This window comes from Alosa sapidissima, chromosome 7, assembly GCF_018492685.1.
Source record: "Alosa sapidissima isolate fAloSap1 chromosome 7, fAloSap1.pri, whole genome shotgun sequence".
NCBI lineage: Eukaryota > Metazoa > Chordata > Actinopteri > Clupeiformes > Clupeidae > Alosa > Alosa sapidissima.
In genome coordinates, this window is record NC_055963.1 from 38445987 (window position 1) to 38560506 (window position 114520).

Sequence of the window (114520 nt, forward strand, 5' to 3'; positions counted from 1 at the left end):
AAAAAAAAATGGTTTCTTCTATAGAAACAAAGTCAACCTCCCTATGAAATGTAGGAAACAAGTTGTTGCAGTTTTTATGTCAGTTCAAGACTATGGTGATGTGATTTATAGAAATGCTACTGCTTGCTCACTTTGTCTGGAACGCTAATTGTGTCTGGAACGCAGCATAAGTTCCGACTTTTATTTTGAAATATTGTCGAATGACGGACATTTTCGTCACTGTCTTTACTTCCTATGGTTACTAACCACCGCCTTCACGCAGCCTTCTGGACATATCTCGGAACTTTGTGCAAGACGTCAGAAGTAGGCTACTTCGTTTATCCGTGGTTAATTCTGAAAGACAAAGATTCAGATTCATTGCAAGCTTTCTGAAAAGCATATTTGCAATCACCAGCCTTAGCTGTAACTATCAGGCTACCCTTAGCAAGTTGACTACCCCAGCTAAAGTCAACACCTGTGGGCAAAGTTAATGTTGCTTTCTGGGCAAACGTCAGCTGGTTAACGTTAAAAATCGGAGCATTTTTGGTTTAAAACATAGAGATAAATGTTTGAGGCATCAACGTTAATTGTGCCGTCTTGCCGTTACCCATATGAACATTAACGGTTCATAGATTATATTGGGGAAAATAGCTGACTGATCTATATCTCTTTAATAAGAAACTGTTAGGCTATTCATATTGCCGTTGTATCGCAGTGTTTTGTCCGCTTCCGCCATGATTAAGTACTTGCCTGATGAAGTGAAGGCAAAGCTTCGTTCAGGCATTGCTATTTGTTCTCTTCAGCAGTGTGTTGAGGAACTTGTTCTCAATAGTATTGATGCCAGCGCAACCTGTGTGGCAGTGAAGGTGGATGTAGAGGCTTGCAAGTTGCAGGTAGTCGACAATGGCCTAGGGATAGACAGAGAAGATTTTGATAGAGTAGGGAACAGATATAACACTAGCAAATGCAGCTGTTTGGAGGACTTGGAGAATCTGAGATTTTATGGGTTTAGAGGAGAGGCTATGGCAAGCATCATCTCTCTTTCTGGTTTGGTAGAAATATCATCCAGGACTAAGCTTTCCACAAAGACATTTGTTAAGGTCTTCAACAGTGGACAGAGTGTGGGTGTATGTGAGGCAGAGACAGCCAGACCATCTGCAGGTACAACAGTTACAATTTGCAACTTCTTTTGCAATATGCCTGTAAGGAAGAAATGTCTTGACCCTGTGCTGGAGATGGAAAGAATCAGACAAAGGATTGAAGCCATCTCTCTCATGCACCCGTCTGTCTCCTTCACAATGAAGAAGGAATGTACAGGAGCCATGCTAGTGCAGTTGTCTAAAGTAAAAAGTATATATTATCGGTTTGCTCAGATTCATGGCCTAGGGAGGGCACAAAAACTTCGTGAAGTTACACATTTGTATGGACAGTTTGAAATTACAGGACACATTGGCTGTGAGGGTCACCATAACAATAATCTACAATTTCTGTTTCTAAATAGAAGGCTTATACTAAAAACATGTATACACAAATTACTGAAGTGTATCCTCTCCAAATGTGCAACCTTCAATAAGCAATGTAGCAGTCCCATTGTCTCTCAGGTTGCTTCCAGCCCTAAAGAGCGTGTTGGAGGAGAGCTTCATGGAGTGTATGTGATCAACATCAACTGCAGTTATTCAGAGTATGATGTGTGTTTGGAGCCAGCTAAAACACTCATTGAGTTTAAAGACTGGGACAGTCTCCTGTATTGCATGGAGGAGGGTGTCAAAACATTTCTGAAAAGAGAGAGTCTACTTGAGACTATGCCTGAACCTGAAGCCTCTCAGGGCTGTTTGATCCCTCCTTTGTTTTGTCAACAGTCAGCTTTTTCTGACATTGGAAACAGCAATCAGCTTGTCTGCAGTGACTTCGTCAGGGGGAAGACACTGGCTTCAAAGTCTGTCCTCCGAAGAATTGCTGTGGATTTTACAAAAATGAGCGGAAGTTCTCAGCCGTGTGACAAGGATTCCACAGAATGTGAAATGGATGCTAAAGTGGCAATAGCAACCAAACTTGAACTGGCTTTTGAGACATCATCTCAAGAAGGAAACACTGTATTACTGAATCATTCAAATCTGCAAGATAAGCAATGTAACGTATCAAATTCAGTGTCTGTTAATTGTGAAGATGCTATCAACGATAGCGTTACACATTTTGACCATGAATACAAAGCACTTAATGTAAATTTTCAAAAGTGTAAGGCTAACAAAGTAAATGGAACAGAAATGACCAACAGCTCAAGCCAAATTTGCAGGCAGCCTTTCACTGCCGACATTGCACCTTTGATTCTAGAAGTCACACCTAGTCACAAATTGGCTGTGTCATATGTAGCTAGCCCTCTAAGCAAATTTAGAAGATTGTCTGGTGAGCTAGATGAAACAGAACATCAGCCTCGAGATGTATGTAGCAATCACATGACCTTTGTCAGTGAGACAGCCTTGGCAGTCAAACAGGACGCACATGTTGCAAACCTTTTATTTCCTGAGAGAAAGCAACACAAGACGGACAACTCCCTAACTTTTGTAGGTAGTGTGTCAAAACTACACACATTTTCAGGTTGTAGATTAAACAACAGAAGAAAAGTATCTGTCGCCACCAAGCTTTCTAATTTGAAACAGGCAAAGATAGAAAGCTGTGATTCTACTACGGAGAATGTTCTTAATGTCATCAGAAATAAAGATATCTGTAACTGGAAACAATTGGCACATTCTTCAATACAAAACGTGGACCATGGAGAGCAAGCTTTGGATAATACCCCTCTGCGTCCCATTCTTCCTTATTGTGTGGAAGATTCCCCTTCCACTCCTAGATATGATTATAAAACCTCAGAAAACCCTGACCTGTCTTATTCATTATTAAGGCCCTATCATACTGGTTCCTCCACTAATACCCATAACTTTCCAACAACAGCACCAACCCCAACCATTGTGGAACTGAACCCCATAGATTTGTGCATTCCCTCAACAATTTCCCCTACTTATAAGCTCAAGAATTATGAGATCCTCCTTCCAAGAGCTGCCAACTCAAAAGGATATCACACAGATGAATCACAGCAGAGAAATGTACAGATCCCAACATCAGACAACTGGCGGGCACACTATGATTACTTTGCTGGGAAAATGGTTTACATCAACAAAGTAACAGGACTAAGCAAATATGATACTCTGTCAGAGGAAGAGACAAAAGTGTCCTGCATGCCTGATGTCACCAACGCTGCTGTCCGTGTGCTTCAGAGAAGAGGTGAAATGTATTTTTGTATTTTTTCTGAAATGCCAGTTTGTATGAATTCTGAAATTCTATTACATTGTTCCATCTCCATTGATTTGCGTGTTTTGCAGTGGCCTTGCTAACCAAAGTTTAAAAGCAGACTTCTAACTTGCATATGACCACTGCTTAAATGGTGATGTAAGCACACATGATGAAGTTAAGGTTATTAATGTAATGTATTTAAGAGGTAGTACAATTCAAATGTATCAATGGGTCCTTCTATGTCAAATCAGACAAAATCCAGGAAAATGGTTGCTGCACAGTTTCAGATTTTGCTCAAAGTTTGGCCTTGGTTTTTTACACTCAATAAATGCCTTATCTTGGGAACCCTGTTAAGACATTCATATCTTAAAAGTATTATTCCTAGCATGTCCAAAATGTGTAGGATGAAAGACAAACATTTTCAGTATGACTTGACCATTGAAAGTTTGTGCTGAATGGCATGTCCATTTATTTTAATAGAAGGCCCTAGATTGAAATAAGTGATATTGAGGGTATTATAAACAATTTTTTGTACCCACATGGCATCAGTTTTTTTTGTCTGTAAATTATACAATACTTTATTATTTTATTGGGGCAGCCGTGGTACTCTGGACTTGTAACCGGAGGGTTGCCGGTTCGAGCCCCGACCAGTGGGCCGCGGCTGAAGTGCCCTTGAGCAAGGCACCTAACCCCTCACTGCTCCCCGAGCGCCGCCGTTGTAGCAGGCAGCTCACTGCGCCGGGATTAGTGTGTGCTTCACCTCACTGTGTGTTCACTGTGTGCTCTTTGTGTTTCACTAATTCACCGATTGGGTTAAATGCAGAGACCAAATTTCCCTCACAGGATCAAAAAAGTATATATACTTATACTTATTAATGTTGTGCCAATATTTGAGGTATCTACGGCATATAAAGATGAACATATTAGGATAAAACAAGGTGTGGTTGCATTTTGCTTATTCATGTTTGTTTATGAGAAAATGTCTCTAATTATCTATGGTACAACATTGATACTTTGTGCACTAAATGAATACATTGAACAACACATAGATTTTCAAATTCCTTCTTGCCTATAGAATGCCTACCCACATACTATTTTAGTCATTTGAATATGACGAAAATACACAATCTTTCCTTGTTATTTAAGTTAAGCCCATTAGATGTGGAGAGCTCAAATATAGGCATAACATTAATAATATATTGTGTTTATAGAAAAAAGTAATAGCTGATATCTACAAAAACAAGTTTATTCTACCCTTAATGTCACTCTTTTTGCCCTTTTATCCAAATCTAGGAACTTGTAGAAATTCAAACAACAAACAAACAATATCTGAGACGGTGCAGCAACAACCTTACCTGATTTGACACGGGATGACCCATAGATATTGGTTGCATCCTCCCTATATGAAATCTAGAGCCCCACAAGCAAGTTCTGTGTTTTTGTACCAGTTATGTTGACTATAGCCAAGTTTCCCAGTCCTGGGGCCTCATGTACAAAGCTTGTTCTACAAAAATGTTGCGTACGCACAAAAATACTGCTTACACTATCTTTCACGCTCAAGGTCGGACACAGCCTACATCTACAATGACAACTGTAGCTTTATTAGAGGATAATAATTAAAAGGGAATGTGAAACCTATTTAGAGACAGCGCCAATATTTAGTTCCACGATTGTTGATGACAATCGTGATTTTGATTTGACCTGTGATTTGCCGGGTGTTTTTCCTTTCATATCTCCAATAGCTTTCAATAGTTAAAAAAAAAAAATACATATGGGACAGGATCATAGGCTACTTTGACTTTCCTCGAGTAAGCATTCGCATTATTGTTGTCACACTTGTGTGCAAATTATAGGAATAAGATCCAGAAATCGTAATGTTGTGGAAAGGTGGTCTGGATCAACTTTGTTTAGGCTATTCTACTATGGGTGCGCGATGCGTTGGTCTCTTACTTGGATAGGATTGATTTAATGACTGCAGTTATTTTTTAATTCGTACCCAGAACCTAACATATGCCATGGCGAGGTATTATAAGCAGGCCAATCATGGGAGGATTATGAACTTTTGGGCCCCTGGGCCCAGATGTATTAAGGGCCCCCCACTAATTGTCGTATATGTGGGAGGGGGGGTTTGGGGGTCCTCCCCCAGAAAATGTTTAATTTGTTTGATGTGATTTCCTGTATTCTGGCAATACTAAATTCAATACGTCTTCAATTCATATGTCTTCTGAAAGCTTAAACAGAGCCCAGCCAAAAACTCCAATAAAATTTGTATCAACTTTGAGGGACAGCTATGACCATGCAGGATTATCCAGACCAAACGTGACGATTTTGCTACATACTATTCCTATTTATGTACCAGCATTCAAAATTTGAGCCTCCTACATGGTTTAGTTCTTGCGCTGTGGGCTTGTGAACTTTGACAAAAAAAAGAGGCCGAACAAAATCGACACCCCCTCCCCATGTGAAACTGGCTGTATCTTGGAAAGTACTGATCTTACATAAGAGTAATTTTACAGTGTGTCTCCTGGGTAATTTTTTCAGAATTTTTTGAGACCTAAGTGCGTGGGCCCTGGTTGAACTGACGTGGAATGACCCTTATGCTTCTTATTTATCAACATGGTTTTTAATCACTTTTGACCTGTGGGCGTTTGCCCTTTAATGTAATGAGTGTAGATGAGTGTTAGATATGGTAGATATGGGTGTATCTTCAGGTAGCCAACGCCCCCTTTACGCACAATCACACCTGTTGATGATCCTTATCAAGGGCTTCACTGCCCATTCTTTCCAAGGACTCTGATGACGATGTAATCCTACATCGAAACGTTAGTCACTGTTATGCACTTTAAAAATAAAAAATAGTATAAATTAATCTGTAATCTGACTTTAATATTTGTGAGGTGGGCAAACTTTTTGGCTCAAGGGCCACATTGGATTCTGAAAATTGTCCCCCCACAACACACAAAAAAACATACATTTTTTATAGCCTATCATTTAGTATCAAAAGTAATTTTGTTTTAAAATATTAATTGCTCAAAAAATACTGCTAATTTCATGCTGTTTAACAAATGTATAAATTGTGCACTGTCGCTTTAAGAACAATTCACATTTAGTTCTCAATGATCTTCTGCCAGCTGGGCTCCGCTATGGCTAGTGCTGTACTATGACTCTGCCCTCTCACAGTTTATAAATGGTCAGTAGTGGGAACTACTGTTATTGCCTTCATGATTTCCTTTTTAAAGTTTCTTATAAGAAGGGGATATCAATTATCAACAATAAAAAGCCAGCTGGAACCTCTCTTGAGCGCTCAGACGCGTTACAATGTCAATGTCATGAAACATCATGTAACATAGAGATGACGGGCCTACTCTTTGTTATCTCCTTTGCAGCAGATCTAACTTGAACGTTATGCTACTCCATATAATTGTGAACGCGCTAAGAAGAGTGAAAAGAAGTTTGCAGTAAAGCTAACCATCATCGTCTCTATTGCAAGAAAAAAAATAGCGAGCAGCCTGATAACCAAATGAAATGCTCGGTGGGCCGGATTAAAGTGCTTGGCGGGCCGGATCCAGCCTGCGGGCCACAGTTTGCCCACCCCTGCTTTAGATGTAGGAGCGTGTGATGGCCTACTGTAGACTTTCAAAAATCTTTTCAAAGTCTTCTGATATATAGGTATCATACTTGCCCTTTTTCTTGTTGTACTTTCACCCCAAGGGGAAATTTATATCAAATCAAAACAGGGAAAATTAAAACAAAACAAAATAAAATCTAAACTTATTTTGGACAATTTGTTTTGTATTTAGTATGTCATTTGTAGTTTGTTTTTAAATAGGGGAAAAAATGATTAAAATCGTAAATCGAGTTTGGTGTGAAAAAATCTGAGATTTTTTTTAAAGACATATCGCCCAGCCCTAGGTGGATTACGGTCTACGATTTTATCTATTTATTTTTAAATCATACACACTTATTCTGAAATGAATACCATTGAAATGTTTACTACAACTATCATAGTAAGAGATATCCCTCCTCAAAGTCATGTTGACACTACTTTTTGTAATGCAAGTTAATGGGTGGATTACGGTCTATGGATAGATGGTGCTGTTGCTGATATAGTTAGTCTACTCATCCCTGGACAGGAAATGATTTCCATACAAAACTCCCAGGGTCATTTCAGTTTACTTCCTTGTTTGGTTTGATGGTCAAAAAAGTGAGTTTTCCCCCCGCTATTATATTTTCACATCGTCTTTGACACATTCCGGTCGCAGTAAAAATGTACATGTTTTTAAATTTACAATAACGTTGGTTCTACTTCATGGATCTGATAACCACTTTAGCTTAGCGTGATCCCTGAATCTGACAACCACTTAGTTTAGCGTGATCCCTGTAAGTCTCTTAAAGTTAGTAATTTCCCAAAGGTGCGCTGGAAGTCTAAAGGTTAACAGACTCAAATATGTCATTACAAGTGCTGTGCAACATGAATAGGGTCCTTACGAGACACCACTATGCCTGTTTAACTTAGTAAGTGTGAAGAAACATTATAAATCCAGTGTTTGTCTCATACCTCTGTTTCCATCAGTTGCTTCCTGTAGCCAAAAGTTCATACCAAAGTAAACTCATGCCTTTTCTCATTTCCATGGAGACCAAAATGTTAAGAATTTATTTCCAAAAAAATGTATGAATGTATTTCCCAAAAAAAGATGATGAACATTGCAATGGTTATATATTGATATTAATGACTATGTAACAACAAGGAAACATTCCAAATGACAGATGAGCTAACACAGCACTATTGACAGGACCAAAAATGACTTTAGGAAAAATAAAGGAAAGAAAAAATTAATTATGAAATGCATAAATAAATAAATGGATTCATACAGAATATTGAAAACTGGTATATTTATCTAAAAAAAATAATTTGAAGCTGTTAACAAAAGTAGTTTCCTATTTATCTGAATAAGTATTTATCACTATAACTTTAATGCTCTCCAAACCATAATGCCCCCTTAACCCCTAGAACCCGATTGACGCAAAAAACACACCCTTTCTTCTCTGTTACATTGCTCCGGAACTGTTCATCGCAGCGAGATGAAACCTTTATTGCATGACCGAGCAGAAGTGGGGCTTTCCAAAGAGACTGTCTGTACGATCAAGTATGAAAATAAAAAAGAATCATGAAATTAAATCAAATTGCATCATATTTACAGTCTATACATCTCTGTGTTCACCTGCGCACCTATTACTCTCGTTTGAATTACCCGCGAACCTGTGATCGTATCGATATAGCAAGCATATCACATGAAAGACGGGACACAGGGCTATCCATTGGTACCATTGGTTTATCGATCCTTCTGGCTTATAAAAACAGACGAAGTGACTGCAAAATAATAACGTCATGTACACAAACCAACGCTGCAGTGCACACCCATTACTCTTGTTTGAATTACTCGCGGACCCGTGATCGGATAGATATGCCACACATGTCAGATGAAAGAGGACACTCAGAGCTATCATTTGATACCAAGTACATCCTTCTGGGTTATAAAACAGGCGAAGTGACCGCAAAATAATAACTTCATATAGCTGGACTTACCCCACGTTTTTTGTCTGTTCTTGTGGCAAAGCATGTTTATAATCCAACGCTATCGTGTGTTTCTCTATGGCACAGCATGTTCATTATCCGGTTTTGAGATCCTAGCAAATTCCTGCATGGCATCCAATTCAAGGCTCACATTGAATCCCAATTTGTTCAACAAAGAAACACCTTTTTTGCCTTTACTTTGTTCATGGCAATCCAGTAAAAAGTTGAGAATCATTATGAGTGCATACACCATAGACACGCAGGCTAACACGCAACCTCGGGTCAAGTCAGGTCAGATCAGTTCGTGTCACAGATATGGAGCACAGAAAAGTCATTTTTCATCACTAAATAAAAAATGGCATTTATTTCCTTAAATCACACACCACATATTTCTGTAAATTGCTCAGCCCCAGAGTATCCCTCCAACATGGCTATTATATTGCCCGATTCAGGACAGTCTGCCCTACACAAACATGAAATGCATGTAGAGCTATGAGCTTGCTGTGGTGAGATACATGTCGAAATATAAAAAAATTTATAATACACTTTATATTTTAACTCTTTAAAAATAAAATCAATGCTAGTACTAATACATGAAATGATGGCAGATCTGGATAGCCTAGACTCTGCTGAAAAAAACAATATATAATATGTGTGTGTGGCACAATGACCAGAATAAATCCTTATGAATAAAGGTAGTAAAAATGCCCTAAAAACAGCTTAGGGTTCTAAGGGTTAAATGACCTTTAGGTTTGACTGGACTTTACTTCTGCATTAGAGTTTGAGTCAAGGAGTCACCTCTGTCAGACAAAGGTAGTATTGCCTTATGTGTTAAAGTGCAGAACTGAACGGATGTTGGGCACAGGAATAGATGACAAAGGTATAACCAGATTATTGGTATTTTTTACTGGTTATGTATTGTTAAGATCATTAACATGGAATGAAAATTGTCACTCATCAAGATTGTGTTTGTGACATTTTAATGTCTGTGTTTTTTAAGTTGACACTGAAGCAACCGATGGCCTTTCACGACTGTTCGCCGCATGGAAGAATCCAGTCTTCATACAGCCACTAGATGTAAGATGTTTTACATATCTTTGTGGCCAGTGTAACAGTACTGTGTAATTACTTACACTTAATTATTCTGTTTTGTCCAAAGATGTTAATTGTGAAGATGTAATCTGCCATTATTTTGATGTAAACTGCCATTATTTTACATTATTACTTTCTCATACAAATTTTAGGTGGCTTTGGATGTAACCAGTGGAGTGGCAGACCATCTACCTGTGCCAGTACACAACATAATGTTACCATATCGTTTTACCAAGGATATGATCACTTCCATGAAGGCATGGATCTTACAAGCTTACATAAGTTCCCAAGATAGATAAATAATAGGGCTGTCAATCGATTAAAAAAATGAATCTAATTAATTACATACTCTGTGATTAATTCATCTAAATTAATCGCATATATAATTTTTGCTGTGAAAGTATTTTAAATATTTAAATTCAAATGAATCATTGAATAATCAGCATTAGTGACATTAAAGTTCAAAAACTCTTTTATTATTATTTTCACTGTTCAAATAATGGCCATAATAATCTATGATATGACCTAATATGCTGAGGAAATAAATTCAAAAGTGCTTCGGGAAGAAGTTTTTTTTTCACATACAAGGCATTTCAGGCCACAGATATAACCTAGGGGACACAATGAAAATAAATTAACACTCCCCTCAATGTCAACACTTATTTCTTTGCATTGATGTGCGACTATAGAGTTGATGAACTCCGGCGATATGCAAATTCCTTGCTGCAGACATTGCAGAGGACTTTATTTTCAACACTTGATTTTTATCAACATCATCAGGCCGTTTTTGTAAAAGTAAATGTTCCAATCAATGATCCAGGCAACACGTTTTCTTCTCTCTCCTTCATTTTACAGTCTAATTTTTACTGACTAGAACGGCTCGGGGTCAAAGATCATACGGAATCGATTAATCTGCACAAATTTTTTTAATCAGTTTTTTTTTCTCAAATTAATTAATCGAAATTAATCAGTTATTTTGACAACCCTAATAAATAATGTTAAAGGAATTATCCGGAGTAAAATGCACTTTAGATCAATTTACGGATGATTGGGAGTACATACGTTGAGTTGACATCCAAATCATGTCATTCGGATGTGTTTTGAGAAAGTTCGATGTTATAGTTTTTAGTCAAAACTCGTTAGACTGGAAGTGACAGGCATGTCATTTCGCCACTACAAAACGCTATTTTTATACCTCTTCTACAGTTCCAAACAACATTACACTTACGTGGTGGTGAGTAGAGGGTCCCTAAAGCCAAACCGAAGTATCCCGAGGTCTTTATGTGGTCGGATAGAGAGTCCAGAATGAATTTCATCAAGCCAGTACCTTTCCGGAAATGTTGCTATCTTTGCTGCCCTCTTCAGGGGAAAGTCCGTAGGAGTCGATTGCTCTCAAAACACATCCGAATGACATGATTTGGATGTCAACTCAACGTATGTACTCCCAATCATCCGTAAATTGATCTAAAGTGCATTTTACTCCGGATAATTCCTTTAAGCCTTGACAAAATGTACACTGGAGGAAAACCTCTTTTTCTCCTTTTTATTTTTAACTTTCAAGGTCATTCATCAAGTGGACAAAAAATTCCTAGCTTGTCTTGTCAACACAGGAAACCAGAAAATGTGTTTCAACAATAAACCAAAAGGCAAGTACAAAAGTGTATATTTTATTTTGCAGTCTCAGTTGTTTCTTTGAACAGTTGTTACTTTGAATCTGCCAAAAGGACATTTTAGCTCAACAGCCAATAAGATTACACCCATGCCTTTTGTGGCCCTGAAGAAACATGTTGATTGGCTTTAATAGTCTGGATGTGTTTGGGATGTCATATTATACTTTATAGTCTATAGTGAATCAGTAGGGGTGTGACGAGATCTTGTGCCACGAGATCTGGCGATACAAAAATATCACGATTCTCGTCAAGGTAAAAATCTGTCTCATGGAGAATAGGGGTGTGATGAGATCTCGTGCCACGAGATGGCGATATACGGGTCTGGTCTAGAGGTCTGCGCGGGACTGATTTTTCAGTCCTGCTCCCGCCCGCTCCCGCAATATTCTGTCCCGCTCCCGCATTAATTGTGTCATTTTTAGTCCCGCTCCCGCCCGCATCTGTAACATGATGTCCCGCTCCCGCCCGCTAAAGACCGCATGCAGGAGGGACAGCCTACTCAGTTTTTATTTCTGTCTCATGAAAGCACACACACCTGAGAAAGACTCCAGATATCAGTTTCTTGGTTCTGAATGTAGGCTAACAACTGAAGTAGGCCTAGTCTGGTGCCCTCTTCCTCTGTCATGCTTTCGATTTTTGAGTTTTGACAATGAGCAGCAGGAACAAATTGAACCCACGTAAACGACAATATAGGCTATAGGCCTGCTATCCGTCAGTTATGCTTAAACCACATTTTTTAATGCTGCCTAACAGAACATCCAGCTGAACTATAGTTATGAACAGTACTTTAATCATTTCCATATTTAATTTTACGCACATATTTAATTTGCGGGAGTGCAGTGAATCATCGGTTTGTCCCGCACCCGCGAATGCACCTCTCTCATCCCGCCTGCTCCCGCAAAGAGCTTTCAAAAGTTGTCCCGCGCCGCATTCTTTTGCGTCGGGACCCGCGTGCATACCTCTAGTCTGGTCCACAATATTTCTCATCAAGGTAGATCTGTATTGCGCGGTCTCGTTGAGAAGTATCCAGCTGTAGTCAGCATGACTTACGAGTCTGACTAAATTAGCATAGAAGATGCCCCAGCCACGTTTACTTTTTTTTAAGCAGCATTTTGAACAATAACAATACCACTCAATTACACTGTTTTCCCTAAAGAAAAAGTGGCGTGGCTTTTTTAAGAGTGTGACATCACTCCCTCAACGGGGTTTTGTTTACTTTCCCTTCACTTCCAGTGAAGTGCCTAGCTACAGTAGCACGCTAGCCACCAAGTGTGTGCCACTGCCACTTGCACTGGTTTAGTTTCAATGGAGAACATTACTGATATTAGTTGAAGTGGATAGTTTATACTCAAGTATAAACTCATTATTATTATTATTAATGATAATAATAATAATAATACTGAAAACTCAATTATTATCTGCTCTTATTGCATTTCCTACACTGGACTATTTGAACTTTCTGACACTAAATAGGATTAATGCATTATCATACCGGATATGTAACCATCCAACCTCTTGTAACATACACCTCAGGTGGCCTTAAACACCATGTTCTTTTCTCTACATCTGACTAACTTATGCATTTATCATGTATACAGACCTTACTGTTTTGTAACTGACCCTATGAACACAACGGAAGTGAGATCAGTGGGCGTCTCTGAAAGTAGCTGTTTTCCGGTTGTAAAGGTTTTGACCCAGAAGTTCGTTCAGCATGATGCAAGCTTCTTTGTACCCAGATTAGGGATGATGAGGGCTCTACAGTGCGCCCATTTCACACGCACATGCGAGTAAAAATAATGGTGTGCGAGTGCAAAAAAAATATTTAGGCGCACTGGTGCGAAAGACTTCTAACCATGTTAATGTTTGCCTACAAAATACACTGCAACATCGAAAAACATTACTGGTGCGAACTATAGAATCATGTTGCTAATGCAGCATAAAAACGACACAAAAATACATTTTTGGCCTTTTCTCGGTTAAGAAGGCACTGACTTCAATGATGACTCCACATTTCTACTACATAAATCTACATTTCTACTTCAAAATCCCATATCGGTCAGGCTCTATCGGAGATGGAGACAAATTGACATACACACACGCATGCACACACAGACGTATCCACACACACAGACACACACGCATGCACACACGCATGCACACACACTCACATCCACACACACACACGCACATAGGCACACACGCGCGCATAGTACTAGTTCATACATAGTACTAGTTCATCCCACAACAGAGCTTGTCATTATAGTATAGCACAATTCATTGCAGGATGACTGAACTGAAGAAGCAGCAACATATTCCATTGTATTCCACGTTAGTCACTGGTTGGATATCCTTAAATAACATTAAAAAGAAAAAGCTGCAAGCGGTGATTCCGGGCCCGAGCACCTAGCGAGACTAGTGTGCATAAAGCATGAAGCGGGTTCAAATTTGACAAATACAACCGAACGGTCCAGGTGCACTTTTTTCTTTGATGTTTTAAATCTGAATGGTGTTGTGTGGATTCTCAGTGTTTCGTTTTAAACTAAATTAAAAATGCAAGCAACAAGGCGATTCCCACAAACTTTTACCTCTGCTTGCCTAATCTGAATGCACCTGGGGTAAACAAAGCCTACATTTGCTTAATACTTAAAGATAATTTGCATGGCGTTGTTTGATTTGGAATTGGATTGTTTGGATACTAGGCCTACACACAAGTAGACATGTGTTGCACTGTACAGCCCTGCTGAGTAGAGACTTTGATGGGTGCTGTGTGTGACAAATTTAATATCAAATCAGGACACCTGTGAGTTCAATTAAATCAAACTTGTAGTGAATCTGATGAAACATCTAGGAATTGTTAGCTAAGGCCAATGAAATAGCATTTCTTCCTATTGGCAGATGGTGATGCTATGCCAGACATGCATTTGTGGCATGTGAATAGCATCATTCGAATCATAATCATTAACCTGTGAATTTAATTTTCAGCCAAATCAATTGATGTTTTGTGACAACATATTTCCAACTTTATTTGGCAAGATTTTTAATTCATTTGATCACCATTTTGACGCATTTCAGCATATCTACAAATCCTTCACAATTTAAAATCAGCAACATCTTAACATTATGTGCACTAAATTTGACATAAATCGGATGAACCATCAAGGAAAAGTATGTCTAATTGATCATACAGTGGGTCCCCGTTAAGTTTGGACGGGTTCCTTCAGGAATCACGCACCCCATTTTCTCAGCAGAAATGGCACAAACTGCAGTTGACACAAACAACCACAAGGTGTCACTTTGGAGTTCTGCCACTACTATTTTTGATACGACTTGACTTACTGCTTCCATGATGCATTTTCCAAGTCAGTAGAACAATCAGAGAAAGCTGAGCCATTACCAAACATATATGATAATACAATAGCGTGAGTTTATATATCTTATACCCTATTTGTCACGGTTACTTAGATTTGATAGTGTAACGATAAGCTGTGGAAAGTGCTGTTGAGACTGGATAGAGTCATATTCAAAAGAATGCAAAAAATAAATCCGCAGATAAAACCAATTATCCTCATTCATTGCAACCGCAGCATGCCTGCTTGCCGACGTTCAAACGAAAAATATATCAAAGCACCTTTTGCGTTTGAATGTAGCACGAATTTAAACAGCTTGACAAATGATTTAGCTAATTGATTATAGCCTGTACAGCAATTGTTGAACATTTACCTGTACAAGTACATTGTTAGCCTACAGACCAATTTCCATAGTGCACATCTTATCAACAGTTTGAATGTTGTGTGTTTCTGCATTGACAAATACCGTTCAGCACAATGATTCATGCCCAATTAATTTCCCCTGTTAAAGTGTTCGCCTTTGTTACACTATTTGGTTTCATGATGTAGCCTATGATAAACACCATATGGCCAAATACTCAGCTAATGTTATAGGCTATACAATTTCCCCTCTTAAAGACAAGCTGGTGTAGCTTATTAGACTAGGCTACTATTAAAATGCACCGACGGTATCCTTGGCTATGTGTAAAGTAAGCTATTGCATGATTTCATGCACGTAAGTTCATGCATCTGTCAAGTTCGTACAGGGCCTCGCACCCCCTTGCGACAGCCCTGCAGCTCCTCCTAAGACAGCGAGGAAAAAGTTAAAATACGCGATAAACCCGGGAAAAGTTGACAGGTTTGTTTCGGTCCCAGTGATTATTTGTGAAATTGTGCAAACGACAGCCTTTTCAAGGCATTTCAAGGAAGGAGTCGTAGCATGCAAGCTCCCAAATTGACCCAGTAGACAGAAGGCATCAATAGCCTAAATTGTTGGGACTGGGAAGGGTCATGCGTTTTTTCTCAATCACTTTGGAGTGTCATAGAAAAATTTTGAGGGAGGGGAGGGAGGGTCACGTCTTTTTTGACTAACGCTCCCAAAACTCCTCCGGTAGCCCCTTAAATAAATAACGAACAGTCCCTAATTGATTATAGCCTGTAGGCCTACACCAGCAATTGTTGAACATATACCTGTACAGGACATTGACAGTAGCCCAGCCAAACAAGCAGATGTTGCAAAAAAGACGCAATTAATCAGAAATAAATAATGTAATCTGCATCGCTTTATTTAACAAACTGCAAGCAACAACAGGGTTGAGTTCGCTGTGAGGCCAAACCCAAGAGCAGAGCCTATCTGCTAAGGCACTCGATAGGCTATAACAGGGGTCTCAAACTCAAATGAGCTGGGGGCCAATTCTGCCAACGTCATCTGATTGGAGGGCCGGCTATTTCTGAAAATGCAATGTTCTTTTTTTCAAATACCACACAAAACTGCAAACAGAAAGTGCAAGTGTTTTTATCTAGTTTTAGACACCTGTGCTAGCAACCTTAGCTTATAAATAAAATAATGATAAAATAAATATTAATACAAATTATAAAATAAATGAAAAACATAAAAAACAGGTATGTGTGTGTGTTTCACACCAAATAAAACTATTTCCTCTCATAACTTTTTTAAATCTGGCAAACTAGGCATCAGGGTTAAGAAAGCAACACCATTGGATTTTTATATCAAAATTTAAAAGGCCATGGCTTGAAAGTGGTCAGAGATAAAGTTATACTGTAAATGTAAAAATCTTTGAGTAAAACAAAAGTTTATGAAGGGGGTAAATGTACCCATCTAATTTGTCACTGGATGGCAAGCACCTCAAATTATGCACCTTTCAGTAAATACTGGATGAACATATTTAAGCAGGTTTACTTTCCTTTTTTCATATTACCCACATAACAAATTAACAGAAAAACACCTAAGATGTATACCAACACCTAAGATGTTGTGGTTTAGTAATAGATTACTACAATATAGGCCTACAATAAAGTATTCTGGTCAAACAGTTCCTATCGCGGGTAATCTGCAGTACCCAGAAGTTCGCATCATATTGCGGGTGACTTTGTAGTTCTTTAGAGCCCTATTTCTACTAGCCCTGCTGTCTGTACCACATCCATTACGGACACTATCATCACGATTACCACTGCAACCTCCAAGCTATGGTATCATACAAGAAACAAGCATGGTATGCTTAGTGGACACCGTTGTATACACGCACCTCCATTCACAGACGCACCGTGACTATCACTGTCATAGACGATCGATCATAATCTCCAAAAGGATATTCTCCTTCAGAATTAGAATAGGTGAATAACATAGCTTACCTAAGACTTCATCACACGTGAACGTTTTTCAACATTTGGTGTAGGCCTGGCTATTTCTGCTTAATTTCTGCTTCAATTTCTGCAACACTATGGCCTGCATCGCTTCCGCGTCATTACAAATGCACGTCTTTGTGTTTCTCGCGTGTAATACAAGTATTTCCTGAAAACTTTGCGCAGCGATTTTGGGTTTGAATCAAGCTCTGGATGTCTTGCACATAGTGGAGCAGAGTAGGCCTACAAATGAGATTCGTCACCGTACCTGGATCTATCGTCTATTTTAATCAGTATCGTTGTTTGTCGCAATTAATAGCCTCAAGGGCCGGATTACATTATTATTTTGTCATTCGTCACGGGCCGGAATTGGGCAGGACACGGGCCGGGTGTTTGAGACCCCTGGGCTATAACGAGCTGTGTGCGCCTGGAAAGACAATAAGATGCTTTCTGAATAGCACAGCGAAGACGGCTCTGGTCATCCCATACCCTCCCCCCACTTCCTGCCTACCATTAAGCGCTTTCAGATATAACCTCCGGAGTATATGCGGAGGTTTGTCAAACGGAGGTCCTACCCTTCGGATGATTCAGATATGATGCTAACCTGCGGACCTTATACTGACCTTATACGGACGTATGTGTGAACGACATACACGCACATTACAGAATCTCCGTGTGGTTGTCGAGTGAGGGGTGGGGGCTTGTAGAATATATGCGGCCGCTGCCTGTCACAGCTGCTTTTTGTTTACAAAGTGTAGCCTATGCATTATTTAGGCTAAAGAAGAGAAATCTATTGTGCGTAGGCTAATACTTGAAGTAGGCTAGTCACGTAAGTGCGCACATACAGTATTTGTATGTGTGCTTCAAATAAACACATTTATCGGTTTTCAACGTAATGTACCAGAATCTGGTTTGCGTTGGAGAGAGAGAGCATGCACAAACTTTATGGCAGGCTACCAGCCAATTCAGTAGGCTAACTCAAGACTTCAAGGCCATCACAACGTTTTTAAGCAACAAACAAAATACTAACATAAAAGTGAAGTTGTAGACAGCTACGCCATTTCAGCGCGGTGTATGAGTAGGCCTAAGAGCAAGAAGTTTTATAATGCCCTGGACAGCCACATTCCACTGCAACTATGCGCAGCACTTGCCACTCCGACTCATCAATAAAAACTGCGCGCACACACCAGACCCAAAAGCACACTTGACTTTACATCATTAAACTATTTCAGTATATTGCTTTTCTGATTGTCAAAACCACACCAGAGATGTTTGGCTTGAAAATATATGCTAATTAGGCTGCAATGACCTACAATGGCAAACAATTTCTGAGTAGCCTAACTTATGGTGTCTCCACTCCACAGCAAAAGTGTCCTAACCACAGCTGTTTCTATCTAAGCGACTCCAATAGTGAAAGGATTTCAGTGTCATATTTCGGTGGCACTAGCTAAGCTGTCGTGGAACTCGAGATGACATGTCTACTGATAGGCAAGAGGTCTCACCCACACGAAATTCTAATTGCAAAAGATGCATCCTACCTCATCTGTTGTACTGGAGTTATTCGAAATTGGGCTTTTCACAATCCAACGATATATCCAAAGTGCGAACTAGTTGGTGATGGTCTATGAAAACTGCCAGTATGCATGCTACACGGAGTTCTGACAGGCCTGCATGGCCTAATAAGCAGGCAAGATATAACCCATGATCGCCATGGTTTCGTTGTCAATTCGTGTTTGTGGTAATAATGACAGCAACAATAAAACCATCTGTATCTTACGATCTTCATCATTCTTGACAGATCACCAGCCTCCTCTGGATGGTCATATGCATAGTTAGCCTATACCTTTAGTTTGCATTTACATTTTAAACACGAATCTACTGTCTTTACTGCCGGGAGAGAAAACAATCCTGTATTCTTTTCTGTAGCCTAATTCTGCCTAAGGCTATCAATGAACAGAGAACCGTGTTGGCTAACAATTTATTAAATACTCCTGTTATTGTCGTCAACAACGTCGCTGTAGGCTAGCCTACTGCCTTTTCGCCTTCTGCTTATGATGATTCAGTCTTTTGAATTCGTTTGGCCTTGCCATGCAGTTGTAGGCTACAATGTGCCATTTCCTTCATGTGTTCTATCAAAATGTTGTATGCCCTCATGGACAGTAGCTCCGTGATGTCTGCATCTTTCCAGGTCGGAGATTTTCTGGACAGTAGGCCTACTATGCCACTCCATCATAACACTGGCATTTAAGTCAGATTTAACCACATGGACGCACAAAAGAAACGTCACCAACACGCCCTCTCACTAGGTGTGAATTTTAACCGCATGTTCTACTCCTCGTTCAGACACGCACTTATAAGCGCTTTCAAACATACGTGTAAGACCGGAGGTTCTGCCGATGTTAAACGGTGGGGCCGTATATCTGAACGACATAACCGGTCATATGGAAGTCCGAATTCACCCGGTGTTTATACTACTCCCCCCCTAGTATTTCCTCCGGACATTATGTAAATGTGCTGTGTCTGAACGACACAGCACTGTGTCTGAACATGCTTAAAAACGTTGTATGATCTTGAAGTCTTGAGTTAGCCTACTGAATTGGCTGGTAGCCTACCATAAAGTGTGTGCATGCTCTCTCTCTCCAGCGCAAACCAGATTTGGGGTTCTATATAGCTAATTCTGGTACATAACGTTGAAAACAGATAAATGTGTTTATTTGAAGCACACATACAAATACTGTAGGCTAGGTCAATTTCAAGTGCGCACTTACGTGACTAGCCTACTTCAAGTATTAGCCTATGCACAATAGATTTCTCTTCTTTAGCCTACATAATGCATAGGCTACATTTTGTAAACAAAAAGCAGCTGTGACAGGCAGCGGCCGCATATATTCTGCGTCATATCTCGCATCTTGTGAACTCTACAAGCCCCCACCCCTCACTCGACAACCACACGGAGATTCTGTAATGTGCGTGTATGTCGTTCACACATACGTCCGTATAAGGTCAGTATTAGGTCCGCAGGTTAGCATCATATCTGAATCATCCGAAGAGTAGGACCTCCGTTTGACAAACCTCCTCATATACTCCGGAGGTTATATCTGAAAGCGCTTTATGACTTTGCCGTTTTGGGACATTAAGCTTTTTCACGTTAAGCCCCCCTCCCCCACCCCCTTCTTTCACAAGCAGTGGGGGAGTGCGTGGCGTGGCACAAAGTAACACTTTTTGGTAGACAAAGGAGGGGACGGTGCAACCAGGCCAGGACAGATATTTTAGAGCAGGGGTGTCAAACTCATTTTCATAGAGCGCCACATCATTGAATTTATAGGTTACTGAGGGCCACATAATCGGCGAACATGTGCATGGTGCAACCATGAAATCGGTATTGCAGTATGGCTTATTCAAAATTGGTGTGTAATGGTCCTAACCACTTTAAAACAGTGTGGCTGAAATAAAAAACAAACAGCCTACAACAGTAACATTTTCAAATGCAACTTCTAGGCCTACAGTATTAGCTAACAACTGATCAATATGCATTCATGGACTGACATTGATGAGAATAAACTGCAGTCAATAATGTGCATAACAATGTCCATAACACATATCACCACTAAAATTAACTGTGGCTAAGAAAGGTACTGTGTGTGTGTGTGTGTGTGTGTGTGTGTGTGTGTGTGTGTGTGTGTGTGTGTGTGTGTGAGAGAGAGAGCTATGGTACGTACACCCACCCACCCCCACCCCCGCAAAAACAAATTCACGCGTATACAATATTTGTCCGTTTCCCGGTTTTAGGTCCGTGCATTGCAAAAAAAGTAGCCTACAAAGCATAACAATATCCACATGCAATAATACAACAACAACGTCTACGATGACCTATTAATTTGGACAAATTGATACAGCCCTATAGCTAAAGTTACCTTTAGTTTTGTTCTAGCGTACCGACGTCTGGCTTTAAACAGCTGTAATCTAACGTTCTGACAAGCACACCAATTGCCTACCTTGTTCTTGCCCATCTGGAATAACTCCTCTAGCTTTGCTGTCTCCATCTTTTCTGTTTTCGTTGTTTAGACTTGTGATATCCATAACTAGTGAATTAGCCCAACATTGTGTGCTGATAACCATATATAGATAGCCGAGTAAAAGAAAACAACAAGTAGCCTAGTTGTGCCTGCGTGCGTATTCTGTCTAAGTTTAATATTGTTCTGCACCTTTTACTAAAGAATAAAGAAAATTAAGAAGACATCTGAGCTGCACCGGCGTCTCTCCTTCTCTCTAACACTTTTTGGCTTTGGCTAAATATTTCTAAAATCATTTGAGTTTCACTAGTCACATGTTTTAACAAGCAACACTTGTTATTGAACTAACTAACACGCGCATATTTTTGTATTGCAATCATAGCCTACAGGTGTAACAGCGCGTAACAGTCGTTTTACTCACCGTATGCGCTCATTATAAAGAACGTTTAACGTGTCCCAAAAACAGCTATCAATTAATCACCAAACGTCTTATAAACAAGTATTGCCAGGAGCAACACCTTGCAAAAAATGATAACAATAGGCCTAGGCCTTTATATGGCTCTGCTCCTGCCTAGATTCGAACTCAGAACTGCCTGAAAGTTGCAGACCTGTTCTGGATATACGTGCATTAACCCACTCGACCGTCAGACAACGCTATCTGCTTCGAGTAGCCTATGGACCCTTTCAAGAGAGTTCCATTATCAGCATCATAGTTGGCCCCACAAGGCTTCCGTTTTAACATTCCATATGTTATCTTAATGCAGAGGAAGTAGATTGGGGCCCAAATAGAACGTTCAAGCATTGTTTTTGTTTACCTTGTTGAAAGGGTCTATTGGGTAGGAATGTAGCCTACACTGGTTGCTGTGGCACAGTCTTGAGTGACCGAATTCGTTTTCCTTTGTCATATGAATGCTGTCATTTTGTTAACATTACTGTTAAGGAGATGCTGTAGGCAAAGGCTATATTTCAACCTCGTTAGTGTAGTAAAAAAAAATCAGAACTATTCACAAGGTTTCTGGGCAGCATATTTATGTTCTGTTAGCAAGCGAACTTCTCATGACTACCGACAAAGTAGCCTACTGCCAGCTGACAAAGCTCTCATTTTAAAACATTACTGAGAGACAGGCACTGTACAATCAAGAAATCTTGCCACTGAATCCAAAACTATGTTAAACATTATGTACAAAGCTTAGGCTACAGTGGACTAGCATGTTGCAGGGGCTGCTAAAAACACAGAGAAACGCTGAAAACTCGGCCAATCACAGCCCTTGCTGTCGAATGCGCCGTCCGGTTCGACCGTGGAACGCCACAGCAGACTATGCTGCCCCCAAGCGGCTGCAGTTGTACTTATATTTCACCCAGCTGCGTGAATCACCTTGATCGTGAATGAAGTGTCAATTTTTAACTGGGACCCACTGTATGTCATCAGTGTAATAGCCATTCTTTCACCTCCGGTGCTCAGGCCCTAATGAGACATATCAGGGTACATTTTGTATAGAGTCAGTTGCAGATAGTTCTGTTTGCTGATCATATCGGTACCGTCCAAGTGACATTACGGGAACAGCACATAGCATTGCAAGCCTAACCACAGACAGTATCAGTGGGCATTAGCTAAGGTTACATGGGCAGTGGACAGTGGGCAGTAGCTAAGGTTACATTCCGATCACAAGGGTCCTTATGTTGTATTCCCTACTCCGTACCCACTGCACAGGGTGTACAATTCAAAGCAGTTTTATTTTGAATGCACTGCTAGTCCTAGGTTATCATAAAGATGTTTGGATTCACGAGACGTGTCCATTCAAACAGTGGAGTGTAGTTAGTTTGCCAGCTTGTTAACTTGCCAACGTCAAATAGCTTACACAACATTTGAGACGTGTTTTGGGATTACAATAAAGTCTTTTAAGGTTTCCATTACAGCACAGCGCACATTCCATGAATGAATGAAAGTGGATGCCTTGTCTAGCAATAAGTAATAAGTGGAAATCCCGACACTCTTTCAACTATAGACAATAACAATAGTGAACCATCAAATACCCCCAGATTGCAGTGGCAATCAGTCCCAACATTTAGCAATATAATCAAACAGTCTAAACGTAAATTAAATACCAAACCAAACCGAACATCTTCTGCTTTTGATAGCGTGGTATGCCGCTCCAAACAAAACGCATGTCTCACAATAAAATGCACCACGTAAGAAATAAAGGCCTGCCTTGAATACAAGCCTGCCCCAAATAAAGGTGCTGTGCTTTGCGCAGCCTAAATAAATAAAAGACCACAGTCATAATTTGAGGATTTGCGATAGTCTGTCTCCTAAACATTCCTCACCCGTTATCCAGACATGCATGAAAACATTTGAAAACAAAACTCACAGCCATAGGTTATTTTGAGAATGATGATGACTTTCTCGTCTGCATTGTCCTAACCGATAAAATGAGGCATATGACGAAGCATTGCAACTGTTTACAGAGAGACACTGTATAAGGTTGGCTGCAAAGATTAATATGCAGACTGTTACGATTGACTGACACACGCACGCACACACATTATCGAAATCATACGCCGGACGCTTTAGGCTATAGTCTTTCTACATGGGTTTAGTTAATGATCGGGATATAATAAGACCACACTTTAATAGTGATTGGTGTAAACCGGGACATTTTAGCGTCCCGACAGGCTTTTGTCGGGACTCGGGACACGCAACTCAAAATCGGGACTGTCCCGGTTAAACCAGGACGTCTGGTCACATTCTGTGTGAGTTGAATAACTTGCCTTTTCAAATTAAATGTTCATACTAGTTAAGAAAGACATGTGAACAGTCTCTAAAATAAGGGTAGTCCTTAGTAGCCTATAGCGTCATTGAAAGTTTGCACATTCTTTTAAACGTGCATCTTTTTTTCTCTCTCGCTCTCTCGGGGGTAGTCTGCCAAGCATTTGCTCTGCTGCCGGCTTGTGCGTCAACATTGCCCAAAATGCTTGATTGCATTGCATTCTCCACATTTTTAGCTAAATTTTCATGTACTACATCTTCATTTTTGTTCTGTGAATCTTTTTTAAATTGGCTGCATTCTTATCGCCCAGCTCACCTCATTTCACTCCTTCATCCATCTTCAACATTCCAGGTGGAATTCTCAATCTTTTTGGCCTCTATGTGTCCAGTTACATAGTCTCTGTCTGTTCTTGGTCTTGTTTTTTGTAAAATAAATTTGTAAATAAATGCGACTTGTATATGTTTTTTTCCTCTTCCTGATGCATTTTTTGACTGATGCAACTTATACTCCGGAGCGACTTATAGTCCGGAAAATACGGTACTTTAACAAAATCCAAGCATTAAAAAGCCAAACAAATTATGTTTATCTGCAAATACAGTAAGAACAAAATTATTCGTACCCCTGGCAAATATTGATGTAATGTTGTTCTGACTGAAAATGACACTGCCACATGGCAAAAGGTTGTAAGACAATGTGGTAGAAACATGGAATCAAAAAAAGAATTGTTTTTATCTTTTTTAACATTTTATGAAAAATGGCAAGTCCAAAATTATTCATACCCTTTTAAATAATCAATGGAAACATCTTTATTTGCATTAACAACTCTCAACATGGTTCTTATAATATTTACCAAGCCTCTCCATTTCTCAACAATGATTCTAGACCACATCTTTTTAACAGCAATCCGGGTTTTCAGTCAGGAACGATTATTTGCCGTCACTCTGGCCTTGTGCTCACTTTTTTGATGGATTTAGGTCTGGACTATGGCTCTGCCACTCTAAAATGTTGATATTGTTCTCAGTTAACCATTTCTTGCCTTGTTTGGCTGTATGTTTTGGATCATTGTGTTGTTTAATGGTCCAATGATGCCCATTGGGGTAGGTCTCTCGGCAGACTGCCTGATCTTTTCCACCAAAAATCTCAATGTAGCCCCTTGTTTTAGTGTTACATACAGTTTTTATATACAGTTAAGAACAAAATTATATATATAATATATATACCACCACTCTAGTTCATCCAAAACAAACCAGAAAAGGGACTCAAAGTGCTAAATACCGGAATTATCCTTTAACTGCTGTGATGTATGACAAAGTACAAAATCTCAAAATGCATCTGTCATATTTGTGTGTGTTTTTTTCAGTTCATCTAGCAAATCTTCTGGTGTTGGTGGACCAGCATGCAGCTCATGAGAGAGTTCGGTTAGAGGGTCTTGTGGCAGGTAATCCCACTGTACATGTGTGTTTTTGTGGTAGTTTTGTTATCTATACTTACCTTAGCAAGTAAGTTAAGTTAAAGGGCAAATGTCTGGTGTGGACAAATGAATGAAATTATTACTCTAAATGCACTACAACTACATTTACAGACTTTTCTTAAGACCAAAAAGTATATCTGTGATTTGTGAGTTGTCTACGTAAGGTAACTACTATGGTGATATATTGTCAAGCAACAACTATTAATATGTTGATACTGATTATTTACATTATGTCAATGTTTTTTTTGTATTGGAAGTTTTATGAAATATTATGTATAAATATGTAAATGAGCCATTATCTAATGAAATAGGCAATAATTTGCAAACATTTCAAGTACAGAAATCTTAACATTGGTTAAAGTCAGGTTCAAAATGTTTGGGGGCCAAGCAGAAAAGCTGCATAGGCAGCCATTGTGTTTTTATGTTTTCTCATTATTATTATTATGCAACTTTCCTCTGCCATTGAAGTCTATGACAGCCCATAGAACTGTCCGGTAAAAAGCTGTGAAATTTGGGGACTGTCCCATGATTAATTTAACCAAATTTCATGTCAGCACCTTGAGCGATCCTGCCCCACCAGTAGGACGTGCGTTCACGCAAGTAACCTTTGACCCGTTTGCCCGATTTATTGTAAGTGAAAAAACATTTTCACAGGTCACAAATGTTATCCAATCTCTACCAAACTTAATACACATGATCTTCAGACCAACCCTCACAAAAGTCGTGCTTTTTGTAGCCATATCGAATATATTGTAGCCATATATTGTTAATAATTTATAGTATTTTATGATCTGCATAAATACTAGTAGCTAAAGATATTAAGTAATTTGAATGCTTCATATTGATTTTTAAGCTATTATAATTGTCTTTAATGTCATTACAGTGGTGGTGTGTAGATCTAATTGAGTGCCTGTCACTATTTAAGAAGAACGGGAAAGTAATTAGCTTTTAAATTCCATAGCCTAGATAGGTTAGCAACAGAAACTTGAGAGGTGCAAGTCAGCAAATCAACTTAACATTAGCCTACTATCATTTGTTACTGTGCGGCACACAGCTGTGGGTTAAAAGCTGCATGTGTGTGTGAGGAGAAAAGACACATAGGCTATGGGAAGCACCGACTGTCATTCTTATATCGATACTAATGCAATTAGCAAAAATGTATTTTGGCCTGTAACTGTTGATGTGTTTGGAATTAAAACGTACAAGTGGCGTTTGTTAATACCAGAGAGCCTGTCTACGGAGAGCCCGAATTTGGTTGCAGTTCCACTTGTAAGTGCAAAATGAATGGGGATCTATGGAGCTAGACGGCTAAATTGGTCTTTTTCACCTGATTGTCATTGAAAAATCAAAGTTTTATTGTAGTTTCTGCAAGTTCAATCTGGATTATAGGTCGAAAGTTAAATGAACGAGTACTTATGTACTTTCGATTTCTTACAGTTTGGGTTGTTGTTGCCCATAACACGCTAGCATTTTGCTAAAGAATGACATCATTGACACGTTTGAAAGGCTTTTTAGAACAAATAAGTTACTTTAAAAAGTATAATACTCAGCAGTGTGTATTTTCTTTACCTCCCCTTTTGAATACAACATTCAAATTTCTAGACAAAAAATTATATCCCGAGAAAAGTGGATTTTGAATCATTGTGGAACCAGAGAAGGAACTGCAAACAGTTCAGAAACCGGAAGTTTCCTGAGAGTGGAAGTTCTCCCCTTATTAGACATTCTCTATACTGTGGGAGGTCCTAAAGCAGACACATGCCAACTTGTAACGTTAATGTAATTGATCCTGTTGCCATATTGAATTCCATTAAAAACACAAAAAATTGTGTCTGATCAATTGTGTCGGATCAAACACATTTTGTCCGATTTTCGCAAAACTTGATGATCGTCAGACCAAGCTAGGGATCGACCGATATGTTTTTTTCAGGGCCGATACCGATATCAATTATTACCAAAACAGGAGGCCGATAACCGATATGTAAAACCGATATGTTAGTTGTCAAAAAGGGGGGTAGATAGTACATTTTATTTATTTATTCATTTAATTGTCTATCAACTTGCATCACAAGTGTAAATCCTGTGTATCATGTTAATCCAAAAACTGAGTGATAGCAATTATTTTCATAGACTAGGCCTACACAATGGGCTATGTGCTTGTTAAGGGACCTGTAACAAAGAGGATGCTTTGCCATCGTGTGTGTGAGTGCACGAGAGAGGGCGAGGAAGAGGTGCACGCGTGATGGCAAGTGTTATGGTTTAATAGTTTAACAAAACAGTTTTAAAATAGTTCTTAGGCTATTTAAGCATGCAATTTGTGTCCATATGTAGGCTATAAGCTACACTTTTGAGAGCCTAAAAGGCATGTTACAGCACACTGCTTGCTACAGTAAGCCTCCTCTACATACTTGCTGCACACTGCCCCCCCCCCACATACACAGCACATTGTCTTCAGGATCTTCTCCAACACACATCCTCTACATACTTACAGCACACTGCCCCCACCTACCCACCTACACACTACACACACACACACACACAGTCACTGCTCCACTCCCCTCCCGCCCACACACACATCTTCACTGTCATCACTCACATACATTACATACAGTACTCTGCTTGCAATAGTAAGTCCCTGCACATATCAGTAACATGCATCAATCGGGAATTCGCTAAATGAAGGAAGTGGGTGCTTTACTTATTGATCCGGATCAAAGAGACAATAGCTTACAAAGTGGTGTTTTTGTAACTTTAGTGTAGATTATTGTGATTCATTACCCTGGAAATCCAGAGTTCTCGCGAGAGCACAATGGAATTCTCTTTGCGAGACACTCTGGCAAAGAGCAATGACGCACGTTACTTTTACCCCAACATTCCGGGAAACCAGCTAAACGGATGAAGACAGCGCTGCAACGTTGGAGGACAGTACACATTGGTCGTAGTGTTATCCGATTGCGTGCAGTGTGATTTTTAAATGCATGCTTTTTGCCGCCCCTTGAGTTGGGCCATTACATTGTTCTTTGCCAGACCCTTAATCTTTCTAGATTATCAGGGTCTGGATTTTCCAGGCTAGTGATTCATTGCAACTTCAGCAATGTAAGGTACCTTCCTTACCTTTGAAAAATAGCTCCGTACAGCTGAAGCCCAGTCTACAGTCTGCCTCCTGAGTGAGAATCCTAAACTTTCTCTGTGTTCAGTCTTCGATCTTGATTGGCTGCATTCGTGCTTACTAACAAATCAGACGGTGTAGTGTGCGGGACAATGCTCTCGACCAGAGAGTAGCAAATGCAGGGAGTGAGAGACGCTTTACAGACAAAGTAGCGCGTTTCATTCTTTATCCTTTTCAATATAGGCTTATCGGTGAAAAAAATGACCGATACCGATTATTATAAAAATGCTAAATATTGGCCCTAATAATCGGCCCGGCCGATAATTGGTCGACCCCTAGACCAAACCTCACAAAAGTCATACTTTTGTAGCCATTTCTAAAACAGTTTTCCCGTAACAGCCAATCGAAATCGGCGGCGAAGCGGCTAAACAGGACGTAAACTCATGTCTCAGCAAGGCTTTCACGTATCTAAACCAAACTACCCAATTAGGAGGAGGCTCAAGAAATTTGGAGACCTTGACTTTAGAGGTCACTATAATCACAGGAAGTAGGCTTATATTATCAGTAACGCTTTCACGTACAGAAACCAAACTTGGTATTGGACCCATGACCCCATCTTAAGGACGCAGAATAACCAGTCAACCAGAATAACCTGTCAAAGCCAATTGAAACCGGCAGCGAAACCACCAAATAGGAAGTGACCTTACATCTCTGCCATACTTTGGTTGCTAGACATGAAACTTGCTTTGACTGCTTACAGCCTTATCTCTGATGTAGCAGCATTGAGTTGCCATGGTAGCTCTTGCTTGACTGCTTGGCCCCCTTATTGCTGCTTGCAGCTATATTTCTTTTTGGTTTTCATTTTGGTGACATATTAGAGTGAAATAAAATTCCTGAAATTCAAAAATGTTTTTTAAACCCATGTTATATATGTTCTAGAACTTCTATTTACTTTCCATACTATAGGTTACTATAGGTTACAGGTTACAATTCTCCGGCATATAGGAGTATAACTGGAAACTTGAGTGTTTGTAAATACAACTGAAGTGGATATTAGAGTTGTGAAATTGGCGATAATAGATTTTTAAATGGTTGTTGGCGGTATTTACCCACATTCAAACACCCACTGTACATTTCACTTTAATATGTTCAAAATTAAAAAAACAAGAAAGAATTTTGAACCTGACCTTATCCAGTGTTTATCTTAACATGGGGTGAATGGCATGAGGGAGGAAGCTCCTCCGTACTCTACCCAGAGTCTCTAAATAGCGCCTTCATCAATGAATCAGTGGAGCTGACTGTGCTGCTAATATCAAATCAGAAATTCAGGGGAACTATATACCATGTCGAAAGTTGTTATACTGCAGGAAAGACAAGCATATGGGGATCAAAAATTAGCTATTCATTTCAGTTGCTTTGTTGTTAATAAAGCAAACATTTTATTGAGCATCCAGCTTTGTATCAATTGGACTTACAAGCAGGGTCAGAAAGACATGTACGAAACTTCAGTGGTATCACTAGGGTAAGTGTGTCAGTTAGCATTTAAGAAAAACAAAGGAGAGAGCAAATTACACTAGTCCACATTGCCTTGTACCCAATAAATGAATGAACGGCTGAATGAGGATATTTCTGTTGCCATTTATGTCTAATTTAGTTGAAAACAAATTTAAGCTTATTTTAACATGACTGCTACTGCTAAGATTAACTAGCAAACTTTGAATGGTAAACTACATAAACTTAGCTTATGATACAGTATGTAGCCATTTTATAGGCATCAACCTTAGATGTCAAGACGCTCTCAACCTTAGATGTCATGAAAATGTGAGCATTGAATAGCTGGATAGGAGCAAGTGAATGAAGGAGAGCTGGGTTGGAGCAAGCGCTGAAGTGGAAGACGCGTGGAGAGGGGAAATGAGCATATTTAGAGGCTGTTGTAGAGGTTTCAGAGGATTTTTGAGACTACATACAGTATCGTGTCTGTGTTATGTTTTGGGTTAAATCACTTTGTACAAATGGTTAGGGGCCATCAAAGTAGAACCTGACACAGAGAGTTTATTTGAATCTTTTAACTTGAATACTTTAGAGGTTTATTTGTCACTTCTCAGCATACAACATTTTCTACCGTACTGCTCACAACTCACGTTACAAATTGTCTGAAACCAGACTTTCTACAAAATATTAATTATTTACAGTTTACTTAATTTGGCATTAAACAGATATCCATTACCATAATGTGAGCTTAACACCCTCACTCTCTGTATTTGATTGACTTTGAATAACTTTGAAATGGAGCGACAAATGAAAAATTGGAAAAAGACATCTGTTATGCTTGGTTTTTAGATGCAGTGTACCAAATGTTGTGGGAATCAGATCAGTGGTCTTGGAGGAGATAGATTTGTTTCACTTTTGTTTTTTTTGAAATGGCTGGAAAATTTGAGTGTTGAGTGAAGTGTTCATCAGATATTCCACCGAGGAATGGATGTGGAGATGGACACAGAACTGTATGCAGAATGTTAATATGATTAAATTTCATGTAAATTCAAAGTCAATTTTCTTGTGAACTAGTGGCTAGCACAGTTTAAAAGTTGAGACTGCACTCTTTCACGTGATATACATGTGGGTCATTCCACGTCAGTTCAACCAGGGCCCACGCACTTAGGTCTCAAAAAATTCTGAAAAAATTACCAGGTGTACCTATGTTACCCAGGAGACACATTGTAAAATTACTCTTATGTAAGATCAATACTTTTCAAGATACAGACAGTTTTACAGGGGGTGGGGGAGGGGCGGAGCCTATGTTGAGTACAAATATGTCTTCTGAAGGCTTAAACAGAGCCCAGCCAAAAACTCCAATAAAATTTGTATCAACTTTGAGGGACAGCTATGACCATGCAGGATTATCCAGACCAAACGTGACGATTTTGCTACATACTATTCCTATTTATGTACCAGCATGCAAAATTTGAGCCTCCTACATGGTTTAGTTCTTGCGCTGTGGGCTTGTGAACTTTGACAAAAAAAAAGGCCTAAGTGTGTGGGCCCTGGTTGAACTGATGTGGAATGACCCATGTACTATCTGTGTGGTGAGTACTTTGTGAACAGAGAAGAATGGTGTGAATTTGGATGCACTCTGCGTCCGTCGGCCTCATAGGGTTAAGAGGAGATGTATATTGAATTGAAATCTTCTGAATAGTGAAAAAAGAGTTTGAATGCATTTAGTTACAGTTTATTGTATGTAAAATACTGATCTCAATTTTGTCTCTGTGTAATAGCCTCCTTGATGTTGATGTCTCTACTCCACTCTAGAGTCATATGAGGATGATCCTCTGCAGCTAGGCCAAAAGAAGCTATGTTCCTCTGTTGTGTCACCACCCCTGGAAGTGGACATCAGGCAGGAAGACCTCAGACTTCTTAAGTAATTGCTGCTCCAATATGTGGTATAAGCTAAATCTTCTCCCCTGCATTGAGCTGCCCTGAACCTGTATTCAGAAAGCATTTGAAAACCAAAAGTAACTCTACTATGGTGTGCAGTATGTGAGCAGACAAAAATCCTTGCAAGGGAGCTTGATGAGCACACAGAACAGTATTTGTAAGCATCCTAACGAAAACACATTTTTGCTGGATCTGTGACAAGTGTTGTATTGACCCTCCCTACGTGCCCTCAATACTTTTTGCACACAAAGTTGAATTTTGAGACACTGGAGGATCGAAAATGCCTCGAATTTCAAAACCACAACAACAACAACCGTAAAACAACAACAAACTCTTTGAGAGGCTCTTACTTAAAGGGATATTCCACTATTTGGGGAATTACACTCATTTTCCACCTCCCCACGAGTTAAACAATTGATTTTTACCTTTCTCCAGTTCATCCAGCCGTTCTCTTGAGTCTGGCGATACCACTTTTAGCTCCAGCCTAGCATAGATCATTGAATCAGATTAGACCATTAGCATCTTACCTGCTAGCATCATGCTTAAAAGTGACCAAGATTTTCTAGGCTGATTTGACACGGAACTATACTCTCATTCCAGCGTAATAATCTGCTGCAGCTCAAACTTGTTGCTGGAAGGCATACGGGGACTATTTTCAGATGCTGCGAGATATCATTGTGCTGCTGTGCCCATGGTATGTTCGCAACGTTCCTTGATTTTTACGCCAGAATGAGAGTATAGTTCCATGTCAAATCAGCCTAGAAAATCGCCACATTTCATTGTCCGTTATTCTTTCACTTAGTCTTACACTTTCTAACTTGAGAAGAGACAAGTTTTAAATGGGAAAATTACCGGAAATCTTAGTCACTTTTAAGCGTGATGCTACCAGGCGAGATGCTAAGGGTCTAATCTGACTCAATGATCTATGCTAGGCTGGAGCTAAAAGTGGTATACCAGACTCAGTGAACGGCTGGATGAACTGGAGAAAGGTAAAAATCAATTGTTTAACTCGTGGAGAGGCGGAAAATGAGTGTAATTCCCCAAATGGTGGAATATCCCTTTAAAGTAATATAGATACAGCACTAAACCGTTATATCTAGGGCTGTCAGCGTTAATGCGTTAATCGCGATGCGATTAAGGACCAAGCATAATGCGTTAATTCTTTTTAATCACATTAATCGCGTGCCGCCAAATATTTTTTTATCTTACACCGTCACTCGTTCAGTTAACAATCCCCTTTGGTTGCTACTATTTTGACCCTTTGATGCACCTTTCTTGTCCTCAAACTGCCACAGACACTTTTTAGTAGGCTTCTGCCTAGCCCTCCCAAAGCCCTCCTCCTCCTGTAGTCATGGAGATAAACACCAACACTTACACTATTTCTGTTAGCACTTCATTGAAATGTCCTGTAGACCTACTATGCTACATTTCCTTAAGTTCCTTATTTTCAACTGAACTCTAAAGATAATGAATATAGGCTATATGGAGTATTTTTTGTTTGTTATGCCCTTTATGTGTATGCACTTCTGCTGTAGCATTTATTTCAGTTTATATCATCTATATTTCTGAAGAATACAATGTGTTGCATCAGGCCCGCTGCACATCTTTTGAAATTTTATTTGAAATAACTAAATATGTCTTAAAGTTAAGTTCCTAAAGTAACTTTCTTTGCCTTCACTTGATTCCCAATCAAGATAGTAATACACTGGTAAAAAAGGCTTTACATTGTTAATATGGACTTCTGGAATGTTTATAAATAGTAGAATTCTAATCAAAAAATGTGATTAATCGCGATTAATTATAGAAATTCCGCAAATAGTCGTGAATAAAAATTGTTCGACACATGTTTGTGTTATAACTGTACTGTAGCATTGAGCATATTATTATAGAATGCACACAATAATGAAACAATCAGAGGTGACAATATAGCCAGGCTTGGGTCAGATTACTTTGAAATGTAATCCATTACTGCTGCTTGTCAAATGAAAACATTAGCTAGACCAGGGGTCGGCAACCTTTTTTGCCTGGAGAGCCACTTTTACCAATTTTTTTTTTTTTTTTTTTTTAATCTCAGAAGAGCCACATAAAGTAATAATAATAATAATAATAAGCTTTATTTGTATAGCACCTTTCATACACAGAATGCAGCTCAAAGTGCTTTACATTTGAAGCATGTAACACAATAATAGTCAGTCAGTCATTATCAATCACTTTTCTTCATTGCTGGGGCCGTTTATGATTCTCTCAGCAACATATCAAAAATACAGAAAATAACATGTCATAAGACTGGCAGCCCTAACCCTCTTACCCCCCACAAGCACGCCATGTGGCAAGGAAAAACTCCCATATTCCAGGAAGAAACCTTGAGCAGAACCTGACTTAATAGGGGGAGCCCATCTGCTTCTGGCTGGCTGCGCCCTCCAATAGCAGCAGATGTAGAATAATCTGAAAAAGTAGTCTACAGGATAAGATGAGTTAACTAAAAGCTTTCCTGTACAGGTATGTTTTCAGATCTTTTTAAAAAATAAAGACGGTTACAAGAAAAGTTTGGATATTTAACATACAGTTACTTTCATTCAACAGAGGATTTTTAAATACACTTTCTACTAGTTTTAAAAGTGGGCCTAATGTGCAAGTAACTTGAAATGTAAAGTGGAATGACAGAAGTATAGGCCTTAGGCCTTACCTATGGCCTTGGAGTCTGGCTGGCTCATATTCAGTGAGGTGAAGTTTCATGCAAGAATTGAGGCTGTCGCCATTTGCACGAAATTGCCCTTAAACGTGAGCGCAGGTTTGTCTTTATATTTTTCATATTAGTCTGAGCGAATTAGGGTTGAAGGTGGAAGTAAATACAGCAAAAGGATATTTGGTATCAATCGAACCGTAATTTCATGTAGATTAAGAATTTCAGAAAAAAGATATACAGCTTTAAATGGACCATGATATAATGATTATTGGGCCAAAATCGTATATTATCACATATAAATATTAACTGATATCTCCCATACTGGTAAAAGTATCTTTACCAAACTTGGTGTACTTACTCACCATAAGTTCTTGATTAAAATTAGTAGGTGTTTAATGTCTTGGGGTCAAAGGTCAAGGTCACGTGAGGTCATACTTGACATGCAATGTTTGTTTTATACCTCTCAAGCAGATTGAAGGATCCTCATTAAACCCAACACAGTTAATTAAGCCTTAATAAGGAATTAAAGATCATGGGGTCACAGGTAGAGGTTAAAGGTCAGGAGGCTGTAGCTGGCTGAGGCTTAGAATCAACTATCTGAATTGACAAAAGATTAAGACATTTATTAAAGCAAAACAAACTTTATTTTCTGTGTAAAAACAGTTGTTTCAACCTCCACATCTTATTTTAGTATTGTAGTAATAGCCTCTCTGAAATCAGGGGAAATCAAAAATAATTTCCCCTGATTTAAAACATCTGTGTGAATACATGTTTTAAAATAACTGTTTCAGTTCATAAATGATATTGGAATTAAAAAACAAAGTACTATTACATAACATTCAGTACATCAATAACAACATTGTAGTTCATTTAGACAAGCTGAATAGCAGAAGTTTTAGATTAAATCCAAACCATTTCTGTCAAACACCTGATAAACATTGCCATCTTGAGCTTTTTCCTTCAACTTAAATTATAACGCCAGACAATCGATGTAAATGTCTATGTTGATAGAATAGTGTTAGAAATAAAAACTACCCTTGCATCGCATTGCAATAGTTATACTTCCCTGAAGTTGGTAGTAGGCATATAAGCAACGGCAGCAGTGGACTGATATTACCTAGGATTCTACTAGGTATTATGGTGGGTTTTCAGGATGTGAAGGGATGTAATCATGGGTTTCATAAGGGTTTATACTATTGCATGGGTTTTCATCTTTTAGAAGAATGTAGTCATGAGTGTCATAAGTCTTAATGCCACTTTGCTGTGAGCAGTGTAAGGTCATTGTATCTTGTGTAGGCCAGACCGACTGTCAGAGGAGTGGGGTGAGTGGAAAAGTACTGGGGGAACCAGGATGAGAGGATCTCCTCCTTATATGGTTAAGGGAGAGGGGGTGTTATCAAGCTGGTGAGGACTGGACAGGACAGGGATGACGAGGCCACTGTGCCTTATAGCTAGGAAGAGAATAAGATAAGAAGGCCTTATTTCACCAAACTGGAAGGAACCAGAAAAACTTATCTATGCATTACAAAGGATGCATGATGGGAAGATGGCGTGAGAGGGTGGCACTTCTCAAGGGCTGAGGAGTATAAAATATAGTGTATAGCAATCCGTAGGGGAGATCTTGTCGGGGGCCCCAGCTGATGACATCTCCTCCCTATTGCTATCCCTATTGTTACCCCGCAGAAGTTTCAAAGTAGCCTACACCCAGCCTAAGCCTACTTCAGAACACCTCATTGACTGTCTATAGTAGGCTACAACTTCGATTCAATAAAAAGATTTCTAAAGAAAAACATCGCATCATTACTCCTGCCTGGATTCGAACTCGGGACTGCCTGAAAGAACAGACCTGTTCTGGATACACGTGCATTAACCCACTCGACCGTCAGAGAACGCTAGCTGCATCGAGTATTGGGTAAGACTGTACACTGGTTGCTGTGGCACAGCCTTGAGTGACCGAATTCGTTTTTCTTTGTCATATGAACACTGTCATTTTGTTAACATTTTGTTAAGGAGATGCTGTAGGCAAAGGCTATATTTCAACCTTGTTAGTGTAGGTTTCTGGGCAGCATATTTATGTTCTGTTAGCAAGCAAACTTCTCATGACTGCCGACAAAGTAGCCTACTGCCAGCTGACGAAGCTCTCATTTTAAAACATTACTGAGAGACAGGCACTGTACAATCAAGAAATCCTGCCACTGAATACAAAACTATGTTTGACATTATGTACAAAGCTTATAGGCTACAGTGGACTAGCATGTTGCAGGGGCTGCTAAAAACGCAGACAAACGACACACTAAAAAAGCGGCCAATCACAGCCCTTGCTGTCGAGCGCTCCGTCCGGTACGACCATGGAACACCACAGCGGACTTATGCTGCCCCCAAGCGGCTGCAGTTGTACTTACATTTCACGCAGCTGCGTGAATCACGTTTTTCGTGAATGAAGTGTCCATTTTTAACTAGTACCCACTGTACAAGCACACAGAGGGACTCATTAATGTAACATGTTGGCACGAATAAGGATTCTAAAATTAAAACGATCATTGTTTTATGTGGCACTCAATCTTTTTGCCATATATCCAAGGTCCTGTTCTTCATATGTAAGTTTTCAAAAATCGCTATTTTGCAAACGTTAACAGCACATCATTATTGCCTGTTTGCACGAAGGTCGTGTATTTTACATATTTTCATGTCAGATGCCCCGCGAATTGACAGCATAGGCTACCATATCCGACATTTAACTAATGTCCAGCAGCAGCAGAATTTACTACTAATTACAGTGCATGAAAATGCACTGTTCTGTTATCCGAAGTCATCTTCTTCTTCTTCTTCTTCTAATTCTCCTAACCAAAATTTCTGCATCTAACTCAGCTTCGACCGTTTCATGTAGAAACTTCATTCAAACTTTGTAACGTAGGTCTTGAAAAGGACACTTGAGCAATGTATTTTTCACTTTTGTAAACTTTATACTTTTTGAGATATTAGCAAAAAACAAGCTTATTTTCCCCATAGACTTTGCATTGGCACTATGACATCACAATAGGCTAATTAAATTGATTTGCACCTGTATCGACGGCCAGCTGCTCAACTAGGCCCCATCAAAGAGCCAGTTAAACTGATTGCACCTGTATCAACTGCTTTCTGCTCAACTAGGCCAACTCTCTCTGTGTCTCTCCATTCTACAAGGATATAAGGCACATTCCACACTTTCTATCCATTCATCCCCTTCAAACCATTCACTCATCCACTCATTAAACTATCTATCAACATTCATTAAACAATCTGCCTATCAACATCCATTCAACTTTGTCTATCAACATCCATTACACTATCTACATTCAACTTTTAAACTATATACTCTGTCTCAGGCTTTAAGCATACAATCTGGCTCTCTTAAGACTACAGATCCTGTTCAACTATTTCCTCTGTCCACAACTAGGAAACTATTTAAACTACTCAACTATTTAACTGTTCAACCATTTCAACTGTCAGTTGTCATCAAGTCCCATCAACTGTTTCCTCTGCCCACAACTGTTTCCAAATAAAAGTTTGTTTTGCATTTTCATGCACTGGTAATTTCCTTGTGTTAGTTGTGCGATATTCCCCACTCCCCCGCTCCGGGGAGAAGGATCCCCCGGCGGCATGCCTCCTTCCCCTTCTCATCTTCTATGTATGAGACCTTCTCCGCAGCAAGCACAGGCGCCTGCAAAGTATATAGGGTGCCCACTTCCTACACAGTGACATATGATTGACTTGACGTGCAAATGAGCGATAGAAAACTGATAAACGCAAATGAAAGCTAAAAAATTCTCCGACTTTTTTTTTGCGAGCACTCTTGGAAAGATGCCACCCTGGGCGGCTGCCCATAGCCTACTGCCCATATGAAAAGCCGCCCCTAATTTAGGATATGTTGAAAAATATCAAAGTTTACATAGGTTAAACTATGTATGTTTCGCTTAAACTGTATGTTTATTTTGTCCCATATGCCCGATGTTTCATTCATCCGGACCATGAGGGAGGAATTAAACACTATGTCGTCAACCTTTTTTTCCCAATTGAAATCACAATTTATCTAATAGAGAAACACTAAGGATAAGAAAATAAACCACATCCAACATGAACTTTTAATTAAAAAGAAATAGCCTATATGAACAATGTTAAACTTATTATAGCTCATCCTGAGCATCAACAGCTTCTTGATAGCCGCAGTAACGTTAGGCTTTCCCCAGTCTCTCACCTTCGGGATCCTCATGAGATATGTCTCCGGGACCCCCCTGTCCATATGTGGTGCAAAGCTATGGTACTCTGGTTACACACTGTTGTTTCCTTAGTCGATTTCGCAATTTCTTCAAGAAGAAACTGGCATCACTGAAATTCATGGCCTGGTGGACAGCAAGAGCACTGACACCACCAGTCCTCTCCAGCTTGAGTCAGCCCAGGCTCTTCCTACTAAATGACAGGCAGGTCTTGCTCTTTTGCTGCAGCAGCTGCTGCGGCTGCCTCCTCCAGATCTTCAATATCCCATTCTGCCATCATCGTTACTTCTCAGCTTTCTCCAAAGAGCAAGGGCCTAACCTGGTAGCATAGCTTCAAAGAAAGATGGAGGACACTATTTGTACATTCTGGGAGTGGGGTCCCACCCCCTATGGGTGGGTTGAAAACATGCAGAACTAGCTAATTATTTTTTTTGCATCATCGGACGATTTTTTTCCAGGCAGGAAATACAGATATCTCTTGTCTCAGGGGAAAATGAGGGAGAGAAATGTGATCATACGAAAATACTACCAGGTTTCTAATGATTTCTAATGAAAGCTTAATGCCAATCGGCGAAGTATCCCTTAATGTAAACACACACGCAAAAAGTCGGCATGTTCCTTTAAAAACAACACCACATTTGGTGGTTGCAATTGGAAGTTGTAAAGCCTATATTTTTATTTGCTCTTGGGAAGTTAGCTCCAATACCGTGATGCACAGGTCCCCCAAAGCTCAGAATTGTGCTATTGTAAAGTATATTGTGCCTATGAGCACAGACGTGTACTTCTGAAGTCTTCTTTATCTCTGAGGTCTGTGTGGAACTCTTGCAACTATTCACATTGAAATAGACTTTGTTTTTATCATAATTCTGTAGTTGAGGGAATACGATGTACTAAATATCTAAGAACTACTTTAGACAGGTATTTTTTAGTGACCGTGTTTTTTTTTTAATGTGATGCTTTTGATACTCTTGCAGATCCTGCCAGCCTCTTCTCAGCTCTCTGGGACTGGATATGGAATTTCCTCACAGTGACAAGTCGTGTGTGTTATTGCGGAAAGTTCCTGCATGTTTTCTGGAGAGAGAAAACACCAAGTTGCGCCGTGGTAGACTCTCTGTGGTCAAGTCTCTAGTAGAGGTATAAGTTTGCCTGTCATTCAACATTCTAATGCATGATGTATGTGTGTTTTTTTGTTGTTGTTCTAAAAGCCATAGGAAAATTGTAGTTCTCAAAGCTGGATCTTTGTTAGCTCGGGAATCCTTGATGAGCCCGGAATCCTTCATGATTGTGTCACTCTAATCACTAGGGCTGTAACGATATACGATTCGAAAACCGAAATCGCGACATTCATATCCACGATACTGTGTCGCGGTGTGAAAAGGCAGAATCACAACTCAAAAAAAGCAACCCACAACTCCTGCTTTACTTATCGGTAGCCTACGTTGTCCAAAAACAAATAAATAAATAAATAATAATTTCATACCTCTCCTTGCTTTCATTGTAGACTATGTGTGCAACTTTACCAAACAGTATAGAAGTAAACCCCCTCTCCTTGCCCCGCTCTCTCTCGCGCTCCCTCCCTCTCACTCTCCCTCCCTCTCACTCTCCCTCCCTCTCCTGCTCAATGAACACGCGCGACTTAAATAAAACATTCACAATCGTGAAAGCAAGGACGCATAGACGACTAGCTAAATTACTATTAAATCTGCTTAGCATCATTAGCATGCTGCACATATTTGTTTAATACTCTTGCATTGAAGTTGACTGATCATCTCAATACCAACGTTTCCCAAAAGGGCCTGTCCCAAGGAGAACAAGTATTACCTTGAAACTTAAACACACATGGGGAAACTGAACAGTCTAATCAGTAGACTATGATAGTAGCATAATTTGCTAGCTTAGCCTTTGTTTACAATTTTTCCAGGCTTCAACCAGACAGCTAAATTAAAGAGGTAATAAGAGTTGTAATAAAAAATAGTAGGCCTAGGCTATAGACTATAGGCTAATCTGCATAAAGTGTGCTGTCATAAATATCAGTCATTCAGAAAAATATTTTTATATCAGGATATAAAATAATAGATATATTATATTGTAATCCTCTGGTGTTCTAATCTAAAGGAGGCTATTAAAATGTTATTTAATAAAATGTCTAGCCCCCCCCCACCCCCCCCAAAAAAAAATAAAAATAAAAAATCGAAATTCGTATCGAACCGTGGGTCAAACATCGTGATACAAACCGAATCGTAAGGTTGGTGTATCGTTACAGCCCTACTAATCACATACTTCCTAAAATTCATTACGAGCATCAGTTACAGACAGGCAGACAGACAGACATACACCTCATTACAACAGTTGCGGGAGCCTCCAGCTGAGCTATGTGACTCTGCTATGTGACCAGTGACATGGCAACTGCTCCGTGACAGGTTTTTTACAATAACTTCTGTGGGAAAAATTCTGGCAATAAGGCAACACAGCTAGCAGTAAAAAAGGTACCATCTTTAATTACAATCGAGGATAGAAATCACGACTGGGGACATGTTACCAGCAACAAAGTTCCTGCAGCAAATCCAAGTGATCTTATACCGGTTGATTGCACACAATTGACCTGTCGCTAAGCGCCACCCTTAGAACGCTGATGAGCCAATGACAGTCCAGCCTCAACGGGACTCGGACATCAGCTCGGACAACTCCATAGGAAACAACAGGGGGCAGGCATTAAATGACAAATTAATGGTTATTTATGGAGTTTATTAACTCAAAAAACCCCGATGGATAACCATGGTCAAACGTTTTGCATTGGGGACGTGTAATACTGATAGCCGGTACCCCGAGAGGCTAAAAAATGGGGTATATTTTCATCAAAAGTAGCCTACAGGACGTCTCTCGCGTTTGCAACAGCTCACGTAATGTAGGCAACTAAGCCAACAGCGTGGGCACAGGTTCCCTGTTAAATCCCAAGATGAAAATGCTCATTAACCAACTACTATATTCTTACTATGGGCGGTGGTAGTGTAGTGGTTAAGGAGCTGGGCTAGCGTGCAGTAGCCTGAAAGTTGTCGGTTCAATTCCCGGCTTCCACCGTTGTGCCCTTGAGCAAGGCACTTAACCCCAAGTTGCTCCGGGGACAATGTGATCCCTTGTAATATAGCTGACATATGTAAGTCACTTCGGTCAAGAAGTGTCTGCTAAATGTAATGTAATGTAATGTAATGTACTACATCAAATATTAACGTAACCTAACATATCTTAGTATCAATCTTCCACTAGCTAGCTAGCTAGCATTAACGTCAGTGGGATTTGCACGGCTACTCTCCACAACTGCTTGTCACCTTGTATGTATTCTAAAGTTTTGAATACACCCATCCATAGCATAATTAAGTCCCTTTTGATAGCTTCTGGAGGAAAGTAAATCCTTTTATCGACCAAAACGTCCTCAAAGCCTGCTTTCATATACTGTCAGCTGCCATTGTCCACAATGTATTTTTAATCAAGTCTGGTTTGTTTGTCCGAGTTTTCACACGGTAACAATGGGGGGCGGGGCTTAGCGACAGGTGAATTACATTGTGTCTAGACAAAACCATTGCATACAGGCATATAACAATACATGGACATTTCATGGATAAAAACTCACAAAAATGCACAATACCCCATATGCATTTTGTCTCTCCTGCTATTGGAGGCTTGTAGAATTCTGGGGTCTTTGCAGTTTTACTGTTCGAGACTTAGCCTGTGTTCTGTTATTCATTGTTTTACCATCTACAATTAATCATCATTTAATGTACAGCTCTGGAAAAAATTGAGAGACCACTGTACATTTGTCTGATGTCATCCTATGGTTGCGGAGTGACATTCAAATGAGTTGACGGTCATATTCAAATTTGCAGTGGTCTCCTAATTCTTTCCAGAGCTGTGTATCACATAGTCACTTGTCTGACTCAGGGACAGCCCTCACTATCCTAACAATGGATGTTGCATGATCTTCATTAGAGAACCGTTTATGGAAAGAGGAAATGGGATGTATAGAAATGTATGTTGCATTGGAGAGACACTCAAATACTGAGGAACATCAGTTCTTTAGAGCATATTGTACAAAAACTATACATTTTTATTAGGGTTGGGTACGGAACACTGTACTATGGAGTAATTGCTTCACGTCAAATCAAACTGTGCCAAATTTCAGTAATTTTTTTATGTGCATCAGGTCCAAGCTGCCTATCGTTCCTATCGTTACATCCTCGTTTCCTTCAAAAAATTAAAGAGCTGCTTGAACACAAACACTCTGATAACTGATGAAGACGCTATCGCATTGAAATGTTTATCATCAGCACCAGTAAAGCTCGGAATAACTAATTGTGTGCTCCGGTCCTTTTTCTGGGTTCAGTCTTCTGAAGGGCCCGAGAGTTGTGATTAAATTGGCACTTGAGCTCTGTTGTCTTTGCAGGTGTAGTCTGAGCAGTGGTGAGAGATAAAGTTTGTTGATTTTTTGGAAAGTCATAGTGATTAATCATTGTGGTTGCACTAATTCCAACTTGTCAGGACATCACATCCACCATTTCCCTAACAAGAAAAGCAAGGGTTTTCGTACTTGGGTATGTTTTGTGCAGGTAGCCTAAATAGAGGGGACTTCACCGCCTCATCTGTCACAAAACGTTTACACGGACATTAATATTCCAAGTATTGACCATATTAAGAATAACCATATTGTGGATTTAGAGAGTGCATAGTGACCTGGTACAACAAAAGATAAAAAAAGACCCTGAAATTGGGAAACGGTTCAGCCACACTCATCAGTTATGTTTATTGTTGTCAGTTGGATAATAGGTTGTAAAAAGGTTTTTGGAAACAAGTGAGAGAGCGGTATTACTCTTCAAACTATACCAGGGGGGTGGGGGCATGTGATATTCAAAAGCTTTCAACATGCATTCAAAATGCTGTTTTATTCTCTCCTGCTTACTGACTGCAAAATTAGGAGTATCTCCGAGAGCAGATTAAGGTGAGCCACCTCCCTTATTTATTTGAACACTATCAATACATAACACTTCTTTAAACAGGAACTTACAAATCTACATAAAGATTTAATGGTGTGTTGATTATATTGCTAAAATATAGTGTTTTCCATTAGTCGCTGCGTTTGACAAGAAGACTACAGACCACCCTACCACTAACAGTACATAATGTACTAGCATCTCAGGCCTGTCATGGTGAGTCCAGATTACTAATGGTTTTGATGTCTCCTCATATGATGGTGCACATTATTATGTAACGTGTTGTCTGTCATGTCCATGTTGATGTATGTCTATTACTAAGTTATGCTTTGATGAGTCCAAGACAAATTTCCCCATGGGGACATTAAAGTATATTCTATTCTATTTAGGGCTGTCAATCACTTAAAAAATTAATCTAATTTATTACATACTCTGTGATTAATTAATCTAAATTAATCACATGCATCCATTTTTGCTATGAACATCTTAAAAACAAGTTTGGCAGATGAGTGAATCAATGAAGAGCCAAACCAACATTATAGAGTTTAAAGTTCAATGTCTCTCTCTTTTATGATAATTTTCCATTTGGCTCAGGCATCAGCGTAGTGCCTGGTGTCAGATTTTTAGCATGATAAATGTGAATGACTGAAGTTACCACTTACTGTCAGTGACATGTCCAGAGTAGGCTACCATAACATCAAGGTAATGTGTGGAATACTCCCTGTGATTTATCCTTTTTTAATCATTCAAACATGTTGATTTTTATTTACATAATTACTAGGTTGTTGCCTTTTCCAGTAGGTGGCAGTCCAGGATAAGAAATAGAGCAGTTCAAGAAATTAAACTAAACAGTTACACAGTGTGAACGGAAATGTAGTGTGTGAAGTTATTGGAATAGAAATAAATGTAACCACCTTCAACATACTTTTGAAGACATTTTTTCAAGTGTGCAATAAATGTAGTAAATTTAGTAAGGGACTTTGTCTGTTAGTTAGGGTAGGCTCAGCAAAACGTTAGCACAGCCCTAATTCTATTCTATTCTACATCTTTAAACCTGTGTGATTAATAGCATACTTACACTAAACATACATCGGCCCTCCACATTCCTTGGCACCCCTGGTAAAGTTGGTATGAATATGTCATGTTTTGCTCAAAGTCTTACCTCTGCATTAACAAAATAACAGCCTGGTTGGATGTGATAAGGCATTGAAAACAGGTCTGAAAAGCTACAATCATATTTTTGTGAATTCAATTGCTTGGAACAGCAGAAGAAATGCTACATATTATTCCTTCAAAAAGACGCACAATGAGACTTCCGGTGGCGAGCTAGCTGGCATGGCTGCGTAATTTCACAGCTCCGGTATCAGCATTAAAATTCCCCATTTAATTCAGTATTCTATTCACTCAAATCGATTAATATATATACAATAATGAGCGGGGACAAATCCAAGAGAGGAGGAAGGACACAAAATAACGTGGGAAGAGATATAGAGAAAGAGGCTGTAGCCAGCGACATCCTACAGGGTGGAGACTATGAAGGCAACGAAAGTTTGGTGTCAATTCGTGAAGCCGGAGCGAGGTTGTGGCTACAGGAATGGCAACGCTACGAGCTGAACTGAAAAGTGATCTGTTCGTATTTCACAAGTGCTTTGGAGAGGATATAAAAAACAAATTGCCGAATTCATGACAGAAAAATGCAAGATTTGACCGGCCACATAGAAGGACTGGAGAAGAGTGTTACAGAACTGGCGAAGAACATGGCCGATGCAGAGTGGTGGGACATTGGAGTCAAGGGTGCTCTCACTCAACTGCTTTCTAGTCAGAGAGCATTGCAAGAAAAGGTGACCGAGTTGGAAGGACATTTCAGACGCAAAAATATTCGAATTTATGGCATTCCAGAGGATGCAGAGGGCAGCTCCACGGCTGTGTTCGTCGCTAATATGATAGACGAAACTGGGAGATGATCGTACTGGGGCAGTGCACACAGGGCCTTAGCACCGAAACCAGGGGCGTCGCTAGCTATTTAAAACATTCGGGGCTAGAGCCCAGAAGTTAGAGTTCTTTTTTGTCCGGGGGTTTCTCCCCCGAGAGATTTTGAAAAATCGTGCTGATGAACATGCAATTTTAACCTACTTTGAGAATGAAAAGGAAGGCCAATCGTAATGACTCACGTCACGGCATTCTGAATATTTTGATGTTTAAAGACCGTGTAAGGAGAACCAGGCGCGCCTGCAGGTGTACGTCCGTACACACTGTGCGTACCATCAGGCTACTCAACAGCGAGAGCAAATTGTGTGTGTGTGTATTCACACCAAATTGGCCTACCATACCTTCCCAACTATGTACAGTATCCCATTAGCTGCATGCCATCAGGCTATTTACCATTTTCTATTAGCCTACGTAAAGTTAGTGAACACATTATGTTTGAGCAGGAGAGAGAATACGCATGCAGCCACGCAATAGGCTACTTGTTGTTTTCTTTTACTCGGCTATCTATATGGTTATCAGCACACAATGTTGAGCTAATTCACGAACTCAATACTCATCATGGATATCACAAGTTTTAAACAACGAAAACAGAAAGGATGGAGGCAGCAACGCTAGGAGTTATTCCAGATGGACAAGAACAAGGTAGGCAATTGGTGTGCTCATAGACTGTATATATAGAACTGGACAGTGTGCCGTCTGTTAAGAGTGATGCGAGCGTTAGTCCAGAGCCCCCTGGTGGCTGGCTGCAGTACAATGTGTAACTCCGCCCATCCCCATGTATTTCAATGGCCAAGTAGCCAACTTTCCGTGTCACTTTTCTCATCTAAAACTATTTTTGTATCAACAACTTTTTATTCGAAAAAATAGTTTTCAAGATGCTTCAATACACACAATTTTTCTTTTCTCGCTGAAATTATTTTTTTTAATGTTATATTAACAAATCTAAAAGGGCGTGTTTACACCTATGATTGACAGCTGGCTGCAGACACTACCGCGTCATCGCTCACTTATTTTAACACCTGATTTCGACCCTATGATTTCGACACATAATCTAACCTAAATAAGTGTTGCTGTTATTATCATTAGGCTATATCTTATCACAGTCTGACTAAATACATATTGATAGTCATACATTGTGTAGTTGCTGGTAAGAGACATCGTTGTTAGTTGTGACAGATTCTTTGTGAAAAAAGATATGTTCTGTTCTTTCGTAGATGCTAAGTATATTAGCTCATAGCATGCTACATCATGCTAGCATTAGCCAGTTGATAGGTAAAGTAAAAGGGCTCTGCTATATTGATCCGAAGTGACGTTAGCCATAGTCACCATCATTTACAGTCCTACTTGTTTGAAATGGTTTAACGTAACCAGTGATTGCCGCCATCATCGTTGCAACTTCATTTGGATATACTTTGTCACTGGAGAAGGCGATGTAAAGTTTCATTAACGTTAACTCTTACTTAGTTTTGCGAATGGCAAAAAACGCCACCTAGCCTGCTAGGTCGACAACCTCGGTATGCCCATTTATGAATCAGCCCGACAAATAACGTTACTTGTGTTTTAGTGAACACATTATTGGACCATAGCTTAACGTGAGGAGGGATTCAAAGTTAGAAATGGCCAATTTGCTTAGTATGCTCAGAACAGCGGTATCTGAAAATGCGTTAAGGTATCGTTGTTACCTGCGATTGCACTGCTGGAGAAGCATTTTGCATGAGAAATCCTCCCGTAGCATTTTGCGGGGTAAATCCTCCCGTAGACGTACATCATTTCAAAATAATACGTCTAAATTGAAAACTGTGACAACTCATTGATAGGCCCTCTCAATATGTCTGTAATCGTATGCCTCTACCACAGGCTTGCTAGTCTTTCACCAGAGAGGGTGCTCCATTATAAATCAAAAATGTAATACTGCAGCCTTCATGTCAGCTGTAAAAATATGAGAACATGGACCTACTACATCAGGACAGGATACTCTAAACATTTTACACATAATCAGGAAGCTACTTTGCTGTTCAGTGTGTGATTTAAATAAAGTGGTACTACGTTTAAAGAAACATTTTTATTCTTTGTTTCAAGTGCATAAGAAAATACCACATTATGATGGTTATGGTTACCCTTAACAAATACAAAACAATATAATACTTAAAACAGGGATCAATCAATAGCCTAATGAAATAAACAATGAGGGGGGAAAGCAATAATAAATAATAATGCCCATTCAATCAATAATATAATAACAATAACATGGTAAGACTACATTAAGGAGAATATCAATAATAAACAATGTCAAATTAATCAACAGCCTATAATGAAAATAAAACAGTACTACTGCATACAAACCATAATGTATAAGAAGTGCTTAAAAGACCAAAAACTATCACAAGAACGAAGAGCACTGGGCAACTCATTCCACCAACATGGTACCACTGAGGAAAAGAGTCTTGAATTTGACCTAGCGTTTAAGACTGGTCGACACAACAGAAGTTCATCAGAAGACCACAGTGGGCGGTTGGGGATGTATATCTTGATCATTGAATTAAAATAACAAGGAGCAGATCCAGTCAATGTCCTATAGGCCAAAGTGAGAGATTTAAATTTAATTCTGTCTACTGTAGGGAGCCAATGGAGAGTAACTAGGAGAGGAGTTACGATGTGTCCTCTTTGGCTGATTGTGGCATGTTGCAGCATTCTGAATGATAGATCACACAAAATAAATAAAAAACATTCAATATTGATTTAGTATCAACCAATAATTAATCTGATATTAACATTCTTGTAACATCTACATCTTTGTGTAGGCTACAGTTAAATACTAAGCAATGGCCTCTGACTTAAATACCAAGGCAGTTAAATGACCGTGGTATAGTCTACGTGATACACAGGACTACACAGTAAACCCATTTAAAATAGGCAAGGATATGTATTTAATAACATTTGGGGTTGCTCACAGTATACCCACCACTACAACTAACTAACTCTACTACACCACTAGTTAAATGGCGCATTGCAATTTACATTTTGTGTGAGTTCAGGGGCATACAGAAAGTTGAAGTTTGGGTGACATCAATAAAGAAAATAGAAACAAAGGGATGTGTACAGCCTCAAGTATAAATGATGTCACATTAACAGAAGGTTCAGAGCAGAAGCAGACCTTTCTTGGTGCCATGCAAGTTATTGAAAGTCATGTGTTTTCAGAACGTAGTGGTGCTGTGCCATGTCCCATGTATAAGGGGCTTCAGGTTGATCCAGTGACGGTGGGTGATGATGTCAGGGAGATGGATGTCAGGGTACTTGGAGAAAGGGGGAGGACATGCCACCTCAGACCACCCCAGCCAAACATCTTCACGTAGGCATTCCCTTGCTTGCAGACTAATGTAGACCATGGAGACCACCTTGCCGCCACCTCCAGTACATTCAGTCATCACCCATATCTTACCTGCAAAAAGGAAAGTTACAATAAAGTTAGTCAGACAATTTTACAACATTACAAAGCATCTAATCAGGCACTCAACACCACTAGTAATACCAATTAATTAAATATATGTGTGCAATAAACTTCACAGCCTACCTACAATGTTAACTACACATTTAAATATGCGGTGTGAATGTTATTAACTTGCGTCAGCTTGAAAAATAACGTTATCAGTATGACTGATCATGGACGTTAGATGACAAACTAAGGTCTTTCTCAAATGTTCACCGATATCCCTGGGAAGTGACTGGTTCTTGGCGTAGCAGCTAGTGTTTAATGCAGGCGTTTCATTTATCGATCATTCACTTATGCGGTCTACAACTACTGACCTACCGATCTATTTTTTACAGTCTATGCTACCGACCTACCATCACAGAAGTAGCTCTAACAGAGGTGTCGTTAACGTTAGAAAAAATGGCTAGTAGTTACATTAACACGAGGTTGATGAGGTCCATGCTTCACATTACGTTAACGTTAACTTGCGTTGCTTTATCACATCATACCGTTGCTTTATCACATCATATACTGTACTGACTGTCTAGTGTTATTAATCCCCATGTACAGTCAATGGTAACTCCATGTTGGATGGCATACATGATATTTGAAAACAGCAACAACTAATAAAACCAATTATATCATGCATCGACTGTTAAGGGAGCTGTGTGCTAATCTTCACTTCAATGACTAACTTAGCCTCCCGGTAACGTTAATGTAGCTGCTAACGTTAGCATGTAATTCGCTGTCCGCATTTCTGTTGTTAGCTCATTAGTATTCACCATACTAAATTGTCACAGTCTATAATCAACATAATAAGCTCTCTTAGACGTATTTAAGAACACCAATAGACAAAAAAACGTTTCAGTTGATACGCAACACTTACCAGACAAGAACAAACCGATTGTTGTTTGTACTGTTTAGCTAACTCAGTCACAGCCGTAAAATTCATCCAGCCAGCTAGCCTTCAGCGCCGAGTCGACCTGCGTTGTGGAAAGGAGAAGGGGGCGGGTTTCACTTGACAAGGGGCGTGTTTAACTCGCTGAGTGGCAACTGAGTGGGCGTGCCTGACCGCGACTCCTCTTCACTGCGCATGCTTCAACTTTTGCTGCGCAGCCGCACTTCAAATTGGCTCCAAATTTTCCAAGATGGCGTCGCCTCGGCGGCTTCAATTCCATAGAACACTGTAGAATGCAGCCACACTGTCCAGTTCTATATATACAGTCTATGGGTGTGCTTGTCAGAACGTTAGACTGCACTAAAGCCAGACGTCACATACGCTAGAACAAAACTAAAGGTAACTTTAGCCTGTATAGGGCTGTATCAAGTTGTCCAAATGAATAGGTCATTGTAGACGTTGTCGTTGTATTATTGCATGTGGATGTTGTTATGCTATGTAGGCTACTTTTTTGCTGACTGACCAATGCACGGACCTAAAACGGACAAATATTGTTCACGAGTGAATTATTTTTTTTTGCGGGGGGGGGGGGGGGAGGGATGGGTGTGCGTACCATAGCATTAATTCCTGCAGGCGCCCCTGAGGAGAACGTCTCTTCTGCCAAAGTGCACCACATACAACACCCCAAATATCACATTAAAATAGCCTGTAGAATAAACATCGTCATGCACCTCTGTCGTGCACTTGACAGGTGTGAGCGTTCGTCTCGGGATAAACATTTCGGACGTCATCCCCTTCAATTAATGGGCTATGGGTGCCTTGAAAGCAATGCATTTGGGTTGTAGATCACGAACTTTTGCCCAAAGAAAAAGTTCCATTCTGTCAAAATCAAGCCCAACATGCATTGCTTGGAAGCCCCCTACAAACGAGGTCAGGTTTATTTACTGCGCATGTGATTCAATAGTAAATCACGATATATTGAAACTGAGCTGATCGAAATGTCCTCCTGGGTTGCGGGAGATGATGACACACTGAAGAGTTTCCACTTCTTGTCCCTGCTCTGCCCTTTTTTTTTCTCTAAATAAACTTCTAATATCCATTTGTCCTTTTACACTTATTTCGCTAAGGCTAGTTAGTAGAAGCACGAAACAGCAATGCGTAATAGCGTAGAGGAGAATTGAAATTGCAACATTTTGCAACAAATGATTCTAAACCTGCCCAGATCACGTCAGATTGTCTTGCGCTGCTGTTAATGAACACAATGGACACAAAACACAAAAGTCTCTTCTACGGGGCTATTTATTTCATTCACGATTAGAGTTTTTGTTGTTGTTGACGGCCCATAGATCCGGGGCTATCCCCAGAGGATCCGGGGCTATAGCCCCGAATGCCCAGGTCTAACGACGCCACTGACCGAAACCAACTGCAAACGCTCCACCGCACTCTATGGTGGTCTGCTTCCTCCAGTTCTCAGTTAAAGAGAAGATCATATATACCGCCTGGTAGAAAGAAAGAATGTATTTTGACCATGATTGTGCAGAAGAGGAGGAAGGAATTTGCACCGTTAAGAAGGCCTTGAAGGAGAATGGAATATGTTTCCAGACTCCCCTAGCTAGAATGCGAGTTCATTTTAAGACGGGCCCGGTCATGTATAACAACGCGATACAAGCAGTGGAGGATTTGCGAAAGCGTGGGCTTAGCATGGACAAAGTAATTTGTGGGACCAAGACCGAGGGCATTACGGAGGAAATGCTGGCCAGACTGATGCCATGGGAGATGACTGAGACCCGACCCAGTGGAGAGAGGGAGCAGTTCCAGCAACAGGTTCGTGAGAGATTGAAGAAGGTATCGCAGGACGGAGACAGGCCCCGTGGCGGAGGAGGAATGATTTAACTGGTAATAATTCCTCATTGTTGGATTACGTTAACTGCTGATACCTTTACAGTATATCATAGACTGAAAGCCACAAGACTTTTTTTTCCTTGTTGAGGGACCCCACTCTGTGGCCAACACCCCTCATTTGCTAAAGGCAATATTTCACCTTTTTTGTTGGAAGCTCTGTTCAACGCTTTGTATTATAGTTCTTGGAGTTTTCTTATTTTTTTTCTTTATCTTTTCGTTGATTGTTTGAGGGCATGGGGGTACAACATTACAAAGGTAAACTCAATGCTTTATCAGTACTATAACGTACTCTCTCTGAATGTGAATGGGCTAAATAATCCAATTAAATGCAGTAAAATGATAGCTAAAATTAAAACGGAGAAGATCAACATAGCATTTTGGCAGGAGACTCACTTATCAGAAGTGGAACACGAAAAGTTAAAAAAGCTAGGCTTACAGAAAGGTGTTTGATTTATTCGCATCAGAAACTTTTGGAACACTAATCTGTGCAGGAGATTTTAATATGCTGCTTAATCCTCTGTTTAAGCAGTATATTAAAGACAGAATTGAAATGCATATCTATAGGGGGAGAGGAATATAGAGTGAGTCTATATTCAGACGATGTACTAGTTACGTTAAGGGACCCAGGTTCTGGCCTGCCCGTACTGATGAAAATGCTGGAAACATATGGAACATACTCAGGATATGTTCCTAACGTACAGAAAACCCAGGCTATTGCATTCAGTTACACCCCCCCACAAGAATTTATTGAGAAATACAATTTTTAAATTTAAGTACTTGGGAGTGTATTTACCTAAAGACCAATCACAGTTATTTGATGTTAATTATAATCACATAAACAAAAAGATACACAATGATTTTAATAGGTGGGGACTTCTTCCTCTTGACTTTGGTGATAGAATCAGATCAGTTAAAATTAATATTCTCCCCAGATTATTATATCTTTTTCTATCACTTCCAAACGAAATTCCGCTAAAACAGTTTAGAGAATGGAATAAGTATATATCGCGATTCATTTGGAACAATAGGGGTAAAATGATCTACCCTTCAGTTACCAAGGGAGAGGGGAGGGCATGGCCCTGTCAACGTATCAACTTAGTTGAGGCCTCTTGTATGCTGGTGTAACCCATTGTATGAAGCCAGATGGAAGACTATAGAGGTTTCTCTAACAAATACACCAATCCAGGCATTGATAGGCTGTGTTGATAGGGAGAGAGAAATATTGCAAATAGAAAGTCAGTGGGTGAATCTTTTACTAAAAATATGGGTAGAAGTTGTTCGACACTTCTAACTACAGAGAGAGGTCAAACTGCTTAGATGGCCGGCATATGACCCTGACTACATGTCGGCATTGATTGACCGTAGATACAGACAATGTTTGTATTCTGGTATCACCTGTTTATGCAAGATAACTAAGAACTGGGAGCTTGTAAGTTTTGACTACCTTTGCCAGACATATGGGTTGAGTAAGCAGGACTTTTTCAGGTATCTACAACTTTGTGACTATTTTTGGAAAATGATTAAAGGATCTAATCCAAGAGAGTTACTGTTATTCAATTATTTGCTCATGCCTATAATTCTGGAGCTACTAAAGGACTAATAAGCAAGCTGTGTTATGACATCACATCACTGAAAAAGGACTCCACAGACTATGTGAAGGAACGCTGGGAAAAAGCTGGACATTGAAATTACTGAGGACATATGGCTGAATGTTTGGAGAATACAATTCAATTTCAATTTAATTCAATTCAATTCAATTTATTGTGCTTATATAGCGCCAAAACATTACACATGTATCATGGCGCTTTACAGAATGTAGGCAATCAGAGAAAAAGAAAAGAGGGAGAAAAGAAAAGGAAGAAAGAAGGAAGGCCCATGGGTAACAGGGGCGAGGAAAAACTCCCTAGAATTGGAGATACATATAGGAAGAAACCTCGAGCAGATCCACGACTCAAGGGCCTGACCCATCTGCCTAGGGTCAATACGGACCGTAAGGTCTGTAAACAATGACAAATGCTTATGACAGTCAGGTGTGGAGAATAGGACATGGTGTTTAAAGCACCTGAGGTCAAAGTTACAAGAGGTGGGATGATCAGGGGCGGAGCTTGAGGGGGTGCGGCACGCCCCCGGCCCCGCAGGGGCCCGGTGCGAGGGCACCCCTCCCCCACCTCCGGGTAAGGTGGGACGGGCCTCTCCCACGGCACAAGGCCGGAGGAGCTAAGATCATGCAAACGGTTTCTTTTCAATCATTTTCAGCAGAGTGGGACGTATTAGGCTTATAGGTTGCCCCAGTCAGGACGAGTTATGACTCACGGTTGCTGAAAAGTTTTGAAATTTACTTTGATGATTTAGTAGGTGTAAAATATTTAATAAAATGTTCTGCTGTATGACTGGCTTTATTTTAACTCTCATATTGAACTTTACGACGTGCAAATTTACAAAATTGGATTGTCTCCTACAGGCGTCAATGAGAGAACACTTAAACTTACATGATTTTGGTTTCGATTTTCTAATTGGAATAAGTCTTTGTGACAACACGTCATGATACATTTGATAATGTTTGATCGTTGTTTTGGTATGAAGCATCTTTTACGTAGCCTAATGAATGCGCTCTAGAAAGTGAAAGTAGCCTAACCTAGGCCTATATGCGCTCTGTGTCTGAGCTGTATGTGCACGTCCGCAATTGATTATGTTCCTCAAATGGAGAACACATCAATCCCATGGTATTTTTTGCCCTAAAATGCATGAAACATGCAAGTTCAAAATCCCGCCGGTAGCCACGTTACATCTCCGTTTCATATTTGCCTAGGCTACTAGCCTACAATAAATTAATTGAACGAACTCAACTGACAACAGGTATATCTACTGATTCGGTCATTGCGACTACAGACTACATACTAATACATACAATTTGAAGTTTATTTTTGTATTCCGGGGTACAGTAGCCTAATTGCCTAATGTCTTGACAATAGTTTTTCTTACCGGCTTGCTGTTTAAACCAGTGTTTCTCAAACTTTTTTTCTGGGGACCCACTTTTTAAAAATGACAGACTATCGCGACCCAACTCGTGACTGTGGTAGTTAACAAACTAAACTGACTGCGCCGCTCTGAACTTTCCTGCCAGGTTTATGACGCAAACCGCTACATCTCGGCTCTGGCATTGCCTAAACTCATCGTGTGGGAAATCAGGTTATCTGTCAATATTGGGCTTTGAAAGTAAGGGATATTTGCTCAGTAGGCTAATAGTAGGCTACATTTTGTAACATTTATAGAGAAACCGAGGGGAAGTTAAATTAGAAATTAGAATCGTTGGAAATTGAAAACACATACAAAAAAATATTCGGGGCTTTTAAAAAGAGATTCGAGGCTTGAGCCCCCGAAGCCACCCCCTCGCTCCGCCAATGCAACCACCCAGCAGTAACTTCTGCATTCGGTGAGATTTGCACCGCCCTAATTTTATTTTTGACTCTTCCCGTCACCGTTGCAACCTCTGAGCGCTCATTCTCCAAGTTAAAGATCATTAAAAACCACTTGAGGAGCAGTGGGACAGGAGAGACTGAGTGGACTTGCCATGTTGTCCATAGAGAATGAGAGAGCAAAGAAAATGGACATACACAGAGCATCGTGGACGAGTTCGCGGAGCGCAAGGCTCGTCTATGCCTTTCAAATAGGCTAGTGCTGCGTATTATTGTTGTTTTATTATTAGGGGTCATGTAGCCTAATGTTTTTGTTGTTGTTCTCTTGGTTACACTTTGTGTACGTTCGATGGACTTCAAAATTACATAGTTGCTCTCCGTGGCGCTGACGCTTGTAAGACCCGCTGTTGCGGGCATATGTAGCCTATGTTGTAAAATTATGTTATGATTAGTTTAATAGCCTAAAGGGCCCGGTCATGTGCCCCGCCCCCGGCCCGGCTCTGACTTGTTCCGCCACTGGGGATGATTATGTATCCGGTATGATAATACAATCATCCACAACCAACTCCTTGGCCTGGAGAGACTTTTGTTGGAAAAAATCTTATTAGCTTTTTTATTACTCTGAAGCAAAAGGCTAAACAAACAGGTAGCCAGTTATGCTGCTGGAGAGAATGTGGAGAAACCATGGTTGATCATGCTCATGTCTTTTGGTGTTGTTCTGCTATCCAGACCTTTTGGACAGATGTGACAACAAATATTACAAATGTTTTGGGTTATGGTGTTAATATATCTTTCAGCTCTCTATACCTTGGACACATCCCTGACAGAATAGGTAAAGATGATGAATATTTTTGTCATTTTTTCATGGTGAGATTGCAAAAAAAAAGGGCGGGGGGGGGGGGGTGTCTCTTTTTTACAACTTCATTAGGTGTGCCAGTAAATGTGGCGGGTGCTGTAATTATAGCTTTATGATGAATACTCAACTTATTCTGTGTACTTTTAAGAATTACCATGAACCAGAACTTTATCAGTTCTATAAAAGCTAATGCTGTGTGTGTGTGTGCATGCGTGTGTATCTCTGTCTCTCTCTCTCTCTCTCTCTCTCTCTCTCTCTTTGAACTGATGCATACTTCCCAGGAGCAATCAAATTTAACCATAGTCTAAGTCAGGAAGAATGTCGTAGTCTGGTGAGATCCCTTGCAGCCTGCCAGCTACCATTCCAATGTGCTCATGGACGGCCTTCCATTACCCCAGTCGTGGACCTCCAGTACCTGGACAATGAGCAAATGGTAAATAATGTAGTGTTGCTTCTCTTCAGTGTTTGTCAGTGTATTTGATTGACAGGAGAATGAGAAGGTTTAAGTACTTATTGGATTTTTCAATCAGAGAGCTCAGAGCAGAGGAGTTAGCTACTTTCAATGCTTCAGTCACAGACAGAAGAGCAGTTTCAGTAGAATGACCACTCTTGAAACCAGACTGCATAGGGTCTAGTAGGTTATTCTGATAAAGAAAGTCACATACTTGCTCAAATTTGAATGTATCTTTCTGACCCTAACACACAAACATGGTAATGGCTTTGACATCAACTGTAAAGGAAGACTCCAGGAATTTTCAGTATGGGCCCTTGATAATTGTTTTTTTTTTTAAATATACACAGGAGAGATGTTACATTTGTAGTGCTATAGATAGGGGATTTTGCATAGCTGCCAATCAACAACCAAGCCTACTTACCGTCAAAAACAAATGACTAACAAAGCAACCTTTGTGGGCAAAAAACATCACCAACAGAACAACCTTCGAAAGCATTTCTCAAGGATTTTTAAGCAGGCACCTTCCTTTATTGGTGTTGTATTGAATTAGACCCATGACACCTCCAGAAGGCTCAATGGTGTGGAGGGAGGTGGGTCTGGTAAATCAGATACCACTTGGGGTTCTCTACCAACAAATACCGACACATTATTTGCTTATTCTTCTTCGTTGCTGTGGCCGTTTATGATCTGATCAGCAACTTATCAACATACCAATCAATATAATTAATTCTTTAGTCATTCCTCTTTTTTGCTGTGGCCGTTTATGATCCGATCAGCAACATTCCCAGCTGACATGCAAGCTCTTGATGCAGTCCAGGAACACAGCGGAAAGATTTCACACATCACAGAGTCAATTCCGATTATAAGATTACCCCAAGTAGTCTGTGAGCACCTTAGCCATAGCCACTGTTTTACAGTGACAGTCCTCAAAAACCAAAATCTAACAGAAGTGTTGTGGCAGACTTTGCTACAAAGCCTTTAGCAGATCTCCATTCTTATGTGTGCTTGCCAGCCAAGTTCTCTAACCTCTGCTACTAGTTTTTCATACTTAAACTGCTTCCACCATCACCTCTTCAAAGGGAATATAGTTAGCTCGAACCATTTCCTAACTACATTGTTAACAATTCTCTCAAATTTATCCACCTCTGAAATGGCAGTCATGCACAGACAAAGGCCTCCAGATGTATGGCAAGGGCCCAAACTGTAAGCATCCCAACTTAAGCTTGCCAGCCAAAAAGTTTCTATCGATGGAATGGATAGCCTCAACAATTAATTGTCTATGCACCAAGACCTGTCATTAGTCATTCAGTCTGGAACTGTACCACCTGCCTGAACACTCTTCACAGGTTTTTCCACAATAGATGGAAACATGTCACCATCACTATAAAGCTTTTCTTATAGTTTCTCTCTCTTAATAGATACATTTATACATTTGCTAGGTTTCACATACATTCTTGCCCAATTCTGACGACCATTCAACTTGGTTAACAACTGACGGGTACATGTAGCCGTTGTTGTGTGTTAGTGTCTTATGTAGACTCGGATAGGAGGAAGCCAAGTGCCATCCTGCAGCCTTTCACCTTCTAACAACCCATTTTGATGCCCTTATAATTACCTCCATTGTCATGGTGAAAACTAATGGTGAAATGGTACATGCAGCTATGATGTCAACCTCCAAAGGATGTGGTATACTTACCTGAAAGTCCTCAAAATGCACTAACTAAAGCAGAAATCTTCTCAGGGACCTGAAAGTAGCTGAATGCCTTCAATGACAGACTCTGAGGCACAGATGAAAAAGCATTTGCAAGGTCCAAAAAGACCACCTAGGCAGACCTGCCAACCTGTACGCGTTTTGTGTATCTACCACGCATTTTCACATCAAAGTACACCGGTACTATATTTTTCTTAAAACTATGCAAAAACGAGCAGACATCCAACTTCTCCGGAAAGCTCACTGGAGCATGTGAATTAGAATCTCCCGCAAATCTATTTCATGCCAGGGTGAAATATAGAAAGAAAGTGACAAGTGAGAATGACAGGCAAAGCATAGTGGACTCTCGTTATCGCTTGTCATTTTGTTGTATCATACAATAAACAGACAAACCATAATGTAGAGTAGCGTATGTAATTTAGTGTAGTCTAATCTCCTTGGCGCATAACATGCGCGGCATGGCTTCATTCATTACCACACGTAAACCATGGCAATAACAATAGCACAAGCAGGATTCACACGCATTCAACGCACTGTGTGGGCAGTGTAGCTCAATTTGAGGGGGCGTCAAATGAATGTTATTGCGAATGATTAAAATGCAGAGGTGCACAGTCAATAAAACAAAACAAAAAAATAATAGAAAGAACATTGGGCAGGCAAGTGCCAGTTATTTGAAAAGTTTTTGTTTGGATGAAAGTAGCTGCACCAATCGTAAGTTTTTCCTAAAGTTGTTCAGGTTCACCGTTGGGTCATTACTTATTGTTAAATAGCCTTATCACTTATATTGGAGCTCCCTCGATAAAAATCACTCGTATTACTCACACATGCTTATCGTGTCATTTTGACCACTGGCCTACCTGCTTTCTGCAAAATACAAACGAAGGAATCGCAACAGTGGGCCACGAAGATGCTTGCTAGATTCGGCAGTTGTATAATCTATGGTTTTCTAGCCATTTTCTAGCTACTTTCGGGTAACGTGGAACGACGAGCTAGTTTTTAATGACTACGCATGGTGGAGTGCTACAGCATGACAGTCATTCTTGTAACGAATTTTATGACAAAGAGGCCTAATTGGAGACGTTTGCGTGATCCGTTGTTATCACTGGTAACAACACTTGTTATATTAATAAATGCATATTAAAATGCTCAAAACACTGCTCCAAGAATTTAAACTATCCAACTGTTTAACTGGTCAGCCATTCAAACTGTCAGTTGTCATCAACTATGACTCCCACCAACTGTTTCCTCTGCCCACAACTGTTTCCAAATAAAAGTTTGTTTTGCATTTTATGTTAATATATGTTTTGTATATATTACATTTTCTAGTTCTTGTTGTGAATGGTCCTTTCGTAGTCAAGTCAGTTTATCTTTATAGCACATTTAAGGATCAAGGATGACCAAAAGTGCTTTACAAATAATAAAATATGTTTTATGTTTTATGTTTTTTTTTTTTTTTTTCAGGATACTTCAAAACCCAATCTACGGAAATTGAAGAGAATGTACAATGCTTGGCTTATTTATGGGAAAAAAAGATCAGGGGAAGAAAAATATGTATAGCTCATGCTGAAACATTTATTTATGGTATGAAATGTATTAAGCTCTTTATATTCATTTCTATTCATGTGTGAAGTATTCACAATATTGGATGTCTATTTCTGACTAAACATTGTTTCTTAAATATTTCGGTTGTCTTTGATCCTTTATTATATGTTTTATTTGGCAGATTTGTTGAAATAAAGCAAGGACATTTTCTGTGCGTAAAGTTACACCGCCCATAAATCAGTTTGTAAAGGCAATGTCATTTTTACTTTTTTAGGACTTTTATTAACCGTTCTTCTATAATGCTCTAACCGGTTACCATTTAGAGCAGTGTTTCCCAAACTTTTTTTCTGGGGACCCACTTTTTAAAAATGACAGACCATCGCGACCCATTTCACTTCAGATCTAACATGCAACCACCAATATTGTTTTAGACCACATGTTCTCAAACTTTTCTTGGGGATATTCTTGCATGCTACGCAGTCGTCACTCTTCAGCATAAGCTGTTCCTGTATTTCTAAAGAGAGATGTTGTAGGCTACGTTGCTTTGCAGACAAATGGATCCATAACACCGTCAATTCCTATGCAAACATAGCAAATAACTCAAGTCGTTTTATTGTAGCCTATTTGTGGAGGTTTCTTTTTTTGGAAAGTTGAATCCGCATTTTCCTCTGGAACGTTTGGCGCAAATTGAATAGCCATGTCCGGCATATGGATGTCTGCTTTAGTTGACTAGATTTTAATCAGTGAAGTTGAAGGGCTGGTGTCCGTTAATGTTCGTGCAAATAGGCTGATTCATGTCCCTTGCATTTTGCAACTGCGAGGTCCATGGCAGGCGGCCCACAGAAATGTTTCATTTTGCGAGTGAGATGTCCACATTGTCCCCTCTGCGATGCGTTCGCCCCCCAGTTTCAGAGCTATTCTAAATGCAAAATTGCACAGAGGGCCCCGACTGTGGTAAACAGACTATATCCTAATAGAAAACTGATAGCTTTCCTGGATAAATGGTATAAGTTAGGTCTATTAGACCAGTGTTTCCCAAAGACGGGTGGGTCGCAGGAGATTTTATTTGGGTCGCCAGCACAATGTCTAATAGGCCTAACTTATACCATTTAGCCAGGAAAGCTATAAAAAAAAATCGAGTTCCTACACTATTTATCTACACGTTCATTCACAGGGGTCTTCATCTTGAAAAATGGGCTTTAAGTGTTAAAAATTATTGCAGTTTCAATATACAAGATATGCTGTAGCACAGTGGTTAGAGGAGCGAGCTTTGATCTAAGGATCATTGGTTCAAATTCAGCAGCAATCATTCTGCCCATGTTAGTTTTGCACTGGATATTTAAATGCCAACACAAAAGGTTGTAAAAGTAGCCAAATAAGAGTTTGTTAGTGTGTGTCTAGGCCTACAGTTTAAGTGCATTTATATTGGTAGCTATAGTGAGGTAGGACTAGGCTATTTGCTGATTATGGGTTGGTTGTGTTGCTTGGGCGGGTGGCGATTAAAACACAATAATTCACAAAGCTGTCTTCTTTTAATGTAGGTATACCTTCATCAAAGGCTAAAGGCTTACTTCAAGTCGGGACAGGATAGGTCTATTTGAGTCTATGTGCGTGTGGAAACCATTATTATTATTCCATTCTCACAGTTTTATATGGGCTTATCATGGTAAAGTAGCTTATTATCAGTTGGATTTATTTTTAAGGCAGTGCTTCACGTGTGCGTGCATGAAAGTGAGAGAGGCAGACGGAAAAGTCCGGCAGAGTAATATCAGTTGAACTTGTTACAGTTAGGCGTGGAATGAAAGGGCTTTTTCGTAATGTTTGCTAAGCCTATAGGAGCACTGTTTTCCTAAACTGCATTAAAACGTGATCCCTATATGAGGCGTTCCTGACTGTAACGTCAAAGATAGCAATTTGAGGGTTGCCTCAGGTACAAGGATACAAGGATACAAGGAAGTTTATTGTCACATGCATATAGTTACTGGAAGTAAGAAATGCAGTGAAATTATGTCTGGTGTCAGCCTATTTGTGCATTAATGGGGGGGGGGGGGGGGGTAAAAAGTGCAGTAGAAGAAGAAGAAGAGGGGTTTAGTAGATTAAGTGGCAAGGGCTGCATAAAAAAGGTGGGGGAGGATTGGGATTGGGTGGGGGGCACCAACAAGGAGCACCCAAGAGCAACAGGGGCAAGGAAAAACCAAGGGGCTAACCCAACTGCCAGGGGTCTTGGTGTGTGTGTTGGGGGGATGACAGGGGAGATGGGATAGTGTGCTGTGTATGTGGGGAGAGGGCAGTGTGCAATATGTGTGTTGGAGAAGCTTCCTCATGAGACAATGTGCTGTGTATTGGGGGGGGGGGGGGCAGTGTGCTGTAAGTGTGTTGGAGAAGCTTCCTGATGAAATAATGTGCTGTGTATGTAGGGGGGGGGGGGGCAGGGACTTACTATTGCAAGCAGAGTACTGTATGTAATGTATGTGAGTGATGACAGTGAAGATGTGTGTGTGTGGGCGGGAGGGGAGTGGAGCAGTGACTGTGTGTGTGTGTGTGTGTGTGTGGGTAGGTGGGGGCAGTGTGCTGTAAGTATGTAGAGGATGTGTGTTGGAGAAGATCCTGAAGACAATGTGCTGTGTATGTGGGAGCAAGTATGTAGAGGAGGCTTACTGTAGCAAGCAGTGTGCTGTATGTATGTGAAGTGATGACAGTGATGATATAAGTGTGTGTGTTGGGGGGGGGGGGCAGAAAGGCTAGGCAATCAAGGACATGGGTAGATGGAGGAGAAATCAAAAATGATAAATAAAAAGTGTGCAAAAGTTGGAGAAAGTCAGATATGTGTGTGTGTGTGTGTGTGTGTTTTGACGTGTGATGAAATAAGAAAATAAATAAAAGGTCTGTAGCATAGGGAGAGGGATGTAAAAGTGCTAAAAGTCTTGTAGGTGTGTGTGGGTGTGTGTGTGTGTGTGGGGGGGGGTCATGAGTGCTGAGGAGTGAATGAGTGCAAAGTCAGTATAGTGTGAGTTCAGAGTTGGGAAATGTTTGAGAGTGCTGAGGAGTGAATGAGTGCAAAGTCAGTATAGTGTGAGTTCAGAGTTCGGATGGCCTGGGGATAAAAACTTCTCCTGAGTCTCTCAGTTCTGGCTTTGTGACTACATAGGCGTCTTCTTGATTTCAGCGGTAGGAATAATCCATTGTTAGGATGAGAAGAGTCCTTCAGAATCTTTTGGGCTCTTAGGAGTACTCTTCTGGAATAGATATCTTGTAGAGCAGGGAGTTGAGTTCTTATAGTACGTTCAGCTGAGCGCACTACTCTCTGCAGAGTACTACAATCTCTAACTGTGGAGTTCTCATACCAGGTGATGATGCTACCAGTTAGAACACTCTCAACCGCTGAAGTGTAGAAGGCCTTCATGATGGATGTAGAAACTTTGAATTTCCTTAGCTGACGAAGGAAGTAGAGTCGTTGTCTGGACTTCTTCAGAACATATTGAGTGTTAACAGTCCATGTTAAGTCTTCAGTAATGTGGACACCAAGGTATTTAAAACTTGTGACTCTCTCTACAGGTTGCCCGCTGATCATTAGTGGGGTGTAACTGTAGTTCTGCTGCTGCCTTCTGTAATCCACTACCATTTCCTTGGTTTTATTGATATTCAGTGTCAAGCTGTTAGATTGACACCACTGTGCCACCTCATCAACCTGATCCAAGTAGAACTGTTCATTGTTGTTACTAATCAGGCCCAAGATCACTGTGTCATCTGCAAACTTGATGATGGATGTATGACTACTGTTGGCTTTGCAGTCATGTGTGTAGATGTTGTACAGCAGTGGACTCAAAACACAGCCTTGGGGAGCACCAGTGCTGATGGTTAATGAGTCAGATGTCAGACCCCCCACTCTAACCACTTGTGAACGGTTGGTGAGGAAGTCAAATATCCAGTGACACAGGGTGGTGTTCAGTCCTAAGGCCTTCATCTTTGTGACCAAGGTGAGAGGTACTATCGTGTTGAATGCTGAACTAAAGTCAATGAACAGCATCCTCACATAATTCCCATTCCCCTCCTCCAGGTGAGTTAAGGTGGTGTGCATGAGGTTTGAGATGGCATCCTCTGTAGACCTGTTGGCTCTGTAAGCAAATTGGAGGGGGTCGAAGGAGGCAGGGAGGGATGAGCAGATAATGTTTTTCACAAGCTTCTCAAAACACTTCATCACTGTGGACGTCAGGGCTACTGGGCGGTAGTCATTCAGACATGATGGACTTTTGTTTTTCGGTACTGGAACAATAACAGACTGCTTGAGGCAAGTAGGAACTGTCTCTTGGCATGTTATCAATAACCTTTATTGGAATGTAAATGTACATCTAAGCTTAGCTGCAGGAATCTGTGAGAGCAACGGATGTAAGATTGGGGCAGCCGTGGCCTACTGGTTAGCGCTTCAGACTTGTAACCGAAGGGTTGCCGGTTCGAACCCCGACCAGTAGAAAGCGGCTGAAGTGCCCTTGAGCAAGGCACCTAACCCCTCACTGCTCCCCGAGCGCCGCTGTTGTTGCAAGCAGCTCACTGCGTCAGGATTAGTGTGTGCTTCACCTCACTGTGTTCACTGTGTGTGTTTCACTAATTCACGGATTGGGATAAATACAGAGACCAAGACAGAGTTGTCACGCTTGAAGTTTATGAATGAAGGTCAGACTACAAGTTAGGGAGCAGTTTCACTGGTCTATGCAATTATGCTGAGTAGACCAGAATATTGCCACTTAAAGCTGTTTTAGAACCACAAGCAGCTGCTGGCATGAAAAGTAGCATTATTGATAAGATAGTCAGACTAAATTCATTTTAAACAGCATTTGGCTGATAGTTGGTAGTTGGGCCTGTTACCTCTTTACAAGGACCCATAGGCCTGCCCCACACAGGCGTGCGCACTCTCATACACAGACAAGATAATGCCTATCCTTAGTACATGGTTTATCATACCCTGACCAGTAGGCACGGCTGAAGTGCCCTTGAGCAAGGCACCTAACCCCAACACTGCTCCCCGAGCACCGCTGTTGTTGCAGGCAGCTCACTGCACCGGGATTAGTGTACCCCTCACCCACATGGCGATCACGAACAATGAGGTGACAACGACCTCAGGCCTAGTCCACACGTACCAAACCGATCTTTTTTTTCCTCCGTCTTCCCTGGAACCGTATCAAGAATATTTGCGTCCAAACTGATCCATCTCAACATGACTCAACACGTTACTTCATACCCCAGGCCTATAGGTGGCACTGTGTCTTTACAGAAATTCACCAAAACTTGCAAAACTTGCGCTTTAAAAACAGACAGAATAGGCTACGGCGAAATGTCTAGTGCAAGGAAACCAGAATTGTTTGTGTGGACTGTCAACTGTAGCCAACTGTAAAACTAATAAACTTTATTTTACGGTTTGTGAAGGGTGCGGTCCCGTCCTTTATTTGGCTAACGCAGGTAGGCCTACTAATCACCTTTACTTTCTTTGGTTGTAGGATAGTCCGTGATTCACATTAGTTTTGGCTATCACCGCAGTTAGGCTACTAAACGCAAGGCTTACCCAAGTTCTAGGCTATTCTGTCGCCACATTTATAATATTGCTATAAAACCTTCGTTAGTAACAGTCAATACTTTTGCCTGCGTCAAATCGTGCATTCGCATTCAGTGTGCTACCATCGGCTTAACGTGAGTTCTAAGCGTCTTTGTATGCTTATATCTGATTTCACTCGACTGTGAATGCATGTATATATGTTGTAAGACATGTAAAATAAATGAATGACACTGGCACTACGCACAAATTAATGTAGCCTAAACTTACACCGCACTTTCCTAATAACTTAAGTTCTCTCGCGTCACTGACAGTAGCTAGAATGCATAAAAAAACACCGGGAAAAACAGTGTTCAGTCCACCAAGTCATAAGCTATCGGCGCTGCGCAGCATCAGTTGTGATATTTATCTTAACGGAGTGTAATCATAGGTAATGTCATGTATGAAAACTAGTATTGTTAGGCAATATTATAAGTCCAAGTCCAGGGCAGCTGAGGTGTGGCGATGACATCATCGATACGCAAGCAGGATGTGCGGTTTCGCTGTCTAAACGAACTCAAACGGGCTACGGTTTCAGATTTTTCCACTCTGGGACCAGGTTTCAGAAAAGTGCGGTTTCGCGCAGTGCGTTTACAGGATTCGTTTGGACGCTCGGCCAAGACGAAGCAAAACCTCTGCGTTTAACCTAAAAAGCGTCTCCGTGTGGACAGGCCCTTAGTCAACAGCCATCAGACACACAGATCCCAGATGCACCCCTCCCCCACCCCTCACCATTACAAAAGATCAAGTGACAGTCCAACTTAAGAAATTGTTCCAACACTGTGGAAGACATCATGTCTCACCCCTGTCCCTAAGAAGCCACACCCTAGTGAGCTTAATGACTACAGACCTGTCGCTCTTACATCACATGTGATGAAGACAATGGAGCGATTGGTCTTAGGCATGCTCAGACCCCAGGTACGCCATGCACTAGACCCGTTACAGTTTCCTTACCAGGAGAAAGTGGGCGTGGACAATGCCATCACTTATCTTCTACACAGGACACATTCCCACCTGGACAAGGGGAAAAGTGCTGTGAGAATCATGTTCTTTGATTTCTCAAGTGCTTTTAACACCATCCAGCCCCTCAGATTGGGAGACAAGCTCTTGCAGATGGGTGTGGACTCTCACCTGGTAACCTGGATTACAGATTACCTGACCGAGCGACCACAGTTCGTCAGACTGAAGAACTGTCTCTCTGACACTGTGATCTGCAGCACCGGAGCGCCACAGGGAACTGTGCTCTCTCCAGTCCTGTTCACCCTGTACACATCTGACTTCTGCTACAACACCGAGTCATGCCACATGCAGAAGTTTTCTGATGATACTGCAATTGTGGGGTGTATCAGGAACGGGCAGGAGGAGGAGTACAGGAGCCTGGTGGAGGACTTTGTGCAGTGGTGCAAACTCAATCATCTTCAACTTAACACTTCAAAGACCAAGGAGATGGTGGTGGATTGCCGCAGGTCTAAGCCCACTCTGCTACCAGTCCACATTGATGGGGTCAATGTGGAGGTGGTTAGCACCTACAAGTATCTGGGTCTCCACCTGGACAATAAACTGGACTGGTCAGCCAACACTGATGCACTCTACAAGAAAGGGCAGAGCAGGCTGTACTTCCTGAGGAGGCTGCGGTCCTTCAATGTGTGCAGTAAGCTCCTCAGGATGTTCTACCAGTCTGTTGTTGCCAGCGTCCTCTTCTATGCAGTAGTATGCTGGGGAGGAAGCACAAGGAAGAAGGATGTGGGGCGAATTGACAGGCTGGTAAGGAAAGCTGGCTCTGTAGTGGGAGCTGAACTGGAGTGCATCACTTCACTATCTGACAAAAGGACCCTGAACAAACTGACCAACATCTTGGACAATGAGTGTCACCCACTCCACAGAACTATTGTTAAGCAGAAGAGCCTGATCAGCTGGAGACTTCGCTCACTGCCTTGCACAACTGACAGACTGAGAAAGTCATTTGTCCCCAGGGCCATTGAACTGTTCAATGCCTCACTTAAGGGAAGAGGAGAGATAGACTTCTCTGCATAGTCTGTCTGCCTCTTCACCCCCTCCATGTTTGGTACTGTCTGTCAACTAGCCACTGTCTTTATGCCTCACTGTTTGCGTGCTATATTAGCACATTAGCACATATGCATAACCCCCCCCCCCCTCCATGCCACAGCCGAACTGTGGCCACACTTATACATTTTCTTAAATAGTTAAATATATAGATATATAGACTTTACTTTATTTCTGCATTGTTGCACTGTTGACTTACTCATTTGCACTATCACCATGACCACTGTCACCATTGCACTACCATGACACTCATTCACACAGAGCACCTTACCATACCTTACTATGCACAGAGAATCACAGGCTCAGTCCCTGCCTCAGTCATTGCAAGCGCCTCTGATTTATTAATCACCACTATGTGGATACTGTTTTTAGAATTGATTTAGATTAAGTGTTAGTTAGTATAATTTGTATTTTTGTAATTTGTATTTTAGTATATTTTTATATATTGTATTAAGTGTTAGTATAATTTGTATTTTAGTATATTTAGCATATTCTTTATCTTCTACTGTCCTTACTGCTTAGTTGTGTTTTTATATTATATACTTTAATTACTCTTTCTGCTGTTAAAGAATGTGTTTGTGTTGTATGTATGCTGCTGAGACCTTGAATTTCCCCTGGGGATCAATAAAGTATCTATCTATCTATCTATCTATCTATCTATCTATCTATCTATCTATCTAGTGTGTGCTTCACCTCACTGTGTGTTCCCTGTGTGCTGAGTGTGTTTCACTAATTCACAGATTTGGATAAATGCAGAGACCAAATTTCCCTCACAGGATCAAAAGAGTGTATATACTTATCAATTTGCACAATAATGCATATAGCAATAATGTAAGCTCAGATCAGTTGAATTTCAAATCTCATACAGAGCCCACCAAACGAAATTACATTGTTATCATAGCCTACTGCTAGCAATTGGCTATGCATTTGATTTAAATGGTCAGGCTGCCAGTCGAGGCCAAAGCAAAATATCCAACAATCCTGTCTGTCCCCTTTACTATTAGCCTAGATAGCGTCAGGAAAGTTTCTAATAGTGACGGCAGTTGCAGACTCTTAAAATGCCTGGTTTCTCGAACCACAATACACCTGAGGGGTGTGCGCTTCTATCGATAAGTTTAATTTGCATTGCCTTCATTTCGTCTGCTTGCACATTTAAGTTTTACAAACTGCAAATTCACACTGGGTGCAGAAAAAATCCCAGCTATCCACAAGTTTCTTACGTCCCATGCCTACTTAATTACAGTCATTTTCATTGTACAGCCTACATATTGCACACTTAATAGCCTAATACAGCCAGTCCAAACATTTAGGGATCTTTATTTGTATAGCCTAAAGTGAATCCTTACTCAATATTGACTCGCCATGTTTATTATATTATCACAGTATAGGATTTCGAGACAAGGGGCAAACTTCTACACCACCATCCCCAAAATGTGATCCCAACCAATGAAATACATTTGGTAGGTGAAGCGCGTTTCCCGAACAACTTACTTTCCTCTGACAGAATATCTAAAGGCCGGGACACGCCAACCCGACGGCAGACCGTCGGCAGAAAAGCAGTCATACTGATCAGTTGGCTCCCGTCTCCCCAAGTCGGTTTAAAAAGTGGCTTGGAACACACCGAGCCGACACCGAGCGTACGTTCTGCACGTGCGCGAGATGTAATACATTTTCATAACTGCAGCCAATGGAACAAAATGGCAATAGGTTCAGACTTTTCTGATTAAGCAATAAGAAAATATAAATATAAATGTATACTGTATTGTGTACTATTTCACTGTCATTGTTTTGCCAATGTGATACCAATGAAACACTCTTTCAGACACGGAATAGATAATTATAAATGATAAATGATAATTGTCAAATTGGCCAAAATGAACGCAGAGACCAAACCGACTCGAGTCATGGACCTCGCCCAACTGTCCGATGACGTCCGACGGTCGATAATCAGGTTGGTGTGTCCGGGCCTTACTCTGCATCAACGACACACCGTTGTACCTTACCTTCTCTCTGTCTATAACGTGGAACCTAATTGGCTAATTTTAGCTGGTGCTGGAAATGAGCACCCATGAAACGCCATTTTCATAAAGATGGCTGTAGCTAATTTCAAACTTTTTTGGCTTAAATAGCTAGCCTAGCATGGGCTATTGAAATGAATGGGGGCGGGACTTAATCACTCTCTCCAGTTATATATATATATATATATATATATATATATATATATATAAAATACCTCCATGAGAGAAACGGACCATGAGCAGGATGCTGGCGATCATGGACAATGACCGCCACCCACTACACAGCATGCTCAATAAACAGAGGGCACAGAAACATACCATATATGATAATGGGAAAACATATAAAAGCTATAAGGGTGAGAAACATCCCAGAGCCCCGTTTCCATGTCTGACACTTTTTGCTGTCTAGGACAGAACTAAACTAGGGACCTTAACACTTCTTATCCCTCACGGGAAAAACTAAGTACTTTTATATTTAACTTTTATTTTATTTGGGGCATTTTTATATACTTGTATACTGTATACTTTATATACTGTATGTTGTTTCTTTTTTCTGTAATCCTTTTGATTCTTGTATAATAAACTAGTTCTAGTAAGGAAGAGTTAAAAGACTTTTTGTTGTCTGGTCGCTCTGTAAAGAGGACGTATTCCCCCAGCTTGGCCTAGAGCAGGGGTTCTCAAAGTTTTGATTGGTGAGGGCCAATTCAGGAACCCAACATTGAACTGAGGGCTGCCAAAGGGGCGGGGGGAGAAAAAGAAAAAAAAAGAACCTGGAAAAAAAATCATTTTTTAATCATTTTAATGACCAGGTTGCATCTCCACAGTTTAAATGTATTGCATTAAACACATTTTAATTCATAACTGAGGCTAAACCTGGCAAAACTTGTGAAAATCTTAAGAAAAATTGCAATGCACACACAATCCCTGGGGTTCTCTACCCTCAACAGACAAATTTGGGATATAACAGTTCTGGTTGCAGTCCATTTCAAGTACAAACTTATTTAGAACAAACAGTCTCAGTGTGCCTTGCTTCTTATCAGCATAGGCCTTATTCAGGGCCAATTCCAGCTACCAAAGCACCACAGGAAAACCTGACGGCCACGAAACACCACTAAATGGAGATTCATTCTTTTCAGAGCACACAGTACAGTTGTACAGTTTTACAGATGTTATCAGATGTTATCGCGGGCCGCCAGAAATGTTTCCGCGGGCCGCCATTGGCCCCCGGGCTGTACTTTGAGAACCTATGTAACCACTTATTTTCCTTTGACTGACGGATGGGAGCCAGTTGATCTTGGAAATTTGGTAAGTTGTCACTCTTTTAGATTTTTCCCTCTTCTGCAGGCCAGAGGGGGGAACTCACTGACTGCATTGATACAAAGGCGAGTGGTTAGACATGTGACATGCTGGCTGAAGTGTTTTATCCGTAGAGACAGGTGTATTATTAGTTCCAACAATCTTAATTAACATACAAATGTTCTACAAGACTCTTGATTAACCCTTAGAGCCCGGTTGACGCAAAGTGCATCAAAAAAACACACCCATTCTTCTCTGTTACATTGCTCCGCAACTATTAGTTGCAGTGAGATGAGATTGATATATTGTTGCATTGCAACATTGTTACGTTGTATAAGTTGCAGCAAGATGAGATGATACATTGCTCTGCAACTATTAGTTGCAGCGAGACCTTTAATATGTGACAGAGCAGATGTGGGGCTTTCCAATGAGACTATGCACTTGTCTGTACGATCAAGTATGCAAATGAAAAAAATCATGAAATTAAATCAAATTGCATTATATTTACAGGGCTCTCAAGTCCCCCCAGGTCGGTTACCCCCCACCCTCCAATATTGTAAATAATAATTTGTATACATCAGATTGTTATGTAGCATAGCCATATTATATATCATTTGAAAGCTTGGACTCTTGGGAATCAATACATCACAATCTTTTTTATGTAGTTATGTGCAGAATAATAGCAGTGTTTTAAAAAAATTAATAAAGCTCAAAATCCTTAGAATAGCTGTCAATTCCATAATATCAATGCATTGGGAACACTGCACATTCAATTTCAAATCAAAACATGACCAAAATTGATCAAGTTTGTGTTATACCTTTACAGAAAGTGAAGAAAAAGGAATGTTAGGCTGTTCAAAAAAATAGCAGTGTTTGCATTTTTCTTTACAAACTCAAACATTTACTGTATGAACTGAAAAATGTCAAGATTTTGTTTTACTTTGAATCACTGCACTTATATCTAGTTGCATTACCATAATTGCTGCACATCTGTGTTGCATGGAGTCGACCAACTACTGGCACCTGTGAACACAATACATTCTACAATTCCTCTGCATTTTTTGGGTTTTGCCTCAGAAACCGCATTTTTGATGTCACCCCACAAGTTTTCTATAGGATTGAGGTCTGGGGATCGGGCTGGCCACTCCATAACGTCAATCTTGTTAGTCTGGAACCAAGACTTTGCTCGCTTACTGGTGTGTTTTGGGTCATTGTCTTGTTGAAACACCCATTTCAAAGGCATTTCCTCTTCAGCATAAGACAACATGACCTCTTCAAATGTTTTGATGTATTGAAATTGATCCATGATCTCTGGTGTGCAATAAATAGGTCCAACACCACAGTATGAGAAACATCCTCATATCATGAATTGTGCACCTCCATACTGTCTTCACAGTGTACTGTGGCTTTTATTCAGTGCATAGGGGCCGCAGACAGTTTGTCCACAAGCATCCACTAACCTGGCCTTTTTAGGGGGCTTTCCTCTCAGGGCGAATGAGAGGATGCTTAATTGCTTTTTTACCTGACATTTTTGAAAGACAGATGCAATGATTAATGCATCCATGGCCAGGATATAATTATAAAATATGACAAGATTTTAAAAGTGACCTATAACATCGACTATGTAATACACTTTAATTGATTTAGTATTTATTTACTTTTATTTATTTAGTGCTAATAAAATGATTAAGCCTATTTGGTGAGAGAGATGTTTACAATGCAGGGCTTAATAAAGCAATAAAAATTGCCTGTGTCTGAAGTTATCAGACATTTATGAGGACGTCATATAAACTGTTGTATCATTGCCTATTTTCAAATCTTAAGCATACCAGCTCACGCCTGAATTCAGGCACGGTGCCTGAACACTTTAAGCCTGATAATGTAACAATATGTCAGTCATCGTGTGATAACGAAAATATGACTATAGGCCTAGACCAGCGGTTCCCAAACTTTTTTCCCCGCGGACCACCTTTTACATCCTGACTCGGCTCGCATACCCCCACCATCCGACACATAAAAACGCAACACATTCTATTGACGCATTCCAGGCATCATGTTTAATTAGCCGCCCTACATGATGACAAAATCAAAATGTGCAATTTGTCTATGAGCTTGCACGCTAAAAAAACAGTGTGGAGAACATTAGACTGGTTAGATAGCACCTCACTGCACCTTCATCATTCTGCCCCCCATCCCATCGTTACCTGTCTCCTGCTCTGTTTCTCTAGCTTCTCCTCTTCGATCACTTTAATTTAGTTTTCAGACAGTTTTCCATGTTTGCGTAGCCTTCTACCCAGCCTATATTTCCACGAAACTAACGTGTCAGGTATTCTGGCTGCCCGCAGGAAATCATGTGCATTGTGGTTAGCTTATTTTTTAACGAAAACATAGCCTACTATAGAGTTTACAAATGATTTCCTTTAATTTAACGTTTCCATATCATTATAACCCGATTCAAAATTATTTATTATTTATGAATTAATTAGATTATTAATTAATTAATAATTTTTAACACCTTTCCGACATTGCCCTATTCATCTTGCGTACCCCCTAGTGGCAGCTCGCATACCACCGGTGGTACGCGTACCACAGTTTGGGAATCCCTGGCCTAGACTACTTGTTCTGAGCAGGTGTTGTCGGTGAACAGGCTGTAACTGTTGGCTAAGTTACAGACACCCATTTACAACTGACGCCAATTATTTGGGAAAGATTCTCTAACAGCAGTCAAGTTGTCATTGTTTGTGTCAAACAAGTTGTGAATTTGTTGTAACATTAAACGATGACTTACTCTGTGGGGAAATGACCTGTTAGTGCTGTCCAATCCTAGGTGGACGGGCTTAACATAATGATGGCAGAGTTGCGACGGTTCCGCGTGAATTCCCTGCTACTTTGAAAACAAAGAAGATGGATGCTGCTGCTGGCGAACAGCGGTCTTTGAATTGTGACTTAAGTTAAGCTTTTTTTTTTTTAAGTTGGCTAGTTTGATCAACTATCCAACTTGCTCCACTGGTGGACTCATGAGTTGTGGCGCTATCCTATTGCGTGCAGAGGTAATTTGAAAGACAACCGTTTACGGGCAGCCGTGGCCTACTAGCACTACGGACCTGTAACCGGAGGGTTGCCGGTTCGAACCCTGACCAGTAGGCACGGCTGAAGTGCCCTTGAGCAAGGCACCTAACCCCTCACTGCTCCCCGAGCGCCGCTGTTGATGCAGGCAGCTTACTGCGCCGGGATTAGTGTGTGCTTCACATCACTGTGTGTACACTGTGTGCTGTGTGTGTTTCACTAATTCACAGATTGGGATCAAAAGAGTATATACTTATACTTATCCAGCCCCTCGGATTGAGCACTGCCAATGGTGAGTTCCCAGACCCTACACTGTACATCTTGATATGGGTCTGACTCAGGGGTGTCAAACATAAGGCCGGGGGGATAGATCAGGCGCGCCAGCAGGTTTCATATGGCCCCCAAGATGTTTTGGGTAGGAAGGGAAAACTAGAAAATGCAATTCCAGGGAATTACCAGTGCATGAAAATGCAAAACATATGGTGTGAAATATATTGTTAAAACAGATGATGTGCTAATTGGAAACCAACATGATGAGGTTTAATATAGTTGAAATGACTGAACTAGGTAGATGAGGTTTAATATAGTTGGAATGACTGAACTAGGTAGATGAGGTTTAATATAGTTGGAATGACTGAACAGATACAGAACAGATGATGTGCTAATTGGCAACCAACATAGTTGAAATGACTGAACTAGGTAGATGAGGTTTAATATAGTTGGAATAACTGAACTAGGTAGATGAGGTTTAATATAGTTGGAATGACTGTACAGTTAAATAGGTGGATAGTTTAAATGGTTAAATTATTTGCTAGGTAGATGAGGTTTAATAGTTGGAATGACAAAACTAGGTAGACGAGGTTTAATATAGCCTGGCCACCTGGCCTAGGATTCTAATTGCTTAACGGCAGTCTTAATAGAGCCATATTGTATGCTTAAAGCCTGAGACAGAGTATATAGTTTAAAAAATGTAGATAGCAGACATGTGGACTCGAGTCACATGACTTGGACTCGAGTCAGACTCGAGTCATGATTTTAATGACTTCAGACTTGACTTGATAAAATTCGGCATGACTTGCGACTCGACTTGGACTTGAATACTATTCACTCAAGACTTGACTCGGACTTTGCCTCTTTGACTTGTGATGACTTGACATGTCTCGAATCAAAAACTAAATTTCCTGATCGTGTACCAGTCAACCCAGAGACGCTTTCCCGCGACTAAAAAAAAAAATTAAAAATAGCGGAGACAAGCGGTCAGAGCACAGTTCAGTAGCCTACTGCCACTACCCCCACACGCGTTACACACTGTGTGTAGGGCACCAAGAGACAGAGGAAGGACCAACATTTAGCCAATCACTAGTAGCTTTACTGCAAACTGATTTGCACTCTTGTTAGAGAACGTTTGTCAAAAAGCACCAACAGCATGTTACATAAAGATAATACTTTTCGAGTCCTCTCCATTAAGATCCAACTTAAACTTATGCTAGGCTACTGCATTTAATTGAGAATTACATCTAAGCACGCACGAGAGGGAGAGAAAACGAGTAGGTTCCAGCTGGCTTGTCATTGTTGATGATGATTGATATCTTCTTTTAAATATAAGAAACATATAAAAAGAAATCGTGGAGGCAACAAATACGAGATTAGAGGAGATTGTGAATTTATCCGGTTCTCACTAGCCTACTATACTGTTATAAACTATGAGATCCAGGTCACTATGACATAGCTGCACTGAAGAGTTGTCTTTGCCTTGTGTAATGGAACTGGTGAGTCTTGAAGTATTCAATAATTTATTTACATGAAGCACATGATATGCCGATTGAAACGCATTCCACTCAGCTACTGTGGCTACTGCTACCAGGCTCATAATTCACTTTTAATTACAAACAGAAAATGTCAAGCAAGCATCATGTCATACGTGCTTGTCTTTCCAAAGGAATGAACGCTGTTTGTGCCAACTTAATATCATGCTTATCATTGTTAATATTGTGCTATACATGTGGCACAAACAATGTTTGAGTTTGTGGACTAGCCATAGGCTATATTTGAACGGAGCTGGTAAAAAAAGATCATTATGAGAACATGTGGACAGTGGCACACAATGGGCTTAAAGTGACAGTGCACCATTTACAAATTAGATAAACAGCATCAAATGTCTAGTATTTCTTAAGAAATGAATACCTAAGAAATGAATAAAACAAAATTACTGTCATTATTATCTTTTAAATAATATAAAAGTGTTGACCTTGGCTTCCCTTATGAGTCACCACTGGCAGACAGCCTAATAAATTGTTTGCAGGCAAATCTGTGGCCTAGCGCAGTGAAATACCATCAGTCAAATTATTACTCATCCTTACAGTGGGCTCCGCAATTTGGAAAAACATTATATATATTTGCAGCTGTGCTGAGTGTCATGTAGCTATCCGTTTTGTACAGATTACTCAGGTATGCACATGTGTATATTACACAGGTATGCACATGCAAATGTCGTAAAAGAAAACATTGAACATATTTTAATCTGTATTTATAAAAAAAATACTGTGGATTAGATGGAAGTGCTAAAATTATGATCGATAGTCTAATAATGGCATTATTAAGTGAAGAGTACCTGATGACTTGTTCAGGACTTGAAAAAGATTGGGACTTGGACTTGGACTCGACTTGGCTTTGATGTGACTTGGACTTGGACTTGGACTCGACTTGCCCTTCTCTGTATTTACTTGGGACTTGACTTGGACTTGACTGCTAAGACTTGGGACTTACTTGTGACTTGCCAAACAGTGACTTGGTCCCACCTCTGGTAGATAGTGTAATGGATGTTGATAGACAGAAAGTTGAATGGATGTTGATAGGCAGATTGTTTAATGGATGTTGATGGATAGTTTAATGGGTGGATGAGTGAATGGTTTGAAGAGGATGAATGGATAGAAAGTTAGATTAAATGTGTCATATCCTTGTAGAATGGAGAAACACAGAGAGAGTTGGTCTAGTTCAGTAGAAAGCAGTTGATACAGGTGCAAATCAAGTTAATTAGTCCATTGTGATGTCATCATACCATGTTAAGTCTATGGGGAAATTTTGAGTAGTTTTTAATTAATAGTTTAAAAAGTATAAAAGTTAAAAAGCTGAAAAATACAAAGCCCACATGTCCTAAGTAAGACCTACGCAACATAGTTTGAATGAAGTTTCTACGTTAAACGGTTGAAGCTGCATTAACTGCGTTAGAAGAAGAAAAATAATAAGAACTAGAAAAGCATTTCCTGAAGGAAATACAGTGCATGAAAATGCAAAAATATGATGAGTTCATATGGTTAAATTATTTGCTTGGTAGATAAGGTTTAATATAGTTGGAATGACTGAACAGTTAAATAGGTTGATAATTGAAATGGTGAAATTATTTAGGCAGATAGTTGACGATAACTAACAGTTGGAATGGCTCCAATGTTTGCTAGCAGTTATGCTAACTATGTTAACAAAGATAATAATGCTAACCAAGTTACTATGCTAACTAGCATGTAAACAATGTTAAAATGTTAACTATGCTAACCATATGACTTCATTTATATTAGTTATGCTAACTATGCTAACTAACATGCTAACATGCTAATTATGTTAATCATGTGACTTAACTAACTTCGCTAATCATTTTTAACAGTTATGTTAACTATGCTAACTAACATGCTAACATGTTAGCATGCTAACTATGCTAACCATGTGACTTAGCTAACTTCACTAATCATTTTTAGCAGTTATGCTAACTATGCTAACTAGCATGCTAACATGCTAACCATGTGACTTAGCTAACTTAGCTAATCATTTTTAGCAGTTATGCTAACTAGCATGCTAACTATGCTAACCATGTTACTTAGCTAACTTAGCTAATCATTTTTAGCAGTTTTGTGTTAGCAATGTTAACATGCTAACTATGCTAACCATGCTAACTAACTACAGTGGGTAGGAGTCATAGTTGATGACAAGTAACAGTTACAATGGCTGAACAGTTAAAAAGTTCAGTAGTTTAAAGGGTTAAATTGTTTAACAGTGAAATATTGTAGTGAGGACTTTTATTTTGAAACAGTTTTTGGCAGAGGAAGCAGTTGAACAGGATGTGTAGTCTTAATAGGGCCAGTTTGTATGCTTAAAGCCTGAGACTGGCAGTTGATGCAGGTGGCCCGAACACCTGCCATAGGATTCTAATTGCTTAACGGCCGTATTGTGATGTCATAATCATAATGTTAAGTCAATGGGGAAATTTTGATAGTTTTTAATTAATAGTTTAAAAAGTATAAAAGTTACAAAGTTGAAAAATACATAGCACCCATGTCCTAAGTAAGACCTACGTAACATAGTTTGAATGAAGTTTCTACGTTAAACGGTTGAAGCTGCATTAAACGCGTTAGAAGGAAGAATAAGAACTAGAAAAGCATTTCCTGAAGGAAATATAGTGCATGAAAATGCAAAAATATGATGTAAAATATCATACAGAGTCAAAACAAACTATATTGGTTACTAAGTAGATGAGGTTTAATATAGTTGCAATGACTGAACAGTTAAATAGGTGGATAGTTTAAATGGTTAAATTATTTAGGTAGATAGTTGACGATAACTGACAGTTGGAATGGCTCTAATGTTTGCTAGCAGTTATGCTAACTATGTTAACAAAGATAATAATGTTAACCAAGTTACTATGCTAACTAGCATGCTAACACACTAGCATCCTAAATATGCTAACCACGTTACTTAACTAACTTAGCTAATCATTTTTAGCAGTTTTGCTAAAAATGTTAAGTAGCATGCTAACTATGCTAACCATGTTACTTAGCTAATCATTTTTAGCAGTTTTGCTAAAAATGCTAGCTAACATGTTAGCATGCTAACTATGCTAACCACGTTACTTAGCTAATTATTTTTAGCAGTTTTGCTTAAAATGCTAACTAGCATGCTAACATGCTAGCATGCTAACTATGCTAACCATATTACTTAGCTAACATAGCTAATAATTTTTAGCAGTTTTGCTAAAAATGCTAACTAGCATGCTAACATATTAGCATGCTAACTATGTTACTTAGCTAACTTAGCTAATCATTTTTAGCAGTTTTGTTAATAATGCTAACTAGCATGCTAACCATGTTACTTAGCTAATCATTTTTAGCAGTTTTGTTAAAAATGTTAACATGCTAACTATGCTAACCATGCTAACTAGCTACAGTGGGTAGGAGTCATAGTTGATGACAAGTAACAGTTACAATGGCTGAACAGTTAAAAAGTTCAGTAGTTTAAAAGGTTAAATTGTTTAACAGTGAAATGTTGTAGTGAGGACTTATTTTGAAACAGTTTTTGGCAGAGGAAGCAGTTGAACAGGATGTGTAGTCTTAATAGGGCCAGTTTGTATGCTTAAAGCCTGAGACTGGCAGTTTATCCAGGTGGCCTGAACACCTGCCATAGGATTCTAATTGCTTAACGGCCGTATTATGATGTCACAATCGGCAATGTTAAGTCTATGGGGATTTTTAAAAAGTTTTTCTTTAATAGTTTAAAAAGTATAAAAGTTTCAAAGTTGAAAAGACATAGCAGCTTCGTCCATTTGAATACCTACGTTACAAAGTTGAATGAAGAAGAAGAATGAAGTTTCTAAGTTAAACTGTTCAAGAGAAATAGCGTACAGAAAAAGTGGTAAGCGGAATAATAAGAAGAAGAAGTTGTTGCCTAGGAAGAACAGTACAGTGCATTTTCATGCACTGTAATAAGAACTAGAAATGCAATTCCAAGGAATTACCAGTGCATGAAAATGCTAAAGTTGTGATGTAAAATATCATGTATAGTTAAAACAGATAATATACAGATGGTTACTACGGTGATGCTAGGATAGACATGGTGGTTGCATAGATTAATAAAAGTTGATAGTTTAAAAGTAGACTGTTTAAAAGCTGAATGTAGATAGTTTAAAAGTTGTTGATAGACAGTAGATAGTTTAAAAGTTGTTGATAGACAGCTAGTTTAATAGATAGTTTAATGATAGTTTAAAAGTAGACCGTTTAAAAGTTGAAGGTAAATAGTTTAAAAGTTGTTGACAGACTGGAAGTTGAATGAATGTTGATATTCAAATAGTTTAATGGCTGTGTATAGGTAGATATTTGACGATAACTGAAAGTTGGAATGGCTCTAATGTTTGCTAGCAGTTATGCTAAGATTTTTAACTATGCTAACCATGCTACTTAGCTAATGTTTTATAGCAGTGCTAGCAATGCTAACCTGCTAACCATGTTACTTAGCTAATGTTTTCTAGCAGTTTAATGAATGTTGATATTCAAATAGTTTAATGGCTGTGTATAGGTAGATATTTGACGATAACTGAAAGTTGGAATGGCTCTAATGTTTGCTAGCAGTTATGCTAAGATTTTTAACTATGCTAACCATGCTACTTAGCTAATGTTTTATAGCAGTGCTAGCAATGCTAACCTGTTAACCATGTTACTTAGCTAATGTTTTCTAGCAGTTTAATGAATGTTGATATTCAAATAGTTTAATGGCTGTGTATAGGTAGATATTTGACGATAACTGAAAGTTGGAATGGCTCTAATGTTTGCTAGCAGTTATGCTAAGATTTTTAACTATGTTAACCATACTACTTAGCTAATATTTTATACCATTTAACCATGCTACTTAGCTAATGTTTTCTAGCAGTTTAATGAATGTTGATATTCAAATAGTTTAATGGCTGTGTATAAGTAGATATTTGACGATAACTGAAAGTTGGAATGGCTCTGACAATGTTAACATGCTAACTATGCTAACCATGTGACTTAGCTAACCTAGCTAATCATTTTTAGCAGTTATGCTAACTATGCTAACTAGCATGCTAACTATGCTAGTCATGTGACTTAGCTAACCTAGCTAATCATTTTTAGTAGTTATGCTAACTACGCTAACTAGCATGCTAACAATGTTAACATGCTAACCATGTGACTTAGCTAACATAGCTAATCATTTTTAGTAGTTATGCTAACTAGCATGCTAACAATGCTAACATGCTAACTATGTTAACCATGTGACTTAGTTAACCTAGCTAATCATTTTTAGCAGTTTTGTTAAAAATGCTAACATGCTAACTCTGCTAACATGCTAACTAGCTACAGTGGGTAGGAGTCATAGTTGATGACAAGTTAAAAGTTATTGATAGACAGCTAGTTTAATAGATAGTTTAATCATAGTTTAAAAGTAGACTGTTTAAAAGTTGAATGTATATAGTTTAAAAGTTTAAAAGTTGAATGTAGATAGTTTAAAAGTTGTTGATAGACAGCTAGTTTAATAGATAGATAGTTTAATGATAGTTTAAAAGTAGACCGTTTAAAAGTTGAATGTATAGTTTAATGGGTTACATTGTTTAACAGTGGATTATTGTAGTGAGGACTTTTATTTTTAAACAGTTTTGGGCAGAGGAAACAGTTCAATAGGATATGTAGCCTTAATTGACCCAGATTGTATGCTTAAAGCCTGAGGCTGCAGGTGGCCTGAACACCGGCCATAGGATTCTAATTGCTTAACGGCCGTATTATGATGTCACAATCGGCAATGTTAAGTCTATGGGGATTTTTAAAAAGTTTTTCTTAAACTAAGTAAGCTAAGTTTAAAAAGTATAAAAGTTTCAAAGTTGAAAAGACATAGCTGCTTTGTCCGTTTGAATACCTACGTTACAAAGTTTGAATGAAGTTTCTAAGTTAAACTGTTCAAGAGAAATAGTGTACGGAAAAAGTGGTAAGCGGAATAATAATAAGTTGTTGATGTTGCCTTGGAAGAACAGTACAGTGCATTTTCATGCACTGTAATAAGTTGCCTAGGAAGAACAGTACAGTGCATGACTGTAAAAAGCCTTGGAATAACAGTACAGTGCATTTTCATGCACTGTAACTAGAAAATGCAATTCCAGGGAATTACCATTGCATGTAAATGTAAAAAAGCTGCTGTGTATAACATTAAATTACTTACAGTATGATTATTCAGATTACATAGACGTGTCCAGTATTCTTGAAAACCACTTGATTAGATGTTAGCTTAGAGTATATGACAGTCAGTAAAAATAAATTGTTAATTCAATATTGATCAACATTCTTTTTTTTAATACAGCAGAATGATACTCAGAATACACTAATGAACACTTAACAACCAATGTAAGCTTGAAGTAAAAAAAAAATCACAGTTGTGTGTGTGTGTGTATATATATACAGAACTTGATAATGCCAATCATATTATCCTAAGACAGATCTATTTATCAGTGGTAATTCTGAAATGGCAGCAAGAGCTAGAGGTCTCAGTTAATTGTAATAAATAGGTCACTTTTGATGGTGATATAGACTGAAGAACAAGATTCAGCCCTTCAGATGATCAGTTTTAGACAGAACTTAAGTTAGAATCTTAATTTTCACACAGCACAGCTCAGGTCTAAAAACAGAGGTCTAACAACATAGCTAAGTTTCACAGATGTCACAGCACATGATTCAAATGTATGCATGCTTCATATAGTTGTCGGCATAGTCCTCCTGCAACAATATAATACTCAGAATGTCTCAGTGTAGATCTCAGATCTACGTCTATAGTTCAAAGGTATGTGCAAATATGTTGAGATATGGTCACATGTTTTTAGGAATGAATGTAAGTGTTAACCCTTAAAGGTGTACGTTTTTGAACATTCTAAGTTCCGCAACAATTGAAGGTTCTAAAATTCTATGTTGAATTCAATGAACCCAGATATTCTTTAGAATGTTCATTTCTCAACATTCCTGTCACACCGGTGTGACGGTACTCCTTTAAGGGTTAATGTCAGCGATGTATGGTTGGCAGGATGTGCACACAGACAGGCACACACAAAATGTAATACATGGTCACCACCACACTGGTCTGGAACCTAAAAGACAAAAGCAAACAAGTTAGTTATACCAAAAACAAGGAATGTGTACAATTGTTCAATACAACTTAGATATTTAAGTGAGATTGTTGCACCATAAATTTGTAATGGTAGTTAAATATACTAGCCTATAGTATTGCAAACAAAGCAACATTTTGTGTTTTATTCATTTCAGTTTAAGGATAGTTGGTAGCCAAACAGTTTCAAGTAAACAGCTTAGAACACTTTGTAGGAAAAGGGTGTGTTGTTGCTGTTGAAAATCATCAACTGAGTCTTAAGGATGGACCATTCTGATATTATGTACAGTATCTTGATAACCAACTACAATAGTTTATACAGCTTGCTAGGTCTGTCATCCACATTTTTTCTACAGATTACGATGTAGACCTACTGGTAACACTTGACGGGTGAGTTCATAACACATTCATAGCAGCTGTCATAAACTGCACATAAAGCATTCGTGACTGTTTCATGAGACATGACTCAACATTCATACCAAACCTTTCATGAATGTGGAAGACGGAACGACAACAACTTGTCAAAATAAAAGTCCAACAATCGCAAAGCAGCATTGCCATTTTTGTTCCAAACCTCTTACCTGATCACATCACATCTGAGTCAATGGGCTACTCCGGTGCCAAAAAGACATGCACTTTTCATGCACTGTAATAAGAAGCCTAGGAAGAACAGTACAGTGCATTTTCATGCACTGTAATAAGAAGCCTTGGAAGAACAGTACAGTGCATTTTCATGCACTGTACTGTTCTTCCTAGGCTTCTTCTTCTTCTAACGCAATTAATGCAGCTTCAACCGCTTAACGTAGAAACTTCATTCAAACTTTGTCACATAGATCTTACTTAGGACACCCGGGCAATGTATTTTTCATCTTTGTAACTTTTATACTTTTTAAACTATTAATTAAAAACTACTCAAAATTTGACTTAACATTGGCTGATGACATCACAATAGAGCCGTTAAGCAATTAGAATCCTATGGCAGGTGTTCCGGCCACCTGGATCAACTGCCAGTCTCAGGCTTTAAGCATACAAACTGGCCCTATTAAGACTACACATCCTGTTCAACTGCTTCCTCTGCCAAAAAACTGTTTCAAAATAAAAGTCCTCACTACACTATTTCACTGTTAAACAATTTAACCCTTTAAACTACTGAACTTTTTAACTGTTCAGCCATTGTAACTGTTACTTGTCATCAACTATGACTCCTACCCACTGTAGCTAGTTGACATGGTTAGCATAGTTAACATTGTAAGCATGGTTAACATTTTTAGCAAAACTGTTAAAAATTATTAGGTAAGTTAGCTAAGTAACATGGTTAGCATAGTTAGCATTGCTAACATTTTTAGCAAAACTGCTAAAAATGATTAGCTAAGTTAGTTAAGTAACATGGTTAGCATGCTAGTTAGCATAACTACTAAAAATGATTAGCTAAGTTAGCTAAGTCATATGGTTAACATAGTTAGCATGTTAATTAGCATAACTGCTAAAAATGATTAGCTAGGTTATCTAAGTAACATGGTTAACATAGTTAGTACTCTAGCATGTTAGCATGCTAGTTAGCATAACTGCTAAAAATGATTAGCTAAGATAGCTAAGTCACATGGTTAGCATAGTTAGCATGCCTACTAAAAATTATTAGCTAGGTTAGCTAAGTCACATGGTTAGCATAGTTAACATTTTAACATTGTTAACATGCTAGTTAGCATAGTAACTTGGTTAACTTTATTATCTTTGTAAACATATTTGCAAACATTAGAGCCATTCCAACTGTCAGTTATTGTCAACTATCTACCTAAATAATTTAACCATTTAAAGTATCCACCTATTTAACTGTTCAGTCATTCCAACTATATTAAACCTCATCTACTTAGCAACCAATATAGTTTGTTTTTACTCTGTATGATATTTTACATCATATTTTTGCATTTTCATGCACTGTATTTTCTTCAGGAAATGCTTTTCTAGTTAGAAAAAAAGATATTCACATCCAGTTGTCTTCAACAATTTGTTATAATCAATATCTCTATGATATGATAAATTGAATAAACCTAGCACTACAAACCATCCTCAGGAAGGAAGAAGCAGAAAAACTAACATGGAAGTAGGGCATTTCAAGAGAGAAAGAGCCGTACTGGTATATGACAGCACAGCAGTACATTATTGTGTACTTGTTTGCTCATAAGTGATATAATCAAACAACACTGATACCCATGCAGAAAAATGATAATGACCATGACAATAACGGCCCCCCACTAGGTCTCATTCCAACAAATCCGGCCCACTACCTAATATGAGTTTGACACCCCTGGTCTGGCTCATCAGGCTAGTCCAATCCAACTAAATGCCAAAATCATGACCATGAAAACTACAGCATTTGTATATTACTTTAATGTGCTCCTTCCTCAACATATTTCACGTGCACTGTTCTACCTTACAGATGTTATAGTAGCATAGGGAACAGTTCAAACTCTGTTAAATAAATGACATACTCTCAGGATCAAGACAAATATTATCAGACTTCTCCTCCATTATCAGATCCTCCAGTGTTCCATACTGTGGGCTGCTGCTTCCAGCAAGTTCCTGAAACAAGTAATCAAGAATAGGCTATGCCATATGAAAACAGCCTATCCTGGATTACTTGAATCAGGTAAAAGCCAAAGATGTGATGTGATGTACAACAAATGAAAAATTCTTGGCTTAACTATTTAAAGTGATCTTATGGTATAAATATTGTAAATGCTATGAAATCTGCACCTTTTTAACAAATCTAGCAATGTTTTTCATCCATTGTATATGCATAAATTGACCATCTTCACTCTAAAAGTGCAAACTTTTAGCCACGCTTTTCGTTGTTTGCCAAAAGACAGAGCAACATCCTTGCATGATCATGCTCAGTCGTAATGTTATATTCTGAAAGGGGCATTTTACGACTAATGTGTGTACATGCCCCAATATTCCAGTTAAAATATGCTAGGGGTCCTATTCAGGTTTTTTTTATGATCTTAATTGGCAACTGGAATAAGGTCTTTACATGACTCATACACAATCAAAACATTGTCATTATTCCAATTAAAACATGAATATGGTGGACATGAAAATATGGCTGTTTAGGTATGATGTTAGAAACTACTGTAAGATTAAGATAATTCAATTAAATTAAATTGAAATGAAATTACCTAAATTAAAATTCTGCATTATTTCCACCTTTCACAGCTGTAAGTAATGTGCTGTAGTACATTTCAATTCTGCTTCTGTACTACACTTCTTATGTCCAGAGTTATCCAGTCACTTCATATGACTGTTTAAAGATTACACAACTGGATTACAAATGCATTTATACAGTAGTAATTTCAGTGCTCCAAACATAATGTGCCACTCTGAAAAGATAGTTGGTTTGTCATTCCAAATGTTCCCTTTTTGAAGCGCTAGTGGGTCATTCCAAGTCAAATGACCCTGAAGCTCACAAGTCACCCTCTCAGGAAAAAAAAAGAAAAATCACAGGTGATGCCATGCCAAACCTAAAAAAATAAAAATAAAATGAGAAATACTTTATTAATCTCAGAGGAAATGTGATTGTCACAACAGCACTGTCTGATGCATGTAAACAAATACACTATGAGTTTGAGATCATATTCTCCCGGCGGTAACAGGAGCGCATGCTCAAAGTGAAAGATTTGGTTAAAGCCGACCAATGGTGTTGAGCAATACCTTTAAATGGAATGTGTCACAGTTTACAGTAGGCTATTACATCAGCCTTTAAAATCTCAATACTGCTGCACATCTGATCTGAATAGTTTTTCAAAGAATAATACGTAGCATTGCTTCTGCTGTTCCAAGAAATTCAATTCACGAAACCATGGGTATAGCTTTTCAAACATGTTTAGGGCGTTTTCAGACATATAGTTAGATTGTACAGCTCCCTGGTCGCTTCCTGTGTGTCAACCACCATTTGGAATAAAGCCTCCCAGTCCTGGCTCAGTGTGCCCTGACATAAATACTGGTTGCAATCATTTTTAGTAAATGTACAACTGTTTACTGAAGCTACAATACAATTATGAAAGACTAAAAGGCTGTCTGTGTGGTTTTGTTTACAATATGAATGTTATTCATATGAATGTTATGCAAGTACACTAACAAGTAATGAAATGCATACAACTTCTAGAACAATGCTGTTGGAAAATTATATTACTGCTCAAAAATGATGCATGATTTTTTATCTAAGAACTCATGTAAGAATGACCAGAAAATCTCCTTATCTTATTTGGTAAATGCTCATCTACATTAACACTTTTTGCACAATATATTTAAGGACACCTTGCAAATTTCACAATTAATTTGAGGGAATTCCCATTATTTATATTGAATAGGTTTCCTAAACAAATCAGGCCTATACAGTTCCTTTAAAAAAGTACAGTAATAAAGTTGCCTCACTTTTCTGTGCATTTCCACTGTATAATTGTTTACAGTTTGGCTTGATATGGGTTGAGAGAAGAGTTTGTGAGATATACCACTGAGAGTAATGGGTGTGGAGATGGACACAGCGCTGTGCAGAAATTTCATGTGTATTCAAGGTTCATTGTTCGGTTTTTTCCTGTGGAAAACAGCTGATGGATTAGTCAGATCAAGTGAGCATGCTAGTTAATCAACCTTAGTCATCAAATTAACACAATGCCGTTTGGTGAATACCTTTATTTAAAGGATAATTCCAGTACAGTGTTTCCCACAGAATTGGTATTAAGATCGTCTTGGTAGTGTATAGGTCTAATTGAGTGCCTGTCACTTTATGACGTTTGAGGGAACCCCTGCAATTGTAACACAGTTGAAAGGCTGCTGATGTGTGGATGCAATTCATAACGTTTTCTACATAGTTAAAATAAAGGTTCACATACTTCTCCTTGGGACAAGCACTTTTGAATTTTGGAAAACACTTTTCCATTTACATCGGGATTTTGCAAACATTTAGAGTCAATAAAATGAGCCCTTCAACGAAATTGACAAGCAGCTGTAAGTAGGCTAAGCATGCTAAATTCGACATCCAAACAGTATTCTAACGTTAGCTTTGAGATACTGCTTGATTTCATAACTTAACTTAGTTTAGTCTCTTCAGTGTAGCCTACTATGTTGTGATAAGACCTTAGCAGAGTTCACTTCAATGCAGCAGTTTTGAACAAATTTGCACAGCATGGTCACGATGCTAAGCGGATTTAATAGCAATTTAGCCAGACGTCTTCTATGCAATGCTTCTATGTGGCAACAACAATCCTTCAACAATCGTGAATATTTTGTTAAATGCACATGCAGAGGAGTGGCAGCGGGCTACGAGAGAGAGCGGGGCGGGGCAAGGAAAGGCTGCGTGCGTAAAAAGCGCAGCTCAATGGCAATGCAAGGATTTGACCTTATATTTAATTTAAATTAAATTAAATTAAACATAGAATATTAATCTGTGCCGGCCAATTTTTATTTCGTGGCGCCCCGCCACAGATTAGTCATGTATATCATGATTGTTGTTTTAACGATGTGCAAATTGACATTATCGAGTATTTAAATTACTTATGGGGGAAAAACACTCGAAATCACACATTGAAACCCCATACATTCACTAAATCCAGAAGGTGTATGCGAGAGAAGCCCCTTGCTGCAGCAGAGCAAGTGTCACATGATCGCTAGTGGGTCCAGTTGTCACATGCACGACTAATGTTTATTTTGTGCAGCGAGACATACTTGGGATTTTGTGCAGCTACTTCTGTTCAAGTAGCATTGATGAGACAGTCACGTTTTTTCCTACACGGTATTATATGGCGAGAAAACATTAGCCTTTGAGTATTTTGATAGTCAGTTGTAAACAAAGAACTCTTCTAATGTAACCCTTTTGCAAATGGACTGAAGTTCGCTCTAAATACGTTTATCGATTATGCTAACCGTTAACATCTTTATGGGATTTCTCATATACATTAGCCATAAGCTAACACATTAGTTTCTATTCTGTAACTTGGAATGCTAGTCTGCATGATTGCTCTTAAACAAAACATCAAAGGAAATAACAGAGATACACTGTTGGTCTGCTTAGTTTTACAGTGAATCCTATGGGCAGCCGTGGCCTACTTTCTCTTGGGAAACTGTCAGGCCTATTCATCTTCTCTAATGTAGCTGGCTAGACCATGTCATTGCCTCACACACAAGTGGGGGCAGAATTGGAAATGTGTCATAGAGTGACAATGCATTGGTTGATTTGGTCACAGTTAGGTTAGTCACAAGGTTAGGTTATTATTGTATTGATGATATTCATAAATAATGAGCTGTAAAGTAACTCAGACTTTACAGATTTTTTTAAAAGGATATCGACTAATTATCGTTATCGTCAAAATCACAAAAAATATCAAGATATTATTTTTTGTCCATATCGCTCACCCCTAGTGGTTAGTGATGTTCGTTCGGACTGCGCCTTTAAATAGGCAACTTTTTATCTATCAGCACAATGCTACAGTAGGCTCATGTTAGACATCATTTTAGCATGGCATAATAAGGCAAAATGACCATTAATACTTGAATGCTTTCACTTGCAAAAAGGGCAAAAAACAGTGTGTGGTGTGCAGTTAATTACTGGCACATGAGAGCATGAAACCATCAAAACTAAAACGCCATATGGAAATGGAAACAAAGCACACTACTATCATAGACAAACCTGTCGAGTAGCCTACTTTGAAAGGCAACAGGAATTGAGGACTTTGCAAATGAGCCTAACATCAGCATGTCCCAAACAAGCAGGCTACACTGAACTGAACTGAAGCAGGCTGCACTTTGCGCATCTAATAGGTTACCTCACTTTATCAGTTGGCTTGAACGCTAAAATATATGGATTGTGACTTATTGACCATGGGAAATGACGCGCACCTTGATTGTTGACATCACAGACGGCGTCATGTTCGTTTTTACGTTTTTTGTATGAATGAATAAAAGACACAACGTTGCGTTGTCAACGTGAGACACTCTCTTTACTTCATTTATTGCAATTTCCACTATACTATATTAGTCAGAGTCTGTACTAGCATAACCTACTACGCTTAGCTTAGCTCTGCCTATTAATGAATCACGCTGAAAGCAGGCAGGCACGCAGCTTTGCTGCTCTCGCTTACACTTGCGTGCAAGGCAGGGTTTAAAACATGTCCTGCCAAAGTCTAAGTATCCTGTTTAGCATCCAAAGACAGTCACTGGACTTATCACGAGTTAATAACATAGAGTTAATAACATTACAGCGAGCCATATGAGACGGGAGGCCAAAAATAAGGTGGTCAAAAGTAAAACGACTCATCGACTTAGAAAAATGCCATTGACTAATTTTCATGGTCGATTACGTCGACTAATTGCTGCAGCACTAATCTGTTTGCTTCTTTGCTTGACCTGAGATGTATGATTACTGTATGATCACATCATAGCTGGTCAGCCTAAAGCATGGTCTAAAACTCTTTATTGAATGGATTTTCCCAGACGTCGATTGGAGAAATTAATAGGAAACTTACATCCGGAAACTAAGTGCTCTCGGAGGAGGGGCGGGACTTACAAAACCCACAAGCTGACTCTTGGACACACAACACTCAATAATGTGACCCAATTTAAAGTGGTTTTCACCCCTTTGGACACTTGTTCTCGTCCTTGAAACAGCAAAATGTTGCCTCAGGGGCATGGACGGCCAAACCATTTTACTGCAGTGTCTACCCGGTTGTGGCAAAACGAGCTAATTTGGCTATCAACTAGCTCAAGTACTTAATAAATATATACAGAGGTCTTTATGCCTCGACTAAGTTGATGTTACCTATACACAACAATTCATGTTCATAGAAACAACAAGGTCACTAAAATATAATATATTTTATACCTGTTGCAGCATGTTAGTTGTTGTCTGGCTTACAATGAAATGCTAATGGTTAGCCTGTCGGCTACCTGAAAAGTTGGAGTGTTTAAACTAGAATTTACAGTGGTCTATTTGATTCGACGTTTGTGTGATATTTAAACCACAATCCTTGTTGATACAAGTACGAATGTTCGTCTAGAAAGTTTTTAATCACATTAAGAGTTTTGTGTTATAGCCGTTATAGACAGTAAAAGACCCTGCCATCTTGGTCAGCGATTTCACTGGGAAACCTTACAGTAACAGACTTTCCACCAATCAGAGGCATCACTGTAGGATTGTGGGATTGTTCAGGATTATGGGTAATGAAGTACTTAATCCAAGACATTGCAAATAAAATACATTTATCTCAAAACAAGGTTGGTGCCCCATGAACTTTTGGCGTTTATATGAGAATACACAATCGCTTAGTCCAGCCGTAACTGGTTTTAAGTCTACTGTACGGTTACGTTTTTATGGCTTATACCCCAATTGTCAATGGAGAAATTGTATTGGATTCTTACTTCCGGAATCGGCTGTGGGCGTGACTGTCGAGGTCTATAGCAATCTAAATGAATAAAATGGAGCCATCAGTAATCTAGTGATACGCCTAGAAGATGCCTAAAGATGTTGGCCAATCAGATTGAAGGCAAATGTGTGTAAATTATAATAAAATAAAAGCACAGCTGCAAAATCAGCCTGTTTTTTTCTATTCTTTCACACAAACTCCCAGTGCATTTTTCAATTAAAATAAAATGTAAAAAAAAACTTGCAGATTTGTAAGTCATGACTCCTTTCATTCATAGTGCTGCTGGTAGCCAAAGCCATATGAAACTGACAAGAGTCAATGCAAAAACTGTTTAGCCTATTTAAAAATGTCTATATAATAATATAAGCAGCAATTTATGCTGTGATTAAATCTGAATGCCTCAACAGGTCAATTCAGCATGAATAGCCTATTGAAGGTGGCGTTCAGTTTAGGCTACACAAAGAAGACTTGCAGGTTGCACTAACTGCAAGTGATTTTGCAGCTACCTCTAAACCGTGTGACAGACGACGTACAATCCAGCGCATGTTATGTTAGTTTTAGTAGGCTTAAGCTCACAAATACTGGAGGGGCTGTTGACAAGTTATCAAATGGTCATAGAGAATGAGAAGGCACTCTCACAATATTCCAGCGAACTTCAGCAGGGCTTATGTTAGTAACCATACAATGATGACTATTCCATAAACAGGATGGTAGCTACCACAAAAGGACAGACCACAAAACAATTCAGTCCAGTTGGACAATAGGGATAGGCGTTTAGCATAATGGTAACATTTTAAACGAATAACATTAAGCCTTTGCCTACCAAGCGCCTATACCTGTTAACTTGTTTATGCACTTCATATTTAGCTTATAGTGCTACGAAATCGCAGTCCTACGCCCTATTAGCAAGACCCATGTTTTGACCATGCGGATTGGAAATATATTCCGTGTTCATAAACAAGCTAACATTCAAACAAACGACATTCTGTCTATTACACTAATTATATGAGATTTACCATGTGAAACAGATTTCCAATTTTCAAACATAGAGTGTTTTCTTATATGTGATTCTCCTGCGCGCTTGATTTGGGGTTGTGTTTACGCTCTCACCTCTAGTTTCGGTCTTCACCTCAGGATCCAACAACATGGAGAATCCAGACTGGAGTCAAAACAAGCGAGCACACGGGGCGGGGAAGAGAGTTTCAAGTTCCCCTTACTACACATAAACATCACAGATAATGTGGTTTTCAGAGTAGTTGAATTGGTACACTTTAACTTGGTGGGATTTTACTGGGGTCCTCGGAGATTACAGCCGTACTGACGTGATCAGCAAGTGCATTAGACGTTTTTTTGTGTAATGGTGGGCTTTCGCCATGAAACGAAGGGCGCCTTGAAACCGCTTGAACTCAATGGTCTTGGATTGGGTATAGAGGAGGTGGGAGTAACGTAGGCTACATTCTTGCTCTGCCTGCACGTTCACGTTGCACGTTGAAAAGCAATGGTAATCTTGTATGGTGGGTTTTATTATACCTGCAGAGTATGTGCTACAATTCTAATAAAACAAGATTGCATTATGTTGTTGTCCAATATGGATAGAATTGAAATAGGCAGCTGCAATATCCACTCGGATATTTCCAGGAGCCAATGTGGCCGGGTAACAAAATTGTTGGAATGGGTTGGTTTAATTTGATATAGGCCTAGGCTAGCTTTCAAGATTTGAAATAGAAAACATGCGTGACTTTTTACTGCCCATTGCTGTCATCAGTAGACCTACATCCAATGTAATATATTGACTGCGTTTTTACATTGGGGTCATTCAATTCAACCAGGGCCCACGCACTTAGGTCTCAAAAAAATCTGAAAAAACAGGTGTAGGCTACCTATGGTACCCAGGCGACACACTGTAAAATTACTTTCATGCAAGATCAATACTTTCCAAGATACAGCCAGTTTTACGAGGGAGAGGGGGGTGTCAATTTTGTTCGGCCTCTTTTTTTTTGTCAAAGTTCACAAGCCCATAGCGCAAGAACTGTAGGAGGCTCAAATGCATGCATGCTCAAATGCATGCTGGTACATAAAAAGGAATAGTATATAGCAAAATCGTCACGTTTGGTCTGGATGATCCTGCATGGTCATAGTGGTCCCTCAAAGTTTACCAAAATTTTATTCAAGTTTTTTGCGGGACTCTGTTTAGGCCTTCAGAAGGCATATTTGTACTTAACTGATTTATGTTCCTTTGAGATAAGTAGAACACTCTCACAAAAAGCAATGAACAGAAAATAAATTCCTTCAGGGTCTGAACAGCAGACCACACAAGTCTGAAAAAACATTTTGGTTCTCTTTTTCAGAGCACTCAAACACCTTTGTAGGAATCTAAAAAAAGATTTTTTAAAAAGATTTTTTTCTTTATTCTCCATGATCCCTTCTTTTTACAAACACCAATTTGACTGACTTGTCTTATGCAAATCTTTATTTTTTATTTTCCACCCTGAACATGGGCAAAATGCACTATTGAGATCAATATGTTTTATATAGATTTAGTGTGTAGCAGCCGATAACGTAATAGCCAATAATGTAATAATTGTAATGCAATAAAGCCAATAATGTTAGAATTTGCCAACAATGTAATAAAATGTCTGAAACAATAACGTAATAACTTTTTGCCAATAATGTAGTAAGCTATTACATTATTGGCTGGTTATTACATTATTGGCTGGGTTAAGAAAAAAAAACGTTAAAAATGTAATAACTGCAGCCAATAATGTAATAATCACCTTATTGGAGGCCAAGAGGTGAAGGCACCCATAGTGTTTCAACCTTTTCTTTCTATTATTATTATTAGTAGTAGTAGTATGCATCTTTCTTCTGCCATGGGAGTCTATGACAGCCCATAGAACTGTCTGGTAGAAAGTTTTGAAATTTGGCACACTGATTCGAGACAGTCACATGATTCTTTTCTTACTTCACATGTCCAATATAATAGTATCGAGATGCCATGGCAACTCTGGCCTGTTTGGCCCCCTAATTGCTGCCTGTAGCTTTATTTTATTGGATATAAAGTGTCACACTTCCATGGCTCATAGTTATTATTGTCTATTAGCTGCTTAAAGACCTGACAGCACACATAAAAATCACCCCTACTCTCTACAACAACTATTTTTTTTATTTGATGGCTAAATCCCCCCCCCCCCCCCACACACACACATCCTGGGAATTAGCCACATTGTTTTTCTAAAACTGATAGTTCCGGTACTTGATTGTGATTGGCTGAATCACGTTTGATGCCTTTGTAAAATCCAGCATAAACATACACCTTGACCGCATTTCATTATATATTACTGCGCTACCCAGACATGTGGACTCGAGTCACATGACTTGGACTCGAGTCAGACTCGAGTCATGATTTTAATGACTTCAGACTTGACTTGATAAAATTCGGCATGACTTGCGACTCGACTTGGACTTGAATACTATTCACTCGAGACTTGACTCGGACTTTGCCTCTTTGACTTGTGACGACTTGACATGTCTCGAGTCAAAAACTAAATTTCCTGATCGTGGACCAGTCACCCCAGAGATGCTTTCCCTCCGCGACTAAAAAAAAAAAAAATAGCGGAGACAAGCGGCCAGTCCAGAGCACAGTTCAGTGCTGCCGCTACCCCCACATGCGTTACGCACTGTGTGTAGGGCACCAAGAGACAGAGAAACGACCAACATTTAGCTAATAACTAGTAGCTTTACTGCAAACTGATTTGCACTCTTGTTAGAGAACGTTTACAATGTCAAAATGCACCAACAGCATGTTACATAAAGATGATACTTTTCGAGTCCTCTCCATTAAGATCCAACTTAAACTTATGCTAGGCTACTGCATTTAATTGAGAACACATCTAAAGCACGCACGAGAGGGAGAGAAAACGAGTAGGTTCCAGCTGGCTTGTCATTGTTGATGATGATTGATATTTTCTTTTAAATATAAGAAACGTATAAAAGGAAATCATGAAGGCAACAAATACGAGATTAGGGGAAATTGCGGATTTATCCGGTTCTCACTACTGTTATAAACTATGAGATCCAGGTCACTATGACATAGGCTGCACTCACTGTGATTTGGAAAGTGGACAAGAATATGAAGAGTTGTCTTTGTTTAATGGAAATGGTGAGTCTTGAAGTAGGCCTATTCAATAATTTGTTTACATGAAGCACATTGATATGCCGATTGAAACGCATTCCACTCAGCTAGCTAGGTGGCTACTGGCTACCAGGCTCATAATTCACATTTAATTGCAAACAGAAAATGTCAAGCAAGCATCATGTCATACATGCATCTATTTCCAAAGGAATGAAAGCTGTTTGTGCCAACTTAATATAATGCTTATCATTGTTAATATTGTGCTATTCATGTGGCACAAACAATGTTTGAGTTTGTGGACTAGCCATAGGAATGGAGCTGGTAAAAAAGATCATTATGAGAATGTGTGGACAGTGGCACACAATGGGCTTAAAGTGACAGTGCACCATTTACAAATGAGATAAACAGCATCACATGTGTAGTATTTCTTAAGAAATGAATACTTTAAAACAAAATTACTGTGTCATTATTATCTTTTAAATAATATAAAAGTGTTGACCTTGGCTTCCCTTATGAGTCGCTACTGGCAGACAGCCTAATAAATTGTTTGCAGGCAAATCTGTGGCCTAGCGCAGTGAAATGCCATCAGTCAAATTATTACTCATCCTTACAATGGGCTCCGAAATTTGGAAAAACAATATTTTTATTTGTCATGTAGCTATCCGTTTTGTACAGATTACTCAGGTATGCACATGTGTATATTGTATGCGCATGCATATATCGTAAAAGATTTCAAGACAGAAACATTGAACATATTTTAATGTGTATTTATAAAAAAAATTCTGTGGATTAGATGGAAGTGTTAAAATTATGATCGATAGTCTAATAATGCCATTATTAAGTGAAGAGTACCTGATGACTTGTTCAGGACTTGAAAAAGATTGGGACTTGGACTTGGACTCGACTTGGCTTTGATGAGACTTGGACTTGGACTCGACTTGCCCTTCTCTGTATTTACTTGGGACTTGACTTGGACTTGAGTGCTAAGACTTGGGACTTACTTGTGACTTGCCAAACAGTGACTTGGTCCCACCTCTGGCGCTACCACAACTTGATACAAAAGTTAAGAAGTAGCGGCGTCTCAACGTTGGCGGAATATATCTAGCGCATCATGTCTAACAATGCCTCTTAGCTGTTGTAGAATCAGTGTAACCTACGGCCTCTCGGGGCTTATTGCTTAAATAAACCGCAGTGTTTTATGCAATGTGTTGTATTTATGTATTGACCGTATCCATGTATTTATTACATTACTTTATAATAAATCAGCAATTTAATAAGAAATGCTCACAAGATGGCGGTGCGGAGACATTGCAACACTCTCTGTCTTTCCAGATTTTGCAAATTAGTGGTAATATGCTTATTTATTTCAAGTATTTTCTGTAAGAACAGTTTAGCGTACATATCGCACAACCGACAGGAACTTTTAGACATCGGTTCCTGCAATCCCGACATCTATATAAGCGTAATCCCAGAGGTGGGGGTCTGTGCATTTATGTTAACCAAACGTGATGCACGGACACCACCATCACCAAGAGTCTGCTCAGCTAACCTATAGAATATCTTATCTATCTGCCCAGAGAGTTTACATCAACAAGCAGCCTATATACCATTGGATGCTAATGCTAAGCTTGCCATTAAAGAACTGCATTCTGCTATCAGTAAACAACAAACTCTGCATCCCGAGGCAGCCTTCATTGTAGCGGGTGACTTCAACCACTCAATTTAAAAACTGTACTGCCCAAATTTCATCAAAATGTATCATGCCCCACAAGAGGAGATCATATTTTAGACCATGTCTACACAAACATAGCTGATGTCTACAAAGCCGCTCCCCTCCCCCACCTAGGACACTCAGACCACCTCTCATTGTTTCTACTGCCCAAGTATTCAGCTCAACGCCGACATCAACAGTGTCACCACCCTCAAACGGATTACGACTTTTCCTAATCAGAAGCCATGGATGAACAGTGAGGTCAGACTCCTGCTGAAGGCACGAGACATCACAATCAGATCTGGTGATGCTCAAGCCTATAGCTCATCCAGGGCTAATCTGAAAAGGGGCATCAAAAAGGCCAAGCACAACCACAAGCTAAAGATTGAGGATCATTTCAAGAACAACTCTGACCCCCGACGCATGTGGCATCCAGGCCATCACAGATTACAAAACTACTAACTCCACCCCCCCGTCACTGACACCTCCCTGCCTGATGAGCTGACACTTCTAGGGCTGCTTTGATAGAGACAACAAGGAGGTGGCCATCAAGGCTGTGGTCTCTGCAGATCACCAGCCCCTCACACTCTCCACCACCAATGTGTGTGCAGCACTGAGCAGGACTAATGCACGTAAGGCTGCTGGTCCTGATGGTATCCCCGGACGCGTACTCAGGGCCTGTGCAGTGCAGCTGACTGAAGACTGACATATTTAACCTGTCACTAGCCCAGGCAACTGTCCCCGCGTGCTTTAAAAACACCTCCATCTACCGGTGCCAAAACATTCCACTGCAACAAGCCTTAATGACTTCCATCCAGTTGCACTCACCCCCATCATCATGAAGTGCTTTGAGAGCCTGGTCCACCTCAAGACCTGCTTACCACCCTCACTTGACCCCTTCCAATTTGCCTACCGCCAGAACAGGAGCACAGAGGATGCCATCTCTACGGCACTTCCCTCTGCCCTGTCCCACCTTGACAATAGCAACACCTATGTGAGAATGCTGTTCATTAACTTTAGTCCAGCATTTAACACCATCATCACCTCCAAACTGGTCACCAAACTCAATGAACTGGGCATCAATACCTCTCTCTGTAACTGGATTCTGGACTTCCTAACCAACAGACATCAGTCTGTTAGGTTAGATAATCACACATTCTCAACCATCACCCTGAACACCGGCGTACCACAGGGATGTGTGCTGAGCCCTCTCCTTTACTCCCTCTTCACCCACAACTGCACACCTACATGGCTTTAACACCATTTTCAAGTTTGCAGACGACACTACAGTGATTGGTCTCATCAGCAACAACGATGAGATGGCCTACAGGGAGGAGGTCCAGCACCTAAAATCATGGTGCACTGATAACAACCTGGCTCTCAACACCAAGAAGACCAAAGAGCTCATTGTGGACTTCAGGAAGTCTAAAACTAGCACACACACACCCATTCTCATCAACTGGGACTGAGGTGGAGCATGTCACCAGCTTTAAGTTTCTGGGTATCCACATCTCTGAGGACCTGGACCCTCAACACCTCTACCCTGATCAAAAAGGCTCACCAGCGTCTCTTCTTTCTGAGAAGACTAAAGAAGGTCCACTTGTCTCCTCAGATACTGGTGAACTTCTACCGCTGCACCATCGAAAGCATCCTCACCAACTGTGTCACAGTTTGGTTTGGCAACTGCTCTGCCCACACCCGGAAAGCACTGCAGAGGGTGGTGAAAACTGCCCAACGCATCACCAGTTCTTCACTCCCCTCCATCGATGCCATCCAGGGCAAGCGATGCTTGCGTAAGGCACGCAGCATCATCAAAGACTGTTCTCACCCCAACCACAGACTGTTAACCTTACTCCCCTCCGGGAGGTGGTACAGGTCTCGAACCCGCACCCAAACCAACCTGCTCCAGAGGAAGCTTCTTTCCTGCGGCTGTCACCCTACTGAACTGTAGCTCTGCATCCCGGTGACATCCAACGAACTATCCCCCCCCGCCCCCACCTGATGCCTCCTTGCCTGTGCCTGTTGAGGTGTCCACGACCATGGCAACCTTGACACGGACAACAACAACTGCACTACCCTATCCCACCCATAGTGTCTATTCATTTACAAATACTATAATTACACTTATACATAGCCATATTCTACTGCTCTTCATCCTGCACATACACTTATTCTTAATACTATTATTGGACAGTTTAGAGCTAAAGCAGCATGTTACAGGACCCACCCACAACCTTGGCAACACCCTCGATCTAGTCATTTCCAGAGGGATAGAAGTCACAGACTTATCAGTAAATGATATAAATATGTCTGATCATCATTGTGTATCTTTTAATATTGTACTACATACTCCAAAAATTCATCCCGAAATTGCAATCAAATCGCGACTCTTGGACATTAGAGCAGAACAGCAGTTCATAGCTCTTATAGACTCCATAAATTTAGATATTTTACATCATCCCATTGATCAAATGGTAGAGGCTCTCAATCGTGAATTAGGCGCTCTGCTTGACAGAGTGGCACCCTTAAAGACTAAAAAAAGGCCCTGTAGCAAACTGACACCTTGGATGAATGAAAATATCCATGATCTAAAAAGATCATGTAGGAAAGCTGAGAGAACATGGAGAAAAACTAAGTTACAGGTTCACCGCGCCATTCTAAAAGAAAAAATTGCAAATTATAATAGAGCTATTCGGAATGAGAGGAGGAACCACTTCTCTAAGGTAATTGCTGAAAACAGTGGAAACTCTAGGGTGTTGTTCTCTACCATTGATAGGCTATTGCATCAAACACCTTTTGATACACTCAGTCAGGCATCCTCTCTAAGATGCGAAGAATTTGCAGACTTCTTCAAAAACAAAGTCATTTCTATAAGGGAGGCTATTGGTAACACAAGTAATATGTTTGATAGTACACCCAAAAACAGCCCCCCAAAATTAAGGTCCTTTAGCACTATTACTCAATCTGAGCTTGGTAAAATTATAACTCAAACCGGCTCCTCAACATGTGTTTTAGATCCAATCCCTACTACATTCCTCAAAAAAGTATATGATGGCTTAGCTCCCTTTTTTCTCAAGGTAATAAATACCTCATTAGAAACAGGTATATTTCCAACTGCTTTTAAAACCGCTGTTGTGAAACCTTTACTTAAAAAGTCAAATCTTGACCATACCAATCTGAGCAACTACAGGCCTATATCAAATCTATCGTTTTTGAGCAAAGTACTTGAAAAAGTTGTTTGTAATCAGTTAAATACCTTCCTTAACGAAAACAGTATCCTTGAAAAATTCCAATCAGGTTTTAGATCAAATCACAGCACAGAAACGGCTCTAGTAAAAATAGTCAATGATCTCAGACTAGCTACCGACTCAAACAAAGTCTCAACCTTATTCTTCTGGATTTGAGTGCGGCATTTGACACCATTGATCATAGCATCCTAATTCACCGCCTTGCGAAGTGGGTGGGTCTCTCTGATAATGCTCTAAACTGGTTTCAAACCTACATTACTGGCAGAGATTTTTATATCAGTCTAGGAGATCATGTATCTGAAAAACATGACTTGCCTTTTGGTGTGGCCCAGGGGAGCTGCCTTGGTCCCCTGCTATTTTCTCTATATATGCTTCCATTGAGAAACGTCATAAGTCAACATAATGTAAACTTCCACAGCTACGCAGATGATACCCAATTGTATCTTTCTGTGGAGCCAACTAACCCAGATGGCCTTTGCTCCCTCACTGCATGCCTAACCTCCATTAATCAGTGGATGAGCAAAAACTTTTTGAAACTAAATGATGACAAAACAGAGGAACTTGGCACACCAGGTCAAACCAAAAGTAACAAGCCTCGGTGTCATCTTAGATGCAGAGTTAAGTTTTAAGCCCCATATCAGTAAAGTTACTCAGACAGCCTATTTCCACTTGAGAAACATTGCCAAAGTGCGGCCCTTTTTAACTCAACAAGATGCAGAAAAACTAATTCACGCCTTTATCACTAGCAGGTTAGACTACTGCAATGCACTTTTCACTGGTCTTCCCAAAAAACATCTAAAGAAATTGGCACTCATACAGAACTCTGCGGCTAGACTTTTAACTAAGACTAAGAAGAGAGAACACATCACCCCTGTGCTGGCTGAACTGCACTGGCTCCCTATTTCCTATAGAATTGATTTTAAGGTTATGTTAATTACTTACAAAGCTCTGAATGGCATAGCACCTTCATATATCTCTGAGCTTTTAATATCTTATCAACCACAAAGGAAACTTAGATCATCCAATTCTAATCTTTTAATCGTACCCAAAGTGCTCCACAAACAAAGTGGAGAAGCTGCGTTTATCCATTATGCCCCCAAACTATGGAACACCCTGCCTCTGTACATCAAGCAGGCGAGTTCAGTAAATATTTTTAAAAAAGATCTGAAAACATACCTGTACAGGAAAGCTTTTAGTTAACTCATCTTATCCTGTAGACTACATTTTCAGATTATTCTACATCTGCTACTATTGGAGGGCGCAGCCAGCCAGAAGCAGATGGGCTCCCCCTATTAAGTCAGGTTCTGCTCAAGGTTTCTTCCTGGAATATGGGAGTTTTTCCTTGCCACAGTTGCCATATGGCGTGCTTGTGGGGGGTAAGAGGGTTAAGGCTGCCAGTCTTATGACGTCATTTTCTATATTTTTGATATGTTGCTGAGTATATCATAAACAGCAAAGAAAAGTGATTGATAATGACTGACTGACTATTATTGTGTTACATGCTTCAAATGTAAAGCACTTTGAGCTGCATTCTGTGTATGAAAGGTGCTATACAAATAAAGCTTTATTATTATTATTATTATTATTATAATGTTACTGTTTCTACACTACAATGGTACTGTTACCACACTGCACATAGCTGTGCATACCGTACATATCTGTCTATATGGTTCATACTAAATATCCATATTTATTCAGTTTTTCTGTAACATATTCTGTAATACAATACACTGCATATATCTACATTGTTCTTACTACTACTATAATGGTACTGCCACTACATTGCACATATCTGTATATGTTGTTTATACATTGTTCATATTACATAGCCATATTTATTCTGCTCTTATAAGGTAACTGCTAATACATTGCACATAATTATATTTAATTTATACTAATACTAAACCACCTTCTGCAAAACAACTGTATACTACCGTCTACACTGCATTATATTTCTTGTCCTGTCTATGCACCACATGTCTATACTTTGTATATCACATTGCACTTTTCTGCTTTTTTTGCACTTTTGACACAAACTGCATTTCGTTGTTTCTGTACTTGTACTCTGTACACTTGTACACAATGACAATAAGGTTGAATCTAATCTAATCTAATTTAATCTAAAAGAATGAAGAAAATAAATATATACAGCCCACCCGTGTGTATTAACCTAGCTGAATAAATTGTGCAATATTCATATAAACTTTGGGTAGAGCCAATAAATAAAGACAGAGAGGGTGTTTATGGTCATGTTTTCAAGCTATTTGGAAGAGCTAAGTACTGTGCCATGGAAGTGTGACACTTTATATCCAGTAAATAAACCTTAAAAGAAGGGATATCAGTATGTTATTACATTATTGGCTGCAGTTATTACATTTTTATAGTTTTTTTCCTCCAACCAAGCCGATAACGTAATAACCAGCCAATAATGTAATAACTTATTACATTATTTGCAAAACGTTATTACATTATTGGTTCAGAAATGTTATTACATTATTGGCAAATTATTACATTATTGGCATTATTACAATAAAATTATTACGCTATTGGTCGTTATTACGTTATTGGACGTTATTACATTATCGGCTGCTACACAGTGCCACCTGTGGTTGTATAGAGTAACCTGTGGTTTGTTCATCCAGACCAAACGTGACGATTTTGCTACATACTATTCCTATTTATGTACCAGCATGCAAAATTTGAGCCTCCTACATGGTTTAGTTCTTGCGCTATGGGCTTGTGAACTTTGACACAAAAAAAAGAGGCCGAACAAAATCGACACCCCCTCCCCCTGTAAAACTGGCTGTATCTTGGAAAGTATTGATCTTACATAAAAGTAATTTTACAGATTTTTTCAGAATTTTACAGATACAGAATTTTTTCAGATTTTTTTGAGACCTACAGTAAGTGCGTGGGCCCTGGTTGAATTGACATGGAATGACCCATTGATCTCTCTTGCTGTGTCTTCACTTTTTTTTGTATCATCCACAGAGAGCACTTATAGTGGTTGTGTGTGTGTATAAGTATAAGTATACTCTTTTGATCCCGTGAGGGAAACTTGGTCTCTGCATTTATCCCAATCTGTGAATTAGTGAAACACACTCACACAGTGACACACACAGTGAGGTGAAGCACACACTAATCCCGACGCAGTGAGCTGCCTGCTACATCGGCGCTCGGGGAGCAGTGAGGGGTTAGGTGCCTTGCTCAAGGGCACTTCAGCCGTTCATACTGGTCAGGGTTCGTCCACGACTGTGTGTGTGTGTATGTGTGTGTGTGTGTGTGTATTTATGGCTGTATAATGTGTGCATGTTTGGATAGTTTGGCTATGTGTGGTACTGTACAGTCCTTCTTCAACTTCCTTTATTTAAGGTCCCCCCTACTGTCCCCCTGTGTTTTTTACCCCTCCTTGCACTATTGCAATGGTGGCACAAGAATTTCACTATAGGCCTACTGCAAAGTATATGCGACAATAAAACTTGAATAGGCTATTTTAGTCTATGTTAGTCTTATTTTAGTCTTAGTGTTTTATTTGTTGGTATTTTTAGTCTATTTTACTCTTTTATTCTATTTTAGTCTATTTTATTCTAATCTAACTTCCCAGAAAATTGGTGTATTTCTTTAAACTTTATCTGACCTTCATTCACCCTCAAATCTAAGATTTTAAAAATTCAAAGACAAAATGACCCTCCCAATTGTTTATGATTTTAACAAGACTTTGATCATTCAATAAAAGTAAGTTTGGACCTGATACCTATTCTGAAGTTGGGCGAATAAGTGTTTTTTTTTTTTTTTTTTTCATTTTTGAGCCTTAAAGGATAATTCTGGTATTTAACACTTTGAGTCCCTTTTCTGGTTTATTTTGGATGAAAGAGTGGTGGACACAGATGTTGACAATGGATCCTGTCTCGACTTTTTGACTCGTTTAGAATCGCCTTTGATTGCTTCAGAGTGGCGTCCCACTTCGAATTGTGGCATGAATTTCACATATGATGTTATGTTGGTTTTGTGTGAATCCGCTCAGTGGACTACATCTCGTCTTGAACAATGTATGTAGTGAAACGATACGACTAGTTGACAGTTACATCTTGCTGCCTGCTATGTCACGTAACAGTAGTTTATGTAGGCCTACAGTCTATGGACGAATACAACTTACCTGATGTGTTTAATCCTCTGACTCATGGTATTTTCATCGGCAAGTGAAGCCCAAGTAAGACCTGTTGCTGGTATGCTTGTACAATCCGGTGTGGCTGTGAATGGGCTAACGTCACTAGCGCGACTGATGGGTTTGTAGTAATTGGAATTACAATCTTTCATAGTGTTGTATTTCAATAGTTACAAAACAAACTGCAAATGTCTACATGAAAAATTATCTTTAAAATGGACCAACATCCAAGGCACAAGTCGGTCGAGACCAGAAAATAATTTATCTTTCGCCATTGACTACCGTTCATAATTTTTCAAAAGATATAGGTCCCATGGTGGATAACGGAAGGGGCATGACTTCGGCTCTATATATCGAGCGGCAGTTTATACGCGGTTGTGAGGTATCTGAAAAAATAGTTCCACAATAGGAAATAACACGGATTGAAATCATACATTGCGCCGATCTATTTGTTTTTAAGGAGGAGTACAGGAGCCTGGTGGAGGACTTTGTGCAATGGTGCAAACTCAATCATCTTCAACTTCAAAGACCAAGGAGATGGTGGTGGATTTCCGCAGGTCTAAGCCCACTCTGCTACCAGTCCACATTGATGGGGTCAATGTGGAGGTGGTTAGCACCTACAAGTATCTGGGTCTCCACCTGGACAATAAACTGGACTGGTCAGCCAACACTGACGCACTCTACAAGAAAGGGCAGAGCAGGCTTAGGGCTGGGCGATAAATCGGTATTACGACTACGACCGATATATTTTTGAAAACGATATGTAGTTGAGACAATATCGTAATACCGGTATTATGTCAAATAATGGGCCATTTTATCAAAGCCACTTGCTCTTCTGTGTTCAGACCATTCAGATAGCCGCAGCTCTGCTCAACTGCGCCCCTTGCGTGTGCACGTTCTCCCTCGCAGCACTACAAACTTTCAAACATGACGGACACCGAGTCAGATTTTGTTTACCTTGATCAGAGGTTGGTGCTGATGCCTATTCCGTCGGCACATCAACGGCTAGACCGAGAATTCTCGTTGTAAAAAATCAAAATTCCAATGGAGCTCCAAGCGGTTTTGTACACGCAGATTTAAGTTACAACACTGTTTACAGCTCTTCGACTCAAGGTAAAATGTCATTTTTGGTACATAGCCTAGCTAATTTAAATACACTGATGAATGCTTGCGTTTAGCGATATACAGTAGCAGATCTAAAGTCCTCAGGGAGACAACCTACACGCTGATTTTATTAAGAGGATATGCACACGACTCGCGAGCAGTTAGGGCATAATTTTTTATCATTCCTGAAACCCCATTCAATCGTGCATAGGGATTTTTCTTACGAAACATGCAAAAATGAACGCATACAAAACGACGGTAGCGTCCATCACACTCTTGATGAGTGACTCAGTTACGTTGTTTAAGTAGCCTAATTGTTTAAAACTATTTTTGTTGTTGATAGCAACATGTCTAGGCCATCATAGTCTACATTTGCTTGTCATCTAGGCCCTATCAAACCCTTACAGGTTAAAAAAAACTGCATTGTGTGACCAAACTCCAGGTTTTTTCAATATTGTTGTGCCCAAAATAGCCTATTGCATTGTGCAGTACAATGTAGGCCTGCGTTGTCAGTCAGGGTCAACTTTTGGTCTTTTGTTATTTGCACAGCTTTATCAGAGCAACTGTAGCCTATGCCTATTGTAGGCCTATGTTATTGTTTACACTTTTTTGCACAGCTCTGTTAGAGCAGTCTGAAATGAATAAAACTGCCTGTGTTGTCATAATTGTGTTGAGTGAATATATGAAGCACTTCGCTCTTTCTGTTTGAAATACCAATATCGTATCGATATCGTATATTGCCAATCAGCCCCAAAATATCGGGATATCAGTTTTGGTCCATATCGCCCAGCCCTAAGCAGGCTGTACTTCCTGAGGAGGCTGCGGTCCTTCAATGTGTGCAGTAAGCTCCTCAGGATGTTCTACCAGTCTGTTGTTGCCAGCGTCCTCTTCTATGCAGTAGTATGCTGGGGAGGAAGCACAAGGAAGAAGGATGTGGGGCGAATTGACAGGCTGGTAAGGAAAGCTGGCTCTGTAGTTGGAGCTGAACTGGAGTGCATCACTTCACTATCTGACAAAAGGACCCTGAACAAACTGATCAACATCTTGGACAATGAGTGTCACCCACTCCACAGCACTATTGTTAAGCAGAAGAGCCTGATCAGCTGGAGACTTCGCTCACTGCCTTGCACAACTGACAGACTGAGAAAGTCATTTGTCCCCAGGGCCACTGAACTGTTCAATGCCTCACTTAAGGGAAGAGGAGAGATACAGTGGGCAGTGCTTTGAATTGGCCAGCTTCACTCGCGGTCCGCGCGTGGGATCACGCGGTATCACGCGACTTTAATTTGTATTTTTCCAGTGAGACGCTGCAACAACCCAAACAACCGGTAGATGGCTCAAGTGAGCAGGGTGTCTCGTAAAAAGAAATGGAGCCTGGAACACCCTACACAGACTTCACTACAGACTTTAGCAGACTGGTTTAGAAATAATGTAATAGCCAGAAATATGCCTGCCCTAATAAAGAAATATTTGGTTAACTGCGAGTGAATCCCGTTTGCAGCGTAGAGACGCAGGGCAAATGAAACATTCTGGTTTTCTCCGAGTGCAACGATGATAGACAGACATCATTTGGACAAAATATAGAGTATTAACCTCCGTTGCTCAGCCAAATGCCTTCCTGTTATGTCCTGTTATCACGGAGTTAGGCCTACAGGCGATAAACGATTTTTGATGGTCACAAGTTTACTTCATTAGGGACTGTTCGTTATTTATTTAAGGGGCTACCGGAGGAGTTTGGGGAGCATTAGTCCAAAAAGACGTGACCCTCCCTCGCCAGCAATACATTTTTCTATGACCCTCCAAAGTGATTATGAAAAAATCACTGTCAACTTTTTCCGGGTTTATCGCCTACTGTATTTTAACGTTTTCACATATTTGGCCATAAGCCGTTTATCATAGGCTATCACGAAACCAAACTACAAAGGCGAACACTTTAACAGGGGGAATTAATTGGGCATGAATCATGCTGAACGCTATTTCGCTACCTTAGAATAATAAGGTTCTATCTGCGTTTTGAGTAGGTACAACCGGGACGATTGAAACGGGGACGAATGAAACATTCGTTTTCTCCGAGTGCAACGATGATAGACAGTCATCATTTGGACAAAACATGGAGCATATTAACCTCCGTTGCTCAGCCAAATGCCTTCCTGTTACGTCCTGGTATCAAGGAGTTACGAGCGATAAACGATTTTTGATGGTCACAAGTTTACTTCATTAGCGGTTTATTTTTTTTGATTATTAAAGAGTGTTTTTCATTTAAAGGTTTGACTTCGTGCTTATTCAGAAGAGCATTTAGTGCTCTCCCCAATCCCAGACGTTCACATTGCATGTTTGTTTGTAATGAATGCAACCGCGAGATAGGCTATGCGTTTGACAATAAGTTGTTAACAGAACCAAGACATATAGCCCAGCAGCAATCTAGGGACTGATCGTTATTTATTGAAGGGGCCACCGGAGGAATTTTGAGTGCTTCAGTTGGAAGTTGCATGACCCTCTCTTGCCTGCTAGAAATTGTTCAATGACCCTCCGACAGAATTGTTAAAAAAAGACATGACCCTCCCCTGCCAATTGTCTTCCGCCCGCGCCACAGCCACACACTTTGTGATAACATTCTTAAATCAATCTTTCCCGTGAGCTTGCATGCTACCAGTCCTTCCTTTTCAAATGTGTTGCGCCTGTTTGCACAATTTCACAAATAATCATATGTGATTAATAGTATGACAAATAATCCCTGTGCACGGGGACCGAAACAATGCATGCCAACTTTTTCCGTGTTTATCACGTATTTTAACTTTCCCCGCTGTCTTGCCGTTTTAATGTTTTCCCGTAGAATATCCTATATTTTAATACTCTCATAACAGCCCTGCCATCGGGCCTGTCTCTGTGTTGCCCTGTTGCTACCCATTGCCCTTCCAACGAAACAGATGTCTTCAAATCATCGTTTTCCTTGCTTGAAGGCGAACTTAGAGTGATGTTAACCTATTTAAGTTCAACGGCGCGATTGCCGTGAGAGCACGATTCATTGGCGCTTGCATGTTCGGCCTTATGTCTACGTGCGCACCTGAGGCTACTCAGCTGCAAGATAAATAATTTCCCCTCTTTGTATGTTCACTGCAAGTTGGCCTACCATAACTTACCAACTCTGCACTGTAGACTGGCTATTTATATTTTTCTGTGAAATAAGCAAATGTATTTGTTCAACTTTATGAAGCAGAATTATGCATAGGGTACTTGGAACATAATACATTTGACAAAGGACAGATGAATGTTGCTAGTGACAAAATATTAACTTTCAGTGTTTTACGATGTCTTTGTCATGGGGAAGTGTTTTTCCCCATGCATTTATTCTAGGTTACTGTCAGTGACTGCCGTGAGAGAAGCGGGTTCTGTGTTTCGTTCATGTCAGTGACTGACGCGAGAGAAGCGGGGTCTGTGTTGTGTTGTGTTGCGTTGCGTTAATTTATTTTCATTGGGCATACCGTGCCGTGCCGTCCACAGCTCTTCAGTTCTGACAAAGCCAAAATTACTCCTTTTGAAACAATGAGTGCAGGAAGGGGGGGGGGGGGGTCCCAAGCAGCTTTCAGCCATAAGGCTACTTTGAGAACATTTCAATTCACCCGACACTAATATTCAAAATGTTGAAAACTATTTCGGCATAGCCTATAAAGCAGTTTAATTAAATGGAATGTTAGTTGTAAACAAACGAGCTACTTGGTGAGGCTTGGCCTCACAGATGCGCTCGTGCCTTAGATGGCAGGAAAAATCTTCACGATAGGCCTATTAACTAACCACCCGATTCACGTTGGCTGGGGGGAAGGGGGGCCATCAGACAATTGTGCCCAGTTAATCCGGCCCTTCCCCCAAAAAATCACACCTTCCCACCTCTGACAGCTTAAAAGAAGTCAAGAGGACTCCTTACTCACAGACCTATTCACAAACCTGCGGTTTTGAAATCCTATGCAGCTACAGGAGCTTCCAATCGCGAGGAAGCAATTTTGCATTGTAGGCATAACTAACATGCAATAACGCCGCCAACAACAACCAAAACTAGGCTAGTCATTGTCAACATGTAAATTAAATGTAACATTGTTGTGAATCAAATTAAAATGTTCTCTTTTGCAAACGTAGGCATAGTAACAGAATAATTTAATAATGTTACAAGATACTACATCAATCCGTATGTTTCATTGGGCTACTAGGCTATTTGTTTTGCCTTGATTCATTTAGGCTAGGCCTTTTTATTCAGGGGCCATATTCACAAAGAATTTTAAGGCTAAAAGTAGCTCCTAACTGGCGAATTTAGGAGCAACTCCTAAAAATAATGGGCGTGTCACTCCTAACTTTAGGACTCCTAATTGTTTCACAAAAAATAATTCACGAAGCATTTTAGACCTAAAAGTAGCACCTAAGTCTGGGACAGCTTAAGTTGAGAGGACTCCTAACTCACCAAGACCTATTCATAAACAGCTTTTTTGTGGCATTTTACGTTGCGATGTTTTGAAATAGCCTATGCGCAACAGGAGCTTCCAATTGCGAGGGAACAATTTTGCATTCATAAAAGGGATGCAATAACGCCACCAACAACAACACAAACTACTCATTGTTAACATGGAAATGAAATGTAACGTTTCATTGTGAATCAAATTAAAATGTTCTCCTCTTTGCAAACGTAGCCTAGGGATATGGTGACAGATTAATTTAATAAATGTTGCAAAGGTAGGCTACTGCATCAATCCATAGGCCTATGTTTCATTAGGCTCCTAAGCTATTTGTTTTGCCTTACTCTTTATTCATTTAGGCTAGGCCTTTTTATTCAGTTATTAATCATCTTCCGTCCTTCACACTACTTGTGTAGCGCACGCATTCTCCGACCTGTCACCTGTCAGTCATCATCAGAAGGGAGGTGTTTGGAATTCCCGCGTTACAATCGTCAGCCAATCAAGGTGGTCACTTCAGTCAAGCTCGTGCATGAGTAATGACGTCATCCATAGCCACGAAGACTCACTCCTAGTTTAGGAGTTGTCTGAAAGGCTTTGTGAATAACTTTTAAGAGAAAACTCCAATCTAAAATCTTTAAGTGCGATTTAGGAGTAGCCTACTCCTAGTAGTAAGATAAAAGCCTTTGTGAATAGCCTATGGCCCCAGTTATTCATCATCTTCCGTCCTTGTGTAGCGCATGCATTCTGAGACCTGTCACTCATCATCGTAAGGGAGGTGTTTGGAATCATGCCCGCGTTACAATCATCAGCAAATCAGCCAATCAAGGTGGTCACGCTTGCCCATTTACCCAAATTAATGGTCGAATATTACTGATGATTATTGTTATTTAAGAACATGCAGTGTGCGTAGGGTACCAAAAACATCTTGCTCGTAAAAAAGCATCATAACGCACATTCTGGCGGGTCTGTTATTTACTGTAGGCTGCGCAAACCACATGCCTTTATTTTGGGCAAGCCTGCATTCATTCATTCATTCAACCTTTATTTATTCTCGGAGGGTCATTGAGGGAAGCCCTCATTTTCAATGAAGCCGAAATTACAGAAACGAAGCAAAGCGCTCCACAAACAAGACAACATTCGAGGCCTTCTGTTGAAGAATTTTATATAAAGCCTGCGCTGACAGTAATCCTCCTGCCCCTGATAGGCCTACCACAGCTGTGGATAGTGTGGAATGTTCAAGTAATAACACAATCCAATGTGTGTCTCAATTGTCCCCCGCTGACCACCTCACACATTTCTCTAGATTTTGCAACGAACTTACATGACACAATGCCATAAAATATGCCAGTTTTAGGACACAGAATAATGTTTGTAATGATACCAGGTAGGCCAGGTATTGTCGAAGGTGCATGGTGAAGTGAAATTCTTACTTTGGAAAACAAACATTTGCCGATATCATCGCCGATCATCAGAATATTGCAATAGATTCTGTGTTCTGGACTGCAGGTAACTTGTTAAGCCAGTGGTTATCAAACTTGTATTTCATTCCCCACTTTGATCAAGGGGCATGACTGATGATAGTGGAGATAACGTGTTATCCCGAGGCTTTTGCAAGTCAGCATCTTCGACGGTAGTCTATTAAAAATTAAAAAAAGTTTTCGATGTCCCAAACGGAGAGCCATACTTAATTGTTTTTAACAATCTCTATGCTACTCACAAAAATGTAGGCATGGGGACATGATGAAGTAGGTTATCCAACTGTCGTGTGTTAAATTATTGTGATTACGAGCCAGTGGTTTTCAAACATTATATGTGACTCGGACATCTAACTAAATGCAACAGGCTCATATCGTCCTCGCATTCGCAAAATGAGGACCAGTGTTTTGTCAAATTGCAAATAGCTATTCGTTTTAACTATTTTTTTTTATGATAGTAGCCTATACAAAAAGCACTTTATACTATCTTAATATTGGAATATGGGGAGGGAAGTGGCGCGTCTGCAGTCAGCCAAATATGAATGTAATTCTGCGGCATAAAGCAGATGTAATTGTTTACAGTACAAGCAGTCAATTGACTACATTGCAGTCAAGAAGTAGGGCAAATTAATTTACGAAACCAAAACGTGGGTCATAGTTGTCTAAGCCTCTATTGCGTAGCCTGTTAAAAACGTCGCCAGATAGTATTAAATCGGCAACAACATTGTTTTCTGCAGAAGCCTACCCAAGGCTACAGATTAATTCTGAACAGTTATTTCTCTACTGGCTCAATTATCACACCACTGTTTTGATTTGCGTAGTTGCGTTAACCCCAACACTGACAATAATGTAGACGGCAAATTTCGATTTCGATTTTCGTGTAGTCAAGCCTTAAGCCATACCCAAGTAGCCTAAATCGAGGTAATGTTTAATTATGCATGATTTATTTTGTTATTGAATTCGTAGGCTGGGATTACTCTCGGCAACAATTATGTAAGGGACGGCAGGCAGAGCGATGTACAGTGGCAGAGCGACGCACAGTGGCTGAAAGTGGTACTAAAGCTTCTCGCAGCTTCACGCCGCGTAATGCGCGAATGAAGTGGTCATTTGAAAGCGATGCCCACTGTAGACTTCTCTGCATAGTCTGTCTGCCTCTTCACCCCCTCCATGTTTGGTACTGTCTGTCCACTAGCCACTTGTACCACTGTCTTTATGCCTCACTGTTTGCGTGCTATATTAGCACATCAGCACATATGCATAACCCCCCCCCCCCCCTCCATGCCACAGCCGAACTGTGGCCACACACATACATTTTCTTAAATAGTTAAATATATAGATATATAGACTTTACTTTACTTTATTTCTGCATTGTTGCACTGTTGACTTACTCATTTGCACTATCACCATGACCACTATCACCATTGCACTACCACCATGACACTCATTCACACAGAGCACCTTAGAGCACCTTACCATACCTTACTATGCACAGAGAATCACAGGCTCAGTCCCTGCCTCAGTCATTGCAAGCGCCTCTGATTTATTAATCACCACTATGTGGATACTGTTTTTAGAATTGATTTAGATGAAGTGTTAGTATAATTTGTATTTTAGTATATTTAGCATATTCTTTATCTTCTACTGTTCTTACTGCTTAGTTGTGTTTTTATATTATATACTTTAATTACTCTTTCTGCTGTTAAAGAATGTGTTTGTGTTGTATGTATGCTGCTGCTGAGACCTTGAATTTCCCCTGGGGATCAATAAAGTATCTATCTATCTATCTATCTATCTATCTATCTATCTATCAACGAACACCACTAACCACTCGGTGAGTTGCACAGTTTTGGAAACAAACGTTAAGGGTTTTTTAAGGACATGTTTGTGCATGCCTGTAGCCAGCCACTCTGAAGCAGTCAAAGGCGATTCTAAACAAGTCAAAAAGTCGAGACCGGACCCATTGTCAACATTTCTGTGTCCACCACTCTAGTTCATCCAAAACAAACCATAAAAAGGACTTAAAGTGCTAAATAACGGAATTATCATTTAATATTTGTGAAACTAATCATCTAAGAGAGACCAAATTTTGTACAGTGTTTAACCTGGTGCCAGAGATGCTTACTGTAAAATCTTCTGTAAAGTCTTCTATCTGAAAAACTGGGGCCTCAACAACTCTTCAAATTTGCTATTTTATTTCGCCAAGCCAAAATTTGGAAGAAGTTTTAAGTTTTAACCTGGCAACAGAACACTCCGACAATGTAAATAACTAAAACAAAAAATGGCGAATTACTGTCAACAACTCTCCGCTTTAGACTGACAAAGATACACTGCAAAGTTGACTTTGGTAAATGGTAAAGTGCTTCCGGATCCTTACAGGATTAACAATTGGGTACAGGACCCCAGCAGGTGGCCTAATATTCAATGGCCCAATATATATAATTATGTTATCGAAACGCCGAGCGTATATACCAAAGAGAAACTGCTAGCATATAAATCGTTAGAGGCGTATCAGTATGTTTTATCTGGACACGTCCAGGAAATTTTGTATAACGATTTTGATGAAACAGACTTCTGTGTGGTACGGGCAGAAGTCCTGCCAAGTCAGAGGCAAAGCTAATTGTACCTGCATAGCTGGGTAAG

At 39.7% G+C, this 114520-nt stretch overlaps 1 protein-coding gene and 1 long non-coding RNA gene across 5 annotated transcripts; one reads left to right on the forward strand and one right to left on the reverse strand.

Moving 5' to 3' along the window:
* Positions 1–221: 221 nt before the first annotated feature.
* On the forward strand, positions 222–60377 carry mlh3 (mutL homolog 3 (E. coli)). 4 transcript variants are annotated; one of them, XM_042098205.1, is made up of 11 exons: positions 224–3258; positions 9843–9919; positions 10087–10191; positions 11496–11580; positions 25433–25510; positions 31956–32064; positions 39995–40154; positions 43987–44010; positions 44140–44218; positions 56474–56508; positions 56814–56904. In XM_042098205.1, the coding sequence occupies exons 1-10, from the start codon at positions 714–716 to the stop codon at positions 56506–56508; spliced, it is 3297 nt and encodes a 1098-aa protein (XP_041954139.1). In that variant the 5' UTR covers positions 224–713; the 3' UTR covers positions 56814–56904. The 4 variants fall into 4 exon arrangements, with proteins under 4 accessions (XP_041954141.1, XP_041954140.1, XP_041954139.1 ...); XM_042098204.1 differs by lacking the exon at positions 56474–56508 and adding an exon at positions 60159–60377 and having other exon boundaries at positions 225–3258; positions 56814–56965; XM_042098206.1 differs by lacking the exons at positions 43987–44010; positions 44140–44218; positions 56474–56508; positions 56814–56904 and having other exon boundaries at positions 223–3258; positions 31956–32086; positions 39995–40087.
* Positions 55458–72789, reverse strand: LOC121713586. The gene is made up of 4 exons (XR_006032881.1): positions 72648–72789; positions 64119–64126; positions 60626–60633; positions 55458–55468 (listed from the first exon to the last, which is right to left on the reverse strand). It is a non-coding gene; the product is annotated as an uncharacterized LOC121713586 (long non-coding RNA).
* Positions 72790–114520: the final 41731 nt, after the last annotated feature.

Coding starts and splice junctions, on each gene's coding strand:
- mlh3 (XM_042098204.1), top strand. CDS start 714: ATGATTAAGTACTTGCCTGATGAAGTGAAGGCAAAGCTTCGTTCAGGC. Junction 25,511..31,955: donor GTTAGAGGGTCTTGTGGCAG/GTAATCCCACTG, acceptor ACTCCACTCTAG/AGTCATATGAGGATGATCCT. Junction 32,065..39,994: donor GAAGACCTCAGACTTCTTAA/GTAATTGCTGCT, acceptor ATACTCTTGCAG/ATCCTGCCAGCCTCTTCTCA.